Below are 112,624 nucleotides of genomic sequence, written 5' to 3' on the forward strand. Positions count from 1 at the left end.
CACTCAGTTTTTTGTGATATGGAGCCGACCCCCCAAATAGCTCTCCTCGCTCACCCTAAAGGATCGGAAGATCGTGTGAGATAGAACCGCCAAGACTCCTGATTGCACCTATTAGGCCTAGAGGGATCTTCCTGAATTCCTTTCTACAAACACCACCCCCACCCCGAGTTTACTAATGATGACCTTGGCCTAGATCCAAACCTGAGACACTGGAGGTGCATGGAAACTGAGGAGAGAGTACAGGAGAAAGGGCAAAATTACACACTACCGGAGGTTACACCCCTGGGACAACGCAGCTCGCGACCCACTCAGCAACATACTAGCAGTAATGTCTGCATTGCCAAGGACCGAGGCAGTAACACACTCGGTAACACGGAGACGACAAAGGGTGTTTGTGGGACACGGTCACACTACCGCATAACCAACTCACGCAGCGACATAGCCTCGCATACAGTAGGCGTCTTGTAAAATGCTCGTGAAATTGAGCTTTATACAAGAAGACAGCAACATCGGACACGCAACACTCATATACAGCGACAACGGACATACCACCATCTCACACGCCGCTGTGTACTATAACCGCACGACACGCAGAGTCACGGGGCATAAACACTCTGTTGTAACGTGCTACATCACGCAACACATACAACACACACAATACGAGGTGCCGCACAGTAACACAAAGACACTCCCTTAGCGAGCCCAAGTGGCCTCCCACCCCTTCGGTTGGCGTGTGTGTGTGTGTGTGTGGTGTGTGTGTGTGTGTGTGTGTGTGTGTGTGTGTGTGTGGCGGGGGGAAGGTAGACTTGGGAAGGTTTCCCCACCCCCCACCCCGTGGAGTGGTTGCCCCCCCCCATCCCCTGGTAATTTCCCGGGTGACCGGAACGCCGCTGGCTGCTGACATCCCCAGCTGAGTTTAATTCCTTTAACTTGTGATTAATTACCCGCCCCCACCCCTCCCCCAGGCCTGTCTGCACATCAAACGCAAAGGGGAGAGGAGTTGCCGGGAGCTACTGGACCGGAGAGAAAGCAAAGGGAAGGGGCAATCTGTGGCTACCTAGCCGACTCTAGGCCAGGTAAGGTTTCCCTCTTTCACCGCCTCACATTCGTACTCTCTCAAATAAAAAAAAAAAGTCTCCCCTCTGAACCCTGCCCCAGCCCCTCCGGGTCTGATAAACACTTTAGCCTTCTGCTCCGGCTGTAGAAAATTCTACTGGGCCCACTTCCTAATCTGTAAAATGAGGGGCTTGGGGTAAATTTGTGGATTCTAGCCTCAGGAAGCACAATATTATCTAGTTGAGTGACAAGACACATTCAGAAGAAAACGAATTAAGAGGTCAAAGGTAGAGTCAGAACACCTGGGTTCAAATCCTAACTTGGCTGCTAATTTACTGTGTGATGCCTCCAAATCCCATCACCCCCTAGGTCTCTTTCTAAAATGAAGGAGTTAAGACTTTAAGAATATTCACCCATAAATGCTGGTTCATAAAGGGTGGATTCTAGGAGCTGGGAAAGACATCAGCGCGGGCTCCAGTGGCCAGAGATTTCCTCAAAGAGGCCAATCTAAGTTGGGCTGTAATTTATAGGATGAGAGGGTTTCCATAAGGTGGAGAAGGGAGGGCTTCTAAAGGAAGACTGCCTAACAACATAAAAATATGCAGAGAGTAAGTCTAGCCTGTTGGGGGAATGAGTAAACCTTTGGGACTTGGTGTTGTGTTGGGGAGTCAAGATTCCATAGGCCAGGTGTAGTAGGGTCTTGAACCCCAGGTGGAGTAGGAGCAATGGGGAAATCGATGGATGGTTTTAAGCAGGAGAGGGATGTAATCATATATTGAGTAGTAGAGAAAAGCCTGGAAGCCAGAAGACATACAAAGAGGTAACCAAGAGGGATTAAATTAGGCTGGTAGGGTTTGGGCAGAGAGGAGAAACTGCAAGAGAAGAAAGGACAGGATTTGGTAACTGACTAGATCTTCCTGACTGGGGAGTCAGGAAGAGGGAGGAGTCAGAGAAGGCTCCTAGGTTTCCAAGCCCTGATGATTAAGGGTCTCATGGCACTGTGGGGGGTCAGGAAGGGGAAATCAATTTCAGGAGTAAGATAGTTGGCTTTGGGCAATTAACCCCATTAAGTCCCATCCAGCCTTCTTCCTTTATTCAGGGGAACAGGACTACATGGAGCTCTGCCCCTGTCCCCCGCCCCTAATCTTTCACCCCCAGGTCAGATAACTCCAAGCTAATTCCTTCAGGAAGTCTTTCCTGCTATGACAGGTACCTCAGGGGAAAAGAATAAGTTGGATATATCAGACAGAAAAGGCCAGAAGATGTTTGAGGTTGAAGAACATTTTTATTGAGTTCAGTTCCTGGACTTGGAATGCAAAGGGGTCCAGCACACAAAAGCCTTGCCTCATCCCCCAGAAGCCAAACCTGGCATCAGGCTGGAGGCGAGCCCTGACCCGAGGTCTCAGGACACACAGGTCCCTAGAAAGGGCAGTCATCTTCAGGGACCTAAATGGAGCCCACAGGAAGGTCACATGTGCTGCACTGGCCTCGAGGCTTTGCTAGAGGTTCCTATGAGGAAGGAAGGATGTTAAAGGGAAGAAGACTGAAGCTCACAAGGTGGTAGGAACATATCAGGGGAGGGCATGGCATAGTTGCTGAAGCGGGGGGAGAAAATATTGTGTTCATTTGTGCATATGTGGGTAGGGGAAGCCTAAGAGAATCAGAGGGAGCTCAGAACTGAAGCAACTCAGTAATTTTAGGGGAGGGAGTGACCTCACCAGGTTTTTGGCAATTGAAGGTGCTGAACTGAAGGTAATGGACCTGGAACTGGGACTGGCAGGATCAATGGTCGGGGCCCAAATCTGGTGGAGCACAGGCAAGGAAGGAAGGGTTGGAAGCTGCAGTCTTGTTACCTTCCCATCCCACCCCAGGAACAACCAGGACACGACCCCTCCCCAAGAGAGGACAGACCTCCTCCTTCGGGGGGTGGGGTGGGGGGTGGACAGCAGGCTCTTCACAGGCTTTGTGCAAATGGCAGCTCAGGGTACATTTAAAGATCTTGTGTTCAGATGGGGAGCCTGGAGGCCCTTCACTTACTAACTGTGCAATCATGTTACTTAACGGTTCTGAGGAAACCTCATCTTTAACCCACTGTGGTGTTATTAGGAAAAGTCTTTTGTGAGCTTGGAGGTGATACAGAAATGGGAGCCTGTCTTTTAATTCGCAATGATCCCCAGCAAAATTCTAGGATCAATTATGAATGAAAAGAAGATGGTTTGTGGGCCCTTAGAGAGGCAGCACAGGTTCATCAAGAACAGCTCATGCCGGACTAACCTTGTTCCCTTTCACTGACAGCATTACCGGGCTGGGTAGGTCAGGGGAGTGCCCGATACTGTATACCTAAGCAAAGTGTTTAACAAAGTCTCATGACAGTGTGCTGGATTCCAGGAGGGTTGGGGGTATTAGGAGTTGAAGGACCAGACCCAAAGAGTATCAACAACTTGGAAGGCACAGGGGGGCAAACTGAATTTGCAGACTTCATGAAGCTAGGAGGGCTAGTTAACGCAGTGGATAGCAGAACCAAGGTGCAAAAAGGTTGGTTCATGTGAAAAAGGTCTGGAATTTTTACTGGAATGCAACCTCCATATGAAGTAGCAGTATGATACAGCTGTCAAAAGATAAATAGACATATAGTATTCAGTTCGAGGAAGATACTCTACCCCAGTAAGACCACACCTAAAGTACTATGTTCAGTTCTATGTGCCACATTTTAAGAACACTAGAAAACTGGAGTAGGTCCAGAGGAGAGGAGTGAAGGGACTGACTGAAGCTATGCCATTTAAGTAATACCTGAAGGAACTGGGAAGAGTTAGCCTAGAGAAGACTTGGGGGGAGGAGGGGCTTGAATATGTCATATGAAAGGGATGGAGTTGTTTTGGGGGTAGAGCCCCAAAGGAAAGAGCTAGGACCAATGGCCCTCAGTTATAGGGAAAGAGACTTTGATCTCTTTTCTGTCTCCTGTGTGTGTGTGTGTGGTGTGTGTGTCTATTTATCTGTCTGTCTCCAAAACCTGTTAGGAACTAATCAAGACAACAGGTTTGGGAAAAAGCCAACAACTTGAGTTAATGTTTTCCCGGATGGTGGAGGGAAAAGAAGCTATGGTAGGAGTCAGTGATCTATGTAATGTCTCCAGGCTGAGAGGAAGGGGGCAAGAGAGTGCTCATGACAGACCCCAGGCCTAGATGCCAGCTTTAAAGAAGCAGGATCATGCCAGAGAGCTCCGAATCTGGAGCCAGAGATTCCCCCTCTGCCACCTATTGCCATGTACCTGGGAGCAGGTCACTTTTTCTCTTTTGGCCTGTTTCTATATCTGTAAAATAAGATCTAAGAACCTCTAATTTGGAAACTTAGTTCCAACTACATGCTCCCCGCCCCCCCCGCCCCCCCCCCCCCCCCCCCGAGTAAAAAGGGGCAGTTAAGTGGATAAAGCACCAGGCCTGGAGTCAGGAAGACTTGTGTTCAAATCTGGCCTCAGACATTTACTATCTGTGTGACCCTGGGCAAGTCACTTAACCCTGCTTGCCTCAGTTTCCTCATCTGTAAAATGAGCTGGAGAAGGAAATGGCAAACTGCTCCACTATCTTTGCCAAGAAAAGCCCAAATGGGGTTATGAGTAGTCAGACACAACTGAAATGACTCAACAACAAAAGAAAGAACTAAAATTGAGCTCCCAAGCTACATGGGGACAACTCCAGCCCCAAGCTGAAAGCCTCAGACACTCTGGGGCGAACTAGGGGGATTTCTTACATTAGAGAAGAGGCCTGCCTGATTCTCGATACAGGAAAGAAGGCAGCAATCATTAGCCCCAAGTCAAGGAAGGGCTTTCTGAACACTAGAGAGGAAAGGCTCCTTTTCCTCCAGAATCATGGAGGACTCTTTCAGGGCAAGCACTTGGAGGGCAAAAGCCAATGGCAAGAGAAGGAAGCATCCGGCCTAGGGCTAAGAGAAGCTAATGGCCACCTCCAAACAAAAGAACAGGGAGAGAAAGTGGACTCTGAAATGAACTGAGAATCTACCCTAAGCCAGTTTCTAGTGGCTAACAGTACCTCTGAACAGATGACCTGGATTATGGTGGGTTCTTTGTGCTACTTAGAACCTAGCAACTGTCCCTATCAAAGGGAGTTCCAAGACGGCCAGCTGCATGTGCCAGAGTTTATGAGCAGGGCTGACTACGGACATTACGTCTCCCTCCCTTGGAAGAAAAGCAGTGAGTCCTATCCTGTTAGATGTACAGTGAACTGCCATATCCCTCCTATCATGAGAAGTAGGGAGTAGATATTACAAGCCTGCCCACAGGGATGGACAGAGGCACCCTCTTTGATGGACAGGCAGACACACAGATAGACCGGGAGGCCCTCACCTGGACAGAGGCAGGCATGGTGGAGGGCCTAGGATACCCCTTGCCTTGCTGAAGTCCTGAAGCTGGGTGGACCAGAAGCCTCCACTCTGAGCCTGGGTGATGGGCCAGAGAGCAGAAGGGAGTCGTGGGGGAGGTAGCAGGCCCTGGATCCGAGGGGATACTGCAGCAGAACAATTCAGGGGGAGCAATCCTTGGGCCCCAGCCTTTGAGTGGGGAAGCTGCTGTGGGGTCCTGGCTTTCAAAGCTGTACCATGGATTCCCCCTTGATGCTCCTGCTGAGAGAGAATCTACCCATCACTACTCCATTTCCTCACTCCCCACAGGTCCTCCTCCTTTGTTCTTCCATCTCCATTCACTACTCCCCAATCCAACGAGTTGTTACAGGGTCAGATGAGGATTAAATGTTTGCAGAAAACCACACTCTGTGCCATTTCCTACCTCCCCGCCAACACTCCAGCCAGCTCTACTTCCTCAGAACCCCTCAGTTATCAACCTTTCTATTTGCCTTCCCCCAGACCCAGTTTGTAGGGAGGGAGAAAATTAGGCACAGTGGAGGGCCTGGCTCTGTGCAGCCAGTCTGGACTTTCTCCCAGGGCTCCCCTTTCAGGCTGTCCTAGGGTCAGATGGGGAGGGGGGTCCTTTGAGGAGGGCTCTGCTTCATATAGCCCCTTACCAGAGTGAGCTGGAGGAGGCACTGCTGGAGCTCCTGCACAGCATCTGGTTGGGACTTATCCATGGCCAAAGTCTCCCGGAATACATCAGCTGCTTCCTTGAACCTCTGTGAGGAGTGGGAGGGGGCTTCTGTGTCAGTCCACAACCACTTATCTAACCTTCGGCCCCTCCTCCCTTCCTTGTCCGAAATACCTGAAGGCCCACCAGAGCCTTGCCCAACTGGAACAGGCCCCGGGGCCATTGTGGCCGCAGGTTGAGGGCAACTCTTGCATCCCCCAGGGCCCAGCCAGGCTGGCCCAGCCGCTCATGGCAGAATGATCGATTCCCAAAGAGTCTGTAAGTGACACAGGAACCAGAGGTCAGGGTACCCTCCTAAGCCATTCTCCTCCCAGCCCAGCTCCTCCAGCCCAGCCCAAGCCATTCCCCACTCTGCCATAGTCCCCGCCCACCTGTAATCCCGAGGGTTGAGCTTTATGGCCTTCGTGAAGAGGAGCACAGCTTCCTGATACAAGCCCCTCCAGGCTGCAGCTGTGCCCAGCTCTATGGAAGGAGATCAGGCTCAGTTGGGATGAGGGCTCCCTGCTCTGCCTAGGAGTGTCCTGGGGACAGTGTTCATAGTTCCCTATCTGATTAGGAGTTCCCTTCCAGCAGGTTCTACTTTCCTCCCATCAGAACAGGGAGTGCCTGGAGGTTTCGTGACATAGTGGGGAAAGTGTTAGATTTGGACTTGGTACAAATTCTAGCTTGGCCACTTACTCCCTTTGGCACCTTTGATAAGTCACCTTCATCCTTCTGGGCCTCAGCTGCCTGAGGACTAGTCCAGGGGGCTGGACTAGATATCCTCTAGTACCATAGTCATGATCTACAGCTCCCTCAACCAACTGGGAGAGCTCTAGACACTGGTGTCCCCTACCAGACTGAGGACTCCCTGACAGCAGGGAATATGTTGATACAGTGTCGGGGCAAAATCTTACCTGCTAGCTCTTGGCTCTCCCTCAAGGCAGCTGCCTGTAATCCAGGGAGTGCCTAGAGATGGAGATATTAACTGGAGCAGGTTGCCACACTCTACCTCCAGTCCCAGTCAGTCAGTTCATAAACATTTATTAAGCACCTACTATGTGCAGGGCACTATGCTAAGCACTGGGGACACAAAGAGAGGCTCCTCAAGGAGCTTACAATCTAATGGTGGAGACAACATGCAAACCACTCTGTGCAAACAAGCTGTAGACAGGAATAACTGGAAATAATCCATAGAGGGAAGGCACTAGAATGAAGGGAGATTGGGAAAGGCTTCCTGTAGAAGGGGGATTCTAGCTAGGATATAAAGGAAGCCAGAGAAGTCAGGAGGCAGAAATGCAGAAGGACAGCATTCCAGGCATGGAAGACAGCTAGCGGAAATGCCTGGAAGACATGGAGTGCCTTGTTCAAGGAACAGGGGTAAGGCTTAAGAACCTGGAAAAGGGGATGGGGAGACGTTATGGGTGGCTTTAAACAAAAAACAAAGGATTTTACATTTGATCCTGGAGGTGAATGGGAGCCATTGGAGTGCACTGAGTAATGGGTGATATAGTCATACCTTCCCTTTAGGAAGATCATGGGAACAGCTAGGTAGAGACCAACCGTCAGGCTATTGCAGTGGTCTGGGTTGTGAGGTAATAAGGGTCTGTGCCAGGGTGGTAGCAGTGTCAGAGGAGAGGAGGGAGTGCATTGGAGAGATGTTGTGAAGGTAAAATCAATAGGCCTTGGCAACTGAACAGATATTGGGGGGACGAGTTTGAGATAGTGAGGAATTGAGGATAACACCCAGGTTGTGAACCTGGGTGACTGGGAGATGGTGGTGCCCTCAACAGTAATAGAGAAGTGTGGAAGAGGGGAGGGTTTGGGGGAATGATAAATGAACTCAGTTTTGGACATGCTGAGTTGAAGTTGTCTCATAGGTAGTTGGAGATGCAAGACTGGAGGTCAGCAGAGAGGTTAGGGCTGGATAACTAGATCTGAGAATCATTAGCACAGAGATGGTAATTGAATCCATGGGAGCTGATGAGATCACCAAGTGAGACAGTATAGAGGAAGAAGAGAAGAGGGCCCAGGAGAGAGCCTTGGGGGATCCCCACTGTTAGCTGGCAAAGGAGACTGAGAAGGAGCGGTCAAATAGTTGGGAGGAGAACCAGGAGAGAGTAGTGTCTCGAAAACCTAGAGAGAAGAGAGTGTCAAGGAGAAGGTGTCAAAGGCCAAGATCAAGATGGATGAGGATTGAAAAAAGGCCAATAGATTTGGCAATTAAGAGATCGTTAGTAACTTTGGAGAAGAGTGTGAGAGGAAGGGAAGTGGAGGAACCTACTAGAGATGGCTTTCTCAAGTCGAACCACCAAAGGGAGCAGAGCTATGAGATGGTAGCTAGCAGGGATGGATGGATGGATCAAGAAAAGATTTTTTTGAGGATGAGGGAGACATGGGCACGTTTGTAGGCACTAGGGAAGCAGCCAGTGGACGAGAGATTGAAGATAAATGAGAGAGGGGAAATCTGCTGGAGAAGGTGGGATGGAGTGGGATCACTTGTGCATGTAGAGTGGTTTGCCAAGGCAAGAAGCGCCACTGCATGAGAGAGGTAAAGTAGGAGATAGTGGCAGAAGGAATTTGGATGATGTGAAATGAGGAGGAGGGGGGAAGAGGAAACTCTCAGCAAACAGCCTTCCTCTAAGGAACAAGCTCCCCCCTACCATAGAGTCTAATCTGTACAGTTACCTTCCCTTCTAACCTGTCCCAGGCCTCACTATGACCTCACCTCTGGCTGAGGACTCTGGCTCCTGCTCCCCTCCTGTGGGCTCTGGTTCTGTTGGTTCCAGCGGAGGGGCTCAGGGCTCAACCCTTTCTCTCTCCGGGTATTGGGAGGCCTGTCACCAACCTTGCGCCGGGCTTGTGACACAAAGGTGCTTGACAAATCCAATTCTTCCTGTAGATAAGGAAAAAATTGATGACTGTTGTAGTAGGGGTGAGGCGTGAGAAGGAGACCTTGGGAGGACCAGGGAGAAGGAAGGAAAGAGTTCTCACTTCCTCATTGCTGCTATCCTGACTAGGGCTCTGGGGGCTGGAGGTAAGGCTGCTTGCCCCTACTGCTGGGCCGGCTGCTGCTGTTGCTGCAGCCCCTTCCAACACCTGGTTAGAGATGTACAATAGAAATAGTGTCACCTTAAGCCATCCCCCAGGCCAATCACCTTGAAATCCCCGCCCCTCAAAACTCACCCTGTCCCTCCCTGCCCCCCACATTGACCCTATGCCCCCCTCTTCTGCCCCTATATGCACCATGTCCCTCCTCATCCATCCTCTTTTTGAACCCATTTCCCCAAGTATTCATTCCATCCCTCCACCAGGCCTCACACTCACCTTGCCCCCCCCACTCTCCTGTTCCATTCGCTCCTGCCGTTTCCGCTCCTTCTGTCGCTGCAATTCACCCACCAGGTGAGGGCCTTCCCTCCGAGCAGTCCCCCACGGTTATTCTCCCCCCATATCCAGAAGCCTCACTGTCCTTGACTTTCCCACCCCCACCCCCACCCATCTCTTCAAAGGGCCCCTCCCCAACCACCTTCTTCTTTAGCCGTTTCTTTTCTGCTCGTTGCTTTGCCCGTTCCTCCTCAGCCACGAGCTCCTCTGCCAAGCGGTCAGCTTCCTAGTGGGAAAGAGACAGGAGTACAAGGAGGAAAAGTATGGGAAGGATACAGGGTATAGACTAATGAGCTAGGTAGGCAATAGATAAACTAGGGAAAAGGCTTTCAGTCTGGGTTTCTCACCTCCTCAGTCACCAGCAGCTTCTGGGGCATTTCCAGTTGGAGTAGGAATGGGCCAAGAGGGCTGGGAGGACGGCCACGGGAGAAGGCTGATCGCAGGGGGCTGCGGCTGGACCAAGGCCTGGGTGGGGGGCTGGGGCTGGACCAAGTTCTGGAGGACTGGCATAGAAAGGACTTTGGGAAACTACAGAGAGTACTCTGACTCTTACTCCTACCCCTGGCCCCCTCCCCTTCCCCTTCCCCCTCTTCCTCCTCCTCCTCCTCATCATAGAAATCGTCCAGGCTGGGGTCTGTGAAAAAGGAAATATGGACAAGGGTGAGATAAGGACAGAGGTTTCCAGCCTCCCCTATCTCCCCATGACTGTATCCCATTAATATCCCAGCCCTGGCCAGAGGCTCCTTGGGACCCACACACCATAATGCCAGAGCTGTAGTCGACCACTGTTTCCATTCATTCGGATGCGGTGTCGGCCGTGGGGGTCATGGACCATGAGCCTCTGAAGGAAAGCTACCATGTCCTAGAAGGGAGAAACAAAGGCTAGAGTTGGGAGAAGTACTTTGAGGGGGAGGGCAGAAAAATCTGAAGATACTCAGGAGAAAGAGGAATATTCCCCTCTGAGAATGGGGGGGCACTACGGGGTCAAAGGGTCAGGATGTAGTGCCTGGCCTAAATCGCTGGAGCTGGAAGGGTGCCTGGCCCTTGGCTTCTCCTTCCACAGTGACCTGCGGCTACCAGGGGCCTAGGAACTGAGTGCCTTGTACACATCAATTAAGTATGAAGGTGGTCTTTTAAACTGTTTGCTTTCCCCAAACATGGCAAGTTTCTGCGGCTTTTGGGTAGTGGGTAGAGAAGCAGGGCTTAAAAAAATCTTCTTCCTTTTCTCGTTCCTTTTTGGCCAAGACTAGCTCACAGACAAAGCCCAAAGTGCCTGAAGGATGGCAGAAGGCAAAGGAGTAACACAATGGATGGAGCACTAGACGGGATGAGGGTGGGGCGAGGAAGACCTGAGTCCAAATCCTCCCTCAGACATTTACAAACGGTTTGACTCTGGGCATGGCGCTTAGCCTCCGTCTGCCTTAGTTTCTTCATCTCTGAAGTAAGTATAATAATAGCACCCATCTCCCAGAGTGGTTGTGAGGATCAAACAAGAGATTTGTAAAGCTCTTTGAAAACCTTAAAGAGCTATAAAAATGCCAGCTTATTACTAAAGGGCAGCTAGGTCTGAAGTCAGGAAGACCTGAGTTCAAATCCAGCCTCAGACACTAGCTGTGTGACCCTGGGCAAGTCACTTTACCCTGTTTGCTTCAGTTTCCTCCTCTGTAAAATTAGCTAGAGAAGGAAATAGCAAATGACTCCAGTATCTTTGGCAAGAAAACCCCAAAATGGGGTCAGACACAACTGAAACACCAAACAACAATACCATTCCAATTAAAATAAATTTTAAAATAACATGTGGGTTCTGGTTTACAGGGATATCAATAAAACAATTGATGGGGTGCTTGTGCTTGGACCCTAATTCTAACATCACATTTCCCCTTAGCCTCTGCCTGGGTGCCTGTGCCTGTGGCAGAACTCCAATTTCAGAACACATCTAGTTCTCAAACATATTCTTTCCCAGGCAGCCTCTCTAGCTAAGGGGCAGTGTGCCCCACAATTCTCTCTGCTTCTTCCTTAGTAAGCAGCTATGCCCAATTATAGTTTGACTCCCAGGTGTTGATAACTGACCATATACTGAGTCTAACACGTATCCTAGACATAGTCAAACGTATACTCCCTTACATTAATCTTGACTAACAAGGCACTTGATGGAACCTAGCCAGTATCTCCTGCTAGCCCTGAACTCCTGGTGACTTAGTGACGTTTCACAGGCAAAACCACACCTCCTCCTAGCCCCACTTTGAGCTATTTCCCAGTGAACTCTGGGTAAGATACCTGCGCAGTAGATACAAAAAGTGCATGTTCCTTTAAGAACTGACCAACCCCTAATCATGCCCTGACTACTCCCTAATCCCACCCCAACACACCTGATTGACAGGTTTCATCCCTAAATCTTGTACTTAAACTTTCCCTGTAGCCCTGTATGGTTGCAGGTTCCCTAAGAACTCTTGCCCGCTTTATTTACTTAAAGAGTAATAAATCTTTGCCTCCTTGACTTAATGCTTGGGTCCGCGAATTCAGACCAGGTGGCCTTGCCTTGGGAATTTTGGTTTGGGATTTCTGCATCCCTGGGTTCATTTCTCCCTCTACGCAATGATCCTAGGACAAGGGATCTAGGACCTAACCTGAAGTAGGGACTCCTATGGGGGCCAAGTAGGCTAGAATACAGCTGGGAAGTCATGAAAGCACAGCTGGTTTCTGTTACTTCTTTGAGGATCTGGACACTTACCCTCCCCCCCACCTCAAAATATTAGCGTTAACTCCTTAAGGTGACAAGCAGGGGAGACTCTGGCATGGGGGTGTGGGAGGGGAGTCTTAACAGGTACAACATAATCAGAAGAGATGTACTACTTTTGTCTTTAATTCCAAATCCTGGAGCCCAGAGCTCAGGGAGTAGTGAGCAAGAATGAATACATCTGTTCCTGTGGCCCTTTAGTGGCCCTTCCCTTCTTGCCTTTCTGGTGGTAAGGTAACACAATCCACTAGAGCTCCTGTCCTCAACTTGACCCCTGAGAGTCTGGTTGTTTCACAGGGGCTCCTTTGGAGTCAAAAGCAGAACAGGACTGGAAGGCAGGGGGCCTCTGATCCCTCAGCCCTTTGGTCTAGTCTCATGGGCATTGTTCGTTCTACTTGAGAAGCATTTTCTTCCACTCTGTCATCTCTCTACTCTTTTTTTCTAAGGATATGGCTCCTCAAGGACTCCGGGGATCAGGGACAAACCCCTGTGGCCAGGCCATCATTCCTGATAACTCAACTTCCACTTTTTTTTTTTCTTCCTGATGCAAGCTCCTCCAGATCAAAGCAAACCCTTCATTTTAGCATCAAGACTTGTCCCTCTCTGCTTCACTTCTGGATCTCTACTGTATACTCCTCTATCAGCCCTAGCTTTCTTAGTGGTCACTGTTCCTGCTTTCCTGTTCGGACCCCACTATTTCACCTCCTCCCAAGTTACTTGGTATATTACTCCAGGAATCTGAGTTCCTTTCAGGGCATCAACACTGTTGTCCACCATCCTGGGCCTGTGGTCTGACACAAATAGCTTACACTTGGATTATCTCCACCACCAGCAACCCCTTTCTTTATTCAACTCACCACTAGAAAAAGGCATAGACCAAGCAGACCTGACCCTATCTAACTTGAATATAGACCTTGGTTGGTGAGTTGCCTCCCCAGCTCACTCCATAATAATAATTATTTTAGGGTGTTACCTCTTAGCTTAAATAGCTAATTTCCCCCTCCTAGATTCTCCCTCACTAGTTCACTTTGCCTCATACATTCCATGAGAGATTGAGATGCCTGGAATCAACTAACCCTTCATTTTCTTCAGCAGTCAGCTCAAGGGCCACCTTCTTCAAGAAGCTTTTCCAGATCCCCTGAAATTACCTTGTATTGCTTTCTGTAAATTCTGTATACTCTATATGTCTATGTGCTGTTTCCTCTGAAAGAATGTAAGCTCCTTGAGAGGGCAGAGGTTGTTTCATTTTTTTTGCAGCCTCAGTGCTGGGCAGCTCCTGACACATAGTAGGGCACTTCCAAGCTTCCTGACAAACGGCTTCACAGTAACAGCTAACATTTCCACAAGGATTTTAAGGTATGCAAAGTGCTTTACATATGGCATCTCACTTGAGGTTCACAACAGTGCTGTGAGGTAGGTACCACTATTAACCCCATCTTAGAGACAAGTAAACAGGCTGAGAAGGGTTGAGTGACTGGTCTAGGACCACAGAGTTAACTATCTTAAGCAGGACTAGAACCCAAGTCTTCCTTATACCAAGCAGGGCACTATCGGCTGTACCACCCAGATGCCTTTAACTCCAACTCTTTGCCATCCAAATACAAACCAAAGTACACAACCAGACTTCTTTTATCCAATTCGGTACCAGCTTCTGTTGCTCCTTCTTGGAGGTGTTTCAGATTCGTGGCTGCCTTCCCATGCCCACAAGCCACGGGTCACATCTGGTACAGAGCCTCATCACCTGACATCTAGACTAATCACCTCCCTGGTCTCTGCTTCCCCTTTATCAGACTACTATTATTAACCAGCACTCTGAGTCCCATCGTTCTCCTGCTCTTAGTGCCTTTAGAATAAACTCAGGGTGGCAGCATTCAAGGCCACCGGGCACTGGGACTGCTCCCCTCCTATTCTCCTGGACTGGCCTGCTCCTCATGCAGAGACGACAGGAGGACCGAGACTAAAAGCTCCCAAGGAAGAATCGGGATGGAGCACAGGGCTTGCTCTGTCCTGACTGCCTGGGATGCCCCCTGCTTCCCTTTCTGAATCCCGTCACTGTTCGGGGCCCAGACTGGGTCTTGCCTCCTCCGGGAAGCCTTCCCGGGACTACAGTGAACGATAATGGACTGTGGCAGGGAGATGACGGGTCAGGGAGCCGGGCCAGGGTCGCGGAGAATCTTGGACCACGAGGCTCTACCTCATCTCCGTAGTCCTCAGGCCCAAACTCCCGGCAGAACCTGGGGTCCGCATCCCAAGGCGGGGGCTTGTCCTGGATGGGGCAGGCTGCGCAGAGGAGAGAGGGGGAGCGCAGTCAGGGGCCCCGCCCCCGCCTCGCCCATGCCCCCGCCCCAGGTTACTCCTCCCCACCATCCCACCCCCCTCCCCTACCGACCTCCCCACCCTTCCCGCCCCAGTCCCTCCTCTCCTGGCTCCGCCCCCGCCGCTCGGAAGCGGAAACGAGGTAAATAATTCAGGGGACAACGAGAACCACACGGGGGGAGCTGGTTCCTACGGGACAGCCGGAGAGGGGAGGGAAATCAGTCCTCCCCCCACAATCTGGCCCTCTCCTCTTGATACCCACCCCCCCAACCTTACACCCCCTCACCCAGATGCAAGCGGCCGCCGCTCTTTCGAACCGGCGCCATCTCCCGCCTCTAGTGCCCCGGAAGCAGAACGAGGGAATAACTCGCCTGCAAAGCCCAGGCCAAGACTGGGCGGGGCGAGGCTAGATGAAGCTCTCACCCTTTGGGTACGCAGGCGCAAGCGCGGCTTAGCTAGAATCATGGATGTCAAAGGGCGTCGGCTGTGGCGCACCTGGGTGGCCATTTTAGCTGGGGGCTGGGAGGTCCCTCTACGAAGCAAGTGACGAAGGCAGCCTTCGTGATAAGGGACAGGGGACGCAGGTCACAGCCCACCTGAGCGGCCATCTTTGTTGGGGGCAGAGGGGAGCCTGCGGAGCGCCTTGGTAGCCATCTTTGTTCTTGGCAGAGGGAATTCCCGGGGGGCGGGGGGGGGGGGGCGGAATACAAGGCGGAGGTCGGGGCCGACCCTAATCACGTGATGCCTGGCCGTTGGGGGGGGGGGTTCCCCCCCGTCACGTGGCCCTCTTTAATCAACTTCCGGGAGCGTCGGGGCTCAGTTGCAGTAAGTGAGGGCCCGGGGTCAGTGTCTGCTGCTAGTGGGGTTGGGGTGGTCACTTGGGCTCCCGAGAACATGACGGGGTGGGCTCTGGGGCCGGCGCACTGTGGGTGCGGTGAGGTCTTTGACAGGTTCAGGGCCTGTCCCGGGCCGAGTGTCCATCGCTAGGCCAGCGGCCACCTGTTCTCGCTCCGGCCGCCCTGGCACTGACCTCGCCGCCACTATGTCCCGGACGTCCAGGTCTGGAGGCTTCCTGCCCCCGTTGTGGCCGCCGCCTCCCGGGGAGCCAGGTGAGAATGGGCGCTCTCGGGGGAGGTCTCCGTACGCTCGGCCTGAGGGGGCTGGAGCTGGGGCGGGGCGGAACGTGGTTCCGAAGGGTCAGGCCTGGGGCCTTGTGGCCATTTCAGGTGGCGTTTGGCAAGACGGCAAATTCGAACCTGGCCCCTTGTGGCCTTCCCGAGGTCAGCTGTGGTGGACCCGGGCAATTAAGGGGCAGGATGGGGCCGTCAAGGAAGGAGAGGAGACGGACTTGGCGTGGTCCGGGAGAGGAGCGAGCCGGGCTTCCTTCTCCGGGCCCCGACTGCCTGCAGCCCTGCAGCGGCTCCGAGCGGTCCTGCTGCGGCTGCAGAGGGAGCGGGAGGAGCTGCTCGTGGCCCGGGACTGCGCCCGATCCCTCCACGCCACGCTGGGCTTCTTGAAAGTCCCCCGGCCCTTCGCTGCCCTGCCCCAGCTGTGCTGGGAGCTGCTTCCGCACAGCCCTCACGGCACCACCCTGCGCGTCCGGGCCCACACCGACCCCCAGTTCCGGCCCCTTGCACTTCCCCTGGCCTTAGCGATACAGAGACTGGACATGGCCGTTGAAGAGCAGCTGAAGGTCTTGGGCCAGGCTTCCCCCAGCCCCGCCTTGGTGTTCCAGATCAGTGAGCTTCTTCAGGTGCTCCCTGCCTACCACCAGGTGCTGGCAGTGGCCGTGGGGGCTGTCCCCAGGGCAGCCCAGCCCTTCCCTCCTAGTCGAGTGCTCCATCTCTTGGCCAGGGAGCGGGGCAGACTAGGAGCAGAGAGGCTCTGGATGGGTCTAAAGGAATCTAAGCTTCGGACTCAGCTCCATAAGCTTTGCCGGGAAGAACGAGAACTTCTTCCTGGGTTGTTGGGCCTGCTGGGAGATACTGGGGCTCCTGGGAGTGGTTCTCGGGGCTTGGGAGGGTCCCGAAAGCTGTGGGGCCAGTATTGGAGTCTCTTTTGGGCAGCATGTGCCCAGAGCCTTGGCCGGAGACTGGGCCCTTGGGAAGACATGCAGAAAGCCGTGCAGGAGCTGAGAGAGGCACTGGATCAGGGTAGGTAACTAGGGAGAGTTAGTGTTGAAAAGCAGTACAGAAGGTGCTCTAACCTATTTCTTAGCTGATTGGTTAGCCTGTCCTCAGGAGTGACTGAGGGGGTTGGGTGACAGCTACATCCTTTCCTTTCTCCTTACTGAGAGAGGGTCTTAAGGACCACAGTCCCCTTTTCTCTGACATTATTACATGAGGGATAGTAGTAGTGCTGGATGAGGGAGGATTTATTTTCCATTTGTATGATTTATATGAGACCCGGGTGCACATGGCCACTTCCACCCCCTTCCCACAGCATCCCTGCCACAAGAATGTGAGAAGGAGCTGACTTCACTGTGCCACTGTCTGCTCCGACAGGCACTGATCTGGATGTGGGACCAAGGTGAGCTGGGGGAGGTAGTGATATCAAGCCCTAAGGCAAGTAAGATCATCCACACTCCAACACTGCCCTTTTGTCCCCTCTATCCCAGGTTTTTGCAGAGCCTTGGGATCTGTTCGTGGAGACTGTGGGATTATGCGTGCATCTTGGGATGGCACCCCCTGCATGCACACTACTGACCTCTTCCAACAGCTCTTTCCTCCGCTCACCTCTGCCCTTCAAGAACCAGGGGCAGCTTCTTGCCAGTCTTCTGGTGAGAGCAGGGCTTCAGGGTGTTGATTGGCTGCCAGGCCTCTCTACTTAAGTGCCATTCTTAGGGCTGTGTCTGGTATTTTGTCTTTTTCATCCTCAACCCCAGGGCCAGGGCCACCACCTCTAGCCCTTGGGCTTTGCACTCTTCAGGCCACCACCCACTGGCTCCTAAGTAAATGTCAGCAGCATCTGGCCTCGTGGGCCCCAGGACCCCTTCTGCTGCTGATCCAGAGGGAACTGCCTGTGAGTGTCTCCTATTCAGGGCAAGGAGGGGAGAAAGGACTGCTGCTGTCTCTGTGTGAGACCTGAAGAGGCGGGGGTGAAGGCAAAGAGCACGCGTGTGTGTGTGTGTGTGTGTGTGTGTGTGTGTGTGTATATGTGTATTACTAAGGGGAATGTGTGTGTGAAACCTTGGTGGGGAATGGTGGTGCAAGTGACTTTAAAGATTTGAGTGTGTGAGTCTCACCATCTGTGACTAGTATGATCTGGGGAAGGGGAGAATCTTGGAGTTGAAAGTAGTTTTGAAAGAGTATGACCAAGGGGAATTTTCCTGTGATTGTGTGAGACCTAAGATTGTTATGATGGGGCATCTTCGAGTGTCTCCCAAAGGAAGTCACTCAAAGTGTCAGGATGGGTAGATTGTGATAGGGACTTTGAACTGACAGGCAGGTGAACTGTGAAGATCTAGTCTTGATTCTAATATTTGTGCTTCCTCCAAAGCTTCTGCTCTGTGAGGCAGAGGCCCTGGCAGCCCTGGTTTCTGAAGGGGCATCTGTCCTGGGACTGGACCAGCAGCTGGGAAAAGAGATTCGGAGACTGACAGCTCGCATTCAGGTGAGAACTAGAGTGGGAGCAATGGGGGATGTCATTGTGAAAACAAAGCCATGGATCTAAACCAGCAGCATCTTTGGAGACTAAGATGGGACTGCCTGAATGGTTAGGATTCTTCTTGATCTGTCCTACAGTGGTGAATTCCTTCTTATATCCTCAATGGCGCTGAGTACAGAGCAAATGGCTGAACGGGAAAATAATGTCCTGTCGGGGACAAAATGAAGGAAACCAGAGAGTAGCTGTTTTTTTGGAAAAGATGACCCTGGTTAAGACACTGTATTTGAGACAATACTAGGATCATAGAAGCTTAGAACTAGGAAGAATTTTATAGATGAGAAGACTGAGGTGCTGGAGGAGGGACTTGTCCAAGGTCCCCTAGCCAGTGAGGGGTAGTGCTGGGACTGGAACTCAGATCTCTGGCCCATCTGTCCAGTATTTTTTAGGTCACACTTAGGGATTTGGAGATGGCTAGATTTGTGAGAGAAGGTGGGCCTGGGATTTCTCCACATAGAGGATTGAAGCAGTGGAAGGAGTTAGAGAAGGCTAGGCAGCTGAGGACAGAGCCTTCAGTTTTCCCTGAATGTACAGAGCATGAAGAGCAGGAGCCATAAGAGACTCCGACACTAAGAAGAAAGTAGAAGCGGCCCCAGAGCAAGGCCCCAGGCTAGGCCCCCAGAGGTCCTCCAGGTTATGGATCAGCCACAGTATCTGAGAACAGTGTCAATGTTTCTGGCCCACAGCTTAAAGTAGAGGAAAACAGTCTTGCTAGGGACAGTCGCTGGCAAGATAGAGTTGCTTGGAATCTTTCTGGTTGTTTACATTCGTGTACTTGTCCTAGTTGGGATGCTCATACACATACACACGTGTTCTGGTTCTTTACTTGGGTTCATATGGGTCTTTCCATGTCTCTCTGATGTCTTCATGAGGTCACCATTTCTCAGGAATCCTGTCCATTTATGTGTCCTCACTCTGTCATCCATTTCCCAACCCATGGGTACCCACTTTATTGCCAGTTCTCCTACTACAAGAAGGTATGCTGTCAGTATTTGGGATCTGTCATGACTGCCTCGTGGAGAATCCATGGATCCAAGGGGAGAGACAGCTTTGTTAATTACTTCTCATAGAATTCCAGGTTGTCTCCAGAATGTTTGGACTGATTCAAGACTGATTCAAAACTCTCCTGGCTGTCTTAGGGTACACTAATCCTTATAATTATCTCCCTAGTCCTTTTACCACAGACCATTCCTGTTTTTTCTTCTCTCTATCACTTTGTTGTTTTTTGTTTGTTTGGAGGAGAGAAGGCAGGGCAATTGGGGTTAAGTGACTTGCCCAAGGTCACACAGCTAGTAAGAATGTCAAGTGTCTGAGGGCAGATTTGAACTCAGGTTTTCCTGACTCCAGGGCCGGTGCTCTACTCACTGTACCACCTAGCTGCCCTGCTCTATCACTTTCGTAGCCAGGAGGTAGCACCCCAGAGTCTTTCATTGCCATTTCTTATTAGTTACTGAAGCATTAAAAATAAGGTCATGAATAGTTTGCACTCATTCACATCCTGCTTGTGCCATATCCTGGATGTGTCCCAGGTAACTCAGGCAAAGAATGTATTGCCTAATCTGCATTTGGCACCAAGTTCCTTATCCATACCAGTGAAATGACTGGTCCTGTTCACTCCACTTCTCTCTCTTCCCAGAAGGAAACTGGGAAGGGTACTGTACTCTGTTCTCCCCAAAGCACATCTGGGTGATGTTAACAAGGTAGAGGGTGACCAGGATTGTGAAGCCACTGAAGATTTTGCCATCCTAGGATCAGTTGAAGGATGGAAGCGATTAAGGAGGAAGGGAAAGGTGGATTTATTAAATATCTATTTTTACAATTATTATTTTAATCTTCACAACAATCCTGCAAGGGGGTGCTGTTATACAGTTGAGGAAACTGAGGCAAAGAGTCTAAGTGCTAGCCCAGGGTCACAGAGCTAGTAAGTGTTGGAGGCCAGATTGGAACATCACAGGTCATCAGAGAAGGGTTAGTCTTTTGTGCTCAGCTCCAGAAGGGAAAATTAGGCACCAGGAGTGGTGCTCCAGGGTGCCCTTGAGGGGGTGGAGTCTCCTCCCTGGGGGTATTGAGCTGGAGGCCACTGGTTTGGAAAGGGAAATCTTTGTCAGGCCTTTTGTGCCCCTTCCAGCTTGGTCACTGTAACCTTAAGCATCAGCACTTCTTCCCACCCTGAAATTACAGGAGCTTCTCATCTCAGGGCCTTAGGGCAAAGAAAGGGAAGCAGGGCTGTCTGAACTGGAGCTGTAGCAGAGCCTGGGCAAACCCTTTCCCCCCACCCTTCCAGGTCCTGCCCGAGGAGTCTCTGTGCCTCTTTTCCCGAGAATGTTGGCAACAAGCAGCTAAGGGCTTCCAGCTCCATATGCCCCAGGGTCGTCACTGGAGGCTCAGGCTCCGATCTGGTAACTCTTCCCCTGAGGCCTAGAATTCCTTCAACCAGTCCTCCCATAAGCCGCAAAACTCCCCCTCCATCTTTTCTATCCTTGGTTTAGTCTTTGTCCCTGTGTCCTTCTCTCCCCATCCCACTTCAGTCTCCCTGGTTCTCTTCCCCACCCAAAATCATATGAAAGGATTGCTGACCTTCACTTTCTGCCTTCCCCTCTTCCCCAGAGCTCCCCAGCATCCCCAGTGACTATGCAGAGTTGGTAGTGGGAGCTGTTCTGGGGCCTGTGCTGCAGGGGGTACAGGGATTGCCCCCCCAGGCCCAAGGGCCCCCACTCACACAGGCCTTGACTGCACTTCTTGATGCCTGGCTCAACCACATTCTCACTCAGAAGATCCGGTTCAGGTAGGCCTGGGATGGGGGAGAGGCGGGAATAGCTGTGGGAAGTCCAGGGGTGGGAGAAAGGAGATAGGCTAGGAAGAGGAAGAGCTGGGTGTGCTGACCTTGCCCTGGCCCTCAGCCTGCAGGGCGCACTGCAGCTGAGACAGGATTTTGCATTGGTTCGGGGGCTGCTAGAAGAGGAGCAGTGGGGTCTGGCCCCTGAACTTCGTCAGGCTTTGCTCACACTCAGCGTCTTCCAGCGGGCAGATGGGGCCCTGTTGTGTCTGCTGCAGCAGCCAGTGCCTGGGAGCCGTACCTACAGAGGACCCCCATGCTGTTGTGAGTCTTTCTTACCCTCACCTCGAGGCCACAGTGTCTATTCCACATGAGCATACATAGTGACCCACTTGCTACCCCATTCTCTCTATCTTACTTATACCTATGGCCTCTGCACCTATCAAGCTGTCTCCTAGCTCCCTGTTCCATACACACAAAATTTCCTGTCACCCCTACACTCATCTACCTACCTGTTCTTCATTCTACCCCTATTCTCACTAGGTTCCTGTAACAAGATCCAGACCCCTGAACTACCCAGTAGCAGCCTCAACAGCCTAGAGAACTTAGAACCACCTCCTCTGCGCCCTGGGGTTACTCTTGTTCAAACAGCTCAACTTCTCAGTACTCTTCGGGGTGGAGGACCCAGCCCTGAGGCCTACTTGGCAGGCAGCCAGCAGGCTTGGCTGGCCCTTCGGCAGCACCGACCCCTACGATGGCATCTGCCCAGCTTTCTTTGCATTCGAACTAGTCCTGAGCCCTGATAACAGCACGTGAAAACTGGGAAAATTCAGAGGCCAGAACAAGCCCAAAGAAGCCTAGAAATAAATCTTTGACACCAGAGTCTGAACCAAGTCCAGGACAGCTTGGAACCTGGAACAAAGGGAAGCTTGGAGCCAAATCTGGAAGTGGAGAGGCATTTAGAGGAGCTTACTACCCAGAACCAACAGGAGCCTAGGGTCTGCAGCCATATAATCAAGAGCCTGGAACCCAAAAATGCTCAGGGTTTGAGACCCAGCTACCAAAAACACTGGGACCCTGAGCTACAAATCCAGAGAAATTTGAGCCCAGGAATCCTGGGCCTCATGTAGGCCTAAAGATTGAGAACCTCATGCCCTAGACTAGACATAAGTAACTGCAGCAACGGAAGGGGAGGAACCAGAACATTCTGCATATGTAAGTCCCAAGAGCTGCTCCCCCCACCCCCAGTTCTTTGCCCCAACACCTCAGGGCTGATGTGGATGTGCCTTTCCAAACATGACAAAACCAGTCCTCTCCTTGCCACAGACAAGGTGCTATTTTCACATGTCAGGAGACGTTCATTAAGCACTTAGTCGTGCATGATCTTGTACTAGGTGACCAGAGAGATGATGAGAAATGGAATGGGGTTCCTGCTCTCCAGTAGCTCACAGCCTATTGGGGAAGAGGAGGAATGGATACAGGCAGCATAGCGTAGTGGTGAAATCTAAAGACCTGGAGAACTTGGGTTTGAATCTTGGCTGCTTTTCACTATCTGTTGTCATCACCTGGCAAATGACTTCATCCTTTGGGCCTCAGTTTCCTGATCTGTAAAATGGGCAGTTGGACCACGTTGTTCAGGTATCTTCCAAATACTCAAGTATAATGCACATCAGATGACATGTTAAAGAGAAATGAAAGTGAGATGACTTCCAGTTGAGTGGATAAGGAAAGGGATTTAAACTGGACCTTTAAGTATGCAGATTTCTGCACCTCCTTTCTGGAAGTAGGGAATGAGGTGAGCAAAGCCACTGAGGTGAGAAAGTGGTAGGGTTGTTCAAGGAATGAACAATGATGTTGTTTTGCGCAGGAGAAAGATACTTTTGATGCAGGGTTTAATGCCCGGCTGAAGTTTGGCCTTTGTCCCACAGATCTTGGGCAGAAATTGGAAAAAATTGGAGCAGAGGCTTAAAGAAAGATGAACCTGGCAGCATCTCCCGGATGGTGAACGGTGCAGGCAGGAAGAGCGGCTACCACTGCAAAGGTGATGAGAACATGGATGGAAGTCGGTGGCCAAGGAGGGGAAAGGAGGAATTTTCTAGCCTGACCTGGGGGTAGGGGGGTAGGGAAATGGTGCCCCGGATAAACCACCAGAGGCAGAGGAGCACGAGAAGACTACCAACTTGGTTTCAGACACAGATGTAATAAGACAGGAAAACCACTAGAGGTGGTAGAAAGTATTGGCCCAGGCAGGGTAAGTAGGGCGGGCCAGAAAGCACTGCCCTAGCGCTCTGTGGCTGTGGCCGGCGGCACCTGCGGAAGCCGGAGGGAGGCGTGCTTCGACGCGGGGCGGGGTCGCTTCCGCCGGCCCCGCCCTCTTACCGGTCCTGGGCGCGGACTACATTCCCCAGCATGCCTCAGCCACGGCATTTCTGGGGGACGCCATGGCCGGGGCTGCGGGGAGGAAGCTGGGGCTCCAGGCCGTTAAACGAGTGTTGGTTCGTTTCTGTCCCTTTGAGAGCAACGTGGAAGCGACGAGGTAACGGGACGCTCCCGACCCCTGCCCTGCCCGCTTTCCCCGGGTCCCCTCTCACGCCCAGTGCCTTTTCCTCCTCCCGATCGCAGGAAGTTCCTCCAGGCTGTGAGCAGCGAGAAGGTGCGCGCCTCCAACCTCAACTGCACCGTGCAGGTGGACGTGCGGCACGACGGCTCCGAGCCCTGCGTGGACGTGCTTTTCGGTGCGTCCGAGCCCTGGCCTCTACTGCCAACACCCGTTCCCCAAGCCCGCCCCGGCCCTTTAGCCTCCCCGCTTCACCGTCGCTTTTCCCTCTCCAGGAGACGGAGACCGGCTCATCCTTCGCGGCGCCCACCTCACGGCGCAGGAGATGCTCGCAGCCTTCCATTCCCGAGTCCAAGCCAAGAGCCGTACCTCTCCCGGGGAGAAGGGTTGAGGGCCTCGGCCCCCGGGGAGATGGGGGCAGGGGCCAGGGATGGAGCAAATAAAAGCAAGTCATCATGGTCTCAGCCTATACCTGTGTTTATCTGGGACTCCGAATGCGAGAGGGCAAGGACACTACGGGTCCCCTAGAAACACTGCACTCGCGCCGGGGGAGGGGAGGGGGTACGCATCGTTTCCGCTTACGCAGTCTCGCGGACTTCCGGTCTAGGTGGCAGCCGGTGTGTGACGGTCTCCTGACCCATCCGGTGGCCTCCGCGCCCAGCATGGCACGGGGCGAACGCAAGCGTCGGCCAGGGCCTCCCGCGGACGCCCCCGGGCCGCGAGCTCCGGACAAGGCGGGCCGGGGTGGCGCGGGCAGGAGGCGGGAGGGCCGGGTTGGGGCGGGGCCGGGCGCGGGGCCCCGGCGGCCTGGGGGCCGGGGGTCCGGGGATCAGGGACCAGGGCCCGCGGCGCTGGCCGCCCTGGTCCTGGCGCTGGCGCTGGGCCTGGGCCTGGGCTTGTCGTGGCGCGGGATCCTGGCGTGGCAGCGGGCGAGGCGCGCCGTCACCCTGCACCCGGCGCCTCCCGCGCTGCCGCCCAACAGCTCGAGCGCCGCGGCCGCCCCGGACCTCTTCTGGGGCACCTACCGGCCACACGTCTACTTCGGCATGAAGACCCGCAGCCCGCGCGCGCCGGTCACCGGTAACCGTGGGAGAGGCCCGGCGGGCAGGAGGACGTGGGGGAGGTTGGGGGGGAGGGCTGTGGACTAGCAGCTGACCCCTCACCCCCCCACCCCTCCCCGTGCCCCCCAGGCCTAATGTGGTTGCAGCAGGGCGCTCTTGCGGGAATGCTGGGCCAGCTCCGGCACACCTGTGAGCAGGGAGACGGGATGGGCCCCTACGGCTGGGAGCTGCATGACGGCGTAAGCTTCGGGAGGCAGCGGCTGCAGGACGGGCCATTACTGCTCACCACGGAGTTTGTGAAGAGGCTCGGAGGCAGCCACGGTGGGGACTGGAGCTGGAGGATCACGGCTGAGCCTCAGGTCAGGTCCCATTCCTTCCAAACTCGGTGAGGATTTAGAGCGGAAAGGGGCCCATCTGGTGAGACTAGAAGCTGGGTCTTTTAGATTCTGGCTCCCTTATCAATTATGCTGTGCAACCTCTGTGTCCTGGAGGGTCTTCAAAGAGGAATCAGACTAATCCTTGGCTTTCGCTCCCTCCAGCTCCTCTCCCAAGTAGCTGCCCTACTTCCTCTTGCATCCCTTTTTTCTGACTCTCCCCCCACCACTACCACTAACGCACAGCACACTTTGAATGTTTAACATAGTGTTTTCAGGCATTAGGTTCTAGTAGATTTCAACACCAGGGTTATTTCCCTTGAGTTTTCCCATCTGTAATACAAGGGGGATGGATGGGTAACCAGGTCCTTTACCTATTTTTAAATTCTTTGGGGCTATGATACATTTTAACCAGTGTTTGACATCTCCTGTTCCCAATTTCACCCCTTTTAGACAGCAGAGGGCTCTGTGTCTCCTCTGCTCTCCTTGTTCTTCTACGTGGCCACCGATGGGCAGGGGACAGTGAGGCCAGAACCTGGGACAGGGGGACAGCTGAATGGCATTCATGGCCACACTGAGGAGCTTGGTGACTTCCGGCTTATCCTTCTTCCTCCTACCAATACCAAAGGGACAGACTTGAAATATGGCAGGTAATAGCAACGAAGGATCACCCTCTCCCTCAAACCCTTTGGCAGCCCAGGATTCTTTGACTGACTCCAGTTCCACCTACCGTGGTCTCTGGCTCCTTTACGGACCCTGGCCCATTTCTCTATTGTGTCCTTTCCTGTTGACCCAGGAACCTTCTAACCTACTCCTCTCTCCTCCACTATGCGTCTTCCCTGTCCCGTGGTCCTTTTCAGTTTCTCTTCTTCCCAACTGACATGTATTCTCTTGTGTTTCATAGCTACAACATTCTCTGGATGCCCAGCCCAGGGCTGCAGTTGTTGACAGAAGCTGTGAAGAACCATCTAAATAGATGGTTCCAGCACCGGCCCCCTGGGGGTTCCCCAGAGCGATACCTGGGCCTGCCTGGATCTCCTCAGTGGGAAGGGGAAAGCTCCCAATCGGGCCACAAAGTACAGGGACAGGTTGTGGTCCAGCAGCTGACACTAAAGCCTCCTTTCCGAGTTGAGCTGGTTTTTGAATCAGGAAGTGTGGTCTCCCGTCCTGGAGGTCGTCTGGCTGGGCCAGTGTTGTCTCAGGCCCTGGATACCCATGCCACAGCCTTCACTGACCGATTTGAGAAGACCTTTGGGCTGGGAGCACGAGGCCTGAGTTCAGGAGAGCAGGCACTGGGCCGAGCAGCCCTAAGTGGGCTGTTGGGGGGCTTCGGCTATTTCTATGGACAGGGCCTGGTATTGCCAGATCCTGGGGATGAAGGGCCTGAAGACCCAGCTGCAGTCCCATCCCTTTTCCCTCCAGCCCCACTCTTCACAGCTGTCCCCTCAAGATCCTTCTTCCCGCGGGGCTTTCTGTGGGATGAAGGTTTCCATCAGCTTGTTGTACATCGATGGGATCCACGTTTGACTCGAGAGGCTCTTGGCCACTGGCTTGGGCTGCTTAATGCTGATGGGTGGATTGGGCGGGAGCAGGTGCTGGGAGATGAGGCCAGGGCCCGTGTGCCCCCACCCTTCCTGGTACAGAGGGCAGCTCATGCCAACCCCCCATCCCTCTTGCTGCCTGTGATGAGCATGCTGGATGGTGGAGACACTGCTGACTTGGACTTCCTTCGTACAGCTTTCCCCCGCCTCCAGGCCTGGTTCTCTTGGCTCCAACAAAGCCAGGCAGGCCCTCTCCCTCTGTCCTACCGCTGGCGAGGACGGGACCAGGCTACTGCTGGTCTGCTGAACCCTAAGACACTGCCCTCAGGCTTAGATGACTATCCTAGAGCTTCACACCCATCTCCAGATGAGCGGCATTTGGACCTGCGCTGCTGGGTGGCTCTTGGTGCCAGTGTGCTAGCCCGGCTGGCACAAAAGCTCGGTGAGACCCAGGCAGAGACTGAGCTGGCTGAGCTTGCAGCCAAACTGAGGGATGAGAATGGTCTGGACTCCTTGCACTGGGCCCCTGAGTTGGGTGCCTTTGCTGATTTTGGGAATCATACAGGAGCTGTTCGCCTTGCAAGGGGTCCTCAGGGGCTGGTACGAGTGGTAGGTCGTCCCCCTCCCCACCTACAATATGTTGATGCATTGGGGTATGTCAGCCTCTTTCCACTGCTTCTCAAACTGCTGAGCCCTGACTCTCCACACTTGGGACCCCTGCTGGACCTGCTGGCAGACAGCCGACAATTATGGAGTCCTTTTGGCTTGCGATCATTGTCTGCCTCCAGCCCTCTCTACAGCCAGCGCAACTCAGAGCATGACCCCCCATACTGGCGAGGGGCTGTGTGGTTCAACATCAACTACCTAGCACTGGGTGCCCTGCATCACTATGGGCGCCTGGAGGGCCCCCACCAAGCCCATGCTTCTCAACTCCACACCCAACTTCGAACTAACCTTGTGGGAAATGTGTGGCGCCAGTACCGAGATACAGGCTTTTTATGGGAACAGTACAATGATCGAGATGGTCATGGCATGGGTTCCCGGCCATTCCATGGCTGGACCACTCTTGTACTCCTTGCTATGGCTGAGGACTACTGATCTTCACCAATCCTCCAAACATCCCTTCCCATGTCAACTCAGGACCAACTCACTGGCCAGCCTTCCCAAAATCACAACCACCCATCCTAGGCCTGCTACGACCTGATCCATCATTCCCTTAGTCCCTCTTTGCTGCTGCTGGGGGTCAAGAGTCGTGTGTGGTGCAGGGGAGAGAGACGGGGGGCGGGTTCCTCTGCTCCAGAACTCCCGGTCCCATGCCTGGAACTCTTCATCTCAGGTGTTGCCCCACCCATCTCCAGTAGTCTTGGTGGCAGGTGGTGGTGAAGTCAAGAGTTTATTTTTCTAAAATAAAAGTTGCCTTCCTGTGACTTCTGGTCAGTTATGATCCCCTATTCTCTTCTAAACTCCCCTCCTTTGAATCTTTTCCTCCCTTTAACCCAAAGCTAAAAATAATTCAAATTCACACCTAGCTAGTTAAATCTCTTTAATAAGGAAACCTGAGGTGTTGGGTATGTGTATGGGAAGGGCAACCACTATTCTCCTATATGCAGTTGCAACAGCCAGAGTCCCTTCCCTCAAGGGCCAGTGTTTCCTAACACCTTTCTGGCTGACACCATCAGAGATGAGAGGCCCAAGTTCCAGGTCCTCACAGAGCACAGCTCTGCCTGGGCCCAGCCCCTTCAGAGGAGACTGGGAATTCACAGGGAACAGGATCAGCAGGAGCTGAATTTAGGGAACAGATACTGCTATCCTGGAGTGGGGGTGGCCCAGCCCACCCCAGTTTGGCAGAACCCTGGTCAACTAGACCATGGCAGGTACCAGGACACAGCTCAATTCCTGAATCCCCAGTCAGCCTTCGATGGCGACAGGACCTATTTGGGTGTGCTGGACTCTCCCGTTCCCCTATATTCCCAGGCTGACCTTGGGCAACCCCCCCAGTTTCACTCTCCCATTCTACCCCATGTGGGTGGGTCCTGGAAGAGGCCTCTACAGGACCAGGTGGGGAGGGGGGGCAGCTGGAGGCACAGGAACAGCTGGTGCAGTCACTGGAGCTGGGTGATGGGGGCCCAGGGGCCACGCTGTATGGGGGAGGTGGGGTTCCAGGGCGGCAAGCTACATCCTCATAGGCAGGAAGCTTGAAGGAGGTGAGAAGGCCTGAAAACAGAATAGATAAGTCAGGACCATGAGCGACTGGATATGTAGGGAAATGGGAGGTGGTTAGTGCCCAGGCCAAGTTGCATAAGGAAACCCTTCGGAACCCTAAAGTCAGCGGCTTACGTAAGTCAAGCATGGAGCCCCCTGAGCTGGGGCCACTTCCATGGTAGGCTCCATGATAGGCTAACAGGTTGATCTCACGCTGGCGTTGCTGCTGCTGCAGGCGGAGTTTGGCTCTACGATGGCGGAAGGCACAGCAGCAGCTAAAGAGGATAAGGATGGTCCAAAGCAGCCAGAACCCTGTTGGGGTGAGGGGTGACAGAAGGCATGAGAAGTTTCAGGGAAGGGCCCAGGAGAGCTGAAGGCTACGGTTATTGGGAAGGACATTCCTAAGACGTGAGAAGGGGGACGGGGAAGGGGGGGGGGAACATCCCTGTGGAATCCCTGGCTGTCCCTGGGACAATAAAGGGCTATTGTCCTTTGTCCGGGTGGGGATGGGAGGCTCCCTGGGACACTCACACCAGAGCTCATAGTAGTAGGTGCAGCAACCAGTCTCTCCACAACAGTGGCCACTCTCACAGACATAGGGCTGATTGTTCACTCCCGGGCACAGCTCCCTAAGCTAGGAGGAGGAAATGGAGTCAGAGGAAACTACAGTGGGAAGGGAACGGGGGAAGGTGAAGGGGAGGGCACTCAACCCATCAAGAACTGTAACAAAGCAGAGATTAGACTTCTCTTATCACCAGGGAAGAGAACTAAGCAACGAGGAAAAACTGCACAAGCCACATTTCCTTGACATAAGCTTTTAATTATTAGAGCTGCCCAGCAGTGAAACAGCCTCGATAAGTGAGCATCATGTCAACAAGAGGAGCTCCAGCGTCCGTAGGATCACAGCCAGGGACCGGAAGCTAGCTCGCTCCTACCGTGGGGGTAGGATGAGAGGCCACTTCCTAGCTCCAAAGACTCCCCAGCCTCTCCCCATAATGATCTCCCTCCACCTCCTGCAGCGAGCCTGAGCAGGCCGCACAAGCCCGCTGCTCACAAAAGCCCCCGAAGATGACTGGACCGAGTCCCCGAGGTGGGATGTCTGCCCCCCAGCTCCCCAAGAAATGCCCATCATTCTCCCCTGAGTTCTGAAGCCGAAAGGGTGACAATGACATAGAAGCTAGATGGGCCACACCTAACGCGACACCCGTGTTTCCCAATAGGCAAAGGAAAGGGCTTCCGGGTGTCCTCAGCTGCAGTAGGGAGCCAGGTGGAAGAGGGCGGGATCACCTGTCGCGACAAGTTTCTGGCCTGTCGCGACAGCATACATTTGCTTCACGATACCTGCCGCACCCGGAGAGCCCCCCAAGTTTCGTGGCTGCCGTTCCCGGGACCGGCCCGCTCCATGCTGCTGCCTACAGGCCCGGGGAAGGAACCGCCACCTCCGCCGCCTGCCAGTCTGCCACTGCTTTCCGGGCCGCAACCACCATAGTCCCGGCCCAGACCATAGCTGCTACCGCCGCCATCGCTCCCCGGACTCACAGCTACCTAGCCTCGTAGTCTCTTAGCCAATCAGCAACGGAGTTGCGTCAGATTGCCACCAACCAGGAGCCGCTTCTTGAGGATCGGCCAATGGGAACAGCCTTCTAAGGCACTTCCGGAGACCAATGCGCTGCCGCGTCTCCACCACTCACCCAGACAACAGGGGCCCAGAGACAAAGAGTGAAGAAGCAATAGCCCAAAGACTATGATCGGCAGCACCAATAACCAATGGAAGGCATTAGTCCCGCCTCATGGGAACCAAGTCCACCAATTAATGTTCAGAGCCTCAAGAGAAGGCCGCTTTTTCGGAGAGCAGTCTCGAGGGATTGGCTGAGCTTCGCTCAGCAACATGGGCAGGAGGCGGGGGAGAGGGGAGCCCGAGGCGGACGTCGGGGGAGGACGGAGAGACCGCGGCGCCGGAGTAAGAGATGGGGAGGGCGGGTGTCCTCAGGTGGCCACTAGGGGGCCCGGCGGGGCAGCCCCAGCGCCCTCGGGCAGCCCGAGCTGCAGCTGCAGGTTGAGGCGGTAGCACTGCAGGCTACAGAGGGGCTGGCCCGTGCGCGAGCAGGCGTAGCGCCGCGGGTGGGGGCAGCCCGGGACGGAGCAGCGGGGGCGAGGGCCGGGAGGCGGAGGGGGCGAAGAGGCGGGGGTCGGCGTGGGCACGCCCACGGGGAAGGAGAGGGTAGTGCCGCGCGCCCCGCTGCTGTAGCGGACCATGGGTGTGGCGGCTGGCGGCCGGCCCCCGCGACGCTCCCCGCGCGCGCCCCCTCGGCCGCCGCGGCCGCTGGGGGCCGCAGTCTTGGTGAGCCTTTCAATGGTCTGGTTCTTGTGCTCCTCGGCCCGGCGGGCCGCCTGCAAGCGCCTCTTGCGGGCCCGCTCCTCTCGCTTCATCAGCATCTCCTCGGTGAGCGCCGGCGCGCCAGCGGCTGCCGGCAGTGCGAGCATGGGCGACGGCTGGCTGCGGGCCTTCTGCAGCAGGGCTCTCTGCGGAACACCGGGGAGGGGGCGGACGGTCAGAGGCCGGCCCGCGGGGTGGCCCTTCCCCTACCCAGGCCGCCGGCCGGGGCCCTCCCCGCCCCCCACACACACTCGCACACACCTGACGGGCGGTGAGCAACCGCTCGTTGATCTCCTTCTTCAGGTCCCCGTTGTCGTCCAGCTCCCCCTTCTCCAGGGCGTCCAACCAGCGCTGCTCTTCTTCATCTTCTCGGCCTCCCAAGCCTCCAGCCAAGTCCCCGAGAGGGGAAGGGGACAGGTTACTGTCTTCATCTGGGGACAAAAGCGTGGGGTCACACTGGTTACCCCAATCCAGGAAGGCCTCCGGACAACAGCTAATTCCCCGGACCCCCGAATCTCTCACCCAGCCAGGCTCGGTACTGCTCAATGGGGACCCCTTCCATTGGCTCTTCTTCATTGTCCACAACCATGAGGGGAGAAGGGGACCGGGACTGCTCGGGGATCACAGTGAAGGTCGGAACGCTGCAGAAGGACCCCACCCCAGAAGTGAAGTGAGAAACCTGGTCAACCGAGTCCTTTATCTTTCCCCTCCCCTCTTGTCTAACCTAAACCTGGCTTTCCTCCCTGGCTCCTCCTTCTGAGCTCCTTTCCTATGCTCCACATTCAGGACACCAAGTTAAGTCAACAAATCAATGTGCATTTATTAAGTACCTTCTTTGTGCCAGGCATCCAAAGAAAAGCAAAAACAGTATCTGCTTTCAAGCAGGAGCTCACATTCTAATGGATACTGTACCATCCAGCCCAGTCACCTGCCTCCTCCCACAGTTCCATCCACCCCAGAAAAACCTTGGGCTCATTTTGGTGCCATGGATAGAGTACTGGGCTTAGAATCAGGAAAACCCATCTTCATGAGTTCAAATGTAGCCTCAGACCCTCACTACCCATGTGACCTTGGGCAAGTCACTTTACTCTGAGCTGGAGAAGGAGATGGCAAACCACTCCAGTATCTTTGCCAAGAAAACCCCAAATGGGGTCACCCGAGAGTCACACAGGACTGAAACAACTCAACAAAAAACTAGTGGCCTTACCTCAAAGGTCAGCCAGACCCTCCTCCCAGTCTAAATAAGGAGGGACCTCTTTAACTTTCCCTAACCCCTGGATCTCCAACACCACTATGCAGTATTGCCATACCAAGAGCTAATTCCTTCCTGGAAAAGGACATACAATTCCAACACTGTACCAATCTGGGCTGTAAGCACTGCCCACAACATCCCAGGATCTTGAGTCTTTCCTTGGGAGGAAAACCCCCAGCCAGATCCTCCCTGGCACTCCAAAGCAGAGCCCATGACACTACTACCCTCCCCTAGAGACACACACACTTACACTTACCTTTTGGTACCCAGGACCTGGCCTCCCAGCTTAATCCTGAGTTTAAGCTGGGCTGGGGCTTGGGCAGGGCCTGAGGCAGTGCTAGGGAGGGGGGGGCCAGGCCCTTCCTCTTGATGCTGCTTCTTCTTGTGTTTCTTCTTGTGCTTCTTATGCTTCTTCTTGTGGCCACCGTGGCCGTGGCCACTCAGTTCCAGCTCCTCCCCTGGGGGTCAGCGCCGTTAGCTGGGGGTCGGGGCAGGGGCAGCACCCGGGGCACACAACTTGGGCAGGCATGGGGGACCCTTCCCGGGAGCTGGGGTGGGGGTTGGGAAGGGGATGGAAGGGGGGCTGTGACTAGGACGGGCCGTCTCCATGGCAACCAAGGAGGCGCCACGGGGGGGAGAGGAAGAGTGCTCGTTGCCATGGAGATCGCGCGCAAGTTGGCCCAGTCTGACCAGCCCAGCCGGGCCCGACCCGTAGGGGCTCCTAGAAGGAAGCGCTCCAGGCTCCCACCCACACTGCCCCCCGCAGGCCCTCAGCTGGGGACCCAGGAACTCTGGGAGGCGGGTCCCTTCCCACCTGGGCCTGAATCCTCCCGAGCACCACCTACCGGGTTCCGACCCCTCGGCGGCCCCGGAGGCGCCTCCGCGTCTCCACAGCTTGCTCATGGGCAGCACTACCTAATAAACACTGGAAAAGACTGAGACACACTGGAACGACCCCCTTCCGCCCCGCGGAAGCTCTGCTCCCGGAAGTGGAATCATTCCACTTCCGCTCGTGCCGAGGGCCGTCGGCCATCTTTGTGCGGGGCCGACCCAGCGGCCAAATGCCTCCCTCGGAGAAACCGAGCCCGCCCTTGAGGCTCCAACTCGGGTTCCTCTCCGCGGCCAGGGGGGCGGGGCTAGGGAGCGTTCCACCAGCGGCACGCGCATACGCACACGCACGAATCCCCCCTGCCAGTCCACGATCTCGTAGACCTGAAACACATTTCTTTACCGCAACTTTGGGTGAGAGGTTTTGTGCTCAATGCGGTGGGGAGGAGCCCTTATTCCGAAGGCAGATTTTTGCTGATTGTAAAAAAAAATAAAGTATAATTTTAGAAGTTTTTTTTTTAACCAAACCTGTGAAATAGGAAGTGCAAGTGTCATTATTCCCATTGAGATGAGAAAACTGAGGCAAAACGCCAGCTTGAATCGTACGCCAGATCACGCCGCTGGGGAATGGGGGGGGGGGGGCAGATGCATTCCAAACCAGCAAATACAGTGTTACCTTAGTACCGCTTTAAATCCACACTAGAGTTTTGCAACTATTAAAGCCAGTGAACTAAGCCATTACAGCTTAAAATGGAACCCAGATTTGTGGGACACTGTATTTATTAAGTGCCTACTCAATGCATGGTGTAGTGTGGGTTTTTTGGTTTGTTTTTTTCTAGAGGCCGAGACCCAAAGACAGAAACAAGAATTCTTCACGTACAGACTCAAACCCACGGCTCTTCCCAAAATTTCATGTGGAGCTCCCGAGGGTTGAGACTTTGGATTTTGCATTTTGTTTCCCCAGCGCCTAACACAGTGCTTGGAACATAAACAGGTACTTAATAAAAGCTTGTTGATCTGGTTACCTGTTTTTCACTTCCTGTTTCAGGTCCTCAGTTTTCTCATCCGTAGAATGAGAAGATAGAGCTCTAATGTTCTTTTCGGTCTGATCTGATTCTAGGATTCTTCCCACGTCTTTATGTGAATACACACGCGCACGAGCTCTTTGAGAGCAGGGACTGTTTTTGCTTTTCTTTGTATCCCTGGTGCTTAGCACACAGTAGGCGCTTAATAAATTATTGTTTACTTCACACGCGACACTTGTATAAATCACCACCCGGCGCGTACGCCTGCACACAGGTACCCACAGTCAGAGCAACGCTCCTTTCATTCCTGAGTTCACCTGTACGTACATCCACAGCAGCACTTACGATGCGAGTTTTCAACCACACGCATTTCTTCCCAGATTTTCACTTTCTGCTTTGCAGTCCTAGAGCCCTCCCCGGGGTGACCCTAGGCAGAGAACAGGACCTCTCGGAAACTGGAAAGAGGCATTTTCTCGCCGACATTCGCCTGCCAGTTAGCGGAGAGGGTGGAGCCAGCAGCCCAAAAGAACCTCCTTGGCCCCGCCCTTGCCTCAGGTAAGGCGCCTGCCTTCTCGGTCCCCAAAAACACACTCCAAGCCTTAGTTCAGATTGGATGCTGTTCTAACCAACTTCGCTCTTAATGCGGGGTTGGTTCAGGTGTCCGCTCAGGGGCGGGGCTCTCCTCGTGGTAACTCTGGAGTAAGGGTTCCTCCTCTTTCGTTTCCTAGGTGTCCCTTCCCGAGGCCAAGGGGCGGGTGAAATTTGGCTGTAGAGTAACTGGGAGATTCCCGGTCTTTGAGAGTGGGTGAGGGGGCCGGGCCAGGCGTGGCCGGGCGTGAAGGGACGGGACAAAGCCAGGCAGGACAGGACAGGAGCCCAGAGGAGATGAGAGGAAGTCCGGAACTGCGATTAGGGAAACCCGAGGCTTGGTGGTAACAAAAAACAAAACGAAAAAAATAACCTATCAACCAGACGAAAAAAAAGCCTAAAGACAGGGAAGCCCAGGACAAAAGAACCAGGGAAAGGGTCTGGTCCGTTCCAGTGTTAGACTGAAGAATGTTTTCCCGGAATCACCGGAGTCGGGTCACTGTAGCCCGGGGTTCTGCCCTGGAGATGGAGTTCAAACGCGGCCGCTTTCGCCTCAGCCTATTCTGCGACACCCCAGAGGTAGGAGACCCTCCTCACCCCTCCCTGCGTCTCTCGCCGCCTCCTACAGTTCGCCCAGCTCCCCGTCGCCTGTAAGGGGTGGGGCAAGGGGTGGACCTTGCAAGTGCCACAATTAGGGTACCAAGGGTTTTGGCTTAGAAAGGCACCAACTCCGGTCCGGTTGACTTTTCCCAGCCTCCGATTGGGCTAGCCCAGTCAGGGAAAATGTCCAGTTTGAGCCCCACTTCACTGGCTCCATTTAAGACTTCAAAACATCCCCGAAGTTGGTGGTCCCTCTCGGCTCATTCTGTACACACACCTGCTTTTCAGCCATATGCAGGACACTTGAAACCTCCTCTCCGCACCAAAACCGCCCTCTTAGGCCTAGTTCTTAGACTCCTCTTGGACTCCAGAGAGCCCTCTCTACCTCCAGTCTGGAGACTGAGTTAGGTGGAATTGGCAAGTGGCGGTGTGCACTTGAGATGGAAACGCAAATAGTTCCTACCTCCATTAGTTGGGGTACCGGTGTGGTAGAGAATAGGGGACATGAGTCCCTTTCCGCTTCCCCTCCCCAAGCTGGATAGCTTCACTAAATTATTAGGTTCCCTCCATGCGTTAATTATTAGTAATGAAGACTGGAGTTTGACCAGGAGTGTCCCCAAATGTCCAAGCCATGATCTGAGATACTTGTCTGGAAGAGGGAGTTCTTTATATATATTACAGAGAAACAGAGAGAGAGGAGGGGGGGGATTGTCTTTCTAGTAGGTGCAGGTACAGTGTGTGAGTGTGTGTGTGTGTGTGTTATGATTGATGATTGGGGACTAAATGAGAAAGAGGGAAAAATCCCTGGAAGAAGTCTCCAGCCCCCTGGGATCAGTGCCTTTCCCTCAGAAAGTTTTGTAGTGTGGTGAAAAAGTAGTCAGTTTAATTAGTGGAGCTATGTTTAGCCAGATTTGGATGCCTGTGTGATGTCCGTCAAGTAATTTCCTCTCTTTGGGTCTCAGTTTTCCTAACCAAGCATCAACAACGTCCTTGTACTAAATCAGGGGTTCTTAACCTTTTTGTGTGTTAGGTTTTGTGTTATGAATTCTGGTAAACCCTAAAGACATCCCTCTGGGAATGTTTTAAAATGCATAAAATAAAATACATAAAATACATAAAGGAAACCAGAGGTTAGTGAAAATAAAGATGTAATATTTTTCCTATCTAGTATCTGGCTTCCTTCTCCCTTCAGACCCGAAAAGGGTTACATATAATGGCTCCACCTGCCCACCCCCTCATTCTCCCCCAGCTGAGATTCCGGTTGGAACTCTGCTCTTTTCCTCTCCCTGGGAACAAAGGTTCTATTCATTGCTCTCTCCTCACCTACTCTTCTCTCTCTGCACAGCTGCCTCCGGGAAGGGAAGGGCTGGGAAGGTCTGGGCTGACTACTCTGAAATGCCACCCCCAGATTCTGTACACAAAGGGTCACCACCACGACGCTGTAGACCCAGGAGTCAGAATCTGGAGGCCTAGGAATTACTGAGGTGTTTATTGGGGTAGAACTTTTGAGTCGTGGAAGGAAAAGGCTGTCCCCTCCTACCAGTTGAGGCCACCCTAAACTTCAATCCAAGAGGTGGGGCATGGATCTGAGGGCGGAGCTGGAAATGAAGACAACTGCCGGCCTAATGGGTTAGGCGGCAGAGTTTGGAAACACAGTCCTAGGCTAGAGGACACTGGACCGAGAGAGAGGGGCTGGGCTTGGCCCGGGATAATAGGGCGGGGCCTGTATTTCTGTGACCTTGTGGGTCACTGTGTGCTCCAGGGGGAGGGGAGCAAGAGCTGCAGCTGGCGGGGGACTGGGGCTGGTTTCCTGTCTGGAAGGGAAGGGGCCCAGAGAAGGGAGTTATGTGTACAGGGGGGGAAAGAGCTGCATTCAGGCCCTGCCCACCTAGCCCCCTCTCTTTGCTGGAAAAGAGTGAGGTAACTGGGGAGGCTGGGCTGGTTTGGATGGGGCTGGACCGAGGCGGGGCACGGCAGAGCATGGGAGGGGCACTTTGGAGTGGATGGGCCATCCTCTACGACTCACCCGTTTCTACTTCCCCGGCCCTGGAGCTGCCTCACTTTCTCCACACGTACATCCTCCCTCCCCACTAAAAAGCTGAACCAGAGCCAGATTCCCAGTTGGAAGCCTCCAACCTTCCTCATCTGTTCCTTGGGAACCCTTAACAACCATGTGAAACCTGCAGCCAAATGCTGCTTGACACCCCCACACACACACACTTCTGCAAAATATCCCCATTCTGCCCCCCCCCATGCCATCACGCTACCCCTCACCCCCGTCCATGTACACATTGGCCCTCTGTCCACTGGGGCCAGTGATGTGGGCGGGGGCTAGGGAGGGAATGAAAGGCCCTTTCTCTTCCACAGCTGGGGAAGCAGCTGCCATCAGACCCAAACTGGATGCTCAAGTCTGCCTAGGGGCCCCCTCTGCCACTAGCCCCCCTCCCCTCAGTCAGTTCTCCAGACCCTCCCTTCTCCCCTCCCACCTTCCTTTCCCTTCCCCTCCCTCCATCCCTTGCTCCCGCCTGGGGCGGTGTCAGCAGCAGTGGAGAAAGTTTGTCGTGGCAGCCTAAAGTGCCTGACTCGAGGGAGTTAGGGGGTTGAAGGGAGGAATCAGGGCTGCTTCAGGGCAGAGCTGAGGGCCACAGAGATGCAGGACAGATTGCACATCCTGGAAGACCTGAACATGCTGTACATCCGACAGATGGCGCTCAGCCTGGAGGTAATGCCCCCACCCCCACCCCCACCCTTCAGGAGTGTATGCCGACTCTGCATGTGCCCGAGCCTTACTGCGCTACAGTCTGCTGGGGTTTGGGGAGGGGAAGGGAAAGAAAGTCCTTGCAGGATTGTGTACTCAAAGGCTGACTGCGGGTAGGTTTCAGTGTGGCCACCCCAACCCCAAACTGCCCTGCAGAGAGCAGCCGATGGATGCTGTGTGGCTTACATTCCATGTTGCTCACTGCCCTTTCTCCCACCCCCCACCTCCACACATTCTGGAAGTTGGATGTTGGCATGTGGCTTTTCTGGAAACTAGATGGGGAGTGAGGATTAAGAGGAGAAACAGCACCCGTGGAGTGGAAAATGGGCAGGTCACTTCCCTGGGCCTCTGTCACCTCATCTGTGAAATAAGGCCAGGGAGGTGAGGGGAAACTGGGGCCAGATGGCCTCTGAAAGGCCTTCCAGAAAGAGTAACTCTAAAGTTGACAGTGAGGAAGCTAGCTGAGATAGGACAGATTAGGAGGTGGTCAGAAGTGGGGCAGCCAGTGGTTGCATGGGCCTGGGGCACAAAGGAAGCAAGGAGAGTACAGGCTTGGGGACAATCTAGCCTTGTAAGTGACAATCCCTTCCACCCACCATATATCTAAGAGTCCTTCCTGACTGGCTGAAATCATATACACTGTCTCTGCTGACCATCTCTCCCTTGTAATCTAACCCCATGGGAGTTATGCTTACCAGCACAGCCTAAGAAAATTACTGTTGTATTGAACTGAGTGGCTTAGAGTTCCCTTTTCCTGCACCTCCATCTCCACCAACATAGGGGAAGGTGTGGAGATGGACTTGTGAAGGGTGCTCAAAGTTTGGACAAGGAGACTTAGAGTGGGTAGAATTAATCAGGAAAAGAAGACATTCTGGAGGTGACTTTAAAATGCATTCGAAAGAGGCATAGGAAGAGCAGTTATATATACGCAGGTCACCAGCCTGGGTTTGAACCACTTAGGATCTTGAGCAAATGAGATCTTTGAGCTTCAGTCTCCTCCTTTGGAAAATGGGGATAATGTTACCTGCATTACCTGCCTCACAGGGTTGCCGTGTGAAAAGTTTTATAAACCCTTAAGGTGCCATAGAAATGTGACCTAGTAGTTGTGTTGTTATATATGGAGCAGCCAGGGTGAACATTGGGAGGGGTGGGGAAGGGGGCATCCCAAGGAGGATCTGGGTCAAGAAACACAAGATGGAAAGTAACAATACTAGAAACTCTGAAGGGAGCAGTTGGATCTGGAGCTCAGGATGCTACTGGGGGCCACTGGAGACTGATAGCAGGGAGTCAGGGAAAAATCTGGGGAAACTGCATTTGAGAATCTAGTCTAGAAGAGGTAATCCATTGTCCAAATGGGGAGTCAGACATGGATTAAAAAACAAGATTCTTGGGTTTTCCTATACACATAGGGCAGGGAGTGAGGAGGGAGAGGGGATCAAAGGTAAGGGATGCTGTACTGGCTGAAAGGAGAGCAGTCATTTCCGATGTTGGGCTGAGAAGATGATCTGTAGACCTTGGAAAATCCGACTTCAGGGTGGAAAGCTGGAAAGCAAATGTACAGGTTGTGAGATATTTTCCCCCTTGAATGCCCTGGGCGGGAGGTTCTCTGTACTACCCTCTTTCCCCACTTCAAAATTCTTATAGGCAATGCGTTGCTTCCAAGGTGTAATGAAGGGGTCTCCCCGGATTGGGGCAGAATCTTGTTTAATCCTTCCTCTGTGCCCTACCCCTCTGCACCAGTCCTTGTGCTCACCACGTAGAACTTTGCCCATAGATCTTTGACTCTTTTGGAGAGGAGAAGATGAGTGGATTGGCAGCAAGCACTAGGTGAGGGGCTACAGCCCTCTCACCCTCTCTTCATTTCTCCCCGTGGGTTATAGTGCCGGGTCTGGGACTGAGTACCAAGTTCCCCTAGCCGGGGTGGAGCTCCAGGGCGTGGCCATCGTGAGGTGGGGCGGGGCTTGGGCTGTGGGCTGAATGCTGTGGGTGGGGGCTGCTGTATTTGAGGAGGGGACCGCGGAGACCCCGGGATGGTGGCTCTGTGGCCTGGGAGAGGTAAAAGGCTGGATACAAGTCTCTTGTTACCCTGGCCTCCCCCGCCGCGGCTGCTCTCGCGTCGGTTTGGAGCTGATGTCACCGGAGCTCCTGAGCTCTGGAGGCGTGAGGAGGACGCGGGAGCATTCGGGCCGAGCCTTGCTGAGCTTGCCCGGCGCCGGCCCTCCGGGCTGCAGCCCCCGTTAGCTAGCTCCGCACTGGCCCTGACCCGGCCAGTCCGAGTCCAGGGGTCAGAGCCGGCGGCGGAATGGACGGAGCAGAGGAAGGACGAGTAAGTGATGCCCGAGGGAGAGACATCCCGGGAGGGAGACTCCTGAGCCTCACAGCCCATCACTTCCATCTAGGGTCTTGTGGTCCGTGCCTAAGGGCAAGGGGCATAGGAGAGAGGCCTGGGAATAGACCCGCGTCGTATGTATGAAGGGAATCCTATTCCCTTTCCACACGCCCACGTACCCCTGCATAGCCAGCCACTGCAGAGCGCACAGCATGGCCAAACCCAGGGCAAGCAGGCAGCTTGCTTTACATGGGTAAATCTCAATGGACTTGGGGGGAGCTGGCTCCCCAGGGTTTTCCTAGAGGAGGACTGGAAAGGTACTTTATTTGAAGAGGAACAAAAAGGGAGAATTCCAGATAGAAATGAGGTGGGTGAAGGGGGCTGGGGGGAGGAAAAAAATTGGCTTGGCCCAAGTAAAAGAAGCTGAAGTTGGGAAGATAAGGGAGGACATAGGGCCCATAAATCTGAGCTTGGAGTATGTAGGGGAGGGGACTGAGGTGAGAGAAGAGATTGAGGTGATCAAGGAACTCCACACGAGGAGAACCCTTCTAGTAGTGTCCCCCTAAAATTTTGGGTGAAGATGGGTAATGAGGGCAACATGAGAGGTGAGGGCTGGGGGATGAGCATGTTTGGGGATGTTATTTGTGCTTGCACTCAAGATACTATGGTAGTGTGCTTAGCTCACTAACACATTAACTCAGAAAACAAACAAAAAAATGAAAACCCAGTGTTAATGGTTCCCCTCTGGCTATGGGATAAAGGCATACAAGGTCCTCGCATGCTGCCTTCTGCCACTACTCCCCTATAGAAAAGTCTTGGTCCAGGCAAACCAGACCCCTTGCCTGTTTGTCCACAAAGTTTCTTCCCCAGGAAACTGATCTCTCTCTGTCCTCCTCCCCAAATTTTAGCCATTCTTTAAGGCCCAGCTGAAATATTCCCTCCTCTATAAAAACTTACCAGATGAACCCAATTAGCAGCAGGCTTTTGATTCCCTCCAAATTCTTACATGGCTTTTGATATTTGTCTAACAGACTTATGACATACTGCCTCCTGTTGTAGTTATGTGTATGTGTGTGTAGATCTCCCCAGTGAGTTTCAGGGGAACAGAAACCACACTTTCCATGTTTTTATAACTCCATAGCACCCAAGTGCAGTGAGTTATACATAGAAGGTGCTTTGCTGGATAGATGAATCATCTTGCTTATCACCTGGGCCTCAGTGTTGTCATTGGTAAAGTGGAGAGGGTGTTCTCCACTCTAACATTCTGTTATTCCTTGCTCCTCTAACCAAGCCGCCTGCCTTCTCTCCCTGACCCTCCTATATTCCTTTCACTCTTCCTTTCATCTATATTGCCCCACTCTCAATTTTTTTGTACATATAGGTCCTTTTCCTTTTTTTAAAATCTCTTTTGGGATACAGACCTAGTAGTGGTATTGCTAGGACAAAGGGTATGCATGGTTTTATAGCCCTTTGGGCATAGTTCCAAATTGCTCTACAGAATGGTTGGATCAGTTCACAACTCCACCCACAGTGCATTAATGCCCCATTTTTCCCCCATCCCCTCTGCCATTTGTCATTTTCCTTTTCTGTCCTGTTAGCAAATCTAAGAGGTATAAGGTAGTACTTCAGAATTGTTTTCCCACTCTCTAGCTTAAGCAAAAGATCTATCGTTTTCCCTATTTTCAATTCCTGAGCTGAATTTAACTAAGATTCTCTCCCTCTCTTCCCAACACAGAACTGGGCCTAGGGTAGATGGGTCTTCTTGCCTAAAGTTCTAGGTTCAGACTGACCTGTAGGTCAACTGGGCCAGAGGGGTCTGTAGCTCCCCCTTCCACTTTTTCCCCTCCCTTCCCCCCAACATATTGTATGGCTCCTCTCAAAATTTCAGAACCTCCCCCCCATGTTCCTCCCTCCCCCATAAGGTTTTTAAAGCAGGAGATTCCCTCCTTCCATGCAGTTCCCCTCTAGGTCCATCATCCTACAACACCCTCACTCTGTGTTACAGGATAGTGTGTGTTGCTTTGTGGCAGTCTTCATGGTCTTGTCAGTGGGTTCAGCCCCTCCAGCTAGAGTGTAAGCAGATGAAGGTTTAGTCATTTCAGTCTGTGTCCGACTTGTCATCACCCCATTTGGGGTTTTTTTGGCAAAGATACTGGTTTGCTGTTTTCTTCTCCAGTTCATTTTACAGATGAGGAAACTGAGGCACACAGGGTTAAGTGATGTGCTATAGTAAGTGCCTGAGATCAAGTCTGAACACCAGTCTTCCTGACTCCTGGCCAAGCTCTCTATCTGCTGTACCACCTAGCTGCCCTAAGCAGATGAAAGGGGTGACTCCCCTAGTACCCCACTAACCCTGAATCAGTGCTTCATTCAACACTATTTGTGTGTAGTTGGGTACCTAGTTTATGCAATATAATATTAAGGCCTGAGGATTTCAAAGATGACTAAGACACAGTCTATTCCCTTCTCTCCAAAGTCTTATTCTCTAGGAGGGGGAGATAAGGTGTATACGTACCTAGGATAAAGGCAGTGTATGATGTGTGCTAAGAAGAGTACCCAGAGATCACTTCTGCCTGACGATGCGTCAGTAGAGCATGTGTACCATAAAGGTTTAGTAGAAATTCAACAGGCAGAATTAGGAAGGTAGGCTGGAATATGATATTAATAGTGTGGAAGGCCTTGAATGCTATAAGTAATGGGAAGCTGCTGGAGATTTCTTTAAGAAAAGAGAGGTCTCTCTTTGTGCTTTAGGAAGCACAATGGATTAAGACCTTATTTTTGGCAGTATTTTTAGGATAGATCGAGAAAGAGGAGGCCGGGAGACTAATTTAGGAGGCCATAATGATAGTTCATTATTTATTTGTTTGTTTGTTCATTATTTAACTCAGTTTTTCCCAGGGCCTTCCTTGACTCAAATATTAGGGGAGAGGGTGAGCGAATCCTGCCTCTTCAGTTCTATTAGTTATTTCTCTGTCCTCAGGATACAGAGCTGCAGCGGAAGCTGGACCATGAGATCCGGATGAGAGAAGGAGCCTGCAAGCTGCTGGCTGCCTGCTCCCAACGGGAACAAGCCCTCGAAGCCACCAAGAGCTTGCTGGTGTGCAGCAGCCGCATCCTCAGCTACATGGGAGAGCTGCAGCGTCGGAAGGAAGCACAGGTGCTGGGGAGGACAGCAAGGCGGTGAGCAGTGGGGAAGAGGAGGAGACGAGTTGGGGGGGTGCTCCTGCACTAAGCAAATACTGTCTGGAGTCAAGGATGCATTTAACCAGTACCTATTGAGTGTCAGCTGGGTGTCCAGTGATGCCCAATTGACAAAGAGGACTGAGCGGGATAGGTTGGCATGGGTAGTATTAGGCTGTCAAAGAGAGTTTGGTGCACGTGGTGTCTAGGAGCTCCAGAATCATTGGAGGGAGCCCTCTGGAATGACTGGACTCTGATGCTTGAGCAGCCTGGCACCCAGAATCACGTCAGGCATCATGAACTGGTTTGTTCATTGACTGTGGCATTATAAGATGGGATTCCCCATAAGCTCTTCCAGAGTGACCCTGAACACAGAATGCAGTTCCCTGGTATTGGATATGGGCTAAGCAAGGAGGCTGGTAGTATCCGCACTAGCTCTTGATGAGAATGTTAAAATGGGCGGCTTGCAAGACAGGAAGATGGAGGGCTTTCAGAAGCACTTTGAGCTTTGGGATCTATTGGAATAACCACAGCTGTAAGGGATTTAGTGGGGAGGCTGTCTGTGCTGTCAAAGATTTGGGGTCCAGCGTTGGAGAGACCCAAAGCTGCTCCAAATCGAAGACTACAGACACAGAGCTTGAAAGAGCCAGGGTCTATGGCAGTGCATTTTCTGTATGAGAGGCATCATGGCACCATGGATAAAGGACTGGGCTTGGGAGGGAGACTAGAGTTCAGATCCCACCTGAGACACCTACTAGCTGTGATGACTCAGTTTCCTCATCTGTAAAATGGAGGTGTGGAGGGGAATAGACTTCTGTATATGGCCTCAAAGGTCCTTTCCAACTTTAAATCTGTAACCCCAGTTGGTAAAATGTGACGAGCACTGTAGGACTCCAAAGCATTGGACATGAGTGTTGATGGGGTGAGGGTAGGGGAGAAACCTCAGAGTTGAGATCACTGTAGTGGGAACCTGATTAGCTAAAGGGCATCAAGGAAAGGTACTAGTTACCCAGTATGGTAAAGGAGAAGTTGGCATGGGGGTCAATGTGGGATTTCCACCTGAAAGGGACCTAGTTCAACTCTCTAATTTTAAAAATAAAGAAACTGAGGAAGGTCAAGTAACTTCCCCCAGGTCCCAGCGGTGAGTAAATTTTAGGGCCAGGATTTCCACTGGAAGTTCTAACTGCCAACCCAGAGCACCACAGTCCCTTGGAATACAATGGCAGGCCAGCAAAAATAAGCTTCGACACTCTTCCTATCAATCAGGCCACCAGGAGCGTCTTACTAATTACCTGCTGTGTTTCTCTATGTTCTTCCCTTCCACCCACCCCCCCCATACATGTAATATACATATAAAAAGGGTTAATGGAATGTAGGGAGGGAGGGAGGAGATGGGCAATGTTAGTTGATTAATAAGAAAATAACTGATATTTATAAAATGATTTTGAGTTTGGAAACTTCCTACTTGAGATTCATGACACTCCTGTGATGTAGGTATGATGTGTACTATTATCCCCATTGTACAGATGGGGAAACTGAGTCTCTGAGAAGCTGAGTGACTTGCCTCTGGTCATACAGTTAATTTCAGAGAGCAGGATTCAAACTGAGTTCTCTCTTACTCCTAAATTCAGCCCTTTTCTACCATGGAAGAAGGGACCCAATAAAGCAAGATTTATTATTCTTGCAAGGCATCTGAGCCAAGGAATATGTATGAGTTTATATATGACTCTGGAACCATGTGTATATACAGGGGTGGAAGCATGTTAAGTGATCGCTGGTACTAATGACGGGGTTAATGAGAACATATCGACCACTGTACAAAAATTCCTAGGGCCATCCAGCTGCTTGTGCTTGATCTTTTGGTCACCCCCAATGTCCGCCATGTCAGTAAGCTATTATTAAGCACAGGAGAGAATGCCAGGTATCGGGATGGTCCATAATCCCTATGTTTCTGGCCAGGGGTTGGAGGGGGAAAAGGAGAGGCGTTTAACCACAATAATATGCTTATTTTCTCCCCTGCACCCAAGGCCTTCAGACACTGGGCCCCCTCCTGAACGCTCTCCATGTCGCGGCACAATTTGTATCTCTGGTAAGGAACCTCTGGTTCATTTTCACTGACCCATTTCACCCCGTCCTAGCATCCCCTTCCATTACTCTCCCTGCACATGGTCTCTGTCCCTGGGGCTAAAGAGTATTGTCCAAGGTGAATATATTTTCTCTTGGGGTACCTCCTTTCTCCTGCTGTCTCAACCCACCCTGGGTCCCTTCTCCTCTAGATATCAGAATCCCCCTCATGTGGAAGGACACAGAGTATTTCAAGAACAAGGGAGGTGAGTCTCATAGACTGCAATCTTTTCCCTGGGGAATGGGCTAGGTAAAGTCCCCAAGGGAGCCTATCTGCTCTGTTGATGGAGGTACCTAGCAATGTCTGTCCATCCCTATTTGACCTCTGGCTTCTCTACCTTCAGACCTACATCGATGGGCTGTATTCCTGTTGCTGCAGCTGGGGGGGAACATCCAGGACACAGAGATGGTCCTGGTAGACAGGACGCTAACAGACATCTCCTTTCAGAGCAGTGTTCTTTTGTGAGTCCTTCACCCCTCATCCTTCCCTACTGTCCAACCCAGACCTGATCCTTGGGAGAGGTAACCAGGGTATGTCTCTGAGGGAAGGCAGAATATGGGAGGTAAGATCATCCTGATCCCATAGGTCTCCTCCCCCTCCCCCATAACTCTCCTAGGGTCTCCCTGGACTCCCTCCAGAGCCCTTTCTCATCTCAACCCCACCTTTTGTAGTACTGAGGCAGGACCAGACTTTGAGCTGCGGTTGGAGCTGTATGGGGCCTGTGTAGAAGAGGAGGGAGCCCTGGCCGGGGCCCCCCGGAGACTGGCCACCAAGCTCAGTAATTCTCTGGGCCGATCCTCAGGAAGGCGTGTTCGGGCTTCGTTGGACAGCACTGGGGGCTCTGGGAGTGGAAGTGCAGCCAGCCCCATCCTGCTCCCCACTCCAGCTGTGGGGTAAGACATTATCTGGAGGCCTTGTGGCTCTCTCCAGTGGTCTCTGAGCCTCTGACTGGGCTAGCGTGGAAGAAGGGGAGGGACATACCATCAAAGAACACTGATGTGGGAGGTGAGGACACCCATTTGGAATATGTGTATGGGCCAGGACATGTCTGTGTGATTAACAGCAAGGTGAGCCAGGCTCAGTGATTTCAAGAGGCCTTGGAGGTGGGTGACCCTGGAGTGGGATTTCTAGTGAAAGAAGGGATGCCTCACAAAGCCCTCAATGACAAGGGAAGAGGAGAGTTGTGGCCATTTGACTCTTCCTGCCTTATAACACCTCCCTGAGGGCTATTCCCCATTCTCATTCCCATCTGTTTCTTTTCGTCCCTCCCACAGGGGTCCCCGATATCACCTCCTGGCCCAGACCACCCTGACTCTGGCTGCGGTACAGGACGGCTTCCGTACCCACGATCTCACCCTCACTAGTAATGGTGAGTGACTGAGGGTAGATGGGGGTGAAGTCTGATTCTGGGTGAAGAGAAGAGGGTCCCAGTTAAAGGGCCCCCCTCCCTTTCCCCAACATCTCTTTCTTCTCTCTAGAGGAGAGCCCAGCCTGGCTGCCCCTCTATGGCAGTGTGTGTTGTCGCCTGGCAGCCCAGCCCCTCTGCATGACCCAGCCTGTCATGAGTGGCACCCTCAGGGTGCAGGTGAGGGCAGAGAGGGACCAAAGGAGTGGGGGGAAGGAGAAAAAAGAGATAGTTATTCGGAGGAATTGAGAGACAAGAAGCAGGGAGCCCGTGGGAAGTACATAAGTGAATCATCAGCTTAAATCTAGGCATAAGTGAAACACAGTGTCACTGAAAGGCACCAGGGTGAGGTGGGATGGGAAGGATGGCGAGGAGGGTGGCAGTAGAACGTGACTTCTAACCTTGCCTTGTTTACCCTGGCCTGCAGAGCTGGGGTCAGGTACATGGCATCCTGAAAGGAACAAACCTTTTCTGTTACCGACATCCTGGCGATACCAACACTCAGGAAGACCCATTGTTCACCATTGCAATCAACAAGGTGATGATGCCAGCTTGGGTACCCCTAAGCCAAGGGGAGCTGGGGAGGGTCCTCTGCAGAACATGGGAGGACACCCCTTCAAACTGCAGAACTGGACCTTGGACAGAAAGGGGGCTCCCACTCATATAGGCCTCAAGGATGGAAACTGCCCAGCATTGGCCGCCAGACCACAGTGAGCCTGACCTGCCTCCGCTCAAAACAGCAAATCAGTTCCTGGAAATGGAGCCTCCCAGACACTCATTGTTTGCCATCTTCCAGGCTCTTCTGGCCCCAGATCCCACCTGGGACTTTTACTGTATGATTTGGGTCCTTACTAGGCTCTTAGGCCTCAGCTTCATCTCTAAAATGCCCTTCCTCTTCTGTCTAGAGGTCTCAGTCCTCCTTCTCCTTTATCTGTCTGTCTGTCCCTGCCTCCCTCCCTCTTCCTCCCTCCCTTGTCTCTGTCCCTCCCTCCCTCTCTCACCCTCCTTTTCTCCCTCCTTCTCCTCTGTCTCTGTCTCTCCCTCCCCTTCTCTTTCTCTTTTTGTTTCTCTCTCTCTGGCAGTCTTTTAGCACTCAACCTTACTCTGTCTCTTGGTCTAGTCTTACTCTTCTTTCAGGTTTTCCTCCCTTGTTTCAGAACAGGGGTTCCTGAGCTGTTGTAAGTCATGGTCCCTTTGGCTGTCTGGTGAAATCCATTGACCCTTCTCAGAGTATCACTCGACTGCAAAAAAAATAAAGCATGTGGGATAACAAAGTATACCAGTTATACTGAAATAGTTACCAATACATAATTTTTTTTCTAATATACTTTTTAAAAACAAGGTCAGGGACCCTAGGTTTTAGAAGGACCTTAGAAGACATTCCCTTCAGTTCAGTGGCTCTGTCTCCCACCCTGCCCTCTCTGTTTTTCCCTGTGTTTGACTTTACCCAGCTCTGCCTTTGGCCTCTCTCTTTTTGTGAAATCTGGGCCTCAGTTTCCTTATCTGCAAAATGAAGGGATAGAAGGGGGTTGGACTTGTTATTTGCCAAACTGTAGATCTCAGTCCTAAATTATTTTGTCTGTCAGTCATGTGAGTTTCTTGTCAGATGTCTTCTCTTAACCTCTGATCCTGTCTGGTCTTAGGGTCACAGACCTCTGGTTCTCTGACCATACGCTAGTTAGCTGATTATATCCCCACTTGGCCAGGCCCTCTGTGGGGGTCACCTGAAAAAGGGGGAGTAGGAAGGAGAGCTTGGAGGAGGAAGGCTCTGGCACGTGGGCTGGACCTGAACCTCTTCCCTTTTCCCAGGAGACTCGGGTCCGGGCTGGGGAGCGGGACCAGAGCCTGGGGGGACCCCTCACCCTCAGCATCAGTAACCGGTACGGGGGGGATGAAGTGACCCACACATTGCAAATGGAAAGCCGGGGGGCCCTACAGCGCTGGATGGAGGCTCTGTGGCAGCTCTTCTTTGACATGAGTAAGTGGGTGTAGGGTGCTCCTGACATGGGGTAGGGGGCTGGACCTACAGCGCTCCTGGGAGCCTTCATAGGTCGGCTTCATGGTCTGCAGCACTTTTAGGGGCTCTTATGGGCTGGTGACAGGTGGGGTAGGTCTCACAGAGCTCTGAGAAGGCTCGCAAGGCTGTAGTAGTCCAAGACTGGAGGACAGGCTGGCAGGGTCTTGTTAGGATGCTACCCATCTCTGACCAGTGATTGGGAGGGTTTATTGGAGAAAGGAGCCAGGGTGAAGTCTAGGCACCCAGAGGACCCACCATGGCCTGTACCCTTTTCCTCCCCTCCTGTAGGCCAATGGAAGCAATGCTGTGATGAGCTCATGAAGATTGAAGTCCCTCCTCCACGAAAGCCACCCCCTGCACTGGCCAAGCAAGGCTCGCTCTACCATGAGATGGGTAAGGGAGGCTCCATGCATGGGAGCAGGAGGGAGGTGGGTGTGCACCAGGAGGCCCAGAGGATGGAGGCAGGGAGATGGAAAAGGGTCCTTAGGCTTAGGCACATCATCTTTGAGCAGAAACAATATCCAATTTGCTTCTTCCTGTCTGGCCCACTCTCTTCTCACTCATCCACCTCCAGCTCTGTCCTGTTCTCAGGCTCACCTACCTCCCCTGCCTTTGACATGTTCTCAGAAGACCCACTACCTCCTCCCAATGTCTCTTCTGACCCCCAGCTCAGACCCACTCCCATTCCCCACTGTCACTTCTCACCCTCCCCTCAGACTCACTCCCCTCCCCCACTGTCACCTTTCACCCTCTTCTCAGACCCACTCCCCTCTCCCACTTTCACCTCTGACCCTCCCCTCAGACCCACATCCCTCCCCCACTGTTACCTCTGACCCTCCCCTCAGACCCATTCCCCTCCCCCACTGTCACCTCTCACCCTCTTCTCAGACCCACTCCCTCCCCCCACTGTCACCTCTGACCCTCCCCTCAGACCCACTCCCCTCTCCCCTTTCCCTCCCAGGTCTGGCTTTCTCCTCCTCCCTAGGCCTGTTTTCAGCCCTCTCCTGCTCTTAAGTCTCCCCTAAAATGGTTTCTTTCTGAGAGTTCTCCAGGCCTTTCTTTTCCTAATGTCTTCTTTTCTGTCTCCCCTCATGCCGGTCTTGTCTCCGGGGACCACTTCCCTTCCTTTTCTTGGTTTCTCTGGGCCTCGTCACCTTCTCCCCCTCCCTCCCCTCCCTCAGCCTTGGTCCCAGGGGGCCCAGGCGAGGGGCTACTGCTCCAGGATAATGCTGTATCAGCCGAGATCCGGGCTCTGCTCTCCTCCTATTACAGCGACAGGTGACAGCTGGCCTGGTGGCTGGGAGGGGGTCTGGAGGGGGGCATGGCACAGATCACGTCTGGGGCCGAAGCTCTGACGTGTACCCCACCCCCAAATCCCCTCCCGGTGCTACAGCTATTGAACCTCTAGATGACATCGCAGCAGTGACGGACATCCTGGCCAAGCGGGAGGGGCCCCCCCTGGATGTCCCCCCACCCTGGCTGGCATTATTTACAGAGAAGCTGCCCTCCTCAAAGCTCCCAATCCATGTACCCCGAAGCCCCTCTCCTCCACCCCGGGCCTGCCCAGGCCCCCGAGCCACTCCCTGGGGCCGGCCCCGTACCCTCTCCCTGGACGCTGCTCCCCGAGGCCGGCCCCCTCTTCCTCCCCGCTCCAGCTCTAGTTCCAGCTCTGGCTCTGGAAGCCCTGCCCCCCGACAGCGGTCCCCTCCAGCCCGAGGTTTCCGGGCAAAAGCCCGGCCCTGGCTCCAGTCACCTGTGTGAGGGGTTGTAGGAGGGGGTGCTACTGAAAACAGGGTAATGCTGGAAGAGGAAAAGCCTTCTGATGTCAAAGGAGTGATGTCAGGGCAGGATTAGTGGTGCCATGATGAGGGTCTTGGGATGGCCACCTTGATGCCTGGCTCTGTTGTGGTTTTGGTGGGAATGCAAACCCCTCCCTAACTGTAGGGCCACCACAAGGGGACCTTGTCCACAGCTGGCTGGTGGACCCCGGCCACTTCCTGAGAGAAAACTGGAACACCCCCAGCCCAAATGCACTAACCCCCCCTTGGGCAAAAATGAGGCAGATAGCCCTTGAGGTTCTGGAAGGAGGGAACCATAACCCCAGAAAGGGTGCCTGTCCACATCGCTTCCCCCCCAACTTGGTCATTAAAGTCTATTTAATATCATGGAGCTTGATCGTGTTGCTGTGATTGGGGGTTGGGGGTGGGCGGGGCAGGCAGCTCCCAGGTTTCTGTAAACCTGACTTCATTCCTAGTGTCTCTGTGTAAAGTCCTGTAGTTACCTCTTTTAAAGAACAGACAGAGAAGGGTTGGGGGTCCTGTCATACCTTTATTATAACAGTTGGAGGTACCATTTCACAAATGTCAAATGGGAGGGGCTCATAACCTGGGGGAAAGCTCTCCGGGCTCCCTCTTCCCAGCTTGTGGCTGATGTCAGGCAGCCCTGCCTCCTCCTCTCCTCACACACAGCTGTATCTTAGGATCTCAGCCACATCATAGCCAGTCACAGCAAAGGAAGAGCCCCTGGGGTCACAGAATCGGGCCCCACACACCTGAGTGTCGGTCACACATTCTGAATGGCAGTGTTCCACCTGGGGGAGGGGAAGGCAGGGTTAGGGCTCTGCCCCTGGGGGAAGAGAGGGCTTGTGTGCTCTCTGTGGGGCCTGGAGTGCCAGGATCATTCCCCACTGTGACACTGCCCGTGCTTGATACAGACCTCAATGCAGCCACTGTCTGGATTTCTGCTTAGCTTCCAGATATGCACAAAGGAGTCTTCAGCCCCAGAGAGCAGCTGTAGGAGAAGGAAAATAGGGCTAAGGGGCTGATAAGAAAAAGCCCAGTCTGTGCACAAGGAATAACCTTGGGCTGATCCACAGGCAGATGCCTCCATCAGGGGTCCCTACTGAGAGGCCTAGAGGAATGTTCTCACACGTGGTCAGTGATGCTACAGGGCTACAGTCGACTCACCTTGCCCGCCTCAGGTGCCAAGTCAAGGGCGGAGATACCACGGGCGTGGGCATTGATCTGGACGTGCAGGGCCCCTGAGCTGGCTTCATAGATGCGGATCTGCCCGTCCCCATAACCAGCAGCTACAGTGCCTTGCCACAATTGGACTGAGGGGCAGGGAGTCCTGGGGAGGGAGAGGACATTGGACCGGCCTCCCCGGAGCTCACCTCCCATCTAAACCTGGACCCACCCTGACCCACCTCCCCTTGAGCCTCCCATACCCAAATCCTGAGATTCGGGTCAGCAGCTTAAATTTTTGCCCTGACTTCCAGATACACAGAAGGCCTGAATCATCAGCTGTCACCACATCAGCTACACAGTCCTGAGGGAGGAGAGGCAGTAGGTCAACTCCCAAGGCCACTTCCCTTTCGAGGGGTAGGGGAGCATCTGTTAGCCACTGACCGCTGGTCCAATGGGCTCTGGAGTTGGGAAGAGGGATGCACAGCAGGACTGACAGCCAGTCTTCTGGATACATCGCTTTCCCAGCCAGACTCCCCGGCAGCAATACCTACCTTCAGACCCAGAATTTCACTGGAGGCTCGTAACACCCCTGGAAGGAGGGTGTCATTGTGCCGTCTGGAAAGTAACACTGAGGCCCAGAGAGAGCAAAGGATCTAAGAGACCTCTGGGATGAGAACCCAGGTTTCCTGAATTGTAGGCAATCGATTTAAAAGTCTTTACCCTGCCCAACCCACCCCCCATCACCCCCCCAGCCCCAACCTGGCACTCTGTGCCAGGTACTGTGGGGGAGACAGAAAGTTTAAACCAAAGCTTCCAAACCTCCTGGTCTATATTGGGAGACAGAGACATCCTATGACAACACAATTAGATGCTAAGTTGCAGCATATTGACACTAAATGGAAAATAGCCCTTTCTGGGAGACAGTCTATAAGCTGCTTTATTAGTAAATGTGAATTCTTATGGGAAGGTTGGATGAGAAGGGTGGGACATGAACAGGGCCATCACCCTTCGACAGGAAGGTTTTGGAGAAGTGAGGGAAAAAGTGGTAGAATGACAGTATTAGAAGATATGGAGCCTCACCCCTTCACTCTACAGACGGGCCAGCCTGAGCCTGGACCTGCCCAAAGTGCCTCGACTATGTGCTGTTCAGCAGGGGACAGAACCCGGCTCTGCCAAGCCTCCTCATCCAGGGCTCCCTTCATGAAGGGCGTGTGGCCTAGCAGACATGGCGCTACATTTAGAGTGAGAGAGACCTGGGGTCATACCCCAGCTTAGACGTTTACTGGCTGAGCCTGAGCTCCCTCCTGTGACATTTCCTTATCTGTAAAAAGAGGAGGTTACACTCCCTGTCCCCCCAGGTTCATCCCAGCTCTAAATCATGGCCCTGGGATCTTCCCTCCCTACAAAAGGGTCCCTTACCTGGCCCTGAGCAGGCTCAGCTGCAATGGCCGTGATCGGCACCCGGTGCTCGTCCAGCTCCTCGCTCAGCACAATGTTGGGACCTTTGGCTGGGACATCAAACACCAGGATCCGGCCAGACCATGTCCCTGAGGCCGGGGCCACAGTGTACCTCAGTGGATGTCTGCAATCATGTCCCCCCTGGCCAGGCTTCCACTTAGTCCCTCGATAACTGAGCCCCCGCAGCCTCTCCCACCGCTGAACTCACTCGTGCGGCCCCTGCATCCCTCCTTCTCTTCTTCCATACTCCCCCCTGGCCCAGACCTCAAGGCCTCCTTACCTACACAGATGTAGTGCCCACTGGCAGCGATTCCTCGGGCAAACAGGGCCTGTGCTGAGATAGAAGGGTCATCAGCTGCCCCCCAGACGTCCGGTCTGTGCTCCTCTCTCCTCCCTCCTCCCTCCCAGTACTCCACCCAAACTGCCCAGCCCGCCCCCTGCCCTGCAGTACCTGGGGGGGCATTACCAGAGTCCAGGGCATGCCAGTAGACCATGACAGAGCCATCTGACTCATATATCTGGAGGGGGGGAAGGAGAGTAGTGGAAGGATGTTGTGGGAACAGGTGAAAAGATTAAGCCACGGCTCTTGGGGATGTCAGCCCGTGTGTACGGGGAGTGGGGGCGGGGACAAGGGGCAGGATGGGGGAAGGGGACCCGGAAGGGACGGGCATGCCCCCTTTCTCGTTCACCTGTATGCCTCTCTGCGAAGTCAACACTAGCAACACCCGGAAAGGCAGGACGCACCAGTAGGCCTGGGGAGAAGCCAAGGGAAATATTCACGGGGACGGGCCACGGTGGGGGTTTAGGAGGAGACGTGGCTGGGATCGGCGGGCACGGCCCCCGGGGGCAGGGATCGCGAGAGGAGGGGGCACCTGCCAGCATCAGGGCACAGCCTCCCGCCCTGGGGGGGGGGTCACACACCTGCGTGATGAGGGGCAAGCTCAGCCCAGCCCCCTCCTTGGCGTGCAGCTCCCGCAGGGACACGGGAAAGCCGTCCGAGGCTGCACTGAGGAGCCGGACGCTGGGCCCGTGGACCAGCGCAAACTGGGTCAGCCCCGGGGCGGGCAGGGGCAGCACGCACAGGTTGTTGTACAGGGCGGCCGGGGAGGACTGCGTGAGCACGGGCGCTTCCCTGCGGTACATCCTGCGGGCAGAGACGCTTGGGTCGGGGTCGGGGTCGGGGGCGGGGGTGGGACGGGCGGGGAAGCTTTTAGGGAAAATCCACGAGGATTCCCGAGTCTGAGGCGGGGAAGTGCACAGGGTGGCACAGAGTGGACGTGGTGGGGGGCACCGTGCTAAATGCTTTACACATATTAACTCGCCTGGCCCTCACAACAACCCAGGGAGGGAGGTGCTGCTATTATCCCCATCTTACAGTTGAGGAAACTGAGGCAGACAAGGGTTAAGCGACTTGCTCAGGGTAGTAAGCACCTGAGGCTGGATTTGAACTCAGGTCATCCTAACACCCGGTCCAGAGCTGTAATTACTGCACCACAAACCAGGGGGTAATGAGGGTGGCTGGGGGAGACCGGGGACAAAGGGGCAAGAGGTCTGGAATGGGGCGGGGCTAGAAATACACACGGGGGTCAAAGAGGGCTGCAGGAGGGGCAGCCTGGATTATTCCCTGGGCGGCTAAGCGTTCAAACGCCGGGTGGATGAATGAGCTCGAGGGTAACGAGCGTCTGAGGATAGGGCCGCGGGGGCATCGCCAGCCCCGGGCGGAAGGACACGGGCGTCCAACCCAACACTAGGTGGGGCGCGAGAGCGCGGAGGGACACCGCTAGGGCTCACGCTTGCGCAGTAGGACCGCGGAGGGACACCACGGCTGAAGGAGGTCCACGACGTCGCAGCGCCACCTGTTGGAACACCTCCAACACACGGGGGTCGAGGCTTACAGGAAGGCGACGCGGGGGCAGGAGGCTGAGTCAGACTTGAAGAAGGGGAAAGGGGGGAGGGCAGATCAGGGCCCACACTCCTCCCGTCAGACCCCAGTTGTTTCCCCGCCTCCCCTGCCCCGATTAGACATCCCATCCAGATCTCCCCGCTACCCACCCCGGCCGCAGCCCCTCGCCTCACTCGGCTTGTCAGTCCCCGCATCCGCCGCCGCCATGGAGACGACGCACGGCGCGCCGCAGTGGTGTCTACGTCACACGCAGGCCGGCTGCGACTCAGCGGGAGCCCAGGAAGGGGGCGTGTCTGTGCCTGGCACCGCCCGCCGTTGCCCGGGTGACTGCTAGACAGCGTCGGTGGGGGCAGTGTGGCCCTAGCGGACGGAGGCTGGGCTCGGTAAGGGAAGCTCCAGTGCCACAACTCCAGCGGCCGGTTATCCATGGCGCATGAAGGCACGGTGAGCTCCACAGGCTTCCGGGAGTTTAGGAGCAGCCTAGGATGTCCAGGCGGGGCCTCAGATCTTCTGCGGTCACAGAACAGGCCCGCTCCCTGTCCAGTGCTGACCTCGATGAGTAGTACAAGTAACACAATGGGGAGGGATAATACAGACCAACAACCCCATCGATGAATGCGGGAAGGGGAGAGTCCGAGGTTACTCAGGTGTGACACGAACCTGGGGTGGGGAGGTGATCAGCATAGATTGGAGTGACGAGAGACCCTCCACAAGGACCCCTCTAATACGCACTTGACAGGCTTGTGAGAACCAAATGGGCTAATAGGGACTACAAAGCTCTACAGAAATGCCAGCTATGGCTATCATTACTAATCATTCTTCCTACAGAGAGCCGGCAGAGACCGAGGGCAGGCCAGGGCCAAGGCGGAGAAGGTTCGCCCCCCTACAGTGCCTGTGCCACAGATAGAAATTGTGCCTGGCCGTCTAAACGAATCTGAATGGATCTCGCTTATGTGCATTGAGGAGGGTGAGGATGTGGTAGGGGATGTCTTGGCTGAGCTGCTGGCCCGAGTGATGGATGCTGCCTTCAAGGTCTACCTGACCCAGCAGGTGGGCATCTACTGTTCCTTCACCTAAGAGCAGGAATAATTATAACTAATGTTTTAAAATAAGAGTTTACAGTTTCTAAAGTATTTTCACATATGGCATATGTCATTCGATTCTCACAGCAATCCCAAGAGGTATGTTGGTTACAAGTATTGTTATCACTTTAGAAATGAGGAAACAGATTAGATAACTTGCCCATTGTCACAATCTGTCGTTCAGTAAATGTTTTCTTACATCTGTTAATACATCTAGGATGTACTAGGATTTGAACCCAGGTCATTTGATTCTCAAGTCTCTTTTTTTAAACTATGCTACTTCTACTCCTACCTCCTCACTCTCCCAAGCCCCAATAATACTCTTCTGCCTCCCTTTATTCCCCCACAGTGCATCCCATTCACCATCAGCCAGGCCCGAGAAGCCATGTTGCAGATCACTGAGTGGCGATTCCTTGCAAGGGATGAGGGTGAGACAGATGTGGCTGAAGACCCCACATGGGGGGAGGATGAGGAGCCTAGGGCCAGCACCACAGACACCTGGGCTCAAGGCTCCGTGCCTGTGCTGCATGCACCTTCCCCTGCTATCCCCCCAGGACTCGAACCCTCCTCCCAACCTGAGGTAATTCCTTCACCACCTTAACCCTGCTTAGTTTATAACCAACACCAGAGCTTCTCCAGCTTCCTCCCATCTAACCTTCCCCCCAGTCACCCCCCAGATCCTCTCCCAATGGCTAAACCCCTTCCTAGACTACTTCTTTGATAATATAGAAGTGAATAGTCTTGCCACCCCACAGCCCTCACTCTCCTGTTTCCTCCCCCCACCAGGGCACTGAGTATGAGGACCAGCTCCCCTTGCATCAGAAGACTTGGATCTCAGTCCCCGAGGATCAGAGCTTGTCTTTCTGGGAACCTCCTGAGTTGAGGCCCACCCCAGGTCCCCCCCCAACACCAGAACCTTCTTCACAAAGCCCCCAACACTTTGTCTTGCCCCACCCCTATCTAGATTCAGCCCCTGTCCTGAGCAGGTATCCCTCTCTGGATCTTTCTATATGGGATGGTTCCCAGTTTTCTTTGGAAATGGCCACTCCAGTGAGCCCCCACTCTTCTATATCTATGTCCTTGTGGGGAAGTGCTCAGGCACCCCTAACTTCCCAGCCTAGTTATATTCCATCTCTTTCACAGAGCCCCCAACTCTGTTTCCATCGAAGTGGGGGTGGGGACAGCTCAAGCCAAGTGAAGGAGATAGGTTTACCTTCCCCCTACTATCTGTCAGTGCCTCTTCCTCCATTCCTAGCTAGTCCTCCCTGGGGCCTCCCAAGAGCCCAGCCTGTCCCAGCCCCCATACCTTCACTAACTCCCTCATTGCTACCTGCTGCTTCTGCCAAGTTCATTCGCTTACAGCAGGGGCGGTCATACCTAGCATCAGGTCTGGTGTATGATAAGATGGGACGAATTATAGCCATGGATCCACTGGATCCTACCCGTCTGCCCCAGCACCAAATTCAGCCTCTGACCAAAGTTGTGGTCCCTGAGGCAGAGGTCCACCCACTGGAGTCCTACAGGGAACAAAGGAAGCATGTAAAATATGGGACCAGGTTCAAATTCCAGCTGCCTGGCCGCCGCCACCCTATACCCCACTTCCATCGTGGTTTTCCTTTCCCCAGCCCAGGGCTTCCCTTCCCAGCCCCTGGCTTTGAGCTATCCCTCCAGAACCAGCGCTTCACTCCTCTGAAGCGGTGGTCTAGCATCCAGTGGCCTTGTGGATTAGAGGGGGAAACAGATCTGTTGCGGATGCAGCCACTGGGTTCAAGTCTGATTCCAGGGATGGGGTCAGGACAGATGCCAAGGTCTGATCTGAGTATGCTTCCTCACCATGGTCCAAGAGTCCTTCAAGCCACCTCCCAGCTGATGTGGAAACCTTCTCCACTGCTGGATTCAATGAAATTGAAGCCTCATGTGAGCCTCTGGAGTCCAAGCAAAAACACACATCGAAGTGGTTGTATTCCTTCCCACATGGAGAGAGAGCAGATCCCTGGTCCACTGCCTAAGGAGCCTTCTGAGCAGAGACCTATCCAGACCCATGCACTAAACCCTCAGGTCACTGTGGCTCAGCTGCTGAGGGGTTCCCCACCCAAAGTTCGGGCCCTTCCCTCTCAGGACACCCTTAGCACCACTCTCCCTGAGGAGCCCTGAATGAAGAAAGGCTGTGAGTCCTACCATGACATTACAACCCTACCCAGCATCACCCTGAAACCCAAATCCCACTATAATAAATACTTGTGGGGTTCTAAATGTTAGGCTGATATATCCCAGAACACTATCCCAATAATCCCCCCAAAAAGAGGATCACTCTTTCATGTTCAAAGGCCCTCTAACAAAGACATTTTTCCCTACTCCCTGACTTTAGGTATCTTCTATTCAGATAGAAGAGACATTCCCTCCCTGCCAGGAACCCTCTAAATAAATTCTGGTACATATGTCCTCTTATCTCAGGGAGAGAGAATATTCCAAATTGGGATATATAGAGAGTATACTAGAAATCTTGTGTCCAAATGTGAGTATTGGCAGGATGTTACTGTGAAGCATAAAGGATTCTTTTGAAATCACTCCATCACACAATGTGCCAGTCCTGTGTGCTGTAAGATGACAATTTCTGAAGAAAGAGACACCCATCACTGCCTTTCCACACACAGTCATGAGGAGCCTGAAGACTGAGAGGAGAATAACCCACACTCATAGGAAACCCCCAGACTGAGTCAGAGGCACCTCTAATATTGGGAAACCCTATTTTTGACAAGGAATCAAGGACTTGGTTGGAAAATATCTCTGAGGCCATCCAGGCAAATCTATTAAGCCAGGAGTACCCTTAACATCCCTATTAGGGGATGTTAAAGGACATTCAGTTTTTACTTGAAGACCTCTAGGGAAGGGAGAATCCACTGTCTTGTAATCTGAGCAATGTTAAGAACTTTTTTCTTAACGTCAAGCCAGAATATGCTAATGCAATTGACACTTGTTCATAGTTCTAGCTCTTGGAGTCATGAATAAGTCTATTTGCTCTTCTATACTAGAAGTCTTCCAACACTTGAAAAGTGATAGGGTCTGTTTCCTTCAACTGTTCTTATTTGGCATGAATTTTGCCATTCTATGTTGTCTAGTTCTGGATACGTTGTAGTTTAATAATGTGTTTTCTAATATGTGGCTCCCAGAACTGGACTGCAAACATGGTATGCCCAAGCCAAGTAGGCTCATGCTATATGTTCTAGACACCAGGCCTCTCTGGGTAGCTTAGGGTTGCATTAACTTTTCTGGCAGTCATGGCTTGCCATTGACTTATCTGGAGCATAGATCTGCTAAAATACCTAGGTATGGGGCAGCTAGGTGTTGCAGTGAGTAGAGCACCAGCCCTGGAGTCAGGAGGACCTGAGTTCAAATCCAACCTCAGACACTTGACACACAGTAGCTGTGTGACCTTGGGCAAGTCACTCAACCCCAATTGCCCTGCCAAAAACAAACAAAAAATAAAATGCCTGGATCTTATACTAACTTGTCATATCTCACCTATCCTGTACTCGGTTCTTTAAAAAGTTTTGTTTATTCTTCTTGGTGTTTTTTTTTTTAACATTTTTTTCTACTTATTTGCCAGTCTACCACTACTGTGTTGAATCATTCTTTGTGGAAAAGACAGTTAAGCCAAGGTTAGCCACAGATCAACTGTGTGTGTCAATAGATACAATATATTTCTCCTGTAGTCCTCCCCTATAGAGAGTTCTCTCTCTCTTTTTATAATTAATTTGTTTCTAATTTTCAACATTCACTTCCATAAGATCTTGAGTTTTAAATTTCCCTCCCCTTCCTCTCCTCCCACCTACCTAAGATGTCATGTAATCTGATATAGGCTGTATATGTACATTCATATTAAACATATTGTCACATTGGTCATGATATAAAGAAGAATTAGAATCAATGGGAGGAACCATGAGAAAGAAAAAAAAACCAAAGCAACAAAACAAAAAGAGCGAATGGTCTGCTTCCATCTTCATTCAGACTCTATATTTCTTTTTCTGGATGTGGATAGCATTTTCTATCATGAATCTTTTGGAGTTGTCTTAGATCCTTGCATTGCTGAGAAGAGCTAAGTCTATCAAAGTTATTCATCACAAGATGTTGCTGTTACTGTGTACAGTGTTCTGCTGGTTCTGCTCATTTCGCTCAGCATCAGTTCATATAAGACTTTCCAGGTTTTTTCTGAAGTATGCCTGGTCATTTCTTACAGCACAATAGTATTCCATTACATTTATATACCACAGAATGTTTAGCCATTCCCCAAATGATGGGCATTCCCTCAGTTTCCAATTCTTGGCCACCACAAAAAGAGCTGCCGTAAATATTTTTGTACACGTGGGTCCTTTTTCCATTTTTATGATCTCTTTGGAATACAGACCTAGTTAGTGCTATTGCTGGGTCAGAGGGTATACACATTTTTATAGCCCTTTGGGCATAGTTCCAACTTGCTCTCCAAAATGGTTGGATCAGTTCACAACTTCACCAACAATGCATTAGTGTTCCAATTTTCCCACATTTTCTCCAGCATTTGTCATTCTATTGTTTTGTCATGTTAACCAATCTGATAGGTGTGACGTGATACCTCAGCGTTGTTTTGATTTGCAGTTCTTTAATCAGTAATTTTAGAGCATTTTTTAATGTGACTACAGATGGTTTTAATTTCTTCATCTGAATACTGCCTGTTCATATCCTTTGACCATTTATTGATTGGGGAATGACTTGTAAGAAATTCTCCAAGATCAAGATTGCAGTAATTTGTTGGATTTTTTTCATTCAAATTTAGGAATTTATATTCATCATTATTAAGTCTCACCTTAATAGATTTTGTGTATCATTCTAGCTGTGGAGATCTTTTTTCGATCCACATTTGGACATCAAACATGTTATGTCCAGTTATCTTTCCAACTTTGTGTCATCTCCATATTTTATCAGCATAGTGCCTTGTATATAATAGATGCAAGACAGTTCTTAAAATTAAAATTGAATATGATCTATTACAAAAATGGGTAGAAGTCTCATACTTTACAGCCAAATTTTCCAATTTCAAGACACAAACTTAAAGTTATTTTTAAATTGATCAGTATTTTAGTTCATAAGATTCCCTTAGTATCTTGTGGGTCAGAGAGCACTACTCACATTAAAAATAGACAGAGACCATCCTTGAAAAAAAGGCAAAAAGGAATTTATTGCTTTCTCATGAGAAAGGACATACCTCAGTGTGGCCCAAGATGATGCCAGCACGTGTGTGTATTGCATACAGCTCAAGGCAAGTTATATAGACCCTAAAGCAGAGTTCTCCCCACCCTCCCCACTGGTTCCTCTTCCCATTGACTGGGTTTGAAGCTCATATTCTAAATGCAGAATCTTTTCCCAGCAACAGAGAACAAAGAACAAAAAGACAGGTGTGAGACCAGGGAATTCAGCAAAAAGGGAGTAAAAGCTAGAGAAACAGGACCTTGCAGGTGTCTGTCTACTGATGTCATTTCTTATCTCTACTTTCTTAGCAGAGCAGTTTCTAAAAATATAGAAGGGGTGCAGGGAGGGGGTGGATGGTAGGAGAGGTAAGGTATTGTCCCATACTGAGGGGGCTTCACTATTTCAGCATTCCACTCAATCTCTCCTCTTCAACCTTCTGAAGACCCCTCACACCATTACTGATATATCTGAATTCTTCCCCTTAACCATCACCCCTTTAAGTAAATATGGGAAGAATTGATCAATGCATTGACAAATCAAAGGGGTAGTCCCCTTTATATACATAGGCCAAAAAGAAAGCAATAATGCGACTGTCCCTTTAAGATCCAAAAAGTCTTTTCCTATACAGCTATCTGGCAGGGAACATCATCAATGAAATCTCTGGTCCTTCGTATTTGTTCCAGCCATCTCCAGCACCGCATCTCAGCATCTTCTTGTCTTTTTGTAGGAACCAGCTTTCTGTCCATTCTCCTACAAAAGTGACCTTGGCACAATTTTAAACTACCATTTCTAATCCTCATAACCCTGATCATTTTTACAAACTCAAAACTGGAACCATGGCCAATTGTCATGTTTAAGAAATTCACATCAGAGCCTAGTGTCTTACACTTTACATTAATCCCTTATTAGTTTCCTCACCAGGAGGATGAGATTTCACTTAAGGAATTAATAAAAGGCTCCACTACTTACATAAATATATTAAATAACCAATTTTTAATACAGTACATATAAAATCTTAAACTTTTAGTCATGCCATGTTTCTTTTGATGGCATTTACAAAATAAACCACAAGCCATTCTTCTTTTTTAGCATTATTAATTGTAACAAAACTTTAGACAAGGATGATATTAATCAAATAACAAAATAACATTCTCACAAGCCCTTGACCTAATTGTCTCCATACCATTACCAAGAATTAAAGAACCCTAACTCATATGGGAACGCTAGTCCCAGTCCTATAGTAACCTAAGATGTCCCAGAATCAATTATTTGAATAAACTTGTTACTGTACTTACAAAACCTTCCGATTATAGAAATTTGCCACCAAGAGATTAGAGACTTATTGGTTATCAGTCCCATTAGGTCTTTGAATAGCAAATTCCAATAATCAGTTTACGATATGACTATAGTCTCACATTGCTTAAGGCACATCTCCAAAGCGAGCCTTAACTAGCTCGCATGCATTTCCACCCTTGTTCATAAGGCCTTACTAAGTTGATGCAAAAGTCCTTAATGTAGCACAAATTCCACAGTATTATCAAGAAGTTAAATTCCTAGTTATGACAGAATCCCTAAATATCACAAAGTTCCTTAGTCAAAAGGTGTTGTAATAGAATCTCACATTGGTAACAGTAAGAGACTGATTACTGGAAAAATGCTACCACTCTTAGAATCCTTTTAAACAAAGGGAACATCTTAAGGTGAGTCTTAAGTAGTTTGCATAAATTTCTGCACATGTTCTAGTTCTAGATAAAAATATTATTAGATTTCCCAGTAAGATAACACAAAAGAGCTCATATCTTATACTGACTACTTGCCTTGGTCATAGAAACTTACTATAGAAAGAAAAAGAGCAGGGACATGTGACATGCCAAATATGACAGGATAAAACATTCTTAGCTTTGTTTAAATTCAGATAGAGTCACAGTTCTCCAATCATGCAGTATCTGTTTCTCCTCATAGCTAGACTCAGGAATAGTCAGGTGGGAAACATTCCTTTCCAAAGGAACACAATGAGGAAACTGAGTCAGGAGGATCCCATCCTAGATTGAGGCTAAGATTGTCCCCTCAGCTTTTCCAAATGCGAACCTCCACCTGTTAACAGTACAGGATCATATTCCCTCTGAGTAGCTTATCTTGTGGCATATCTCTCAGATACTGATTTAATTCATATGACTATACCCAAATTCAAACTCAAAACAAATTAGTTATGGTCCCAAGCTCCTTTCACCTTAAACAACAAGTCCCACTAATCACAGCTTAGAGCCAGATACAGTTGCTTTTACTTTCATGAAGTTGCAATAATCAATAAAGATTTACTAGGACTCACATATATAAGGGATTCCATTAAACATCTTTCCCTTCTTAGTCACCAAAGAAAGAATCCCAAGTCTGAGACTGAATCTGGGCGCGTTTTTGCTGCCTGGCCATATTCCCAACCAACTAACTTGACCCTTGAGTTTTTCAGTGGGGTATGACTGCTTGTAGACTAACGAGTTCTATGTTCTACGTTTGGGGGGGAGGTGCCAGCTCTGTCAGAGCCGCACTCCTCCTTCCCCAAGGACCCCCAGTCCAGACTGGGCTTAGATCTTCATCAGGCTGTTGCACTCCTGCTCTGATCCGCCACTTAATTCCTCCCACCAGGTGGGCCTGGAGCCGAAAGTAACAACAGCTGTAGCTGCCCCACCTCCGCTGCCCCCGGGGCTGGAAGCCGAACCGCGAACTCCTTCCACTCCCGCAGCTTTTCCCACTAACCTTCTCCGCAGTCTTTGGTGTTTGTGGGTCGAGGGGTCTGGTAACTGCCGCAGCTCACATATTCAGGGCGCTAGGGCCCCCTGCGACCGGCTTCTGGTCTGGATCGTCCACGCTGCTCAGGCTGGGCTGTGCTCCACTCCGTTCCCAGCTCCCAGCTCCGTGTGGAATAGACCTCACCCAGAGACCATCCAGGCTGTCCTGGGCTGGAGCCCTGCTTCCCTCTGCTGTTCTGTGGGTTCTGCCGTTCTGGAATTGGTTCAGAGCCATTTTTATAGGTTTTTGGAGGGACTCGGGTACGGAGCTCACTCTAGTCCGTGCTTACCAGCCGCCATCTTGGCTCCCCTTTCCCTTCTTAAATTTAAACTTGTCCTGGTGTAAAAGCCAATTGTTAGAATCCTTTCTATCTATTGTACATAAACTTGCAACTTCTCAGCAAGCTAAGTTCATTGTTTAGGACCTACATGAATAAAACAAGTTCCTTTCCTGGGGCTGATCACCTTACCCATACAGATAGTTTCCAGGGGCCTTGGCAATTTCACAAAATAAGGAGAATTAACATGGACCCCAGGAAGGGGCTAATACTGGTGCCCTTTGCCTGCTGACTCCCATGCATACAGGAAGACTGTTCTGAATGGGCAGAACCAAATCGATAAGGCTTTACACAATCCCCTTCTTTCCACATACAGTAATCAATTAACCCATTTTTGGTTTTAGCATTAAAACAATAAACAACAAAATAACCAAATCGCATTTAACTGTAATAAAAACAATAAATCTCAATGACATCAAATGCATTTCTAGATCATTAAAAAAATAATAATTTTTATAAAAGGATGGTCTGTCTTACCCTAAGTATAGACAATGACTGGCAGGCTTCTCTACCTTTGGCCACTTCCTCTACTTCCTACTTTCTTCTACCAGAATGGCACTAGCTGCCACTGCCTGTACACATTCTGGCCAGCCCCATGTGATACTGAGTCTAATACTTTGGGGAGGAACACCACTGGCTTATATCACACCCCCCCCCCATCCTTTTTTGATTTTCATCCTTTTGCCAGGTGAGGTGGGGAAAAATAAATCTCTCTCTCTCTGTAATCTGATCTGGGATGAGAGGGGTTAATAGAAAAACCTTGGACTTGTTTGCTATTCTTTGCTGTTTTTCTGAGCACACTTATTCAAGGTCGATCCAAAGACACAACAAACCTAGGAATGAAACAAATAACATTTTAAAAAGTTCACAGTAGGTTTGGACATAATTGTCATCAATATCAAATTGCTGCAACAGATTAGCTTACAAATAGAAATTTAGTAGGCCTTTTAAAAATCATGCAAAAGATTTTACAAAACATTTCTTCATAAAAATATTCCCCTTTCTCAAAAACAGCTTACAATTTATCCTGATATTATTAATTCCTAAATACTGAAAAATTCTTAAATTTGATCACCAAACCTTTTCCACATAATCAAAGAGAAAAAAAGAAAACTAAACATACTTTTGTAAATACTTGCTTTAAGCAATAACCCCAATAGCTTAGTTAACAATCTCACATATTTCCTAAATGATAGCAAAACAATTTTAACTGAAAATCCCTTTAAATAAAGACAAAATCTGGTAATTCATTATTTCCTAAATTATAATACTTCAAAATATTGTAATACATGTTCAAATAGAATGACTTGAAAGTTTCCTAACTCATTCACCATTTTTACAGTACAATTGTACAACAGTACAATTCCTAACCTAAAAACATTTACATTATAAGAGAAATTGCTTTTCTGACAACACAGATGATATGGTTGTTTACCAAATTGTGCAATAAAGGAAAATTTTAGAAATGCAAAAATGCCATAAAAATTATCATTGATTTAAACTTTAAAACCAAAACCAATTAATTACCAATCTGGGTTGGATGTATTTCCAGATTCATCTCATCACCATTGACATAAATTTCACATCTAAGACAATCCACATAAAGATAATGAATATGAGGCAATTATATTCAACTTAAAAGAGTTTACATTCAAGTAGCATTTGTTTTAGGCCAAGAATTGTGCCAAGCACCTTTACAATCATATGATCTTTGTAATATCCCTGGGAATGAATTCCACCACCATCCCCTTACCAAACAGTAAACTAAAGTAAATAGAACTTTCTTGGGGCTATATAGTTAATAAATTTCTCGATGCCAAATAACAATATGTACTTTTAAAATTATACAAATATACATTTCTAGATTCAATACCCTTGGCCCTTTATAAAGGAATATTATCCACAAATCATATATTTCTTCAATATTTCAGTTCCCCATTCACATTCACATTTTTCTTGGGAAAGTTTTACAAACAGTTTGGAATCACCTATTATAATCAGGGCAGTTTACAATGTGCTGGGCCAGTATTCTAACTACTTCTTTTGGCCCAGGTAAAAAGGAAGCCTAAGAAATTTGAATCATTGCTGACAAGGTATAGTTAGTTTCCCCTCCAGGCAGAGGAGTTTGATAATTAATTGAACAGTAATAATAATAACTCATAATAACCAATATCTTTACCATAGCCAATATCCACATTAGATTTAACAGAACCCACCCATGGATCTAGCCCAAAAGATGGGTGGACATAATTCCTTTTATTTCTCCAGAACTTTATCTATTTGTTTTTAAATTGGGCAATCAGCCTTTGACTCTAAGCTTCCTGCTTAAGATTTTTGTTTACTAATCTTACTTTAGTGCCAAATAGTAAAATGAATTCTAACCTATCGTAAGCATTAAATTAGGAGTGACACATTACACTTTTCATATTTTTAAATAAGATCAGAATGAATTCAATTTTTTTTGGTTGGTTCCTATTACATAACATTTTTCTCTTTTAGGTAAGACAGGGAAAGGTTAAAGGCTTATTTAGCCTGCTTCCCTTTGATCTGAGGGGAAAAGATTCACCCTCTTTTCCTCCTTATCTTTCTCTCTTCTGCATGCAACAATTTGGCCAAAGTTGGAACGTACGAGGGAAGAAGAGAATATTTTCCATCAACTCTTCAAGAGTTTTCAAACCTTTTTACTTTCAAAACCTCTACTAAAATAGATTATACCTTCTTTACACTTTCTACACATCCTCTTCTCCTACATGGTTGAATTTTCCTGCCTTTCCTACTGTACAGTTAAGGTTCAGATTCGCACGGACAAAACACTCCGCACTCCAAGAAGCCCAAAAGGGTTTTTTTTCTTTTATTATTAAAATATAGGCAAGAAAGATGGAAATTGAAAGTAGCAGAGAGGGAGGCTTAAGAATAATGATAGCAAGGCAATTACTAGATTAGAGGAATGGCTCAAGAGACAGGGCTCCAACGGCCTCGTCACCATCCCACAGGCAAGTACTAAAATCAACATATTTACAGTCATCACCGATGCGGGGAAGCACCAACACCCAACCACACAAGCTGGGGAATCCCAGGGTACAGCCATCGGGGTCCCGCTCATGGAAGTCCCAGGCCAGACGTCTCTGCCATGGGTGGGTGAGATTCCAATTTGGGGTCCGAATCTTATGGCATAAATAGTTCTGGGAACAAAGACAGTGTCAGGCCAGGTGTTTTTGGCAAATGCTGCATCTTATGCAAGGCCCTGAAAGGAGGCCAATCCCTTCAGGGTCTCCAAGCGCAGTGCCTCCTTGGAGTGGCTAGTTCCCAGGACACTGGTCTGTCTCAGGGTCTTGGCCAGGACCCAGGGGAGGAACCTCCTTCTTGTGTTCCCAGGGCTTTCTACTTTAGGAGATAAGACTTGTGCCAGATTTGCAACTGAGTCAAGTTAAGAGGGGCTAACTTTGCAATTGAATCAAGGCCTCAGTCTGCATAATCTTATGTACCTAAGAGGGGTTAAATCTTACCCCTTCACCTACTTATCCCTTCTGGTGGACTTTGATTAAAGTCCCTTTAAAACTGCACATACCTTATTTCCCTCTTCAATTTGCCTTTTTCTGCCATATAATCTAAACAATGAAATGCTTTTCTCTCTCCTTCTCTGTCCCACCCACCCACTCCTCTGAAGAGACTGGAGTCAGGGAGAGAAAGACAGAGATAGTGGACCTTCCAGGGTGTCATATTACACACTCACACCACACAGAGACGCAGAACAGATACAGACAGAAAATGACAGAGAGCTCAGAGAGGATTCTTAGAAATCCACTGCACAAATTAGACATTGCTGATACTTTTATTTTCTCTTGTCTTTCCCTTTGTACTTTGGTAACTCCCAATTAGCTAGTCTGGCCCCTAGTGGGCTATTGCCACTCATCCCCGGGCTTAGGCTCACAAGATCTTGCTCTTCCTTTCCAAAAGGGAGGTTCACTCAATCTTGCCCCCAGGTCACCCAGGAATTGCTCACCGGTCTTGCCCTCTAGAGGACTCACAGATCTCACTCACCTGGGATCGTGTGAGACTTATGTGACCAGATCAATTTGGCCATTCCTGAGGGTGGACTTCCCTAAGACTATCAGGAGCTCCACTTTCGTTTTTGCCTCCCGAGATAGTGTCTCTTCGGGTCCTTATCTAATCAGGAGGGAAATTTTCACAGACCCTCCCCAAGCCACCTGCAATTTACTGATGGCCACCTGTCCTGGGATTCGGTATGCAAAGACCCTTCCCAAAAAGGGGCCTTCCAGCCAATGCACCAGAACTGTGTGGATCAGAGACCACTAGTCACATTAAAAATAGACAGAGACCATCCTTGAAAAAAGGCAAAAAGGAATTTATTGCTTTATGATGCCAGCACGTGTGTGTGTGTTGCATACAGCTCAAAGCAAGGTATATAGACCTTAACGCAGATTTCCCCCCCTCCACCTCACTGGCTCCTCTTCCCATTTACTGGGTTTGAAGCTCACATTCTAAATGCAGAATCTTTTTCCAGCAACAGAGAACAAAGAACAAAAAGACAGGCGTGAGACCAGGGACTAGTATTTAGCAAAAAGGGAGTAAAAGCTAGATAAACAGGACCTTGCAGGTGTCGGTCTACTGATGTCATTTCTTATCTCTACTTTCTTAGCAGAGCAGTTTCTAAAAATATAGAAGGGGTGCAGGGTGGGGGGTGGTGGATGGTAGGAGAGGTAAGGTCTTGTCCCATACTGAGGGGGCTTCACTATTTCAGCATTCCACTCAGTATCTATTTGGATGTTCTAGTCAAACTCAATTACCTTTTGATTGTTTCCTAGTTCACAAACCTTTTCTATCATGAGCCAGGAAAGGGTTAATAACATAGGCAGGCAGGTTTTAAGTGCTAGGTCTCACTAACTTTTTTTTCCTGACGCTTCATTGGCAATCCCTATAATCGGTAACATCCCCTTCTTCTCTAGTTGTATAACAATCTGTCATCCTAAGGGTGGTGGGAAATACTCTTCGTTCCCCTAAAACATTCTAAAATTAAGCAAATTACTCGCTAGCATTTATTTCAAGATAAAAACATACAAACCACAACATAGGTCTGAGGGCTTTCTCTCCCCCCATCTTTTTTTCATGGGGGAAGGCAGGGCAATTGGGGTTAAGTGACTTGCCTAAGGTGACACAGCTAGTAAGCGTCAAGTGTCTGAGGCCAGATTTGAACTCAGGTCCTCCTGACTCCAGGGTTAGTACTCTACTCCCTGCACCACCTAGCTGCCTCTCATCTTTTTTTCTTATCTGTCCTTCTATACTCCAAAATCCCAAAATCTGGCCACAGTTCAGGAATGTAAAGACAGAGAAAGAATCTTTCGGACAACTTAATAGAGGTTCACATTAGTTAACAAGAGAGATTTGCTGGCAAAGTTTTTCCTTCTAAATGCCATGCACACAGTTACACTCTCTGAGGGATAAACATAGGCACAGAAAACAGACCGACAACTGTATGAGACCATGATCCCAATATTAAAAGTTACTTCTCCTTGCCTGTCTTAATAGATGTCTCCAGAGGCCATGCTATCACACACACACACACACACACACACACACACACACACACACACAAATATACACACAGCCTAAGAAATCATTACCCTTTTAAAATTGCACCTCTCTTGTTTTTTGCACACACTGACACTCTATTAATTGTATCCCAAATAATCTTCACCTCATTTTTCCTCTGCCTCTTTCTGCCTCTCATCCAGAGAGGGAGGAAAAGAGTAAAAGAAACTCTATTCTTTTTCCTTTATACAGAGGGCAATTGCCATTATCTTTCTTAACAGGTTTGAAAGTTCTCATCTTTGCCTAGGCAAATTTATAAATTTTCTATTAAGCAACACAAACAGCTGGCATAGGGGGTGTCCCCCACCCCTCCAGTACATAAAGCCTAACAAGGCACAAGCCAATGTGCATTTTCTGGATGATCTGATACTCATGGGGCTCAGGCCACCACTCCCACATCCAGATGGATGTGGGTAGCCAAGCTGTGATTCCCCTCTAGCAGACATGCCATCTCTCTCTCAGGGTTGAGACTGGCCAGGATTCCCCCTGTGGAAACCTCATTCCCCAAGCCCATTTCCCTACTATGCCAAATGTAAAAGGGAAGAATCATTCTCCCTTAATTATGCCATTGTAATCTGTGTGGGGAGCAAAAGGGAAGGAGAAGCAGGCACACTGGAGATAGATATACACTGGCAGTCCTCCTGTCCTCATCCTAATGGCATGAAATACGCAGAACTCAGCTCAGCCCGTCTCTTGGGCACAGGCACTGCATGAGGAGATCTTCTGTAAGTTAAGCAATACTTTAATACTGTAATAAGTTTGTTTTTTTTTTTAACCAAATAAACACACACACACACACACACACACAAAACCACCCCATTGACAGAAGAGTCCTTCATCAAAGCCCTCTAGCCAAGAGCTACCAAACAATCAAAATGGATCATCTTTGACAAAATTTCATTTTAAATCTGGGGAGCCAGGTCAGGTCAGGGTAGGAGCAGGGGAGGGGGCCGGGCTGGACAGACAAAAAAGCATCAGAGGCCTCTCCCAGTGGCTCCCTGTCACTGTATTCTGTACATACTGTCCCACTCTGTGTGGAATCTGTGAGTGTCATACTGAGTATGGTGGGCCAGTGAACCCACTGTTCATGGTGTATTGTAAAGTTGAAATTCCATGTGTATTGGGATGCAAGGTGAAGCATTTCATGTGGACATCAATGTATCCACATAAAACTTTGCCCAGCACTGTGGCTGACCTCACCCTTACTTTTATACTTTAGTATGAAACTGATGAGGACTTTGGTAGTATGTATATACTACCTATGTATATATATATACATATACCTATGTGTATATATCTCAAGCATCTTTCAGGTCTTTGTGTGGGGTTTACTTAAAGCCCTGTTGTAAAAACTACTATGTGGGTGGCAGTCTCTCACATCTCAGACGTGGAAAGTATAATTTTATATTTGTATTTTCAAATAAATAAGTTTGTGAAAGGTTTCCATCCTCCACTGTGATCCAGAAATCAATGTGTTTGTCTGACAAAAAATAAAATAAACTGTTTTGAACAGAAAAAAATTATGTCATTGTAGGGTGACATACTCTCTTGAAAGAATACTGAGATACCAAAGAAAGAGGGGCTTATACCAGCTTGGTTATTAATAGATTTTATTAGGGTTAATTAGGTGAATTGGGAGAGTTTACTCACAAGAGGCCAGTCATCTTGGGCAATATCAGGACAAAGTTGACATCATGGATCCCCACACTAACCCTAGACTAGGTCAGGTATCGTATGCAAACAACAAAGACCTTGTACCAGGATGGCTCAGGGTCATGTGCAAGTTTTTCCGTGGAATAGTTGGAGTTTCTTTTGCTGTTTACATTTACTCAAGGTAGTCTACATTTTTCTGTGAAGTCACAAGTCACATTCCTTCTTTGCTTATCATTGAGTCAAATTGAGTCCAAACAAAGAGTTTAATAGCTTTTGGGGCATAGTTCCAGCTTTTCTCTGAATCCTTTGATAGCTGCTTTCCAAAAACTCAGACCTCATCTCAAAATGTACATGGCTTTCTTCTTTACTATTCCAAATTCCAAAATGGAGTAGGTACTCCTCCAAACAGCCAGCGTACTCCATTTCTATTTTAGTCACTAATTGCTTTTTCTGGGAGAGTACAAGTTCCTTCACTACTTCCTCCACATTTGAAGAGTGAAATTACCATCAAGACAAACCAAGAAATTATTTGTTGCTCTGCTTTTGCCAGAAAGACAAAGCACTACAAAAATCTAAGCAATTAGAGAACTGAAGACCATGCCACTATTTTGTATTCATTGTCTTTTATCTGTCCTTGCTTCCATTTTCTTGGTGGAAGTGGGGAGGGGTGACTGCATTAGTATGGGGAACTCTCAATGTGGAAATTCCCTCCACCCAGCCAGATCACCAATTTGGCCACTCTATAACTTATAGTCTTAAAAAATTACCTGGGGGCACTGAGAAGAGTAAGTGGTTATATAGCTCCTGGTTATATAGCTGGTATCTGCCAGACATAGGATTTGAACCTAGGTCTTCCCAGCTCTTAAGACCAGTACCTATCCTTTATGCTGACATCTATGGAAGGGTTATTTGACATTTTTGCCCTTCCACCTGGACTCTTTTGGCTCAAGTGCTGCCTTAGGTACGGGGCCATCTCCAGTTGTTCTGATCTGTATCTTGCCACCAGACCCGGATGGCTCCAGAAGAGAAAGTGAGGCTGGTGACTTTGCACAACCCTGGCTCACTTAAATCCAATTCACTTGCATGTCATGGCACCACCTCCCTGATGTCATAATTTTCTCTTCAAGAACGAAAGGCAAAGCACACAATCATAGGTATAGGTGATACAGTTTGGTGGTGAAATAGGATTCTGGACATAGATTCAGGAAACTTGGTTTTGCATTCTGCCTCAAAGACCAGCTGTGTGACCCTGAGTAAAGTGTCTGTCTTCTCTATGCCTCATTTCCTTATCTGCAAAATAGAGATCATAACACTCACTTCACAAGGTTGTTGGGGGGGGGGAGGGTTAAATAAAAAAATTTTTAAAGTACTTTGCAAACCTCAAAGTGCCGTATGAATGCTAACTGTTACTATTTATAGCATAGCTTGCCACCACATTAATTTTCCCTCAAGGGAATTTAATAACTGAGTTGTTGACCAGGTGGTGTTCGGCTTGAGGCACCAGCCCAGCACACTTGTCCATTTCTGTTGCTTTTGTGGAAGTTTTCCTAAATGCTGCAGTATCCCTGATTGCCCCAGGTGGTGGTCAGTCGCAAGGGGCCAGACTGGTCTTCCCACTGATCTAGCAGTGCTTGGCAGGCAGAGATATGCAATTTGAATCAACCTTTGCTGGCTGGATCTAAAATTAGTCTGAAGAATGAAATGAAATAACTGCATAAAACATTTGAAAAACCACAGTCTGTAATTAACTCCTAACCCCCTCCTCACTCCCAATACCTTATCTAAGCTTCCCCATTTCTGGTCAGGCTTCTGTGCACCCAGGACTCAGATACTTACCCTGCTGTCATCTCATAATTTATTGTACATAAATAGAAAGGACACAATTGAAGCCACCTATATGAAGGCATCCACCTCTAGCCATCTCCTAACCTGCCTCCTGGTTATCCCGAATCTTTGGGTGTGGCAGAGAAGACATATACCTGAGATTCCTGGGAAAGGAAGAGGAGTTAACTACTCAAACTCTTTCTTAAGATCACAGACTAGAAAAAGGGAAAGGTAAAGAGGGAAGAGATGGTGAGAGAAATAATCTTTTTAACTTTCCAGCTCAATGAAATTCATAGTGGTTGGCCATTTTAGCAACTTGGGATCTTCTACGGACACTACTAGTCTCACTCTCAGCATCAGAACTTTTCCCACAATGTTAATAGGAGTAATCACTACACTTCCCAATGTGTCGCCAGTCACTACTTACCTTGTCCGCATGGTAACCAGAAAGTCCAAAGCCGAATGAAGAGGAGCCTACCCCAGATCCTGCAATGTACATAATCTCATCTTCCTTCTTCCCATAAGGGAACTTGCCCCTGTTACAATGAGAATCCACTGTGATCTCCATTGGAGGGTATGAGAGGTGATCCCTCTCTCCTATATCAAGGCCACCCAAAATCACCCAGGCTTGCTGGCAAGCATTACTCCAGAAATAGGAATAAACAATTCAGAGAGATGAGGACAAACAGCTGCAGGTTACACACACATCTTTTATTAAAATCTCAATTAGTCAAAGTGTAGGTCTCACACTATGCATGCACAATGCATATTCCTTGTCTGAAGAGGGGCCTTTAGCCACAGGGAGCCCTCAGATGAGGGAAAAGAGAGCCCAACCCTCAGAGAGCCACCAGTTTGAAGAGGAAGTTGTTCTTACCTTCAGGGGGGCTCTGTCTGTTAGGGAGCTGAACCTTTAGGAAGTCTCCAGTGTAAGGCAGGATGCACCAACAACAGAATAGAAGCCAAAGCAAGGCAGGAAGAAAGAAGTGGGTTACTGTTAGATCAAGGGACAGGGATTGGCAACAGTCTAAGAGAAAGTGTATGTAGACAATGGTAAAGTAGAAAAATCCTTAACCATTCATTTCTTCTGCACCAGCTCAGACCAACTGAGAGGAGGAGCAGGTAGGGCAGAACCATGTGCCCCTGACTGCTGTCCCTCTGCTCAATGTTGCTTTAATGTCTGTCTGTCTCTGTGCTTTTTTCCTTCTGCTCTTAAATCCCAGTCATTTGCATTGATTTTGTCTTCCTCTTTTGAGTTAGGGAGCTCAAGATTGAAGATGAAGAAAGCCAGGCCATGGGGCTCCACTGGAGTGGGAGAACAAAAGGAAGTCATTTTGGTCATTTCTGAGTGTAAAGTTAGAAGGAGATGAGCCTGTAAATGGTGTGGGGGATGGGGAGATGGGCTCTGAGTGGCATTACTCCTGGCTTAGCCCAGCACCCTGCACGTATCCTGCTTCATAGACATCAGGAAAACCCGGCCCAGAGGTAGGAAATGGCTTGCCAGGCTCATTCTTGTATTCCATGCTGCCTTTCTATAATCTTTCTGCCAGCTAGGAGGTCATAAAGATTTAGGGCAGGATTAATCATTCGACCTTCATTCTCCCTGGAGGGTGGTCAGGTCAAGTGAGCTTGGCCAATTCATTTCAAATTGTGCTTTGGTCAAAGTCCTAGGTACTCCATTCTTTTGCCAGACCACAAACTCCTCCCCCTCCATATAAGGGAAATAAGAACTTTTCAAAGTCAGAAGGATACTGGGATGGCTGGTGTATCTCATCTCAGCTCTTAAAAAGGTTAGATCTCCACCTAGTTTTATGGAGCTGTTGGCATTACTGGGCATGGAGGCCTGGAGTCTGGGCAGTTGTATTTCCTATGTCCTTCCTTTCCTCTTCCTCCTCCTGGTTGTGCTATTGAAGCTGTATGGAGAGGGGTCAGACATCTGGACCCTCCAGAGTTGCCCCGTAGACTTAACTGGGAAGACTGCTGTGGTGACTGGAGCCAACTCAGGTGAGAACTTCCTTTCACTGCCTAGGGACTCTATTCCTCTCATTCCTTCTCTTCCCAGGCTCCCCATCCCTCTTCTAGACAATGTTCTCATTGCTTCCCTCTGCACCCCGCCCCCCATCATATGTACAGAACCATCCATCTCCCTTCCTGTGATCTCCATTCCTTCCATCCTATCTAAAAGTCCCCATTTCCCCCTCCTTCTAGGGCCCCTAGCTTTCCCACCACTTTCCTCACCTAAGAGCTTCAGCTTCCCTTCACTATTCCCCATTATCTAGTCTCCATCTTTCCCTTCCCTCATTCATAGGTGTTGTTAAACCTGAAAGTTTGGTTGAAGAAGGCAAACAAGCTAGGTGATAGAAAAATCCATGTTGTTTATTATTTTCCCTTAAAGCATAGCTAAGTTAGCTTACTTGTACACACAAGGAGTCAGAGCATAAGCTCTGCCTGTCTGAACAAAGGAATGAGAAAACTTATATACGTTATTTTAGCAGACCCAGCAAGCCTGTGTTACCTCACTTTTATGACCCCCATGTATGATACAAGAAGAGAGTTTTTCTTAAGGGAATAGGTTTGTAAAGACAAGAGTGTTGACAAAGGTCAGTTAAAGTATATACCTGTAGAATATTAAGTGAGGTGGTCTTCTCCGGATTAGGGTCTCCTCCCTTAATGGCTAACAGGGGAAGGAAAGTCCTTAGGTCAGTCTGATCTGGCCTTGTTGACAGAGGTAAGGGTATTGCCTGAGCAAACTTTAGAGAACAAAGAAGTCCAGGTCCTGGATCTTCTTCCAGTTACTCATTAATTTGGGCTCTGGGTCTGGTTGAAATTAAAAATGATATAAAATGGTATAAAATGTTCCACAGTGTACCCGTTAAAACAACCATTTGTTAATTATCCAATCTATGCAGAAGTTGTTGTTCAGTCATTTCAGTCATGTCCGTTTCTTGGTGATCCCATTTTGGGTTTTCTCGGCAAAGATACTGGAGAGTGGTTTGCCATTTCCTTTCCAGCTCATTTGACAGCTAGGGAAACTGAGGCAAACAGATTTAAGTGACTTGCTCAGGGCCATGCAGTAAGTGTCTGAGGCCAGATGTGAACTCAGGAAGATGAGTCTTCCTGACTCTCGGCACCATGCTCTATTCACTATGCCACCTAACTGACACACACATGTCTGTATAGGTATACGTATATGTATACATACACACATATACATATATTCTTTAGAGAGGTACAAAATAAAGTGATATTTGAAGTAAAACAGGAAATACCAGAGAAGACGTCATAGAAGAAGTAGTATTTAAGTTGAACTTTCTAAGTGAGTATGAATTCAAGAAGAGGCAAAGGGAGGCAGGTAATTCCACAAATAAGGAACATGGGAGCAAAGGCTTAAAACACAGGAAAGGGCAGGACATATTACAACTAGGTAGCACCGTGGTCCACAGAGTGCTGGACCTAGAGTCCGGAAGACCCAAGTTCAAATCCAGCCTCTGACACTTTCCAGCAGCGTGGCCCTGGGCAGGTCACTGAACCTCAGCCTGCCTCAGTTTCATCAACTTCAAAAAGAGGAAAAGAACAGCACCTACCTCCCAGGGTTGTTGTAAAGGGCTTTACTAACCTTCAAGTTAAATGCTAGCTCCTTTTATTATTGTTTATTACAGAGGCAAAGAGGCACCCAGTTTTGCTGAAACACAGAATGCATGAAGAGAAATCACATGAAATAAAACTGAAAAAATAGAGCAGTGCTAAATTTTAGAAGGCCTGGAATTGCAGGCCAAGGAACTTGAATTCTACTCAGGAGGTAATGGGAGGGATATTGAAAATTTTTGGCAGTGGGGAACATGATAAGAAAGATTGTGCTGGCTGCTTTTGAAGAATAGATCAGAGGTGAGAGAGAGCAGAGGTCAGAAGCCCTAAACTATTGTGCCTGTCCAGGAAGGGGTAGGGATGGCAGTGAGGATCCCTCCTATCACCATCTCAACCCTCACTATTAGATTGTAAACTGCATAGAAGCAGAAACTAGCCCTGATATAAATTTGATCTCTCTCCCAGTGCCCAGCATAGGGCTCTGCATACTTTAGGTGCCCAATTAATGTTTGTTGTATTATTAAATTTGAGGCAAGGGAGAAACCACCAAGTCAATTTTGGCTTCCTCTCCTCACCATCTTTCCCCCTTCCAACTTCTAATCCCAGTCATGTCTTCTGTGGCCCAGGAATAGGGAAGGCTGTGTCCTGTGAGCTGGCCCGACGTGGGGCTCGTGTTGTCCTTGCCTGCCGGAGGCTGCCTCAGGGGCAAAAGGCACTGGAGGATATCCGGAAAGTCACTGGGAGCAAAGAGCTGGTGCTTCGGGAGCTGGATCTCAGCTCTGTGGCCTCCATCCAGAGCTTTTCCCAGAAGCTTCTTCAAGAGGAACGCCACATCCATCTGCTGGTCAACAATGCTGGGGCCTCAGGTATATTCCCCCATACCCCAGGTCTAGGGATTGCCCACAACAGAAAATTTTCCCAAACCCTAACACACCCACCCTAAGCCCTTCCCCTACTAAGCAGATGTACTTCAAAATTCGTGTTCTATTTGACCACCTCATCTGGTCTGGTACTCATAGGTTTCATCCAAGTTCCCCAACACATCCTTTTCACCTTTTGTCTTCTCCAGCTTGGAGATTCTGTGATGCCTATAACCTCTTTGTATCCTTGTTTTCTTCCAGGGCTGCCTTACAAGACTATTACCTCAGATGGCCTGGAATTGACTTTCATGACCAACTACCTTGGGCACTTTCTTCTCACAAACCTGTTACTGAGTAAGGAAAAATACACCCTTCTCCCATTCTCTTCTCTCCTCCCAGACCCTTATTCTCTCAACAAAGCTGTGCTTCAGAAACCCATAGAATCTCAGTGTTGGAAGGGACCTCAAAGTCAGCACTTCTTGAACTGTTGGTCATAGGTTAAGAAGCACTGAAGGGATCAAGAGAGAGAAATAGTTTAAGAATCCTTAATTTAGGGGCCAGACAGCAAGCAATCTGATATAGGTTATACATGTGCAATCACATGAACATTTTTCCATCTTGTGATTGGGATTTGTTCTTCACTCTTGAAGAGGACCATGGCATCAGGGAGATGATGACATGACTTGCAAGTGAATTGGATTTAAATGAGAGAGGGCTGTGCCAGGTCACTGGCCTCACTTTCTCCTCCAGAGGCATCTGGGTCCAGTGGCCAGATATAGATCAGGATGACTGGAGATGGCCCGGGATGCAGTGGGAGACTTTGGTCTTTTTAAGCTAAGGTATTCTCAAGTTCTCACTTTGAATGAAGCAACACTCATTCAGTGAATAGACTTCTTTAAGAAGTGAGTGGAAGTGAAAGGAAGGCCCCTTCACTCAAAAAAAAAAAATAAAACTGGGAGAGGAATACCCTCTAGGTTTCTGGTTAAAAGAGAAACAATTACTATTTACATTCACTCTAAGCCAGGAGGGCCCAAAAATAACCATATTTGATATAGCCATTTGATATAAGCAGTTTGATACATATGCAGTCATTCAAAATGTTTCCATATTAGTCATGTTGTAAAAAATATAGATCAAACAAATGTGGTAAAAATGCGAAAAAAGTAAGCTTTGATTTGCATTTCAACTTCGTCTTTGGGTGTGGATAGCATTTTTCACCATGAATCCTTTGGAATTGTCTTGGATCATTGCAGTGCTGAGAATAGTTAAGTCATTCATAGGTTATTCTCATATAATATCGTCATTCATGTGTACAATGCTCTGCTGGTTCTGCTCAGTTCATGAAAGTCTCTCCAGGTTTTTCTGAGATCATCCTGCTCATCATTTCTTATAGCACTGTAGTATTCCATCACATTAATATAACACAACCTGTTCAGCCATTATCCATCCCCTCAATTTCCAATTCTTTGCCACCACAAAAAGAACTGCTATAAATATCTTTGTACAAATAGGGCCCTTCCCCCCTTTTTAAATCCCTTTGGGATAGAGACGTAGTAGTGGTATTGCTGGGTCAAGGGGTATGCATGGTCTTATAGCCCTTTGGACACAATTCCAAATTGCTCTCCAGAATTGTTGGATCAGTTCACAACTCCATGCATGGTGCAATTTTCTCACACACCTTCCAACATTTATCATTTTCCTTTTCTGTCCTATTAGCCAATCTGATAGGTGTGAAGTGGCACTTCAGAGTTGTTTTAATGTGCATTTCTCTAATCCATAGTAATTAGAGCATTTTATATGACTGTAGATAGCTTTGATTTCTTCATCTGAAAAATGGCCTATTCATATCCTTTGACCATTTTCAATCAAGTCTTTATCCATTTAATTATAACATCATCTGGCCTGGTTTCTCTACCCTCTCTGCAAGTATATCATGAATGAATTTTTCCAATTCCTGCATACTCTGGCTTTTGGAGGCAGAGAGGTCCAATGGAAGGGATACTGGGTTTGGAGTTAAAGGACCAAGGTTAGAATCCTAGCTCTGGATCCTATCTGTAAAATGAAAGGGCTGCACTCCATTGCCTAGAAAGTCCCTTCCAGCTGCAGTTTAGGATCCTGTGATCTTTGGTCTAACAGTTGATCTACCAGTCTACTAAGTCTCAGAAAAAGGGACTGAGGTTAATTGAGAATGGTCTAGTTAAGTCGTACCAGCTCTCTGGGATTAATGATTTTTCCCTTCAACGTGCTCACAAACTGTCCATCTATATATGGTATGATATATTCTAGAATTCTGTCAGGGATCAAAGTTCAACTTATCAATATATACTTAAAAGAATCTTCTCTCTTCCTATTCTTGAAAATTGAGAGTTGCTTTCTTGTCCCATTTTTCAGTTGTTTTCTTTTCAGAGATCTCTAACAACAGCTCACCAACATTAATTATTATTATTATTATTGTTATTAACTAACATTCATCAATTCTTTCTGTGTTCTCAGTTATAATTCACTAAGATCTGGTGTATTTTGAATTCACCAAGAATTTCTAAGTCCTCCAAATCCAGTGGCCTTTCATGCTACTACACTGTCTACATCAATCATTCATCTAGGTAGAAAAAGCCGTCATTCTCTTAGGTAGAGAAAACTGTAGTTAAAGAAATATTGAGTATTTCTGCCCTCCTTTGTCATCATACATAAAGCGTGGGCACACCCATGTTCCCAACAACATTGGTCTAAGAACAGGCCCAATTACCATTTGGCTTCTGGTTTTGGGTTCTAGTTTCTAAACCCTTTTATTGACTGCAAAAACAAATGGGAAGCCACAGATAGCTCAGGGAGCCAGAGGATGGTGCAGAGAGCAGGGCAACAGTCTTTTGCACGTTAAAAAAACTCTGAGGTACCACCCCATACCTATCAGATTGGTTAATATGACAGGAAAGGAAAATGACAGATGTTAGAGTGGATGTGGGAAAATTGTACCATGGGTGGAGTTGTGAACTGATCCAACCATTTTGTAGAGCAATCTGGAATTATGCCCAAAGGGCTATAAAACCATGCATATTCTTTGACCCAGCAAGACCACTACTAGGTCTCTATCCGAAAGAGGTTTGAAAAAGGGGCAGGGAAGAAACCTGTTTGTATAAAAACATTTATAACAGTTTTTTTGTGGTGGCAAAGAATTGGAAATTGAGGGGATGAATAGTGGCTGAAAAAGTTGTGACATATTAATGTGATATTATTGTGCTATAAGAAGGCGATATGGAAGGAGACATAGAGACAAAACAGACTAGATTCCCTGGAGAACAGCTTGTGCATGAACACAACTTACCAGGACACAGGGGCCTACAGCCTGGATCTGTAAAGCCTTTTCCTTATGGGTATTATAAACAATGTGGTCCAAGTCCCTGACCAAGGTGGGACCTCTGGGGGACAAATGTTACCTTAAATTTTCATCATTTCAGGCATGAGCTGCTGAATGTTTTTTGTTAGATTATACAAAACCCATCCTATATTTGACATTGTATTAGCTAACTCTCACATTCAATGATTTTGGTTTATGCAGCAAGCTTCACAAAATGCACCCTGAGGCAAGCAACAGAAAGCATACCCTCAAATCATCTTTTTGAGATATTTTAGTAAAGGGAATAAAAAGATTGTGGGACATAGACCCCCATGAGGTGAAGCCTGAAGATATCTGGAGAAAAGTTCGGAGGGAAGACTGCCAGGTTGGTGGGAGTGGGGATGGAGCAGGGCAGGGCAAGACAGGGAAAAGGTCACTGAGGGTGTGGGTTCTAGGGGCTTGAGGGGAAGAAAGAGAGGTATCCCATAGCTTCCTGGTTTAACTATGCTTGCTAATTATGTGCTAAATTCATTTGTTTCTGTAAAAGCTGTTTAAATGATATCAGACATCACCCCTCCCCCACCCCACCACCTAATGTTAGTGCTCTGGAGCAAAGCCTAAATTTCCCACCCCCAATTAGGGCTCTGATGTAGCCTGAATGCTTGTATGCAAGTTGAAAGTCATTTTCCATGACTCCCCGACATAGGCCAAATGCTCATGTTCTCAGAGCAGACGGAGGTGGGGGCAAAATAATCCCCAAAGAGAGATATTTAATGCAAAAATTGCATGCCAACTGTGTAAACCAGGAGTTATGTCTTGGGGCCCTCAGTTCCAACAACTTCATTTAAAGGTGGTGTAACCCCTGTCTCAAAGCCCACTGGTATGGGATTCTCTCCTTATTGGTGAAGCTGAAGGCTCTACCCTGCTCAAGAGTTAAGAGCTCCAATCCCCTTTGAGTCTTCTTTTGGGACTCGCCAAATGACAGTCTCCTTTGCGGACTCATCAGGCTTGGAGTCTTCTTCTTGCTTCTTTAAGCGTTGAGTCACTTCAAGTGCTCCTGGTTTTCAGCTTTAGGAGACAAGATGGAAGATACCAATCCCATTTCAGGTTGCTGAAGGAAACAGCTCTACAAAGAGGAGTAGAGAGTGTTCATCACATCCTTATATCCAGCGTGCTACTCTAGAGATTTTAGGGAGTTTCCCCTTGGGTGAGATCCAAGACCTCTCTTGGTTGAGCTGAGTTATCTCACTCCCAATGGGAAAGCTCCTTTGCTCTGTATTGTCTGGTATATGGCTTCCTATGTATACCTTCTCTGCTCTCTGTTTTGCTATTGATTTGGATAAAGGGGTTTCTTTGTTATTTGCCACATGTTCTTTGTGAAACTGGTATTAGGTGGGAAATATCAAGCCTTGGATATAGAGCTCAGAGTTCCCCTCCCCCAAATGATAAAGCAATAACAAGTTAGATAGACCCCATCATATCCCCCAGACAAACAATATTTAAGGGAGCAAGGGAGTAGATAGATGTCATTCTAGCCCAGTATCCTCTCTCTCTCTCTCTGTCTCTCTCTCTCTCTCTCCCTCTCTCTGAGGATAGTAGAGTGGCCTCTGGCCCCAACCTCCTGCTTCCTTTCCTGGCAGGAATGAAACTCTCTCTTGGAGAAGGGGGAGGGGGAAAAGAGGCTAGAGATCTCTATTCTGACTCCCTTCAAGCCACACACAAGGGCAGTGTCCTTCCCAACAGGTGGAGCCCCTCTGCACAGCTGGGGCCCACCACTATTTACCCTCTTTTGTCCTTATAGTGGTAAACATCAGGCTTGGCCTTTAAACCTGGATCCTCTAAGTTTAGGTTCTGTGCTCTTTCCAGAGATGGTTCTCCAGTCTGAAGGAGACATGACCTCCATTCAAAGAACTGCTATTGTTACCCCTAGAGAGGATGGTGGATGGTGGGGTGGGGGGAGCCATTGAAGGTTTCCCTGGAAGAGGGTCTCTCTCTGAGTGAAGAGGCAGTGTTAAAAAGTGGGAAGAGCACTGAATTTCAAAATCAGGAAATCTGGGTTCAAGTCTCAGCTGAAATACTTCAACTGACTTTGGTCAACTTATTGACTGTGTAACCCTGAGCAAATCACTTTCTGCCTTCAGAGTGTTGGAGTAAGGAGAGTTCTTCTTTTATTTCAGAGGGCCTACTTGGGGCAGGTTCAGCCCGAGTGGTGAATGTGAGCTCTTTTCGACATAAGCATGGGTTTGTGGATGAACAGCACCTAGTAGGGGCTGGGTGCCCCCTTCTTTCAAACCAGCCATATGACTGTTCCAAACTGCTGTTAATTCTTTTCACCAGAGAGCTTGCCCAGAGACTTCAAAAGACAGGTAACCATGCTTCTACCCTTATACCACCTCTAGAGTTTTGTCTACCATCCACCTATTCATCCCATAGCCCTTCTACACCTACTCGACTATAGTCCCAACATCTCTCCTGGCTTCTCCCTCTTACATTACCCCTCCAATCCTGTCTACTTCACCTCTAAGTGGTCCTTTGATATCTCCTAAATCTTAGCTGCCACCATCTTTCCTGGCTGCCCTCCTGCACTGACCCACAATTCCCTCCATTTCCAATATTCTCCTCTCCTGCCACAGCCTTACACATCTGCCTGTGTTACTGTGTTGTCAACATGTCCCCTAGCTCTGTTCTCCAGAATGAACCCACATCATACATATGTGTAGTGCATAGTAAGGGAATACTGAAAGATAAGAACCACTAGTACCTTTCTCTGTATTCCCCAAACTCCAGCACTCCCCCATAGCTATTCTATTCAATACAATTCAACTCAGCAAATATTTAAGTTCCTAGTGTGTACAGGCTTCTGTGCTAGGGGTTGAGTCACTATCCCTGTCCTCATGGAGTTTATAGTCTGGTGGAAGGAAGAGACACAAACACAATAGCAATACATAATCAATGCATTACAAGCATAAAAAGTGAGGTCCAAGAGGGGAATAGTCTCACATCCCAGAATACCTATTGTCAAGTCCAGAATGTTATTTGGTATCTAAGAAAGCCTAAAATGAGTCTGGGGCAAATAGACCAAAATGCACCCTCAAAACAACTTTGTAATTTACAATGTAAAAATAATACAAGTAATTGAGACAAATGTACTTGCTGGAGAGGAAGAATTGTGGCTTTTAAGCTGCTGAAGGCATACATATCTCAAGTTTTTGTACTCTCTAAATTTCAGTGCCTAGCGGTGAAGCCCAAGTCTCCCTGCCTTAGTTACAGGTATAGTTATGCTTACTTCATAAATTTAACAAACACTTCTAGAAATACTTAAGTTTTCAATAATAATGTAAGATTTCTAAACTGCTTTGCATGATACCTGCTTTGATCCATGTGGAAGGGCCCTATACTGAATGAGGGAAAACAGAAATAAACACTAACACAGTCACTGTCACGCTAACAACAGCAGCAGATGTTGGTAATGGGAGTTTCCTCACCCTCAGATTCCCTTTACTAATGAAATCACAAAAACCACTGTCCTTGTCTCTGTATTCGTGTTTGTTGTTGTTTGGTTGTTTCAGTTGTGTTCTACTATTCATGACACCATTTGGGATTTTCTTGGCAAAGATACTACAGTGATTTTCCATTTCCTTCTCTAGCTCATTTTACAGATGGGGAAGCCAAGGCACACGGTTAAATGACCTGTCCAGGGTCCCACAGCTACTAAAGTGTCTGAGGCCAGATTTCAACTTAAGATGATGAGTCTTCTCAACTCCAGGCCTGCCACCCTATCCACTGTGCCACCTAGTTACCATATTCACATTAGTTACTTATATATCCTGGATATCAGAATCTTATTAGAGATATTTGGCATGAAGTTGTTTTCCCCCTATCAACTGCTTCACTTCTTTATCCTAGTTAAATTAATTTTCATGCAAAAACTTCAATTTTACATACTAAATGATCTGGTTTTATCTTTTGTGATTGATCTTAGCTCTTATTTGGTTAAAAATTCTTACCCTAGCTATATCCATAAAAAGGGTTTGATCTGGTTTTCTTACTTTTCTTTATGGACATGACCTTTATGACTCAGGTGCTGTGAGGGTACTCCATTCCAAGAAGGTCCAGAGATAGAGAGAGGGCAATCTCACTTCCCCTCTAAAACTACCTCCATGGCCCATCCTTCCCACAACCCAACACTTCCTTATGTATTCCTCTGTTCAGCCGAATGTGATGACGTGGTCCTTCCCTCATCAAAGTCACACCCTAGTAAGAGTTGTCTTAAGGAAGAGAGAGGAGACCTGTTCTTAGCTGTAGAGGTCAGAACTAGGAACAGTGGGTAGAAATTTCTGAGAAGCATATTTAGACTCAACGTAAAGAAAACTTCCTAATGATCAGAGCAGCCTAAAAGTGGGATGAGCTGCCTCTGAGGCTGTGAGCTCTCTATCAATGAGGGTCTTCATGCAAAGACTGGATGACCACCTGGTGATACTGTAGTGGCGATTCTTAGATATGGACTAGAGTGCACAAATGACCTGAGAGGTCCCAGCTCCCTCTATTGTGGTTTCATGGTGTGTTGTGGGGTTGTCTCAAAAAAATTCAATCAGACCACCTCTAATCCAAGTATAGGCATTTATTGAGGATTGACATCCCTCAGAAATGGGCTAGGTTCCAAGAGGAACCAGCTTCTTACTAATACAACAAAGGCAAATTGAGGGTGCAATGATGCTGATTACACAACAGAAATTGTGAATATTTTTTTTCAAGTTATGGAGAAGAACTGTGATCAATGAAATGAATAATGCGAAAGAAGAAACAGGACCAAAAAAAAAACCCAACCCAAAAACAAAAACAAAAGAGAGAAAAAGAAAAAAAAGAGGGGAAAAAAGGCTAGCATGAAGTGTGCCTCAATCTGCATTCATACTTCATAGTTCTTTCTCTGGATGTAGATAGCATTCTCCATCGTGAGTCCTTGGGAGTTGTCTTTGTGCCTTTTGTTGCTGAGAAGAGCGAAGTCTGTCAGGGTTGGTCCTCACAGAATCCATATATCTGTGGTTGTGTATAGTGTTCTCTTGGCTCTGCTCTGCTCACTCAGCATTATGTTGTGTAAGTTTTTCCAGGTTGTTATGAAGTCCGTATCATCCCCATTTCTTATAGCACAATAGTATTCCATTACCTTCATATACCACAGCTTGTTCAGCCATTCCCCAATTGATGGGCATCCCTTTGATTTCCATTTCTTAGCTACCACAAAAAGGGCTGCTATAAATATTTTTGTACATATGGGTCCTTTTCCCGCTTGTGTGATTTCTTTGGGATACAACCCTAGAAGTGGTATTGCTGGGTCAAAGGGTATGAACACTTTTATAGCCCTTTGGGCATAGTTCCAAATTGCTGTCCAAAATGGCTGGATCTGCTCACCACTCCACCAGCAATGTAACAATGTTCCAATTTTCCCACATCCTTTCCAGCATTTATCATTTTCCTGTTTTGTTATTTTAGCTAGTCTGACAGGAGAGATGTGGTATCTAAGAGTTGTTTTGATTTGCATTTCTCTAAGCAGTAGTGATTTAGAGCATTTTTTCATATGCCTATAGATATCTTTAATTTCTTCCTCTGAAAACTGCCTGTTCATATCCTTTGACCATTTCTCAATTGGGGAATGACTTGTATTCCTATATATTTGGCTCAGTTCCCTGTATATTTTTAGAAATGAGGCCTTTATCAGAGACACTAGTTGTAAAGATTTTCTCCCAATTTTCTGCTTCCCTCCTAATTTTTGTTGCATTGGCTTTTTTTGTACAAAAACATTTCACTTTAACATAAACAAAATTATCCATTTTGCATTTTGTAATGCTCTCTATCTCTTGTTGGGTCATGAATTCTTTTTCTTTTCCATAAATCTGATAAGTAAACTATTCCTTGCTCTCCCAAATTACTTATAGTATCAGCCTTTACTCCTAAATCATGAACCCATTTTGACTTTATTTTGGTATATGGTGTAAGATATTGGTCTATGCCCAGTTTCTGCCCTACCCTTTTCCAATTTTCCCAGCAGTTTTTGTGAAATAGTGAATTCTTAGCTCAGAAGCTGGGACTCTTTGGGTTTATCAAAGAGTAGATTGCTATACTTGTTGACTTCTCCATCTTGTCTTCTTATCCTGTTCCACTGATCCACAACTCTGTTTCTTAGCCAGTACCAGGTAGTTTTGATGACTGCTGCTCTATAGTACAGTTTAATATCTGGTATGGCTAGGCCACCTTCTCTAGCATTTCTTTTCATCAATACCTTAGATATTCTAGACCTCTTGTTCTTCCAGATGGTATGGCACTGAATAGACAGATTAATTTAGGTAAAATTGTCATTTTTATTGTATTAGCTTGGCCTAACCATGAGCAAGTGATATTTTTCTATTTATTTAGATCTGACTTTATTCGCGTGAAAAGTGTTTCATAATTATGTTCATATAGGCCCTGGGTTTGTCTTGGCAGATAGATTTCCAAATATTTTATAGTGTCTACAGTAACTTTGAATGGAATTTCTCTTTCTATCTCTTGTTGTTGGGCTTTGTTAGTAATGTATAGGAATGCTGAGGATTTATGTGGGTTTATTTTATATCTTGCAACTTTGCTAAAGTTGTTTATTATTTCAAGTAGTTAGGATTCTCTAAGTAAATCATCATATCATCTGCAAAAAGTGATAATTTGGCTTCTTCTTTTCCTATTCTAATTCCTTCAATTTCTTTTTCTTCTCTTATTGCTACAACTAACATTTCTAGTACCAAATTGAATAGTAGGGGTGATAATGGACATCCTAGTTTCATCCCTGATCTTATTGGGAATGCATCTAGCTTATCCCCATTACAAATAATGCTTGTTGATGGTTTTAGATAGATGCTATTTATAATGTTAAGGAAGGCTCCATTTATTCCTATGCTTTCTAGTGTTTTTAATAGGAATGGGTGTTGTATTTTGTCAAAGGCTTTTTCTGCATCTATTGGGATGATCATATGGTTTCTGCTAGTTTTGTTGTTGATATGGTCGATTATGCTAATAGTTTTCCTAATATTGAACCAGCCTTGCATTCCTGGAATAAATCCTACCTGGTCATAGTCTATTATTCTCGTGATAAGTTGCTGCAGTCTTTTTGTTAATATTTTATTTAAAGTTTTTGCATCAATATTCATTAGGGAAATTGGTCTATAATTTTCTTTCTCTGTTTTGACTCTACCTGGTTTGAGTATTAGTACCATATTTGTGTCCTAAAAAGAATTTGGTAGGACTCCTTCTTCACTTATTTTCCCAAATAGTCTACAAAGTATAGGAATTGGTTGTTCTTTAAATGTTTGATAGAATTCACATGTAAAACCATCTGGCCCTGGAGATTTTTTCCTAGGGAGTTCATTGATGCCTTGCTCAATTTCTTTTTCTGAGACAGGGTTATTTAGAAATTTTACTTCCTTTTCTGTTAACCTAGGCAATTTATGTTTTTGTAGATATTCATCCATATCTCTTAGGTTGTCAAATTGATGGGCATACAATTGGGTGAAATAATTCCTAATTATTGTTTTGATTTCCTCTTCATTAGAGGTGAACTCACCCTTTTCATTTTTGGTACTGGTAATTTGATTTTCTTCTTTCTTTTTTTTAATCAAATTGACCAAAAGTTTATCAATTTTATTGGTTTTTTCACAACATTTCACAACAGAAATTATGAATATTAAAAAGGCAGGAGGGATTCGTTAAGGAATTAGGTAATGGGGAGGGGTCCCTTCTGTGGTTTGGTGGTCAAACATCCTGGTCATGTTGCTGATTGGCTAGCTCTTGTGGTCCTGTCTGGTCAAGATGGATAATTAGGTATTATGGTCCTGTCTTGGGCTAAATGGATGATGTGATTGTGGTTGAGTACAAGGGCACACCTGTTCAAATATGTGAAATGGATCTGGGGTCAGTGGGTATATTGAATCTGGGGGCAATTTTATTAGGATTCCATCACCTTGTGCCATTGTACCTTTAATGCTCTGCATCTGCCTCTCTAAGGGCTAGATGTGGTATTTTCTCCTGGGCAAGGAGCTCTGCTGTTAGACCACAAGATCAGTGAGATGGAGAAAGGGGAAATGGAGAAAAATTACTTCCTTATCTCCCTCCCCCAAAAGGTGAAGAGCTAGCTCCCTCCCTGAGTGGCTGGCTTACTTCAACTCACTTGAACTGCAGTCTGCAGGACTAAGATCAACAAAGGCATGACCAGTTTTCCTACTTATCCAGTGGGATTTCTGCTCTCTGATTCATAGAAGCTTTCATGCTTCTTAATAGGTTAATAAGGTATTAATGCCTTATTGACACATTAAAACCTGAACACCTGTGTTTACATCCTGTGACTGCATCAGATGGATGAGAGAGAGGAGTGCATAAATCTTTCCCTCTTCCCCTGAAATTCTCTGATTCTGTGAAAACACAGGCATAGAAAAGTCCCAGCAAAGAAGTATGTAAGAGGAGGCCAGAGTGCTATGAGTTCGGGTTCAAGAAAGGTTCCTTTCAGCTGGAAGAGATTAAGGAAAGCTTCCCAGAGGAAAGTCACCCTTGAGGATGGTTGTTAGACTGCCCAAAGGTGTAGAAGAGAGGAAAGGAAATTCTGGGTCCAGGGAACACCATGAGAAAAGGTAGGGCAAGTTTTGGGCTGGAGGGAAAGTGAGATAAAGTTTGAAAAGCAGGTTTGAGCTAAATCGTGGAAGGTTCTGAATGCAAGGGAAAGAAGTTGGGGCTTTATTTGACAGGGAGCTCCCCACTTCCACTATTGTAACACCTTCTTATAGCCATCCCCTCTCACTTGGACCTATATTTCACTCAATGTACCTCAGGTGTGACAGTGAATTCAGTGGATCCAGGGATTGTAAAGACGGAAATCATGAAGAATCATAACTGGTTGTACCGCAGTATCTTCTGGTTCCTGAGTGTCTTCTTAAAGGTGAGGAGATACTGGAAGGGGTGTTCTGTTTAATGTCTCCCATGTCCTCCTCATGGGTCTAGAAAGTGGTGTTCTCTGTGCCTCTCCTAGCATTACCCCTGTTCCTTAGATCCCAGAGCCATGTGTAGCCTCTGTACTTGACTCCTAGAATCATAACTGATATTTAGATAATAATTTCCTCTTTTGTAATACGTAAGCATCTCTCTTACAACAACACGTCGTGATAGATGTGTTATTATCTCTATTTATTTTATAGAAAGGAAAACTAAGATTCAGAGAAGGGGTAATGTAGTGTTAGAGCTGAGATTAATAGCCAGACCAGAGTGCTCTTTCTACTGTGGATTAGGAGGAATTATCTTCTGCCCCACTCCCATGTGTCCCTGGATCCCTTCAGCTGGGTGTGACTCTCATATCTGACCCTTTTCCCTTTGCTGTCACCCAAGAGCCCTGCACAGGGTGCCATTCCAGTCCTGTACCTGAGCTTAGCAGAAGAACTGGATGGCGTTTCAGGAAAGTATTTTACCTCCAAATGTAAGCTGACCTTGCCTGCTGAGCCTGCCCGGGACCCTGAAGTGGCCCACAGTCTCTGGAACACCTCAGCCAGACTGACCAACCTAGAGAAAATATCCAAGAGAGAATGACTCATCAAAGTCCAGTGACCCCTGGCTCCCAGTATTCCCACTCTCACTGTAGTGACCTGATTTACCTTGTGGCTTATCACTAAACTGATCTGAAGACTCTTGAAGTTTTTCTGTATAATGTGATGGTGGTAGATACATTGTTCTCCTGGTTCTGCTCACTTTCCTCTGCATCGGTTCAAAAAGGTCTTTGCAGTTTCCACTGAAATTGTCCATTCCATCCCTTCTTATGGCTCAATGTTCCTTCAGTTCATATACTAAATTTGTTTAGTGAGAAAACCAAATTGATTTTATCCTGTAATTGATTGATTTTATTTTGTAATTGATTTTATTCTGTAATAGGCAATGCTACATTTTGTATAACTACCCAAATTACTTTCTTTGTCTTTAAGCTAATTTCATAAGTACATAAGTTCAGAAATTCAGTGTTTCCCTCTGAGTGAATTTAAAGTTCAGCTTTCCTCTAAATCACTTTAATTAAGAGAAAACCTATTATCTTTTTTCTACCAGCTGCACTTGCAGGATATTGCCCTTCTTTGATATCTGGTGTGTTATCTGTATACCATCAGTTGTTCTTATAGAATGCAAGTAGTCTTCATCAATCCAAGTCAAAGGAGGAGTTGTTGCTGGACTTGCATTCCCAATTTCCAGTCAACAATATTGTCCCTGATGCCTGTATTGCTACAAACTCTGCAGCCCGTCACATCATTTTCCTCATCTAGGATGCTGCTTTCAGTTTCTGGGATACTCTTCCTTTGGTCTATTGTTGACCTGAAAGTTTGGTTAAAGGAGGCAAACAAGCTAGGTGATATGTAAATCCATATTGTTTATTCCCTTAAAGCTAGCGGATACATACATGTATGGGGCCAGATAAAATCCAACAGCCTGAGCAGAAGAACGAGAAGGTTTAAGTACATTTTTTGTCCCAACTCAACGTGTCTGTGTTACTCAATTTTATGATCTCCATGAATGTTTAACCATGATACAAGAAAAGGAATTTTCTCAATTGGGTAGGTTGTAAATACAATAAGTCAAGATAGTGCCTCTGGTTAAGGGTCTCATCCTTAATGGCCAGAGGAAAGAATGTTCTTATGTCAGCCCCATTTGGCCTTGTTGACATAGGAAGAGGTATTCTCTGAGTTTACTCAGAGAACAAAGAGGTTGTTAGGTTCAGACTCTTCTTCTGGTTAATCAGTCCAGGCTCTTCCTCTGCTTAATCAGTTCAGGCTCTGGCCGTTATTGAAGTTACTAAACTGTTATTAAATGATTGTCAGTATAAAAAAGGACTGAAAGGACTGTCCCCTTCATTTGGGGTCTTAGCTAGCTGAGGAGGCTGAGAACCTGTTTACTGGAAGATTCTCCCTTTGTCAATAAATCAATCCTGCTTGGAACTTTGTGCCTCAGTTTACCTTGATTTTGATCCTAACATTTTGGCAACCACAAAGGAACTGGGAGAGGGAGGCTGGTCCTCAGAGCACCCTCTTATGGGGGGCCTCCCCAGAATACTCAGGCAGAATTTTCACAGGGAGGGGTGGGCAGAGATTTCTCCACAGGGGATTGCACTGGAGACCTGACTTTCCCCTCAATCCCAAGGTGTGAGATGGACAGTGAGTGAAGTGTCCTCAAGGGTTAATAGCTGTCTGAACAGTTTTAAGCAGTTAGATTTAGGAGACCAGCACTAAGGTGGGGGTATGGAAACATTGGTATATGACCTCCAGGCATGCCTGACCAGTTTGACCACAGATATCCTGTTTTTCAGAAGACCTTTGTCCTTTAAGGAGTTTACACAAACAGGTGTAAAAAGTTTTCTTTTTCTGACTCTTTATCTCTAAGATTTCCTGGACCTGCCAGATAAGGATCATCTCCCTTCCAGTTTGTAGGCAAAGTTTATCTGCTTTTAGATTGTGCACCCTAAATCCCAGACAAAGGGAGGAAGGGGGAGAAGTGGGGAGGGGTGTTGCATTAGGACCATAAGTACAGGCTTTTTCTTGGCTCAGTTGGTGCACCCAAACCGCTACTGCTTGGGTGATGCCCTTTCTCATGAGAAAGAATAATAAATTCCTTTTCTGATTTTGGGCTCGGCCTCTGAACTCTTCATTGTGCACACCAACTCTTCTGAGCCAAAGTTAAGCTCTTACACTGCTGGGGAAGTTACTACTTTGTTTCCTTTGGTGTCCAATTTGTATTTAGTGTCTTCTTTGTGTTTAGTGTAACTACGAGGCAGTAATTGGCAATAAAAACCCTGGGGAAACCCCCCACCTAAAGGATGAGCCATTGGAGGAATTTTTCTTTTTCTCTCCTTGGGGGAGACTCCTGGCTGAGGCCAATGAGCATGCCAGTGGTACCCCTCTAGTGAAGTAAATGTGCCACAAATAACCATAGTTGGTGGATGGAGTGACTGGCAGATTGCTACTGAGCAATACTTCCCAGGAGAAGAGTTGGGGAAGCCTTTTGCCAAAGAGAATCCACTGTGATCTCCATTGGAGGGAATGAGAGGTGATCCCTCTCTCCTATATCAAGGCCACCCAAAATCACCCAGGCTTGCTGGCAAGCATTACTCCAGAAATAGGAATAAACAATTCAGAGAGATGAGGACAAACAGCTGCAGGTTACACACACATCTTTTATTAAAATCTCAATTAGTCAAAGTGTAGGTCTCACACTATGCATGTACTATGCATATTCCTTGTCTGAAGAGGGGCCTTTAGCCACAGGGAGCCTTCAGATGAGGGAAAAGAGAGCCCAACCCTCAGAGAGCCACCAGTTTGAAGAGGAAGTTGTTCTTACCTTCAGGGGGGCTCTGTCTGTTAGGGAGCTGAACCTTTAGGAAGTCTCCAGTGTAAGGCAGGATGCACCAACAACAGAATAGAAGCCAAAGCAAGGCAGGAAGAAAGAAGTGGGTTACTGTTAGATCAAGGGATAGGGATTGGCAACAGTCTAAGAGAAAGTGTATGTAGACAATGGTAAAGTAGAAAAATCCTTAACCATTCATTTCTTCTGCACCAGCTCAGACCAACTGAGAGGAGGAGCAGGTAGGGCAGAACCATGTGCCCTACTGCTGTCCCTCTGCTCAATGTTGCTTTAATGTCTGTCTGTCTCTGTGCTTTTTTCCTTCTGCTCTTAAATCCCAGTCATTTGCATTGATTTTGTCTTCCTCTTTTGAGTTAGGGAGCTCAAGATTGAAGATGAAGAAAGCCAGGCCATGGGGCTCCACTGGAGTGGGAGAACAAAAGGAAGTCATTTTGGTCATTTCTGAGTGTAAAGTTAGAAGGAGATGAGCTTGTAAATGGTGTGGGGGATGGGGAGATGGACTCTGAGTGGCATTACTCCAGGCTTAGCCCAGCACCCTGCACATATCCTGCTTCATAGACATCAGGAAAATCCGGCCCAGAGGTAGGAAATGGCTTGCCAGGCTCATTCTTGTATTCCATGCTGCCTTTCTACAATCTTTCTGCCAGCTAGGAGGTGATAAAGATTTAGGGCAGGATTAATCATTCGACCTTCATTCTCCCTGGAGGGTGGTCAGGTCAAGTGAGCTTGGCCAATTCATTTCAAATTGTGCTTTGGTCAAAGTCCTAGGTACTCTATTCTTTTGCCAGACCACAAACTCCTCCCCCTCCATATAAGGGAAATAAGAACTTTTCAAAGTCAGAAGGAAGGACATTGGACACTGGGATTGCTGGCGTATCTCATTTCACCTCTTAAAAAGGTTAGAACTGCACCTAATTTCATGGAGCTGTTGGCATTACTGGGCATGGAGGCCTGGAGTCTGAGCAGTTGTATTTCCTATGCCCTTCCTTTCCTCTTCCTCCTCCTGGTTGTGCTATTGAAGCTGTATGGAGAGGGGTCAGACATCTGGACCCTCCAGAGTTGCCCCGTAGACTTAACCGGGAAGACTGCTGTGGTGACTGGAGCCAACTCAGGTGAGAACTTCCTTTCACTGCCTAGGGACTCTATTCCTCTCATTCCTTCTCTTCCCAGGCTCCCCATCCCTCTTCTAGACAATGTTCTCATTGCTTCCCTCTGCACCCCGCCCCCCATCATATGTACAGAACCATCCATCTCCCTTCCTGTGATCTCCATTCCTTCCATCCTATCTCTGTAAAAGTCCCCATTTCCCCCTCCTTCCAGGGCCCCTAGCTTTCCCACCACTTTCCTCACCTAAGAGCTTCAGCTTCCCTTCACTATTCCCCATTATCTAGTCTCCATCTTTCCCTTCCCTCATTCATAGGTGTTGTTAAACCTGAAAGTTTGGTTGAAGAAGGCAAACAAGCTAGGTGATAGAAAAATCCATGTTGTTTATTATTTTCCCTTAAAGCATAGCTAAGTTAGCTTACTTGTACATACAAGGAGTCAGAGCATAAGCCCTGCCTGTCTGAACAAAGGAATGAGAAAACTTATATACGTTATTTTAGCAGACCCAGCAAGCCTGTGTTACCTCACTTTTATGACCCCCATGTATGATACAAGAAGAGAATTTTCCTTAAGGGAATAGGTTTGTAAAGACAAGAGTGTTGACAAAGGTCAGTTAAAGTATATACCTGTAGAATATTAAGTGAGGTGGTCTTCTCCGGATTAGGGTCTCCTCCCTTAATGGCTAACAGGGGGAAGAATGTCCTTAGGTAGGTCTGATCTGGCCTTGTTGACAGAGGTAAGGGTATTGCCTGAGCAAACTTTAGAGAACAAAGAAGTCCAGGTCCTGGATCTTCTTCCAGTTACTCATTAATTTGGGCTCTGGGTCTGGTTGAAATTAAAAATGATATAAAATGGTATAAAATGTTCCACAGTGTACCCGTTAAAACAACCATTTGTTAATTATCCAATCTATGCAGAAGTTGTTGTTCAGTCATTTCAGTCATGTCCGTTTCTTGGTGACCCCATTTTGGGTTTTCTCAGCAAAGATACTGGAGAGTGGTTTGCCATTTCCTTTCCAGCTCCTTTGACAGCTGAGGAAACTGAGGCAAACAGATTTAAGTGACTTGCTCAGGGCCATGCAGTAAGTGTCTGAGGCCAGATGTGAACTCAGGAAGATGAGTCTTCCTGACTCTCGGCACCATGCTCTATTCACTATGCTACCTAGCTGACACACACATGTCTGTATAGGTATACGTATATGTATACATACACACATATACATATATTCTTTAGAGAGGTACAAAATGAAGTGATATTTGAAGTAAAACAGGAAATACCAGAGAAGACGTCATGGAAGAAGTAGTATTTAAGTTGAACATTCTAAGTGAGTATGAATTCAAGAAGAGGCAAAGGGAGGCAGGTAATTCCACAAATAAGGAACATGGGAGCAAAGGCTTAAAACACAGGAAAGGGCAGGACATATTACAACTAGGTAGCACTGTGGTCCACAGAGTGCTGGACCTAGAGTCCGGAAGACCCAAGTTCAAATCCAGCCTCTGACACTTTCCAGCAGCGTGGCCCTGGGCAGGTCACTGAACCTCAGCCTGCCTCAGTTTCATCAACTTCAAAAAGAGGAAAAGAAAAGCACCTACCTCCCAGGGTTGTTGTAAAGGGCTTTGCTAACCTTCAAGTTAAATGCTAGCTCCTTTTATTATTGTTTATTACAGAGGCAAAGAGGCACCCAGTTTTGCTGAAACACAGAATGCATGAAGAGAAATCACATGAAATAAAACTGAAAAAATAGAGCAGTGCTAAATTTTAGAAGGCCTGGAATTGCAGGCCAAGGAACTTGAATTCTACTCAGGAGGTAATGGGAGGGATATTGAAAATTTTTGGCAGTGGGGAACATGATAAGAAAGATTGTGCTGGCTGCTTTTGAAGAATAGATCAGAGGTGAGAGAGAGCAGAGGTCAGAAGCCCTAAACTATTGTGCCTGTCCAGGAAGGGGTAGGGATGGCAGTGAGGATCCCTCCTATCACCATCTCAACCCTCACTATTAGATTGTAAACTGCATAGAAGCAGAAACTAGCCCTGATATAATTTGATCTCTCTCCCAGTGCCCAGCATAGGGCTCTGCATACTTAGGTGCCCAATTAATGTTTGTTGTATTATTAAATTTGAGGCAAGGGAGAAACCACCAAGTCAATTTTGGCTTCCTCTCCTCACCATCTTTCCCCCTTCCAACTTCTAATCCCAGTCATGTCTTCTATGGCCCAGGAATAGGGAAGGCTGTGTCCTGTGAGCTGGCCCGACGTGGGGCTCGTGTTGTCCTTGCCTGCCGGAGGCTGCCTCAGGGGCAAAAGGCACTGGAGGATATCCGGAAAGTCACTGGGAGCAAAGAGCTGGTGCTTCGGGAGCTGGATCTCAGCTCTGTGGCCTCCATCCAGAGCTTTTCCCAGAAGCTTCTTCAAGAGGAACGCCACATCCATCTGCTGGTCAACAATGCTGGGGCCTCAGGTATATTCCCCCATACCCCAGGTCTAGGGATTGCCCACAACAGAAAATTTTCCCAAACCCTAACACACCCACCCTAAGCCCTTCCCCTACTAAGCAGATGTACTTCAAAATTCGTGTTCTATTTGACCACCTCGTCTGGTCTGGTACTCATAGGTTTCATCCAAGTTCCCCAACACATCCTTTTCACCTTTTGTCTTCTCCAGCTTGGAGATTCTGTGATGCCTATAACCTCTTTGTATCCTTGTTTTCTTCCAGGGCTGCCTTACAAGACTATTACCTCAGATGGCCTGGAATTGACTTTCATGACCAACTACCTTGGGCACTTTCTTCTCACAAACCTGTTACTGAGTAAGGAAAAATACACCCTTCTCCCATTCTCTTCTCTCCTCCCAGACCCTTATTCTCTCAACAAAGCTGTGCTTCAGAAACCCATAGAATCTCAGTGTTGGAAGGGACCTCAAAGTCAGCACTTCTTGAACTGTTGGTCATAGGTTAAGAAGCACTGAAGGGATCAAGAGAGAGAAATAGTTTAAGAATCCTTAATTTAGGGGCCAGACAGCAAGCAATCTGATATAGGTTATACATGTGCAATCACATGAACATTTTTCCATCTTGTGATTGGGATTTGTTCTTCACTCTTGAAGAGGACCATGGCATCAGGGAGATGATGACATGACTTGCAAGTGAATTGGATTTAAATGAGAGAGAGCTGTGCCAGGTCACTGGCCTCACTTTCTCCTCCAGAGGGATCTGGGTCCAGTGGCCAGATATAGATCAGGATGACTGGAGATGGCCCGGGATGCAGTGGGAGACTTTGGTCTTTTTAGGCTAAGGTATTCTCAAGTTCTCACTTTGAATGAAGCAACACTCATTCAGTGAATAGACTTCTTTAAGAAGTGAGTGGAAGTGAAAGGAAAGCCCCTTTACTCAAAAAAAAAAAAATAAAACTGGGAGAGAAATACCCTCTAGGTTTCTGGTTAAAAGAGAAACAATTACTATTTACATTCACTCTAAGCCAGGAGGGCCCAAAAATAACCATATTTGATATAGCCATTTGATATAAGCAGTTTGATACATATGCAGTCATTCAAAATGTTTCCATATTAGTCATGTTGTAAAAAATATAGATCAAACAAATGTGGTAAAAATGCGAAAAAAGTAAGCTTTGATTTGCATTTCAACTTCGTCTTTGGGTGTGGATAGCATTTTTCACCATGAATCCTTTGGAATTGTCTTGGATCATTGCAGTGCTGAGAATAGTTAAGTCATTCATAGGTTATTCTCATATAATATCGTCATTCATGTGTACAATGCTCTGCTGGTTCTGCTCAGTTCATGAAAGTCTCTCCAGGTTTTTCTGAGATCATCCTGCTCATCATTTCTTATAGCACTGTAGTATTCCATCACATTAATATAACACAACCTGTTCAGCCATTATCCATCCCCTCAATTTCCAATTCTTTGCCACCACAAAAAGAACTGCTATAAATATCTTTGTACAAATAGGGCCCTTCCCCCCTTTTTAAATCCCTTTGGGATAGAGACGTAGTAGTGGTAGCTGGGTCAAGGGGTATGCATGGTCTTATAGCCCTTTGGACACAATTCCAAATTGCTCTCCAGAATTGTTGGATCAGTTCACAACTCCATGCATGGTGCAATTTTCTCACACACCTTCCAACATTTATCATTTTCCTTTTCTGTCATATTAGCCAATCTGATAGGTGTGAAGTGGCACTTCAGAGTTGTTTTAATGTGCATTTCTCTAATCCGTAGTAATTAGAGCATTTTATATGACTGTAGATAGCTTTGATTTCTTCATCTGAAAAATGGCCTATTCATATCCTTTGACCATTTTCAATCAAGTCTTTATCCATTTAATTATAACATCATCTGGCCTGGTTTCTCTACCCTCTCTGCAAGTGTATCATGAATGAATTTTTCCAATTCCTGCATACTCTGGCTTTTGGAGGCAGAGAGGTCCAATGGAAGGGATACTGGGTTTGGAGTTAAAGGACCAAGGTTAGAATCCTAGCTCTGGGTCCTATCTGTAAAATGAAAGGGCTGAACTCCATTGCCTAGAAAGTCCCTTCCAGCTGCAGTTTAGGATCCTGTGATCTTTGGTCTAACAGTTGATCTACCAGTCTACTAAGTCTCAGAAAAAGGGACTGAGGTTAATTGAGAATGGTCTAGTTAAGTCATACCAGCTCTCTGAGATTAATGATTTTTCCCTTCAACGTGCTCACAAGCTGTCCATCTATATATGGTATGATATATTCTAGAATTCTGTCAGGGATCAAAGTTCAACTTATCAATATATACTTAAAAGAATCTTCTCTCTTCCTATTCTTGAAAATTGAGAGTTGCTTTCTTGTCCCATTTTTCAGTTGTTTTCTTTTCAGAGATCTCTAACAACAGCTCACCAACATTAATTATTATTATTATTATTGTTATTAACTAACATTCATCAATTCTTTCTGTGTTCTCAGTTATAATTCACTAAGATCTGGTGTATTTTGAATTCACCAAGAATTTCTAAGTCCTCCAAATCCAGTGGCCTTTCATGCTACTACACTGTCTACATCAATCATTCATCTAGGTAGAAAAAGCCGTCATTCTCTTAGGTAGAGAAAACTGTAGTTAAAGAAATATTGAGTATTTCTGCCCTCCTTTGTCATCATACATAAAGCGTGGGCACACCCATGTTCCCAACAACATTGGTCTAAGAACAGGCCCAATTACCATTTGGCTTCTGGTTTTGGGTTCTAGTTTCTAAACCCTTTTATTGACTGCAAAAACAAATGGGAAGCCACAGATAGCTCAGGGAGCCAGAGGATGGTGCAGAGAGCAGGGCAACAGTCTTTTGCACATTAAAAAAAACTCTGAAGTACCACCCCATACCTATCAGATTGGCTAATATGACAGGAAAGGAAAATGACAGATGTTAGAGTGGATGTGGGAAAATTGTACCATAGGTGGAGTTGTGAACTGATCCAACCATTTTGTAGAGGAATTTGGAATTATGCCCAAAGGGCTATAAAACCATGCATATTCTTTGACACCAGCAAGACCACTACTAGGTCTCTATCCCAAAGAGGTTTGAAAAAGGGGCAGGGAAGAAACCTGTTTGTATAAAAACATTTATAACAGTTTTTTTGTGGTGGCAAAGAATTGGAAATTGAGGGGATGAATAGTGGCTGAAAAAGTTGTGACATATTAATGTGATATTATTGCGCTATAAGAAGGCGATATGGAAGGAGACATAGAGACAAAACAGACTAGATTCCCTGGAGAACAGCTTGTGCATGAACACAACTTACCAGGACACAGGGGCCTGCAGCCTGGATCAGTAAAGCCTTTTCCTTATGGGTATTATAAACAATGTGGTCCAAGTCCCTGACCAAGGTGGGACCTCTGGGGGACAAATGTTATCTTAAATTTTCATCATTTCAGGCATGAGCTGCTGAATGTTTTTTGTTAGATTATACAAAACCCATCCTATATTTGACATTGTATTAGCTAACTCTCACATTCAATGATTTTGGTTTATGCAGCAAGCTTCACAAAATGCACCCTGAGGCAAGCAACAGAAAGCATACCCTCAAATCATCTTTTTGAGATATTTTAGTAAAGGGAATAAAAAGATTGTGGGACATAGATCCCCATGAGGTGAAGCCTGAAGATATCTGGAGACAAGTTCGGAGGAAAGACTGCCAGGTTGGTGGGAGTGGGGATGGAGCAGGGCAGGGCAAGACAGGGAAAAGGTCACTGAGGGTGTGGGTTCTAGGGGCTTGAGGGGAAGAAAGAGAGGTATCCCATAGCTTCCTGGTTTAACTATGCTTGCTAATTATGTGCTAAATTCATTTGTTTCTGTAAAAGCTGTTTAAATGATGTCAGACATCACCCCCCCCACCCCACCACCCAATGTTAGTGCTCTGGAGCAAAGCCTAAATTTCCCACCCCCAATTAGGGCTCTGATGTAGCCTGAATGCTTGTATGCAAGTTGAAAGTCATTTTCCATGACTCCCTGACATAGGCCAAATGCTCATGTTCTCAGAGCAGACCGAGGTGGGGGCAAAATAATCCCCAAAGAGAGATATTTAATGCAAAAATTGCATGCCAACTGTATAAACCAGGAGCTATGTATTGGGGCCCTCAGTTCCAACAACTTCATTTAAAGGTGGTGTAACCCCTGTCTCAAAGCCCACTGGTATGGGATTCTCTCCTTATTGGTGAAGCTGAAGGCTCTACCCTGCTCAAGAGTTAAGAGCTCCAATCCCCTTTGAGTCTTCTTTTGGGACTTGCCAAATGACAGTCTCCTTTGCGGACTCATCAGGCTTGGAGTCTTCTTCTTGCTTCTTTAAGCGTTGAGTCACTTCAAGTCCTTCTGGTTTTCAGCTTTAGGAGACAAGATGGAAGATACCAATCCCATTTCAGGTTGCTGAAGGAAACAGCTCTACAAAGAGGAGTAGGGAGTGTTCATCACATCCCTATATCTAGCATGCTACTCTAGCGATTTTAGGGAGTTTCCCCTTGGGTGAGATCCAAGACCTCTCTTGGTTGAGCTGAGTTATCTCACTCCCAATGGGAAAGCTCCTTTGCTCTGTATTGTCTGGTGTATGGCTTCCTATGTATACCTTCTCTGCTCTCTGTTTTGCTATTGATTTGGATAAAGGGGTTTCTTTGCTATTTGCCACATGTTCTTTATGAAACTGGTATTAGGTGGGAAATATCAAGCCTTGGATATAGAGCTCAGAGTTCCCTTCCCCCAAATGATAAAGCAATAACAAGTTAGATAGACCCCATCATATCCCCCAGACAAACAATATTTAAGGGAGCAAGGGAGTAGATAGATGTCATTCTAGCCCAGTATCCTCTCTCTCTCTCTCTCTCTCTCTCTCTCTCTCTCTCTCTCTCTCTGAGGATAGTAGAGTGGCCTCTGGCCCCAACCTCCTGCTTCCTTTCCTGGCAGGAATGAAACTCTCTCTTGGAGAAGGGGGAGGGGGAAAAGAGGCTAGAGATCTCTATTCTGACTCCCTTCAAGCCACACACAAGGGCAGTGTCCTTCCCAACAGGTGGAGCCCCTCTGCACAGCTGGGGCCCACCACTATTTACCCTCTTTTGTCCTTATAGTGGTAAACATCAGGCTTGGCCTTTAAACCTGGATCCTCTAAGTTTAGGTTCTGTGCTCTTTCCAGAGATCGTTCTCCAGTCTGTAGGAGACATAACCTCCATTCAAAGAACTGCTATTGTTACCCCTAGAGAGGATGGTGGATGGTGGGGTGGGGGGAGCCATTGAAGGTTTCCCTGGAAGAGGTTATCTCTCTGAGTGAAGAGGCAGTGTTAAAAAGTGGGAAGAGCACTGAATTTCAAAATCAGGAAATCTGGGTTCAAGTCTCAGCTGAAATACTTTAATTGACTTTGATCAACTTATTGACTGTGTAACCCTGAGCAAATCACTTTCTGCCTTCAGAGTGTTGGAGTAAGGAGAGTTCTTCTTTTATTTCAGAGGGCCTACTTGGGGCAGGTTCAGCCCGAGTGGTGAATGTGAGCTCTTTTCGACATAAGCATGGGTTTGTGGATGAACAGCACCTAGTAGGGGCTGGGTGCCCCCTTCTTTCAAACCAGCCATATGACTGTTCCAAACTGCTGTTAATTCTTTTCACCAGAGAGCTTGCCCAGAGACTTCAAAAGACAGGTAACCATGCTTCTACCCTTATACCACCTCTAGAGTTTTGTCTACCATCCACCTATTCATCCCATAGCCCTTCTACACCTACTCGACTATAGTCCCAACATCTCTCCTGGCTTCTCCCTCTTACATTACCCCTCCAATCCTGTCTACTTCACCTCTAAGTGGTCCTTTGATATCTCCTAAATCTTAGCTGCCACCATCTTTCCTGGCTGCCCTCCTGCACTGACCCACAATTCCCTCCATTTCCAATATTCTCCTCTCCTGCCACAGCCTTACACATCTGCCTGTGTTACTGTGTTGTCAACATGTCCCCTAGCTCTGTTCTCCAGAATGAACCCACATCATACATATGTGTAGTGCATAGTAAGGGAATACTGAAAGATAAAGAACCACTAGTACCTTTCTCTGCATTCCCCAAACTCCAGCACTCCCCCATAGCTATTCTATTCAATACAATTCAACTCAGCAAATATTTAAGTTCCTAGTGTGTACAGGCTTCTGTGCTAGGGGTTGAGTCACTATCCCTGTCCTCATGGAGTTTATAGTCTGGTGGAAGGAAGAGACACAAACACAATAGCAATACATAATCAATGCATTACAAGCATAAAAAGTGAGGTCCAAGAGGGGAATAGTCTCACATCCCAGAATACCTATTGTCAAGTCCAGAATGTTATTTGGTATCTAAGAAAGCCTAAAATGAGTCTGGGGCAAATAGACCAAAATGCACCCTCAAAACAACTTTGTAATTTACAATATAAAAATAATACAAGTAATTGAGACAAATGTACTTGCTGGAGAGGAAGAATTGTGGCTTTTAAGCTGCTGAAGGCATACATATCTCAAGTTTTTGTACTCTCTAAATTTCAGTGCCTAGAGGTGAAGCCCAAGTCTCCCTGCCTTAGTTACAGGTATAGTTATGCTTACTTCATAAATTTAACAAACACTTCTAGAAATACTTAAGTTTTCAATAATAATGTAAGATTTCTAAACTGCTTTGCATGATACCTGCTTTGATCCATGTGGAAGGGCCCTATACTGAATGAGGGAAAACAGAAATAAACACTAACACAGTCACTGTCAGGCTAACAACAGCAGCAGATGTTGGTAATGGGAGTTTCCTCACCCTCAGATTCCCTTTACTAATGAAATCACAAAAACCACTGTCCTTGTCTCTGTATTCGTGTTTGTTGTTGTTTGGTTGTTTCAGTTGTGTTCTACTATTCATAACACCATTTGGGATTTTCTTGGCAAAGATACTACAGTGATTTTCCATTTCCTTCTCTAGCTCATTTTACAGATGGGGAAGCCAAGGCACACGGTTAAATGTCCAGGGTCCCACAGCTACTAAAGTGTCTGAGGCCAGATTTCAACTTAAGATGGCAAGTCTTCTCAACCAGGCCTGCCACCCTATCCGCTGTGCCACCTAGTTGCCATATTCACATTAGTTACCTATATATCCTGGATATCAGAATCTTATCAGAGATATTTGGTATGAAGATTTTTCCCCCTATCAACCACTTCCATTCTTTATCCTAGTTAAATTAATTTTCATGCAAAAACTTCAATTTTACATACTAAATGATCTATTTTATCTTTTGTGATTGATCTTAGCTCTTATTTGTTAAAAATTCTTACCCTAGCTATATCCATAAAAAGGGTTTGATCTGGTTTTCTTACTTTTCTTTATGGACATGACCTTTATGACTCAGGTGCTGTGAGGGTACTCCATTCCAAGAAGGTCAAGAGATAGAGAGAGGGCAATCTCACTTCCCCTCTAAAACTACCTCCGTGGCCCATTCTTCCCACAACCCAACACTTCCTTATATATTCCTCCATTCAGCTGATTGTGATGATGTGGCCCTTCCCCTCATCAAAGTCACACCCTAGTAAGAGTTGTCTTAAGGAAGGGGGAGGGGTGGGGCCGAGCCAAGATGGCGGCTGGAAAGCAGAAACTTGCATGAGCTCCCCACCAGGTCCCTCCAAAAACCTACAAAAATGGCTCTGAACAAATTCTAGAACTGCAGAACCCACAAAATAGCAGAGGGAAGCAGGGATCCAGCCCAGGACAGCCTGGATGGTCACTGGGTGAGGTCTATCGCGCATGGAGCTAGGAGCAGAGGGGAGCAGAGCCCAGCATGGGTGGCAGCAGGGCCAACCAGACCAGGAGCCAGGTGGAACAGGCCCTAACGCCCTGAATTAGTGAGCTGTGGCAGTTACCAGACTTCCCAACCCACAAACACCAAAGACAGCAGAGAAGTTTAGTGGGAAAAGCTGTGGGGGACAGAGTGAAAAGAGTTGACAGTTTGGCCACCACCCTGGGGGCAGTGGAGGTGGTGCAGCTACAGAACTACAGCTGCAGTTGCTTCTGGCCCCAGGCCCACCTGGTGGGAGGAATTAAGTGGCAGATCAGAGCAGGAGTGCAGAGCCTGCTTAAGATCTCAGTCAGGTCCAGGCTGGTGGTTCTTGGGGAAGGAGGAGTGCTGGTGTGGCAAAGCTGACTGTATAGAAATAGCTCTGAAAACAACAGCGCATCCCCTCAAGCTTGGAACAAAGTACTCTGTACTCTACAAGCAGTCATACCCTGCTGAAAACCTCAAGGGTCAAGTAAGTTGGCTGGAAACATGGCCAGGCAGTGAAAAGAGACTCAGATTCAGTCTCAGACTTTGGAATTTTTCTTTGGTGACAAAGAAGACCAAAACATACAGCCTGAAGTAGTCAACAAAGTCAAAGAGCCTACAACAAAAACCTCCAAGAAAAACATGAACTGGTCTCAGGCCATGGCAGAGCTCAAAAAGGAGTTGGAAAAGCAAGTTAGAGAAGTAGAAGAAAAATTGGGAAGAGAAATGAGAATGATGAGAGAAAACCATGAAAAACAAGTCAACAACTTGCTAAAGGAGACCCAAAAAAATACCAAAAAAAAATATTGAAGAAAACAACACCTTAAAAAATAGACTAACTCAAATGGCAGAAGAGCTCCAAAAAGCCAATGAGGAGAAGAATGCCTTGAAAGGCAGAATTAGCCAAATGGAAAAGGAGGTCCAAAAGACCACTGAAGAAAATAGTAGCTTGAAAATTAGATTGGAGCAAGTGGAAGCTAGTGACTTTATGAGAAACCAAGATATTATAAAACAGAACCAAAGGAATGAAAAAGTGGAAGACAATGTGAAATATCTCAGTGGAAAAACCACTGACCTGAAAAATAGATCCTGGAGAGATAATTTAAAAATTATTCGACTACCTGAAAGTCATGATCAAAAAAAGAGCCTAGATATCATCTTTCAAGAAATTATCAAGGAGAACTGCCCTGATATTCTGGAGCCACAGGACAAAATAGAAATTGAAAGAATACATTGATCACCTCCTCAAAAAGATCCCAAAAAGAAAACTCCTAGAAATAGTGTTGCCAAATTCCAGAGCTCTCAGACTGGGGAGAAAATATTGCAAGCAGCCAGAAAGAAACAATTTGAGTATTGTGGAAACACAATCAGCATAATACAGGATCTAGCAGCTTCCACATTAAGGGATCGAAGGGCTTGGAATACAATATTCCGGAGGTCAACAGAGCTAGGATTAAAACCAAGAATCACCTACCCAGCAAAACTGAGTATCATCCTCCAAGGCAAAATATGAATTTTCAATAAAATAGAGGACTTTCAAGCTTTCTCAGTGAAAAGACCAGAGCTGAATAGAAAATGTGACTTTCAAACACAAGAATCAAGAGAAGCATGAAAAGGTAAACAAGAAAGAGAAATCATAAGGGACTTACTAAAGTTCAACTGTTTTGTTCACATTCCTACATGGAAAGATGATGTGTATGATTCATGAGACCTCAGTATCAGAATAGCTGAAAGGAATACGCATATATATGTGTATGTGTGTATATATATATATATATGTGTATATATATACACATATGTGTGTATGTACATATATATGTAGGTATATATACATATATATACACATACATATACATATGTACACACACACACACACACACACACACATATATATATATATATATAGAGAGAGAGAGAGAGAGAGAGACAGAGGGCACAGGGTGAGTGAATATGAAGGGATGATATCTAAAAAAATAAAATCAAATTAAGGGATAAGAGAGGAATATAGTGAGAGAGGAGAAAGGGAGAGACAGAATGGGGTAAATTATCTCGCATAAATGTGGCAAGAAAAAGCAGTTCTGTAGGAAGGGAAGAGGAGGCAGGTGAGGGGGAATGAGTCAGTCTTGCTCTCATCAGATTTGACCTGAGGAAGGAATACCATACACACTCAGTTGGGTATCTTACCCCATAGGAAAGAAGGAGAAAGAAGATAAAAAAGGAGGGATGATAGAAGGGAGGGCAGACAGAGGGAGGAGGTAATCAAAAATAAACACTTTTGAAAAGGGACAGGGTCAAGGGAAAAAGTTCAATAAAAAGGGATGGGTTAGGAAGGAGCAAAACATAGTCTTTTACAACCCGAGTATTGTGGAAGGGTTTTACATAATGATACACATGTGGCCTATGGTGAATTGCTTGCCTTCTTAGGGAGGGTACGTGGGGAGGGAAGAGGGGAGAGAGTTTTAAAAACAGACATTCAAAAACACACAAAAAAAGTTTTTGCATGCAACTAGGAAATAAGATACACAGGCAATGGGGCGTAGAAATTTATCTTGCCCTACAAGAGAAGAAGAGGAAGGAGGATGGGAGGGGAGCGAGTTGACAGAAGGGAGGGCTGACTGGGGAACGGGGCAACCAGAATATATGCCATCTTGGAGTGGGCAGGAGGGTAGAAATGGGGAGAAAATTCATAATTCAAACTCTTGTGAAAACCAATGCTGAAAACTAAATATATTAAATAGAATTGAAAAAAAAGAAAGAGAGAGGAGACCTGTTCTTAGGTGTAGAGGTCAGAACTAGGACCAGCGGGTAGAAGTTTCTGAGAAGCATATTTGGTCTCAACGTAAAGAAAACTTCCTAATGATCAGAGCAGCTTAAAAGTGGGATGAGCTGCCTCTGAGGTTGTGAGCTCTCTATCAACGAGGGTCTTTATGCAAAGACTGGATGACCACCTGGTGATATTGTAGTGGGGATTCTTAGACATGGACTAGAGTGCACAAATGACCTGACAGGTCCCGGCTCCCTCTGTTGTGGTTTCATGGTGTGTTGTGGGGTTGTCTCAAAAAATTCAATCAGACCACCTCTAATCCAAGTATAGGCATTTATTGAGGATTGACATCCCTCAGAAGTGGGCTAGGATCCAAGAGGAACCAGCTTCTTACTAAGACAACAAAGGCAAATTGAGGGTGCAATGATGCTGATTACACAACAGAAATTATGAATATTGAAAAGGTAGGAGGGATTCCTTAAGGAATTAGGTAATGGGGAGGGGTCCCTTCTGTGGTTTGGTGGTCAAACATCCTGGTCATGTTGCTGATTGGCTAGCTCTTGTGGTCCTGTCTGGTCAAGATGGATAATTAGGTATTATGGTCCTGTCTTGGGCTAAATGGATGATGTGATTGTGGTTGAGTACAAGGGCACACCTGTTCAAATATGTGAAATGGATCTGGGGTCAGTGGGTATATTGAGTCTGGGGGCAACTTTATTAGGATTCCATCACCTTGTGCCATTGTACCTTTAATGCTCTGGATCTGCCTCTCTAGGGGCTGGATGTGGTATTTCCTCCTGGGCAAGGAGCTCTGCTGTTAGACCACAAGATCAGTGAGATGGGGAAAGGGGAAAGGGAGAAAAATTACTTCCTTATCTCCCTCCCCCAAAAGGTGAAGAGCTAGCTCCCTCCCTGAGTGGCTGGCTTACTTCAACTCACTTGAACTGCAGTCTGCAGGACTAAGATCAACAAAGGCATGACCAGTTTTCCTGCTTGTCCAATGGGATTTCTCCTCTCTGATTCATAGAAGCGTTCATTCTTCTTAATAGGTTAACAGGGTGTTAATGCCTTATTGATACATTAAAACCTGAACACCTGTGCTTACATCCTGTGACTGCATCAGATGGATGAGAGAGAGGAGTGCATAAATCTTTCCCTCTTCCCCTGAAATTCTCTGATTCTGTGAAAACACAGGCATAGAAAAGTCCCAGCAAAGTCCCAGCAAAGAAGTATGTAAGAGGAGGCCAGAGTGCTATGAGTTCAGGTTAAAGAAAGGTTCCTTTCAGCTGGAAGAGATTGAGAAAAGCTTCCCAGAGGAAAGTCACCCTTGAGGATGGTTGTTAGACTGCCCAAAGGTGTAGAGGAGAGGAAAGGAAATTCTGGGTCCAGGGAACACCATGAAAAAAGGTAGGGCAAGTTTTGGGCTGGAGAGAAAGTGAGATAAAGTTTGAAAAGCAGGTTTGAGCTAAATCGTGGAAGGTTCTGAATGCAAGGGAAAGAAGTTGGGGCTCTATTTGACAGGGAGCTCCCCACTTCCATTATTGTAACACCTTCTTATAGCCATCCCCTCTCACTTGGACCTATATTTCACTCAATATACTTCAGGTGTGACAGTGAATTCAGTGGATCCAGGGATTGTAAAGACGGAAATCATGAAAAATCATAACTGGTTGTACCGCAGTATCTTCTGGTTCCTGAGTGTCTTCTTAAAGGTGAGGAGATACTGGAAGGGGTGTTCTGTTTAATGTGTCCCATGTCCTCCTCAGGGGTCTAGAAAGTGGTGTTCTCTGTGCCTCTCCTAGCATTACCCCTGTTCCTTAGATCCCAGAGCCATGTGTAGCCTCTGTACTTGACTCCTAGAATCATAACTGATATTTAGATAATAATTTCCTCTTTTATAATACGTAAGCATCTCTCTTACAACAACACGTCGTGATAGATGTGTTATTATCTCTATTTATTTTATAGAAAGGAAAACTAAGATTCAGAGAAGGGGTAATGTAGTGTTAGAGCTGAGATTAATAGCCAGACCAGAGTGCTCTTTCTACTGTGGATTAGGAGGAATTATCTTCTGCCCCACTCCCATGTGTCCCTGGATCCCTTCAGCTGGGTGTGACTCTCATATCTGACCCTTTTCCCTTTGCTGTCACCCAAGAGCCCTGCACAGGGTGCCATTCCAGTCCTGTACCTGAGCTTAGCAGAAGAACTGGATGGCGTTTCAGGAAAGTATTTTACCTCCAAATGTAAGCTGACCTTGCCTGCTGAGCCTGCCCGGGACCCTGAAGTGGCCCACAGTCTCTGGAACACCTCAGCCAGACTGACCAACCTAGAGAAAGTATCCAAGAGAGAATGACTCATCAAAGTCCAGTGACCCCTGGCTCCCAGTATTCCCACTCTCACTGTAGTGACCTGATTTACCTTGTGGCTTATCACTAAACTGATCTGAAGACTCTTGAAGTTTTTCTGTATAATGTGATGGTGGTAGATACATTGTTCTCCTGGTTCTGCTCACTTTCCTCTGCATCGGTTCAAAAAGGTCTTTGCAGTTTCCACTGAAATTGTCCATTCCATCCCTTCTTATGGCTCAATGTTCCATCAGTTCATATACTAAATTTGTTTAGTGAGAAAACCAAATTGATTTTATCCTGTAATTGATTGATTTTATTTTGTAATTGATTTTATTCTGTAATAGGCAATGCTGCATTTTGTATAACTACCCAAATCACTTTCTTTGTCTTTAAGCTAATTTCATAAGTACATAAGTTCAGAAATTCAGTGTTTCCCTCTGAGTGAATTTAAAAGTTCAGCTTTCCTCTAAATCACTTTAATTAAGAGAAAACCTATTATCTTTTTTCTACCAGCTGCACTTGCAGGATATTGCCCTTCTTTGATATCTGGTGTGTTATCTGTATACCATCAGTTGTTCTTATAGAATGCAAGTAGTCTTCATCAATCCAAGTCAAAGGAGGAGTTGTTGCTGGACTTGCATTCCCAATTTCCAGTCAACAATATTGTCCCTGATGCCTGTATTGCTACAAACTCTGCAGCCCGTCACATCATTTTCCTCATCTAGGATGCTGCTTTCACTTTCTGGGATACTCTTCCTTTGGTCTATTGTTGACCTGAAAGTTTGGTTAAAGGAGACAAACAAGCTAGGTGATATGTAAATCCATATTGTTTATTCCCTTAAAGCTAGCGGATACATACATGTATGGGGCCAGATAAAATCCAACAGCCTGAGCAGAAGAACGAGAAGGTTTAAGTACATTTTTTGTCCCAACTCAACGTGTCTGTGTTACTTAATTTTATGATCTCCATGAATGTTTAACCATGATACAAGAAAAGGAATTTTCTCAATTGGGTAGGTTGTAAATACAATAAGTCAAGATAGTGCCTCTGGTTAAGGGTCTCATCCTTAATGGCCAGAGGAAAGAATGTTCTTATGTCAGCCCCATTTGGTCTTGTTGACATAGGAAGAGGTATTCTCTGAGTTTACTCAGAGAACAAAGAGGTTGTTAGGTTCAGACTCTTCTCCTGGTTAATCAGTCCAGGCTCTTCCTCTGCTTAATCAGTTCAGGCTCTTCCTCTGGTTAATCAATTCAGGCTCTGGCCCTTATTGAAGTTACTAAATTGATATTAAATGATTGTCACTATAAAAGAGGACTGTCCCCTTCATTTGGGGTCTTAGCTAGCTGAGGAGGCTGAGAACCTGTTTACTGGAAGATTCTCCCTTTGTCAATAAATCAATCCTGCTTGGAACTTTGTGCCTCAGTTTACCTTGATTTTGATCCTAACATTTTGGCAACCACAAAGGAACTGGGAGAGGGAGGCTGGTCCTCAGAGCACCCTCTTATGGGGGGCCTCCCCAGAATACTCAGGCAGAATTTTCACAGGGAGGGGTGGGCAGAGATTTCTCCACAGGGGATTGCACTGGAGACCTGACTCTCCCCTCAATCCCAAGGTGTGAGATGGACAGTGAGTGAAGTTTCCTCAGGGGTTAATAGCTGTCTGAACAGTTTTAAGCAGTTAGATTTAGGAGACCAGCACTAAGGTGGGGGTATGGTAGCATTGCTATATGACCTCCAGGCATGCCTGACCAGTTTGACCACAGATATCCTGTTTTTCAGAAGACCTTCGTCCTTTAAGGAGTTTACACGAACAGGTGTAAAAAGTTTTTTTTTTTTTCTGACCCTTTATCTCTAAGGTTTCCTGGACCTGCCAGATAAGGA

General features: G+C 47.9%; 10 protein-coding genes across 27 annotated transcripts; 6 read left to right on the forward strand and 4 right to left on the reverse strand.

The window, feature by feature from the left end:
- Positions 1–2,321: 2,321 nt before the first annotated feature.
- TTC31 (tetratricopeptide repeat domain 31) lies at positions 2,322–14,974 on the reverse strand. 3 transcript variants are annotated; one of them, XM_036763561.1, is made up of 15 exons: positions 14,869–14,974; positions 14,461–14,546; positions 10,289–10,391; positions 9,877–10,163; positions 9,672–9,755; positions 9,473–9,529; positions 9,140–9,244; positions 8,874–9,041; positions 7,063–7,114; positions 6,538–6,628; positions 6,281–6,422; positions 6,090–6,194; positions 5,417–5,691; positions 2,775–2,858; positions 2,322–2,565 (listed from the first exon to the last, which is right to left on the reverse strand). In XM_036763561.1, exons 1-15 carry the CDS (start codon positions 14,906–14,908, stop codon positions 2,556–2,558), a joined length of 1,689 nt encoding a protein of 562 aa, XP_036619456.1. In that variant the 5' UTR covers positions 14,909–14,974; the 3' UTR covers positions 2,322–2,555. The 3 variants fall into 3 exon arrangements, with proteins under 3 accessions (XP_036619456.1, XP_036619458.1, XP_036619457.1); XM_036763563.1 differs by lacking the exon at positions 14,461–14,546 and having other exon boundaries at positions 14,869–14,927; XM_036763562.1 differs by lacking the exons at positions 2,322–2,565; positions 2,775–2,858 and adding an exon at positions 3,345–3,396 and having other exon boundaries at positions 14,869–14,910.
- Positions 14,975–15,417: 443 nt separating this feature from the next.
- CCDC142 (coiled-coil domain containing 142) lies at positions 15,418–23,041 on the forward strand. 4 transcript variants are annotated; one of them, XM_036763558.1, is made up of 12 exons: positions 15,418–15,691; positions 15,809–16,735; positions 17,025–17,111; positions 17,200–17,361; positions 17,467–17,603; positions 18,081–18,194; positions 20,530–20,644; positions 20,853–21,030; positions 21,146–21,345; positions 21,565–22,236; positions 22,416–22,659; positions 22,950–23,041. In XM_036763558.1, the coding sequence occupies exons 1-10, from the start codon at positions 15,625–15,627 to the stop codon at positions 21,822–21,824; spliced, it is 2,247 nt and encodes a 748-aa protein (XP_036619453.1). In that variant the 5' UTR covers positions 15,418–15,624; the 3' UTR covers positions 21,825–22,236; positions 22,416–22,659; positions 22,950–23,041. The 4 variants fall into 4 exon arrangements, with proteins under 4 accessions (XP_036619453.1, XP_036619451.1, XP_036619452.1 ...); XM_036763556.1 differs by having other exon boundaries at positions 21,565–22,659; XM_036763557.1 differs by having other exon boundaries at positions 21,565–22,816; positions 22,950–23,040.
- A 395-nt stretch (positions 23,042–23,436) lies between these two features.
- On the forward strand, positions 23,437–24,038 carry MRPL53 (mitochondrial ribosomal protein L53). The gene is made up of 3 exons (XM_036763564.1): positions 23,437–23,557; positions 23,644–23,756; positions 23,854–24,038. Exons 1-3 carry the CDS (start codon positions 23,463–23,465, stop codon positions 23,967–23,969), a joined length of 324 nt encoding a protein of 107 aa, XP_036619459.1. The 5' UTR covers positions 23,437–23,462; the 3' UTR covers positions 23,970–24,038.
- Positions 24,039–24,405: 367 nt separating this feature from the next.
- MOGS (mannosyl-oligosaccharide glucosidase) lies at positions 24,406–27,981 on the forward strand. The gene is made up of 4 exons (XM_036765366.1): positions 24,406–24,658; positions 24,769–24,998; positions 25,467–25,663; positions 25,918–27,981. Exons 1-4 carry the CDS (start codon positions 24,625–24,627, stop codon positions 27,650–27,652), a joined length of 2,196 nt encoding a protein of 731 aa, XP_036621261.1. The 5' UTR covers positions 24,406–24,624; the 3' UTR covers positions 27,653–27,981.
- A 99-nt stretch (positions 27,982–28,080) lies between these two features.
- Positions 28,081–30,682, reverse strand: WBP1 (WW domain binding protein 1). The gene is made up of 4 exons (XM_036764901.1): positions 30,098–30,682; positions 29,288–29,390; positions 28,892–29,068; positions 28,081–28,768 (listed from the first exon to the last, which is right to left on the reverse strand). The coding sequence occupies exons 1-4, from the start codon at positions 30,158–30,160 to the stop codon at positions 28,260–28,262; spliced, it is 852 nt and encodes a 283-aa protein (XP_036620796.1). The 5' UTR covers positions 30,161–30,682; the 3' UTR covers positions 28,081–28,259.
- INO80B (INO80 complex subunit B) lies at positions 29,556–33,408 on the reverse strand. The gene is made up of 5 exons (XM_036764900.1): positions 33,231–33,408; positions 32,642–32,843; positions 31,656–31,774; positions 31,395–31,564; positions 29,556–31,279 (listed from the first exon to the last, which is right to left on the reverse strand). The coding sequence occupies exons 1-5, from the start codon at positions 33,286–33,288 to the stop codon at positions 30,743–30,745; spliced, it is 1,086 nt and encodes a 361-aa protein (XP_036620795.1). The 5' UTR covers positions 33,289–33,408; the 3' UTR covers positions 29,556–30,742.
- Positions 33,409–34,773: 1,365 nt separating this feature from the next.
- RTKN (rhotekin) lies at positions 34,774–51,409 on the forward strand. 6 transcript variants are annotated; one of them, XM_036765444.1, is made up of 14 exons: positions 37,162–37,346; positions 37,794–38,148; positions 43,494–43,693; positions 45,721–45,782; positions 45,970–46,023; positions 46,162–46,279; positions 46,490–46,711; positions 47,093–47,187; positions 47,297–47,403; positions 47,651–47,761; positions 49,033–49,201; positions 49,529–49,633; positions 50,422–50,518; positions 50,634–51,409. In XM_036765444.1, exons 2-14 carry the CDS (start codon positions 38,077–38,079, stop codon positions 50,638–50,640), a joined length of 1,419 nt encoding a protein of 472 aa, XP_036621339.1. In that variant the 5' UTR covers positions 37,162–37,346; positions 37,794–38,076; the 3' UTR covers positions 50,641–51,409. The 6 variants fall into 6 exon arrangements, with proteins under 6 accessions (XP_036621335.1, XP_036621336.1, XP_036621333.1 ...); XM_036765441.1 differs by lacking the exons at positions 37,162–37,346; positions 37,794–38,148 and adding an exon at positions 35,065–35,405 and having other exon boundaries at positions 50,634–50,712; XM_036765439.1 differs by lacking the exon at positions 50,422–50,518 and having other exon boundaries at positions 37,280–37,346.
- A 139-nt stretch (positions 51,410–51,548) lies between these two features.
- On the reverse strand, positions 51,549–55,834 carry WDR54 (WD repeat domain 54). Of its 3 annotated transcripts, none has more exons than XM_036762341.1 (11): positions 55,717–55,834; positions 55,456–55,594; positions 54,586–54,808; positions 54,354–54,416; positions 54,116–54,182; positions 53,945–53,998; positions 53,626–53,753; positions 52,467–52,567; positions 52,207–52,369; positions 51,956–52,030; positions 51,549–51,830 (listed from the first exon to the last, which is right to left on the reverse strand). In XM_036762341.1, the coding sequence occupies exons 3-11, from the start codon at positions 54,805–54,807 to the stop codon at positions 51,699–51,701; spliced, it is 1,005 nt and encodes a 334-aa protein (XP_036618236.1). In that variant the 5' UTR covers position 54,808; positions 55,456–55,594; positions 55,717–55,834; the 3' UTR covers positions 51,549–51,698. The 3 variants fall into 3 exon arrangements, with proteins under 3 accessions (XP_036618236.1, XP_036618238.1, XP_036618237.1); XM_036762343.1 differs by having other exon boundaries at positions 55,246–55,594; positions 55,717–55,767; XM_036762342.1 differs by having other exon boundaries at positions 55,741–55,759.
- A 1,185-nt stretch (positions 55,835–57,019) lies between these two features.
- On the forward strand, positions 57,020–59,011 carry C6H2orf81 (chromosome 6 C2orf81 homolog). Its single transcript, XM_036762340.1, has 2 exons — positions 57,020–57,229; positions 57,436–59,011. The coding sequence occupies exons 1-2, from the start codon at positions 57,035–57,037 to the stop codon at positions 58,801–58,803; spliced, it is 1,563 nt and encodes a 520-aa protein (XP_036618235.1). The 5' UTR covers positions 57,020–57,034; the 3' UTR covers positions 58,804–59,011.
- A 16,801-nt stretch (positions 59,012–75,812) lies between these two features.
- On the forward strand, positions 75,813–111,680 carry LOC118853824 (retinol dehydrogenase 13-like). 6 transcript variants are annotated; one of them, XM_036764046.1, is made up of 11 exons: positions 75,813–76,084; positions 78,292–78,531; positions 78,787–78,879; positions 84,037–84,225; positions 90,706–90,812; positions 95,160–95,373; positions 97,583–97,822; positions 98,078–98,170; positions 103,329–103,517; positions 104,382–104,422; positions 104,800–105,110. In XM_036764046.1, exons 1-10 carry the CDS (start codon positions 75,892–75,894, stop codon positions 104,414–104,416), a joined length of 1,593 nt encoding a protein of 530 aa, XP_036619941.1. In that variant the 5' UTR covers positions 75,813–75,891; the 3' UTR covers positions 104,417–104,422; positions 104,800–105,110. The 6 variants fall into 6 exon arrangements, with proteins under 6 accessions (XP_036619941.1, XP_036619939.1, XP_036619938.1 ...); XM_036764040.1 differs by lacking the exons at positions 104,382–104,422; positions 104,800–105,110 and adding exons at positions 110,001–110,107; positions 110,551–111,680 and having other exon boundaries at positions 75,814–76,084; XM_036764042.1 differs by lacking the exons at positions 104,382–104,422; positions 104,800–105,110 and adding exons at positions 110,001–110,107; positions 110,551–111,680 and having other exon boundaries at positions 75,814–76,084; positions 95,283–95,373.
- The last annotated feature ends 944 nt before the right edge of the window (positions 111,681–112,624 follow it).

This window comes from Trichosurus vulpecula, chromosome 6 (assembly GCF_011100635.1).
Source record: "Trichosurus vulpecula isolate mTriVul1 chromosome 6, mTriVul1.pri, whole genome shotgun sequence".
NCBI classification, from domain to species: domain Eukaryota; kingdom Metazoa; phylum Chordata; class Mammalia; order Diprotodontia; family Phalangeridae; genus Trichosurus; species Trichosurus vulpecula.

What these genes read in the sequence shown, in the direction of transcription:
- CCDC142 (XM_036763556.1), top strand. Translation starts at nt 15,625, where the DNA reads ATGTCCCGGACGTCCAGGTCTGGAGGCTTCCTGCCCCCGTTGTGGCCG. An exon ending in AGCTTCTTGCCAGTCTTCTG is followed by an intron (nt 17,362 to 17,466) that starts GTGAGAGCAGGG and finishes CCTCAACCCCAG; the next exon opens with GGCCAGGGCCACCACCTCTA. An exon ending in GAGGCTCAGGCTCCGATCTG is followed by an intron (nt 20,645 to 20,852) that starts GTAACTCTTCCC and finishes CCTCTTCCCCAG; the next exon opens with AGCTCCCCAGCATCCCCAGT.
- C6H2orf81 (XM_036762340.1), top strand. Translation starts at nt 57,035, where the DNA reads ATGTTGCAGATCACTGAGTGGCGATTCCTTGCAAGGGATGAGGGTGAG. An exon ending in AACCCTCCTCCCAACCTGAG is followed by an intron (nt 57,230 to 57,435) that starts GTAATTCCTTCA and finishes TCCCCCCACCAG; the next exon opens with GGCACTGAGTATGAGGACCA.
- INO80B (XM_036764900.1), bottom strand. Translation starts at nt 33,288, where the DNA reads ATGAGCAAGCTGTGGAGACGCGGAGGCGCCTCCGGGGCCGCCGAGGGG. An exon ending in GCAGTACCGAGCCTGGCTGG is followed by an intron (nt 31,565 to 31,655) that starts GTGAGAGATTCG and finishes TTTTGTCCCCAG; the next exon opens with ATGAAGACAGTAACCTGTCC. An exon ending in GGTTGCTCACCGCCCGTCAG is followed by an intron (nt 31,280 to 31,394) that starts GTGTGTGCGAGT and finishes GGTGTTCCGCAG; the next exon opens with AGAGCCCTGCTGCAGAAGGC.
- WBP1 (XM_036764901.1), bottom strand. Translation starts at nt 30,160, where the DNA reads ATGGAGCGGGCCGGTCCCGGGAACGGCAGCCACGAAACTTGGGGGGCT. An exon ending in CTACTACTATGAGCTCTGGT is followed by an intron (nt 29,069 to 29,287) that starts GTGAGTGTCCCA and finishes TCACCCCAACAG; the next exon opens with GGTTCTGGCTGCTTTGGACC. An exon ending in GGGCTCCATGCTTGACTTAC is followed by an intron (nt 28,769 to 28,891) that starts GTAAGCCGCTGA and finishes TTCTGTTTTCAG; the next exon opens with GCCTTCTCACCTCCTTCAAG.
- RTKN (XM_036765438.1), top strand. Translation starts at nt 35,295, where the DNA reads ATGTTTTCCCGGAATCACCGGAGTCGGGTCACTGTAGCCCGGGGTTCT. An exon ending in GTATTTCAAGAACAAGGGAG is followed by an intron (nt 46,024 to 46,161) that starts GTGAGTCTCATA and finishes CTCTACCTTCAG; the next exon opens with ACCTACATCGATGGGCTGTA. An exon ending in TCTCACCCTCACTAGTAATG is followed by an intron (nt 47,188 to 47,296) that starts GTGAGTGACTGA and finishes TCTTCTCTCTAG; the next exon opens with AGGAGAGCCCAGCCTGGCTG.
- MRPL53 (XM_036763564.1), top strand. Translation starts at nt 23,463, where the DNA reads ATGGCCGGGGCTGCGGGGAGGAAGCTGGGGCTCCAGGCCGTTAAACGA. An exon ending in AGCAACGTGGAAGCGACGAG is followed by an intron (nt 23,558 to 23,643) that starts GTAACGGGACGC and finishes TCCCGATCGCAG; the next exon opens with GAAGTTCCTCCAGGCTGTGA. An exon ending in CTGCGTGGACGTGCTTTTCG is followed by an intron (nt 23,757 to 23,853) that starts GTGCGTCCGAGC and finishes TTCCCTCTCCAG; the next exon opens with GAGACGGAGACCGGCTCATC.
- LOC118853824 (XM_036764040.1), top strand. Translation starts at nt 75,892, where the DNA reads ATGGAGCTGTTGGCATTACTGGGCATGGAGGCCTGGAGTCTGGGCAGT. An exon ending in CCAGAGACTTCAAAAGACAG is followed by an intron (nt 84,226 to 90,705) that starts GTAACCATGCTT and finishes AATGTACCTCAG; the next exon opens with GTGTGACAGTGAATTCAGTG. An exon ending in GGTGACTGGAGCCAACTCAG is followed by an intron (nt 95,374 to 97,582) that starts GTGAGAACTTCC and finishes TCTATGGCCCAG; the next exon opens with GAATAGGGAAGGCTGTGTCC.
- MOGS (XM_036765366.1), top strand. Translation starts at nt 24,625, where the DNA reads ATGAAGACCCGCAGCCCGCGCGCGCCGGTCACCG. An exon ending in CCCGCGCGCGCCGGTCACCG is followed by an intron (nt 24,659 to 24,768) that starts GTAACCGTGGGA and finishes CGTGCCCCCCAG; the next exon opens with GCCTAATGTGGTTGCAGCAG. An exon ending in GGATCACGGCTGAGCCTCAG is followed by an intron (nt 24,999 to 25,466) that starts GTCAGGTCCCAT and finishes CACCCCTTTTAG; the next exon opens with ACAGCAGAGGGCTCTGTGTC.
- TTC31 (XM_036763561.1), bottom strand. Translation starts at nt 14,908, where the DNA reads ATGGCGCCGGTTCGAAAGAGCGGCGGCCGCTTGCATCTGG. An exon ending in ACTACAGCTCTGGCATTATG is followed by an intron (nt 10,164 to 10,288) that starts GTGTGTGGGTCC and finishes CCTTTTTCACAG; the next exon opens with ACCCCAGCCTGGACGATTTC. An exon ending in GGAGAGCCAAGAGCTAGCAG is followed by an intron (nt 6,629 to 7,062) that starts GTAAGATTTTGC and finishes CTCCTTCCATAG; the next exon opens with AGCTGGGCACAGCTGCAGCC.
- WDR54 (XM_036762341.1), bottom strand. Translation starts at nt 54,807, where the DNA reads ATGTACCGCAGGGAAGCGCCCGTGCTCACGCAGTCCTCCCCGGCCGCC. An exon ending in CTTCGCAGAGAGGCATACAG is followed by an intron (nt 54,183 to 54,353) that starts GTGAACGAGAAA and finishes CCCCCCCTCCAG; the next exon opens with ATATATGAGTCAGATGGCTC. An exon ending in ACCCGAATCTCAGGATTTGG is followed by an intron (nt 52,370 to 52,466) that starts GTATGGGAGGCT and finishes CTCCCTCCCCAG; the next exon opens with GACTCCCTGCCCCTCAGTCC.